Source organism: Leucopleurus acutus (genome assembly GCF_964270905.1).
Source record: "Leucopleurus acutus genome assembly, chromosome: 1".
In the NCBI taxonomy this organism is placed as follows: Eukaryota; Metazoa; Chordata; class Mammalia; order Artiodactyla; family Delphinidae; genus Leucopleurus; species Leucopleurus acutus.
Window position 1 is genome coordinate 143,512,219 of NC_139142.1, and position 121,896 is coordinate 143,634,114.

Here is a 121,896-nt window from a genome sequence, read left to right on the forward strand (position 1 = left end):
TCTCCTCTGTGCCTGCACACTGACAGCCCCTCTGCTTAGAGTTTGTCCCCACCCTTAGGAGCTAGCCCACAGTAACTGCCCTTAGCTGCCCTCCCCAGCCCGCCATCCCTTGGGTGGCTGAGTGGGCTCTAGCCCCATTCAGTTGACTGAGAGCAAGCTCCAGACGCTTGTCCCAGACGTGGGATTCGGTCGCAGGGATGCTACTAAGGGTAGGCTGGGAAGGGCAGCTTCAAATCCACAAGGCTGACCACAGACCTGAAGGGATGGCATCTGGCACACCTGGAACTGGCATCCGATGCATGTTTGATTATTTATGACTGTGGGATGGCCCGAGAAATCTTTGGAATAGAAGAGACCTGTGCTGGATCAGAGCGTGCGTGTGTGTGTGTGTGTGTGTGTGTGTGTGTGTGTGTGTGTGTGTGTGGTGCATGGGGAGCCTGGCGGGGAGGCATTACGCAAGTCTGGGAGCCACAGTTACAACAGCATCTGTCCAGGGGCAGAAGGAGGAGCCGCAGCTCTGCAGGTCACACCAGGGCACGGGCTCCATCTGCAGTCCAGGCTGGGCGTGGGTGGTGGCCAGCCTTGGCCAATGTTCTGCCCCACGTGAAGCTCCACGTGGGCACCAAAGGGTGTCCACTCATCTGAGGGGACCAGAAGTGTGAGGGCCACTCCGGAAGAGGCCTGGGCCACCCCCCCCAGAAGAGCACAGGAGGCCTGGGGAAAGGGTCTTGGCTGGATTGGTGGGCTTGCCAGGCACCCACCCCGATTCTATCATCGCTGCCAGAGTTCACTGGCCTTTTTCATGTGGGTCTGAGATGCAGACCCAAGCTGTGACTGCCCTCATTTCTAAAACAGGGGAATGATGGGGCTGGGTGTCAGGCCTATGCCCTAATTGACATCCTATTCTTGGGGATGTAATTTTCAGCTTTAAGAAGTCAGTGTCTCTGCTTCAAATACTGCTCTGTTTCCTTGGTTTTCACCTCAGTCAGCTCAACACAGCACAGAAGGGAGACCCCATGGCCTTCTCCCTTCTCCCTACCAGATCTCCGGTCATGGGCATTTCTGTGGTGCTGGGGGATGGACTTAGCAGAAAAGTATAGAGTTAAGAGCCCAAGTTCTGAGCCAGACCACCTGGGTTCATACTGTTGTCACTGCTTGTGGGCTGTGTGACTTTGAGCAAGTTTCCTAACGTCTCTGTGCTTCAGTCTCCTCACCTGTAAAATGGGCATAACAGTCGCTTCCTCATAGGGATGTTGGGAAGATTGGATAAGAGGATGCATGAGAAGCCTTTAAACATGGCCTGTCACGTGGTGAGGACCCCGTCAGTGGAGCTATTATTATTGCCAGGATTGGTAGCCGGTTGCTCTTATGGGTGGGGCGGGCAGCAGAGCCAGCTCCAGCTGAAGCCAGTGGTATCTCTGTCCTTCCAGCTCCTGTGGCTGTGGTTGGGGTGGCGGCTCTGGCTTCTTTTCTGCTGCCTTCCTCTGGGTATCAATTACTGAAGGCTGCCGGGGGCACTGCTGGGTATGAGGTGGAGGCAGCTTGTCCCCGCTTTGATGATTGGCGCTTTCGGCCACCAGGGTGGAGATGGGCACAGAGGGGTGAAATCCAAGTTGTGAGGAGATGGGGAGGCTGCTTGAATGGGGCGCAGTGGGGGGCAGCAGTGGTAACGACGGGGCTGGCCTGAAAGTCCTGGCAGGTGGAGGTGGGAGACAGGGAGGAGAGAGGGGAAGGAGAAACACCTGGCACATGCCACCTGCCAGGCACCTGGCACAGTTTTCACACACGTAGCATTGTTCATTCCTCATACAGGAGAGGGACGTCACTAGCCCTGTTGCCATACGAAAAACAGAGGCCTGTGTGGGGAAGGTGAGTTGACCCAAGTCACAGAAGAGGCAGGGGTGGGATTGAACCCACCTGTGTCCTCTGCCCTGGGGGGCATGCAGGGCACCAGGAACGGGTGGGGCTCTAGTGCTAGGCTCTGACTGTCCCGGGCAGTGGTCATGCGTGGTCCTGGATGTGCATATGTGACTGCACGTCCTCCTCGCTCCCCGACTTCGGCTGGACACTTCTGGGAAACTGGGGCAGTAGGGCGGTTCCCTGACACCTCCTACGGTATTGGCACCTGGGGGCGGCTTCTACATCGGAGCCTGGTGCCCGGGCCCAGCCTGTTCTCCTGCACAGGCCTCCCATGACTCTGTCCAGCCCCCCACCCAGCCTACCTGCCAGGAGGGGGGTGCCGAAGGTGGGCTGGAAAGTGCCCCAGGATAATAAAAACGATCAGTGGCTAAGACGTTGTATGCCAAGCGTGGGTTAGCGATAATTTTATTATGCCCATTCTGCTGCTGCGGAAATTGAGGCCGGAGGGGGTGTAGTGACTATGCAGTTGTGGGGCAGGGTTCTGACCTGGGTGGTGGGTCGCAGCTCTGGTTTTGCTCAGTGGGCAGTCCCAGGAGAGCCCCGCAAGGTCTAAGGAGTCAGGATCCTGCCCCAGCCCTGCTGCAGGCCAGGCCTCAGGGGAGCACGTGATATAAATCACCTCAACTGAACCTGCTGGCAGCTTCTTACTGTTCTTATGTTATTATGGAAGCTGAGCTGTGCAGAGAAGATGAGGTCTGCAAGGCCACATAGCTGGGAAGGAGTACGCGGGGTGGTGTTCCCATTAGCTCTATCTGATCCCCTAGAGCTGCCCCTGGAGGTCCCTCCCTGGAGGCTGAAAGGAAGGGGCAGGAGTGAGGTGGTGAGGGCTGCAGAAAGCCCTCTTCCCTATGTGGCCATCGCTTGGGCCCCACCCCTCAGCGAGGCTTTGGTCTCTGGCCTGGCTGGGACCTGGGAAGACTCTGTGGGCCAGGACTCAGGCAGGCCCCAGTGCAGCCCATCTGCCCTGCGCTCGTGGGGATGTGGCATGGCCGTGATGAATGGGCTCCTGGCAGGCTAAGCATTGATCATATTGCCGGGCGGCGGGAGAGGCAGCTGCCTGAAATGCCTGCTCTGGGACAGCATCTATCACCACCAGGCCTGGCTGGACTGGGAGGGTGAGGGGGCAGCCAGGGGTGGAGGGGAAGGGGGCCCAGTCCGAGTGAGGAGAAACAGCCTTGATCTGGGGGTCATGTCTGAAGAGGCTCAGTTTGAGGGGCCTCCTCATCCCCCTGCCCCCCATATGTATATCTTCTTTGGAGAAACGTCTTTTCAAGTCCCTTGCCCACTTTTGGGTCGGATTATTTGGTTTTTGGTGTTGAGTCATAGGAATTCTTTATATATTCTGGATATTAAGCCCTTATCAGATATATGATTTGCATATATTTTCTCCCGTTCGCTAGGTTGCCTTTTCACTTTGTTGATTGTTTCCTTTGACACGCAGAAGGTTTTAAGTTTGATGTAGCCCCATTTGTCTATTTTTGCTTTTGTTGCCTGTGCATTTGTTTTTGTTTTTTTTTTTTGCGGTACACGGGCCTCTCACTGTTGTGGCCTCTCCCGTTGCAGAGCACAGGCTCCGGACGCGCAGGCTCAGCGGCCATGGCTCACGGGCCCAGCCGCTCCACGGCATATGGGATCTTCCCGGACCGGGGCACAAACCCGTGTCCCCTGCATCGGCAGGCGGACTCTCAACCACCGCGCCACCAGGGAAGCCCTGCATTTGGTTTTATATCCAAGAAATCATTGCCAGGTCCAATGTCATGAAGCTTTTCCCTTATGTTTTCCTTTAGGAGTTTTATAGTTTCAGGGATTACATTTAGATTTTTAACCCATTTTGAGTTAATTTTTGTATATGGTGTACCATAAGGGTCCAACTTTGTATATGGTGTACCATAAGGGTCCAACTCATTTTTTTTTTTGCATGTGGATGTCCTGAAACTGAACATAGGCTGTAGCAACTGCAAGCTTCTTCTTTCTTGTGCAATATCTATATACCCGGGTCCATCAGGCCCACATCCTTTCCCCCTGGGGAATGACTGTTGCCCTGGTCATGAGTCCTTCCTCCTCCCCTCTTTAGGCACTGCTGTACCCAGGCCTGGTTAGGCAGGACAGGGGCCTACGGCCCCACTAGGGTGGTGTGGACCATTGCAGGGATGCAGGCTTCTTCCATGCCCATCTCCAGGGCCGCTGGGGCCTCTGGGTGGATTCAGAGCCTCTGTGATGGGACAGATACCGGTGCCCAGTGACAGTGCGCTCAGGAGGACTTGGGCAGGGCCAAGGGCCCAAAGAGGCAACACTGGATGTTGGTCTGTGGGAAGAAGGTCCCCAGCGGGGCACCTTAGGGCTCTGGCCTCATTCTGCCCCAATCTTCTGGTGACTTAGACGAAGGCACAGAGTCCCACATTTGCCAGGGAGAGGTGGTTCTCACCTTGGGTCCTCAGCTGATGGAAGCTCTGGGCTAAAACCCACCAAACCAAATGGAATCTTAGGGGTAGAAAAATGAAGTTCTGCACTTGGGTACAATAACTCAATGGCCAGGGGATGGGTGCAGGAAGGGGACAGGGCCACTTTCACACACCCTGCAGCAGTGCTGTGCTGGAGCCAGCTTGCACACCTCCTCCTCGAGGTGTGTCCATTGGCACATGTTCAGGAATCTTGCGAGCCAGTGGTTCAGCACAGGTGTCCCAGGTGTCCTGACTTCCCCAGGCCTGGCAGATGCAGGCTCAACCTCTGACAAGGCTGCCCGTGGAGCCAGGGGGTTAAACAGTCTGCCACTAGCTTTCTGTGTGACCCAGGCAGGCCTTTTCCCCTCCCTGGGCCTCAGTTTCTTCATCTGTAAAATGACCACTGTTTCCTTCCCATAGAGGAATTTTGAGGGTTCAAAATGATGATGGCTGTAAGTCTGTCTGTGGGGAGTCAGCTGTGCTAAGAGTTGACTGTGATCCCGAAGGTCCCCAGGGACCACGAATCCACTCCGTGCACTGTATGGATGGGGGAACTGATACCCTCGAGCTCATATGGCTGATCCAGGACTCAGACTCCAGTCACTGAATCCCCCATCCAGGGCTCTTTGTCCTATTCAGGTCCTGGCACAGGGAATCAGCTAAGCTCAATTAGACCTGCCTCTGGACTGGGTACACCCAAACCAGCTTCCGATACCCAGGTGGGAGCCCCACCACCTGGAGGGGAGTGGTCATGAGGGTAAATCCTTCTACCCTGATCCTCCACCATAGCTTATGTGACCGGTGGGAGGATGGAGAGGAGGCCAGGACTCCAGCTCAGGCTCCCCCAGGGTAGGTAGTAACAGGGTCCGCCTGCCACCTGGGAAGCACCTACTGTGGGCTGGGTGTGAGCTTTGTGGAGACCTGCCAGGGTGGGATGTTGGGTGGAAATGGACCAGCCCCTGGCCATGAGGCTGGAGCCTGGCCCAGTGGGGCCTCTGGCCAAGGGAGGCTGTGGGGTACTTCCGGCCCTTGGGAGCTCGTGGCCCTCCTCCTCATTATGGAATGGTGGCTTCACGTGCCTCACTTCATTTGTTCCTCACAGTAGCCCACAAAGTGGGTGCCAACCTTATCCCCACTCTACTGATGACGGAACTGAGCTCAGAGAGGTGAGCTCGAAGCTAGAAAGCGGCTCTGCCACTGATTGCTTGTGACCTTCAGCTCTCAGTTGCCACATCTGAGCAATGAAGACTCAGACAGATGCCTCTGGGGGAATGTGTTTGACTTCAGATATATATTCTGCTAAGGATGCTGAAGTGTCAGAGTATCCACAGCTTTGAAGATTTGACAAGTCCAAGGAAGGGCCCCGATCGCAGTCTGTAGACCAGCGAACCCGAGGCAGAGAGAATTAGAGTTAGGTCTTTGGAAGTCACCCCCTTTCCCGCCTCACCCCATCCACCCTCCCGGGTAGGGCTTGCTGGCTGCTCCGGGCCCTCTCCAACGCCCCCTGAGGCTCGGGTCCGAGCCGGCAGTCACTGGTGATGCGGGTCTGGCTGTGTGTACGTGTGCACGTGCGTGTGCTGGGGTGAGGGATGTGCCTGGAGGGAGCCAGGGAAGCCGAGCAGACTCTGTGGCTACTGGGCAAGAGGAGGGCCCCCACCCCTCCCCGCTCCTTCTCTAGGGGGCAGCGAGTGGGAGACGCCCTGGGTGAGGGTTTGTGCCCACTATATATAGCTGCTCAGACACACACGCCCAGCTATTTCTGTGTTCTTCCTCCTACTGAGGCAGGGGGGAGGGGAGAGAAAGTAGTCCATCTAAAAATATAACCCGGGGAAAATATCACAGCGCCAGAGCCGGAGCCTGAGAGATCTGTCTCATTCTCTCGCCTCCCACCCCCGCGCCCCGACTTACCTCACAGCCGCCTCGGCTCCCTTTGGAACCTTCGAGATGTGGCCTCCTCCCCAACCTGTGCTGCTTTCCCCTCTTGCCCGCTAGGTGGGGCTGGGGTCTCCCTGCCCCCATTTCACAGATGAAGAAACTGAGGCCTGGAGAGGGCTGGCTTCGCTGGGGCCGCAGGCTCCCAGACACAGCACTTTCTGCTGATGGCCCCTTGGGATGCCCAGGTGTCCCCAGCATCTCCCCACCCTGTTGGGCCTTGGACTTGGGTGGCAGGGTTCAGGCGTGGCTCTGCACTCTCTTGCTGCAACATCTCCCCCGGAGCCTCGGTTTCCTCAGCTACAGGGGGGATAATGGTACCGTGTACCTGGTAGGTGGTGGTGAGGATAGAACAAGAGGTGCAGGTGAAGGCTGTGACCCGGTGCCAGTAAGTCAGGCCCCATCATCGTTGTTCCTATTACTACTATCATCCTTGCCTTTTTCCTGGCCCGGAGTCCCTCTTTTCCTGAGGCCTGGAGTCCTCTCAGCCCCATTTCCTGAGGCTTTGCTGGGTACAGAGTGGTTTAAAAAAATTACTTTATCCCTGGGAGCTTCCTGAGGGCAGGATGGCTCTTATCAGGTCTGCATTCCTGTGCCCAGTGGGAAGCAGGTCTGCCCACCCCAGCCTTCAGTAGCGGAAGATGGTTGTATTTAAATTTGCTGAGGAAGGTGGGGCCAGTAGAAGGGTGATTAAGCACCTGCCTCAGGCTAGGCTCCTGCTGCCCGGGCAGGTCAGATGTGTCAAGTGGGGTGAGGTGTTGCCGCCCCTATTATAATGATAGGAAACTGGAGCTCAGAGAGGGAAAGCCATAGTCCCTGGGTCACACAGCTGGGACAGCGGACCTGAAACAGAGGCTGCCTGACTCCCCTGGGATCCCAAGTTTCCAGGTTATAGGTGCCCCTCACTTGCCTGTCTCTCCTTCTGTGGACTGCAGGAGCCTCTGGGGGTACCTCTATGAAGGTTTAGCCCCCCACCCCATGCGCCTTCCTGGTGCTTTTTGTTGTCTTACTGCCACCTGTCTCTGAATCGTGCTGTACAAGGGGTCCAAGGTTTCTGCGGCTGGGAGAGTGCACTTCTGGATTTAATGAACACCTAGTGGATGCCTGTGTGATGGTTCAGTGTGAAAATGTCAACCTGTCCGAAAGCAGAGAGACTAGTCTACGGAGCTCCACATTCTCATCATCAAGCATCAACTCATGACCAGACTGGTTTCCTCTATACCCACCTACTACCCACCACTACTGGGTTATTTTGACATCGTATAATTTTATCCATAAATGTTTCAGTGTATATCTTTAAAAGGTAAGGACCCTTTAAGAAACATAACCATAATGCCATTACCACACCTTAAAAATTGAATGTTACCTCGCACTTGGTATGTATTACCTGATTCACTCTGCAAAAAAGCCCTGAGGTAGGCGTTAGCATTGCCATTTTATAGATGAGGAAACCTGGGGCTCAGAGAGGTTTGAAAACTGGATTTAGGTCACACAGCTGGTACGTGGCCAAGCAGGGATTTGAACCTGGGCCACCTGACTATAAAGCCAGTGCTCATTCCTCTTTCCTCCGCCAGGCAGGGTCCAACTCTGCTCCTAGCCATTTCCAAAGAGTTGCCAAATCTTGTGACCCCAGCAGGGATCTGGGCGTATTTTTGTTGGGGAGTGTCTAGTTCCTGGGCTTCCTGGCCGTGCCAGAGTCCGGTGCAAGACTCAGCACAGGTGTGTGCTCAGAGCGCAGGCTGCAAGGGAGTCCAGGCCACACCAGGACCAGGAGTGAGCTGTCTCCTCCGGCCAGTGCTGAGCCTTACAGGCGCATTAACAAGCCATTTAAAAAGAGCTGACGATACACTTTGCGGCTCCTATTTAAGATGTACTGAAAAATAAGCACCTTTTCAGGGAGGAAACTGAAGCATGTTGGGGTAAAATACACCTGTGGTGTCACCTATGCGCGTGTCACACTGTAGGTGCTGTTTCGGGAGCAGCAAGCTCCCAGTTTCACCCTCCCTGTATGGCCACAGAGGGTGGCATGTACTCGGTGAGCAGGTGCATTTGTCAGCATCGCCAGCTCTGTGGGGGAGGAGGAGGGAGGTCTGAAGCTTTGGGGGTGTTAGATGTCAGGGTGGGGTGGAGTGGGAGTCATGGGTGGAGGGCGGAGGATGTTCCCTGCTCCAGACCACCCGTTTCACAGATGGAGAAGCTAAGTCTCAGATGGGCTGAAAAGTCCCAGGTCACACATCCTAAGAGGTGCTCCCAGCAGTTCTCAGCACCCCCAAGCCCAAGGGGGACACTGTATCCACAGTGGGTGGTCCTGTCTCTCTCTCCTCCCTCCTCATCCCCCCTCAAAGCAGACATTCTCAGATCAGACAGGCCCAGACTCTTGTACTGGTTCACTGTAACCTTGGGCATATCCTGCTTCTCTACACCTTAGTGTCCATATCTGTAAAATGGGGAGAGTAATGACGCCCAGATGGGATGAGGGGAGTGGAGAGTTTCACAGTTTGTTGGGGTGACCCCTTACCTCCTCGAAATGCCCTCAGCTGACACGGGGGCTGTGACAGTCTCCTAGAGAGTGCCATGGGCTGGGGCTCCCTCCCCTTCCCTCCTCCCTCTCTTCCTTCTTTGCTTCCACGAATATTTCTTAAGTACCTACCACAAGCCGAGCACTGTGATGGACACTGGGGACACAACAGTGAACAAACAAAAACACAATCAAAGCAAAATAATAAAGGGTCTGGCTGCTTCATGAAGTTTATAGTTGAACAGAGGAGACTAAGGCTAGATAAAGAATCACAGCACTGTTGTAAAGCCACCGTGTGCACACGAGCAAGGGGCGGATGTACGGTGCTGTGAGAGGGTTTAAGAGGGGATGGACCAGGTCCAGGAGGTCAAGGAGGGCTTCCCTGAGGAGGTGACACATGAGCTGAGCACTGCAGATGAACATGTGAGCTGAGAGGGTGGTAGGTGGTGGCTGGAGGGATGAGGGCAGGAGGTAGAGGGAATAGCACGTGAGCTGAGAAGGATGAGGAAAGGCCAGTGTGGCTGGAGTGGAGAAAGCCAGGGGAGGAGTAGTGGGAAATGTGGCCGAAGGGGGCTGGGCCAGGCCTCCATGAGGGCCGAGGAGGGTTATACACTTACATCTGTGGTATGAACAGATTTCTGGCTGTTTTGTGGGGGAAATGGCCTGAATTGGAGTCAAGAGTGGATTGGAGATGTAGTTAGGGGGTGAAGGTGAACATCCAGGTGAGAGGGGGCTGGTAGCTTGGACCGGGGTGATGGTCTGGGGTGCCCACTGGCTGTCCTCCCCAATTATTCCTTCTGGGCCTGCTGACCCAGGAACGTCCCTGCAGGTGTCCGGGAGGGACAGTGCTCTAGGACTTGTCAGCCAGCAGGGGGTGAGGTGGGTGCCTTTGGAGATGGGTCTCCTTTCTTCCCTAGGAGGTGGGGAGGCCCTTCTGAGGTCAGGCATGAGAGGAGGTCATGGTGCAGGGCCCACTGGCCTGGGGGGCACACCCTCTCTGAAATGCAGCTCAAGAGGCAGCCGGGGTGTGAGAGCATGAGTGCGTTGAAGGTGTGACATCTGCCTTGTCTCCACTTTGAGATCTAACCTAGGGAGGAGCGGGTGCCCGAGAGGGGAAGGGAGCGCGAGAAGAAGAAAGTGGCTTTGCTTTTACTTAATTATGACTGATTGTGACAGCTTGCATCTTTAGTCTGAAAAGTATCTATGGGGTAAGGACTGCTTTTCTCAATTGGGATAATTATGTTAATTAAAATGCTTTCTTTATAGCAGTTCTGATTAATAAAAACAGTTTCACTGTTCTCTTTAACACTCTAACCTTCTGTTGCGCGGGGAAGGAGGCCCTTTCTCAGCAATTTATGGTTCTTCACGCAGATTCCAAGAGGCGACCTGCTGCTGGGTGGCCTGGTGGCAGGCACTTTGCTCACATACACGTGGGGATGGATGTAGGGAGAGAGGGCAAGAGAGCAGACCTGGCAGGCGGCTGGACTGGCCATCGGGACGGGGATGGGATGGGGCACCGTGCTGCTGAGTCTGCTGGAGAATAAAAATACCACTTATTGGGCTTCCCTGGTGGCGCAGTGGTTGAGAGTCCGCCTGCCAATGCAGGGGACACGGGTTCGTGCCCCGGTCTGGGAAGATCCCACATGCCGCGGAGAGGCTAGGCCCGTGAGCCATGGCCGCTGAGCCTGCGCGTCCGGAGCCCGTGCTCCACAGCGGCAGAGGCCGCGACGGTGAGAGGCCCGCATACCGAAAAAAAAAAAAAAAAAAGGAACCACTTATTTCTCTAATTGCTCTTTATTTCCTCTGGAAAACATAGGGATAATTAACGAGCTCCCATTTAAGAAAAATTACATATGGGAGAAAGAGGTGCCCGGGCCAGGAGTGGTTCTAGAATTGAAGGGTGAGCCTGGGGGATGACCCCATCCTGGCCTTGGTGAGTGGGAGTGGGGAGAGTGGGGGGAGGAGGGTTAGCTGGGGGGTAAGGAGCAGGGGGCATTCCCTAATAAAGTGGGATAGTTGTTGCTGTGCAGGGATGAGAGATGGAGTGAGGGAGGGACGGAGGGAGGGCAGGAAGAGGGGGAGGTGGGGATGACACCTGTTTCCCACTCCCAGTGAAGCTGAGCTGGAAGGGGATGAGAGCGGGGACTTGATGGCAGAAATCTGAGTTCTGGGCCTGGGTCTCCAGCGACGTGCTGTGTGACTCCGAGCCTGGCCTCACTGTCTCTCAGCCTCGATTCTTCACCTCTGCCTAGGCCAGGATCACAGATGCTGCTCAGGCAGGATCTGCCCCGTAGGCGTGTGCACGTGTGCGCGTGTGCTTGTGTGTATGTGTGGACTGTGCTGGGAGCCGGCCCCCTCAGGATGCTAGTGAGTATCCTCTTGGGTGCCGGTTTCTAGGTGGGCCCTGCACCCCACTGGCAGCTGTCCGGCCCGCTAGCCCTTGTGTGGAGAGACCATGGGCTGTATAACCTGCCCCGTGACTCCACTGCCCAGATGTACTGAGGGCAGAGCAGGGACCCTCCTCGTCCACTCCCCCTGAGGCCCAGCTGTGGCTGGGGGTGGGCCAGTCCCCACATGGCCCAACCAAAGCCCGGCTGTGCAGTGGGGTCTGAGCACCACTGAGGAGGGCCTGGGACTAGGTGCCTGTCTGCCGGGGCTCCCTTCGCACAGAGCAGCCTGGGCCCTGGCACAGAAGAAGCTGCGCTTGCCCTAGACTCCCAGGGCTGCCTCTTCCTCTTCCCACCAGCACTCTGGCTAAGGTGGGGTCAACTCAGCCCTTGCAGTCTGTCTGCCTCCCCTCCCTTCTCTCTCCTCCCATTATCTGACAGGCCCCGGGGCTGTCCCTCTACCAAGAGGGAATGTGTTTTCAAAGATGGGACAATTCCGACCCCTAAGACACGGTGTGCTGATGGAGGGGTTTCAGGCACTGTGAGCAATGCCCGTGCTCCCCTTTTGGGCAGGACCGCCCCCTCGCCTCAGCAGACACAGTTGGCTCCTGCATGCGTGTGGCGGCCCCTGCATGTGTGTGGCGGCCCCTGCATGCATGTGGCGGCCCCTGCATGCGTGTGGCGGCTCCTGCATGCGTGTGGCGGCCCCTGCATGCGTGTGGCGGCTCCTGCATGCGTGTGGCGGCCCCTGCATGCGTGTGGCGGCTCCTGCATGCGTGTGGCGGCTCCTGAATGCGTGTGGCGGCCCCACAGGCCTGCTGGGACCTGGACCTGCCACCCCTACCTCAGCCTGCCTAGAAGGCTGCCCCCCTCTCACCTCCACTGTATTTACGTGTCTATTTTATGATTTCAATTTTTAATGCCTCTGCTCTTTGAAGACGCTTAATGCTTTTGAGTGGAACATTTCCTTCCAGGACCTGAGCGCAGAGTGAGGACAGAGCAATAAATCAACTAATAACTGGAACCTCATTTTCTGCTCCACAGCAGAGAGTTAACCCCCGCCTCGCTGTATTCCTCTCGGAGGCGGGCAGCTTCGGGCGGGCGAGGGGGGCTGGTGAGCTGAGCCGGGCTCCCTGCAGCTCACTGCTCAGTGTTTCCCGCTGCTCCCCTCCTCTCCTCTCTTCTCCCAAGTCTCTCTCCTTCTTGCCTCTGTTTCCCCTCTTTCTCTTCTTGTCTTCTCTTCATCTCTGTCCTTTATTTCTGTCCTGCTCAAAGCAAGCAGGAATAGAGGAGATGTCTGGAATTGGAGATTGTTGAGGGGACCCTGGGATGGTGTGAGAAAGCGTTTGTTGAGAGCTTCCTAGGTCTGGGCATTGGCCCAGTTTTGTCCTGACTTGCCGTGTGACCTAACAGGAGCCTCTCTGAGCTTCCAGGTCACCACCTATATAATAAATGGATCTCACCACATGGGCAGATGAGGATTTGATTTTTTTTTTTTTTTAACATCTTTATTGGAGTATAATTGCTTTACAATGGTATGTTAGTTTCAGCTTCACAACAAAATGAATCAGTTATATATATACATATATTCCCATATCTCTTCCCGCTTGCGTCTCCCTCCCTCCCACCCTCCCTATCCCACCCCTCCAGGAGGATTTGATTTTTAACACCTAGGATAGACTTGACAGCAGAGGTGGGCAGTGCCTGAGATTCCCCCTGTTACTCCCCTGCCCATGGTGGCTTGGGGAGGGGAGAGGTGAGAGCCTCTCGGGCAGAGGGACTGGTAGTGATGGCTCTTCATTCCTTTTCTGTGCCTGAGTCTGCATGTTCACTAATGCCTGCATCTGTATATACATTTGTGTGTGAGTGTTTATGCAAGTGTCTTGGCCTCCAGGGTCATGAAGCACCATCACTGTTCACTTAAGATGACGTCTGACCCTCTGCAGGACTTGTGAAAGAGCTCACACGGGGAACCACGTCTGCATTGAGAGGCTGAATGGTGCAGGTCGAGGTTAGGAGCACAGACTCTGGGGGTCACACTGCCTGGGTGCAATTCTGGCTTTGCCATTTACTGCTGTGTGACCTTGGATAAGTCACTTAACCTCTCTGAGCCTCAGTTACCCCATCTGTAAAATAGAGATAAAATAGTGTTTCCCTCATAATTTTGTTGTACACATTAATGAGTTAGTTGCCTGTAAAGTGCCTGGTACATAGTAAGTGCAATGTAAATGTTTACTGTCGTCATTGTTTAAGACACACGCACACAGAGCAAGCTCCCCTCCCCAAACGATGAGACACCAGAGATGCAGTAGGCACATGTGCCCAGACCCACCAGCCTCCAACACCTGGTGTGCAACACAGCTTGCAAGTGAGGAGGAGCTCAGCGTCTATCAGAGCAGCCTGGGGAGGCTTCTTGGAGGAGGTGGTGCCAATACTAGGGTTCAGGTAGATAGGAGAGTGGACCTGCAAGGGCAGGAAGAATATTTGGAGAATCCCAAGGCCCAGATGGTTGTGCTTACATTGATTCAGAGGGAAGCAGGGAGGGGAAGGACAAACATTTAGTAGGCACCTACTACATGCAGACATCTTGTATATGTTATCTCTCTGTGGAGATGAGGAAACTGCATCTGAGCACTGAGTTGTGACTTGCCCAGGGTCACCCAAGCTGTCTGTAGCAAAGGTGGGATTTGAATGCGTGTCTGTTTGACCCTGAAGCTCTCCTCCACTCGTGGCTCAAGTCCCAGTGCTGCAAGGCTGGAGAAGGGCAGCCAGTCCAAACCCTTCCCCTGCAGTGTCCTGCTCTGCTGGACACCTCTACTGACAGGAGTTCACTACCTGTCAGGAGAGTTCATGTCATTTTCACATGGTTGCACTCTAACCGTGATATTCAGGCTCAGCTAAAATCCAGTTGCTATAACTCATCCCTTATACACCGTACACCCCCTCGGCCATGCCCTGCCCAACGGGCCCATGCTGAGTGGGCCCGACTGACGTGTGAAAGGAATGGAAATTGCGCTATATTGAGTGCCTGCAGTGTGCCGGACGTGATGCACGGCACCGCCGCGTTCCACCTGTGACCACGGTCACCCTATAGAATAGGCTGGTGCCCAGTCCCGGGCATTCAGTGTTCCACACAACCAGGTCCACCATTGGCATCCAGGACAATCCAGAATAGTGCTCAGCCCCGAGTATTTGGTTTCCAGAGTATTTAAACAGATGATTCTACGAGGTTATAATTTTAGCACATTACAGCTGATGTCTTCTTGGGGCCATAAAACAGCAAACTTTTACTGCTGGAAGCAGCTCCCAGCAGGACGTGGGGAAATTATCATGTCATCGAGTCATCTGGGTAACAGTTACTGTTTTGGGGAGAGTGGAGTATGTGGATATTTATAGACACGTGCACCCTCCCCCATGTGCAGACGAGCCTGCCTCCTCAGGGGAGAGAGGATGCTGCTGGGGGAGACCAGGGCACTCTTGTCCGTTCACTCAACAAGCATTACGGAGCACCTACTATGCACCAGGCACTGACGTGCAAACTCCCTCTGGCTGGTGGGTGAGGAAGACAAACAAAATAAAGGCAAACAGGAGATTCGAAATTGCTAATGGTGCAGTGATGGGATGAATGGGGTCACCTGTGAGATGAGGCCCAGCTCCCTCTCAGGTGAGGGAGCACCTGTGAGAGGGCCCTGAGCTGGGAAGAGGAGACTGTGTGGTGGGAGGGAGATGGCCTCACACGAGGGCATTTGCATGGCACTCTGGGGCTGTGGGGAGGAGCTGAGATGTTTTCCAAGGGGCAACGTCCAGCTAGCTCTTGATGGGTTAAGCCGGGGAGTGACTGATGTGATTTAGGATTTAAAAAGAGTTCTCTGGCTGCTGTAGGAGGGACCAAGAGGGGAAACAGGGTAAGGCAGAAGTGATGGAAGCTTGGGCCAAAATGGTAGCCACGGGGATGGGGAGAGGTAGATGATTCCAGACCCATTGTGGAGGCAGAACTGGGAGTTGGGGGAAAGACATGAAGGAAGCAAGGAGGACGCCTCGATTTCTGACTTCAGCCGCTGTGGCTATTTTCTGAGTTGCAGAGGACCAGATGAGGTTTGAGATTGGGATTCAGATAGGAGTTTGGTTCTGACCGCCTCCTGGAGCAGAAATGTCCACTGATGGTTGGGTTCATAAGGCTGGAGCTCAGGGAGAAAGTTGAGCAGGGGATGGAGATGCAGGAACCAGAAGCTGTAGGTGGTGTTTATAGACATAAGTGCTGATCGCCCAGCGAGAGATGTGGATGGTGGAGAGAGAGGACCCAGGCTTGGGCCCTGGGCTCACCAACGTGGAGAGTTGATGGAGGTGAAAGAGCCAGCACAGGAGGCTGACGGGGCATATCCAGGGAGAGCAAGGAAAGCTCCACACCAGGATGGTGTGGCAACTCAGAAGCCAAGAGAGGCTTCCAGACAGAAGGGCAAAGTCGGCCATGGTCGAGGATGCTGCGAGGGTGGGGAAGATGGAGACATAGACACCGCCATTTCCTTTGACAACAAGGAGGCCATGGCAGGCCTGGATGAGAGAAGTGTTGTGAAGGGATGAACGAATCCAGCTTTAAGTGGGCTGAGGATAATGGGTGGAGAGAGAGGGAGAAAGGGTGTAGTTGACTCTTCCTAGAAATTTTGTGAAGAGAGGAAGAGAAGTGGATGGAGTGGGGGCTGGAAGGGGGAGAGTCACAGGAAAATCTAAAGAATGTGTAAGTCCCGGACACCCTCTACCTAGCTGCCCTCAGCGGTGATGTTCTGTATAACTGTAATACACATCAAATATCAAACCAGGTCACTGACATTGGTACAAGCCACAGACCTTATTCAGATTTCCCAGTTGTGTGTGTGTGTGTGTGTGTGTGCGCGCGTTTGCGTGTGTGTGCGTGTGCATCAGTACTGTGTAATTGTATTGCATGCGTAGCTTTGTAACCACCACCACCACAGTTAAGACAGACTGTTCCATAACCACGAGGTTCCCTGTGCTACCACATACCCCTCCCCTCCCCCACCGTCCCTCCCCCGCAGCTACCACTACTTTATCCGCCATCTCTGTGGTTTTGTGATTTTGTGAGTGTTATATAAATGGAATCATATAGTATAGAACCTTCTGAGATTGAGTTTTTTTAAACTCAGCATAATTAAGGAAGGAGTTTTAAAAGGACGAGAGATACCAGAACATGATTGCTGCTGGGGGTGGGGATGATGGATCCAGTAGAGGGCAAGATGGGTGATGTCAAGAGACAGCACAGTGTTGGGAACCAAATTCTTGGGACCAGAGGTGATCGGTTCAGGGTCCAAGTGGAGCAACTAACCTTCGACAGGCAGCGTGACCCCTCCTCAGGCAGGAAGAGGGGACACAGGCAGAAGCAGGTGGGCTTCTGGAATCTGCCATAGACAGTTGAGGGAGTTCACAACTGCCGGCTTCTGCTTCCTCAGGGAGACTGAAGGGAGGGCTCAGTTGAGAGTGACGGGTCAGACAGAGATGGGAGGTATGAGGTAAGTGCGGTAGGGGAGACATTGCCATCTTGGAGAGCAGGAAAGCGAGCCAGCCCGTGACACAAGCTGGGACTGCTGGGCAGTCCTGGGACCACTCAAATTCTGAGATTTTGAGCTCACGGAGGGCACAGCCTGCATGGTGGGCTCATTTTTTCCAATCACATTTGACTTTCCAGCTATACGTGTCAAGAGGGTGCTAACTGGGTTCCTCCAGACATGGGTTTCATGAAAGTGTGGCCAAGGGAGAGAGGGGGGCAATGTGCTTGAAGGATTTATTATACTGATGGACCGTGGAACCCAAGCTAGGCAAAGGGTGTGAAGATGGAAGAGCAGTGAGGGAGAGAGGGAGGTGTGAAGGTCTCAGTGGTGGCAGAGAGCCAAGCAGAGGCACAGGTGGGCTGGGCTGGGAGGCTTGGTCAGAAGCTGTGGTGGAGACAAGGGCCAGGCTACAGCCTGGGATGGAAGCTGGAGGGCATGGAAGCCAAAAGTCACTGGAGGCAGGAGGTGAGGGAACGGAGCGCCCCAGAGTTGGTCTTCCCTAGCGTGGTGAAGTCCCCAAGAGGATGACAAGCGCTGAGACTCGGAGGGAGATGGGAGCCTTCGGTGGGTGAGGAGGGGTGGCCAGGAAGTTGGAAGGAAGAGATGGGCGAGGCACAGCCCGATGGGGTAGGCATCCAAAGGGCAGGAAAATTCTAGGTGGGAGAGGTTTGGAGCTGAGGTCTGGAAGGGACTCAGAGGAGCAGGGAGCACGCCAGCCTTGCCTGGCCTAGCAGAAACCATCTACAGAGTGTCACTGTGCACCCACCCCTCAGATGGGAAAATAGAGGCCCAGAGAGGTTAAACAAGCTTCATAAATGATAGGCTCTGTGGAAGCTTAGCCAGGGCCCCCTTGAAAGTCAGTGGAGTGGTGAAGAAGGTAGATTCAGGAGCGAGCACATTGCTGGGTTTGAGTCCTGCTTCCAGCCACCTATAAGCTGTTTTCTAAACCTTTCTGGGCCTTTCTTCATTTGTGAAATGGAGCTAGTAACAGTGTCTACTCCAGAGGTGGGCACGAGGATTGAGTGAGTTAATGCACATGTTCTGTGAGTCCTGGAGCCAACCCTATTTCCATATAGGGAAACTGAGGCTCAGAGAGAGGCATTGACTTGTCCAAGCCCCAGTGGTTCCCAGCTTCCCTGCCAGAGCCCACCGCCCTGCTCCAGGGGTACCCCACCCACTGCACTGCCCCACTTCCCCCAAACACATGCTTCTGTCAGGGTCATCCCGGATGCTCCAGCAGCCCCAGGAAGCAAGCAGGATGAGGGTCTCGTTCCCATTTGGCAGATGGGGAAGCTGAGGGCAGGATGGTGTCTTTCCTCTCTATGTATCCCAGAGTGCCAAGGGAGGGTAGAATCTTTACTATCAGCCAGTCTTTACTGTGGGGGACGCAGAGTTGACACAGACGCTGTTCCTGTCCCTGTGCCACAGTCTCACAGGGGAGACAGGACAAAATAATGAGACAAGGTAGTAGCATTAAACAATGGAATACAAGGCAAGGAACAGTTGCTCAAGGTGACAGGGATATGGGGCTGGGAGATCTCGGGGGGCGAAAGAAGTCTGGTGACTGTGGTGGCGAAGGAGGAGCAAGGGTGTAGCTGGGTTTTGAAGGGTCATGTGAGTTTAGAGAAGGAGGCATTTGGGGGTGGGGGGCGAGGAGAGGGGCGCTGTACTAGCAAAGGCCCAGAGCGGGGGAGGGGAGGAGGCTGCCGCTAGAGCAGAAGAGGGGGGAGGGCGAGGCCTTGCAGGCTGGCTCCTGCGATGTCTCAATCTTCTCCAAGACTGGTGAACCAGTTGTCCCTAAGGCTTGTGAACAGATGCCAACAGTGGGAGATCGGCCAGTGGATTCTCTATAGCCCAGCACGCCTGAAGCCGCCAAGAGCTGAAGCGGAGGGGCCTGCAGGCTGGAGGGGGGCTATTGGCCCCGGGGTGCACTGGGCCAGCAAGCTCTGCAAAATGGGGCTACCCCAGCTGCCCCTTGCCTCTCCCAGGCGGGCTGTGTGAGGTGTCACAGCCCTGTGAAGTCTTCTTCAGCGAAACAAATGCTGGCACTGGGAGTGATGGGATGGAGGTGAAGGCTTTTAGACACCCAGCAGAAACCCAAGGCATGTCAGAAAGCAGAGTTTCGGGAGAAACTTTGATTTAGAGAACAAGGTTTTGGCATCAAACTGCGATCAGAGAACAGAGGCAGCCGGCCACGCCATGAAACTGAGCTCTGTAAACCTCATTAATCTGATGCCTCCGTGTTCAAAGAGGCACCTAATTAGAAATAGCGGAGACTCTCCACCGGCTGGGTGGCCCATTGTTCCCGCAGGACGATTCACACCAGGTGACTTCAAAGCGCACTCCTCCCGGCCCTCGGCTCCGCTCTCCGGCGCCAACTAACCAGCATTAAGAGCTGGCTGCCCTGGCTGGTGAGCTTGGCTGCGCTCATGCTCCATTTGGTGCCAGAGCTGGGGGCCTCCACGTTCTTCCTCCTGGGGTAGACGGAGCCACGTGCCAGCTGCAGGTTGGGGTGCGGTGCAGTCCACCGGGGCTCAGGGCCCGGAAGGAGCTGGAGAAGGCCATACTGTCGCCTCCCATCCTTCAACTTCCAGGTCCAGCTCCTCCTCCGGAGGCCCCAGAAGAGGACCTAGGACGTCCAGCCAGAGGTCACACTTGGCCTGGGGACACCCTATGGGGTCTTGCTGGGTGGTCTCATCTGCATGGACTCTGGGTCCCCAAGGAGATTCAGTAACCTGCCTTCCCTGGTTTTCAGCCCCACCCCACCCTGTGCCAAGGGCTTTGCACTGACAGAGTAGGTGCTCAGTGAGGGTCTCGGCACCTCCCTCTCTTAGCTGAATGCTGTGTGAGAGACTGGTGATGGCACCAGGATGCAATGGCCAACAGTGCTGCTGAGAAGTTTCCGTTTAGAGCTGGGCAAGCCTTTCAGCAGTGACGTCACTTTCAGTCTGGAACATCTGGGTTCAGGGAGACTGTGGATCTTTCTCTGCCTTTCAGGGTGTTGAACTACAGTTGAGTCTAGAGACAGGGGAGGCACAGAAGGAAGACTCGGGGTCATGAACCTGAAAAAGGCCAGGACTGGCATTCAGGATTCCAGGATTTCAGGCCTGTGGTCGGCACTGACTGGCTACCTTGTGCTCTTGAACAGGTTATTTGCCTTCTCTGGGCCTCAGTTTCCAAATCTGTGGGATGGGAATGATAACTCTTTCCTATCCAGTTCTCTGGACTGCATACAGTAAGGTCAGATGGGGGACTAAGTGTGAACCTGCCCTGGCATCTGTTCAGAGTACGGGGTCGGGAGGAATGCGGACACTCCCAGATTTGCTTGCACACCTCCAGAGGTGAGGTGCTTACCACTTTTCAGGCTGCCTTTTTTTTTTTTTTTTTTTTTGCGGTTCGTGGGCCTCTCACTGCTGTGGCCTCTCCCGCCACGGAGCACAGGCTCCGGACGCGCAGGCTCAGCGGCCATGGCTCACGGGCCCAGCCGCTCCATGGCACGCGGGATCCTCCCGGACCGGGGCACGAACCCGCGCCCCCCGCATCGGCAGGCGGACCCCCAACCACTGCGCCACCAGGCAAGCCCGAGGCTGCCTTTTTAATTGCTGGATAGGTGCAGTTGTTAGAATGGTCATTGTATTAATTGCCTAGGGCTGCCGTAACAAATTACCACACACCTAGTAGATTAAAACGACAGAAACTTATCTTCTCAGTTCTAGAGGCTAGAAGTCTGAAATCAAGGTGTTGGCAGGGCTATGCCCTCTCTGAAGGTTCTAGGGATGCACATTTCTTGCCTCTCCCAGCTTTTGGTGGTAGTTTGGCATTGCTTGGCTTGTAGATTCATCATTCCAATCTCTACCTCCCTCCTCACGGGGCATTCTTTCATGTTTGTGTGTCTATGTCCAAATTTCCCTCTTCTTATAAAGATACCAGTCACTGGATCAGAACTCACCCTAATCCAGTATGACCTCATCTTAACTAATTATGTCTGCAATTGCTAATTACCCTGTTTCCAAATAAAGTCACATTCTGAGGTTCCAGGTGGACATGAATTTTGGGGACACAATTCAACCAGTACATTTATTTTCCTTCTCCTGACGCCACCCCTGTGACCCCACCCCCAGAAATTATCCCCTGCCCAGCCCCAGCTCTGTCAGCCTCCCATGCCCTTGTCTGCTCTTCCGGGACACCTTTTGCTGTTGCAGGAACATTTCTGGCAGAGTGTCCGTCTTACCTCCCAGGTTCTGGCATCCCTCCTCCTGCTCTTCTCGCCTTCATTTATTTAATTTTTTAACATCTTTATTGCAGTATAATTGCTTTACAACTGTGGGTTAGTTTCTGCTTTATAACAAAGTGCATCAGCTATACGTATACATATATCCCCATATCCCCTCCCTCTTGCGTCTCCCTCCCACCCTCCCTATCCCACCCCTCTAGGTGGTCACAAAGCAGCGAGCTGATCTCCCTGTGCTATGCGGCTGCTTCCCACTAGCTATCTATTTTACGTTTGGTAGTGCATATATGTCCATGCCAGTCTCTCGCTTTGTCACAGCTTACCCTTCCCCCTCCCCGTGTCCTCAAGACCATTCTCTATGACTGCATCTTTATTCCTGTCCTGCCCCTAGGTTCTTCACCTCCTTGCCTTTAGACATGGAACTCCCATCACTCCACTCCAGGACTCAGCCCAGGTCCCACCAATTACCAGCTGCCTTGATGTATAATACTTTAAACCCCTTCACCTCATTATAGGAAATTTCTTTTGAATGGCCTTTAAAAACCATCTCATTACACAGGAAGAACTGTAATTATCTTGCACAAGAAGGAGGTTCTGGATGAGCTGGTGCCCAGCGCTGTCCAAACCTCCAGAGGGTTTACCACTTGCTGGTTTGGCCACTAGGGTTGAGCTCCTCCTCTCCCCCATTTAATCCTCTCCAGTCCCTTTTCTTCTGGGATCTGGGCACCCTTGTCACTGTTGGTGGCCTCAGGAGGTCAGAGCCTCCCATAGAGAGAGCAGAGCTGCAGAGTGGCCAGGGCTGGGGGTGGCGGCCTTGGATGGGGGCCTATGCTCCGATGGTCAGAGCCTCCCCCAGCCATTTTCAGGGGCTGCCTAGCTCTTCCCGAGCCCACCCTCCAGGAGGTATGTGCGGCTTGCCCAGTTGTCAAAGAAAATCACGGTGGGGCGGGACCCTGGGGGTCAATAGGTCCAGTCCCTGCCCTCAGCCTCTTACCCAGTCTTCCCCAGCAGCCTTCTGAGAAGGGACTCCAGCCTTCCTGGAATCATCAAGTTTTTTCCAACCTTTCGGAGGATTTCTTTCGTGTCTGGCTAAAACCCCTTGCTGCCCCGGTGCTGACCTGATTTTAAGCCCCTCTCTTGCTGGCTGTGTGACCGTGGGCAAGTCATGTGATATTTCTGAGGTGAACTTCCTCACCTGCAGAATGGTCAGGATCGTTTCTGCTTCAAGGGTGTAGTGAGATGGGCTATGGCTGCCCACGTGGAACACCTGGTGTTGCGCGTAGTGGGAAGTGAATCCACACTGCTTCCTTTCCCAGAAGAGACTGGCCGTGGGGGCTTCTTTCCCTCTCCTCTCTGCTTAATGCTGGACCGAGTGGCCCCTCTGGTGACTTGAGGAATGGCTCCCCAGCATCCCTCAGTGGCCCTGGGTGGGTGTGGCTCTCCTCCCTCATACACTGTCCGCCCTCCCCAGCCCAGGGGTGTGTGTGTGTGTGTTTGGGGCTGGTTGCAGGGATGATTACTTCCCTTTTCTTGGTTCCCCTCCTAGTCGTGCCCAGGCCAGAGCTGTGGGCACAGCCTGGGCCACTCCTTAAGTCTCACCCTCCCCTGACGTCACCAGCATATTGGGGGAGTTGCAGTGGGAGGGAAGAGAGGGCATCAGGGTGCCCATCACTGGAGATACCCACCCCCCCGCCCCCCCATGGAGCCTTTTGGCCATCCTGAACTTTTCAATTCTCGGCTTTGTGATAGGCTCCAGGGACTGCCTTAGCCCCCACTGACTAGTTAGATGGGCCACAGCCAGGAGATGGCGGCATGTGGAAATGTCAGTGACGTCCGTGGAGCCTGGCAAAGTGGCTCTCTTGGGAGGGGGGCTGCTGTATCAGTGTTAGGACAGCTATGAGGAGACACCAAGCTCCCTCCCCCCACAGGCCAGGTGGTCAGCAGCTGGGGGTGGAGTCTGGGTGAGGAGGCCCCTGAGTGGGAGGACAGGGCTCCTGGGGTTTAGTGCCAGGTGCCCGAGACCCTCCCTGCCACCACACCTCTCCCGTAGCCTCTGTCCCACTCTGCATCTCAGCACAGACATGCTTCCTCCAGGACATCTGTCTCCAGGATCCCTGAGCCCTCCCAATCTGGTCTAGGTGGCCCTACTGTGAGCCGTCTCAGCACCCTGGACTGCCACCACAAAGCTTTCCCTCCCCTCACCTGTGCACCGCCCAGACCTGGGGGACCCTGAGCAGGCAAGCTTGAAGGAATGTTATCTGTGCGGTCCTCTCTCCCAGTAGTCAAGCAGGGAACCGTGCCGGGCTTATTCACTCTGGTACCCCCAGTGCCCAAGCAGCGCCAGGTGCCTGGTGCAGATTTGCTCAATGATTGGATAATAGGAGGGTTGGCCCTCGTGGCTAGATCTCGTTCATCAGGCCAGCGAATCTTAGGGGCAGGGACCCCGCCTGGCTCTAAGACTGAGGCTCATCTGAGGGTGGAGGGTGTCTCCCCCCAACCTCCACCCTCTTTCAGAAGAGCACGACTAGCAAAGGAGCAGGAGGTGCTGGACGCTCACCACATACATGGCCTTGGTTTGCTGCCAGCACTCCAACTATACTCACCAGGTCTCCATCCCGTCTCCCAGGTGTGCTGACCTCCACCTGCAGAAACAATGATGGGAACAGAGGACTGCTCCCTGGGAGCTCCCTGGGGCTGGGGAGTCCAAGAATGCTTCCTGCAAGAAGTGGGACTTGATCAGATCGAAATCTGGATAGAGAGATGAGGAAGGGCTTTCCAGGCAGAGGAAGATGCAAAGGTGTGACTGGACATCCATGGTCTGCTGGCAGGAAGACGGGAATCTGAATTTTGGGGAAGATCAGTGTGGGAGGATGTTGAAGGGGTCAGCTTGGGAGATGCCTGGACCCCAGATGCCAGGGGACAGATGCTGTTTGGTTCCCTGCCCTGCCAGCACCTCTAGCAGTTCAATTCCATGATTTGAGTTCCAGGAACCCCGTGTGTGAGACCCAGTCATAGCCGGCCACTCCCCTCCCCGCCCCCGCCTCCACAGCCCAGGTCAAGTTGTCCTGAGCCTGGGTGCAGCAGGGGTCAGCCACAAAGGGCTGACGGGCCGAGGCTGCTGTGGGTAGGGCCAGGCTCAGGGGCTTACCAGAGCCCAGCACTGAGAAGCAACAATCAGAGGGGCGAGCTTGGATTTTTTTTTTTGTCTTTCTCTCTCTGTCTCGCTCTCCTTTCTGGAGCATAAGGACGTGTGGGCACATCTTATTCCTCCCCGCATGCGTGCCCACTGCCTGCCTCCCGCTGAGATGGTTTGCTGTGAGCCAGCCCCTGGCACGGTCTCAGCAGCTGCTGAGGTCCTGCCCTGCTCCGTCCCTCGCTGCACTGTCCCCTACAGGGGATCTGCATGGTACCTTGGCACAGCTGAGGCTGTGGGCACCAGCCAGGGAGGCAGCATCGTACCTTTCTGGGTGTCTGTGCTTGCCAAGGCCTCCTCTGAGACTCCAGATATGGCTTTTGGAACTGGCTGTGTGGAAGCCAGTGGACTCTCTGACCGGCTCCTGGGTGATGAACCTCAGGGGGCATTCCTGTTTACTGAGCCTCTACAATGTCGAGGCACTGGGGATCCAGGGCTGAACAAGGCAGCTCTGGCCCCTTCCCTTGTGAAGCTCACAGCTTTTGTTAGGGTGGGGACGGGGACAGACAATAAACAAGTAAACAAACAAATAGATGTATAATTGCAAACTGTGACAAGTGGTACAAGGGAATAATAGAGAATGCAGAGGTGGGGAAGGCTCCAGGCCCGCTGAGACAGGGCAGTCTGGGAGGGCTTCCTTAGGAGGTGTCTCATCCCATAATCAGATGGATGAGGGGGCGGGAGCTGTGTGCAAGGAGTGGGGAAGAGCATTCCATGCCTGGGGGAACCTTGGTGTTTTGAGGAGCTGGAAGGAAGCTTGTGGGGTGAGGGGAACAAAGCCGGTGGGGGTGGGTCAGGCAGAGTCTGTGGACCATGGTGAGGAGGGTGGGTGGGTTTTGCTCTAAGAGAAGGAGGAAGTTGCCGGAGGGTTTTAAGGAGGGAAGGGAACCTAATCTAATTTAGGGTTCACTAATACTGCCCTGGCGGCCACGTGAGAAACAGAGTGGAGAGGCATAAGGACAAAGGGTGGCGTTCCAGCAGGCAGTGGTAGGCTTGGCCTGGACGGAGGTGCAGAGACGAGTTTGGACTGGAGACACTTTTAGGACTGTGCTGGGTGGGATGGGGGAGGGAGTGCGGGAGGAGTCACGAGGCGTTACAAGGGCTCCCACGTTTCTGGCCTGCACTGCTGGGTTGACGGTGGAGACATTCACAGAGGCAGGAGCATAGGAGGAGGAGCAGGCTTGGAAGAAGATGGGGGGTGAGGGGCTTGTGGGACATCCTGGGGGACATGGCAAGGATGTCAGGATATTAGTGGTAACAGTCAGGTGACTGACATATTATCGTTCCCATAATCCCGCAGCTTATGTGGGAATCTGAAGCTCACAGCTGGTAGTACTGAGAGCCAGGGTATGAACCCAGAGCCATCACCTCTAGGGGTGACTCCCCACCCTTGCCTAGTCTTGTGTTTGAGGAGGGCAGTGCTTTACCCAAAAGGATGAGTCACCAGTGGTGGGATTTCAGGCCTGGGTGGGCAGGTCATCTCCCCGTGCCGCCACCTGCGTCCTCACCCAGGGCCCTGTCTGATTCAGAGGCACACTCTCCCCCTAGTATCACACTGTAGTGCTGTTGGCCGGGAGGCCTCAGCTGCCCTGGGAAGGGAGGGGGCAGCTCATCCCCGTGGCCCCATAACGCCAGGGAGGATCTGGAAAATCTCTTCAGTTGTTCAGCCTGAGATGTCCAAAATTAGCCAGGAGTTGGGGCTTTCCGAGGACAGAGGAGCCCAGCACAGGGTGGTTCCCTGAGGCTCTGCCACTTCCTGCTACCTTCCTGGATATGAGAGGGGGCTTGGGGTTTGCCTGACTCCCATCTGCAGGGGCCCCTCCTCTGTTGGCTGGGTGGGGCACTGAGAGAAGGGAAGCCATTTGGCAGCCGGAGGGCGGGGAAAAATAAAAGTGCTGAACCAGGATGGGAGTCCTGAGGCTGCCGTTTACCCCCAGTGACCTCAGTGTCCCCACCTGGATAGTGAGCCCAGTGAGTGCGTGAGGCCGGGGGCCCTTTCCCTCAAGCATCCCAGGATCTCCACCTTCTGAGGTCAGAGTGGCAAAACATACCAAGAGCTTGGGTCGTGGGGTTGTGATCAGGGGACAAAACTCGTCAGGGGTCCTGGAAAACATGGCCAGGGTGATGGAAGCAGGGCTGGGGTGTGTGTGGGGGGCATCTTCAGACAAAAGCCAGTGGCATAGGGGAAAGGTGTGGGGAGGGTGTGAACAGAGGGGCAAAAGGCCGGGAGCACACACTGAGCCCGCAGGCTCCCGCCTCCTCCCCACCAGGGATGAGCCAGTTCATTTGATGCAAGATTACTCAGCAGTTTTTCTACAAGAAGATGGGAGCCCGACAGCCCTCCTTAGGGCTGACTATGACATTGGTCTCTGGTGGGGACTGGCTGCAGTGGCTGGTGACTGGTTCAAGGCTCAGTGTGACCAGGGTTGGGACCCGGTGTGTGTCCAGGGTCAGGGCTCAGACTGGTTCTCTATGTAGAACCCTGCTGGAGCAGGTTTGGTACCCACCTCATCCACACTTCCTCTGAGCTCTCAGCACTCATCTCCCCCACGGGCCCTGTTATTTACGTGCCCAAGGCTGACGTCACCCACTCTGGGGCTTGATATGAAAGAACCAAAGCCCTGGCCAGGAATCTGGTCATAATGTCTACAGTTCCTCCAGAACTTGCCACTACTGGACACTGTATAGTGTGATTATTTCCCCCATTTTATAGATTAGGAAACTAGAACTCAAAGAAGAAAAGCAACTTTCTGAGGTCAGCCAGCTAGTTGAGTGATGGAGCCAGGATAAAACTCTCTGTCCCTTTTCCCCTTTCCCTCAGCATCCCTCCCTGGGGCAGAGAGGGGCCTTCAGCAGAGCTCTTCCTGCCCAGGTCCCCCCATGGAATCTTATTCCCTTTTCCGTCTAGATTGGGGGTGTAAGTTCAGTCTTCCTCAGGCTGAAGTTCCCTGGGTAAGTCAGCTGGGCCTGAGGATGGACTAGGAGATGCAGTAAGTCCGTCTGCTGGGTCCCATGAGGACCAGGGGTTTGGCTTTGCCCTATTAGAGGACAAAGGAGCATGGCAATCCCAGTGGAGGCCTTTGGGCATCATGGTTCTGGATTTGAGAGCTTTAGAGGGTCCTTCCCAGCACCTCTGACATCACCCCTACAGGCATTTTCCTCCTCTGCTTCTAGGAAGTGGTGCAAAGAGGGCCACTCCACCTTCTGTAGGCTGGACAGCTCATGTTGCAGGCCAGAGAAGAGAAGACACTTGTACTAAGAAACAGTATGTTAGTAGAGAAGAGGGACCAGAACCCCAGCACCCTACCTCCACCGTCAGTATTCCTAGGTGTTCCCTCCTTCAAGCTCAAGACGATTGTGGAAACTGAACACTCATGAGCCCACAAAGGAATCAGTTGTAATAGTGGGACTCCGAGCACTGTACCAGCTATTCTCTTGGGCTTTCCTGACTCCTCTACTAGCCTCAGACATTTCTCAGCAATAAGAATCTGCCCATTTGTGAGTCATTTAGAAGCGGTCCAGAATTTGAACGAGGTCCCGGGAGGGTACTGAAGTGGGGTCAGCAGGCAGCCACACTGACATGGGAGGCAGCAGCCCCTGGCATGGCTTATCTGCACTCTGTTGTGTAAACCCCAGCAGGCTTGTGAGGTGGACAGGATCAGCTCATTTCCCAGCTGGGGAATCTGAAACTCAGTGAATGAAGTGAAGTGATGGGCCTAGAGCTTTCCAGCCAATTCTCACCCACATCTGATCTAACGCCAGTGGCGTCCCCTCTGTGTGCCCAGACTGTGGCATAGAGAGGAAGATGGTTCCCTGCCCTCAAGGAGCTGCTGAGAGAAAGAGATGTAAGTCAGAGACGTAAAAGGGAGCAAGAGCTACTGAGCTAGGTCTCAGTGCTGTGAGCGCAGATGCTAGCCATGCCGGGAGCCCGGGAGAGATCAGTGCAGCTAGAGCAGTTAGGGGAAGGTGGGTGAAGTTTGTATAGGAAGAGGGAATTGGGAAAAGCAGGCATAGCTAAGGGTGTGTGTGTGGTGGAGGTGACCAGGTGGTGGTCAGGAAGGCAGCTGTCCGGGGTGCTGAACAAAACAGCACTCACAGGACCTTTCCTCAGCTCTCCCTGTCTTCCTGGAGCCTTGGAGTGTCCTTTCTCATGTCTGAGCCTCAGTTTGCTCACCTAGACAACTGGAGTACCGGAACCTACATCACAGCCTTGTTGAGAGGCTAAAGGAAGGTCACAGAGGATCGTGCTGAGCACGCAGCCTGCATACAGTTGATACAGGCATTGAGAGGGGTGGCCTGTCTGGGGCGTCTCCACTCCCCTTCCGTGTCCCCCAGCCTTTAGGCCTGGACACCTCATGTTGCAGATGGGGCAACTGGGGACCAGAGTGGGGAAGATACTTGTGCCAAGAAACACAGTGTGTAAGTAGAGGAGGACCAGAACCTCAGGGCCCTACCTCCCACTGCCAGTATTCTTAGATGGTGCCTCTCCCTGGCTCAAAGCTTATGGAAACTAGATACCTCTGGGGACTCAAATAGTGGGAGCCCAGGCAATGGACACCTGTTCTCTTGGGCCTTCCTGACCGCCTCCCCACCGCCCACCTAGCCTCAGCCCCCTTATCCTAGCTCTGGGTTGAATTTCATCTCTCTTTAACCACACCCTTACCCGCCCTGACCTCATACGAAGGTGCTTCTCAAGCCCTGTTGGCAACATCAGGCCTCCAGGGTGCCCCATCTCACCAGGGAGACGAATGCTTTGAGCAGGGGTGGAATGAGGCAGAGGGCTGCTGGAAGCCGCAGGAGAGATATCCCTCGCCCTCCCCTGCCTCTTACCTCCTCATCTTCTCAAACTGCCTGACCTCCTGAGTCCTGGGCGTGGGACAACTTGAAGCCACTGGGAGGGGAGCCAGGAAGACTTCACCCCCAAAGACCTCTCTCAGGCCTACTGATTATGCTTGAGATACCCTCCAACTTCAGCCCCATGAGCCTGTTCAGCCGTTGGCATCTCCTTGTTCATTAGAAACAGTCCTAGGTGTGAGTACCAGCCTGGCCATTCCCATCTGTGACCTTGGGCAAGTATAATATAATCCCCCAGAACCTGTTTCCACATCGAGTGGGAATAATAGCATCTACTGCCTGACATTGTTGTGCAGTTTCACCACCTGCCTCTTTAAAGCCCGAGATCTTCTGGAACCTGGCATGTGGGTGAGGTGGGTCCTGTGGGAGATGGGCAGGGGGAGCTGCAGGTATAGGCCATACTCAGCACCAGTGTTTTAAACACTGGGATGGCCAGACTGAGCTGTCACCATAGCCACTGTGTAACCTCTGACCTTGCTACCTCTGACCTGACTCTGGAAGTTTCCCTCCCCCAACCCCTACCCCCACCCCACTCACCCAGGCTCAGGAGTGGTCACTTGGAGTTATGCTGAAAACATGGGGCAACTCGCAGACCTTGGCCACTGGTGACACCCACCTCACCTACCACCGTGCCTGCAGCTGGCCCAAGGCTCAGACCTCAGTCAACCCTCCACCAGCTGGTCCAGCCAAAGAGAGTCTAGGAGAGGGGCGGGAACTTCAGCTCCACCTCAGTCTCTCTGGGCACAAAGTGCTCACACAAAGCCTAGCACAGGGTAGGCGCTCCAAATTCTTAAGCTATCATTATTATTATTGTTATTATTATTATTAGTAGTAGTACTTAGTAGTATAGCAGTCCCATTTCACAGAAAAGCAAGGTGAGGCCCAGAGTAGTTGAAAAGCCACCACCTCTGTGAAGCCTTCCAGGTTCTGCCCCTTCTCCCAGAAGTGGCTCTTCCTTCCTCCTGACTTGTTTGCTTCTCTCCAATGTTCTCGGTTGGCTAGGGCCTGACACACGGTGGGGTAGGTTCTGAGGTGCATGGGGTGAGTTGGAGGAGCAGCTCACAAGGCTATGGGTGCTATGAGGAGGCCTGGGCCCAGGAGGCCCATCTGCCCAGGGACCCTCCACTCGGGTGAACCCCATTCCCCAGCCCTCACTCCCCTCCTCGGGCTCCCCTGCCGGCCTGCTAAATGATTAAGGAGTGCTAATATGTGTGCTGAGAGCAGGGCCTCTGCTGCCCCAGCAACCTGGGCCTCTGCTTCATCCTCATGTCTGCTCCCTGGGGGCATCTGCCGTGTCCCTCTGTGATGTCCTCCTTCCTCTCAGCCCCTTCCCCACTGGGTCCAGTGGGCAGAATTCTCACCTCCCTACATTTCTACTAGCCGGTTGGCAGTTGTACTCAGTCCAGTAAGAGTGAATTGAGCAAAAGTGTGTGTGAGACACTGGGGATGCTGTGAGGACTAGAGGAGACTCCACCACAAGGGACGGGAAGGGGGCAGTCATCCACGGGCACCTACCGTGTGTGCTTTCCTGACCTGGCCACTGAGAGGTGGGGTCTGCCTCAGTTTACTGATGCGGAGAGTAGGGCCCAGGGGAGTGAGGAGCCTGCTGGCGAATGCTCAGTGTGACGGGATGGCCTTGAGGAACCAAAAGGGAAGAGCTGCCCCTGAGCTGACCCAGGTGGCTCCCATCAGCGGCAGGGAGAGTCTGGAGGCACTTGGGCTGCTCTGGGCTGTGGCTGGGCCCTCGGGAGCCCACACTCTGAGGAGGTTCTTAGTGCCCCAGGAGCACAGGGCAGCCTGAGGTTACTGTATGGGGCACCTGCTAGGGCAGTCATGGGGCCTGCTTCTCCCTGCTGGGGTTCCCTGCCCTCTGCCCTTCCCCTAGCTCAGACATCTTAGGGGGCTCAGCCCAGCTCTGGGTCCTCCTGATGTGCCCACTCTGACCCCTCTCACCCTCTGGCCCTGCCTGTGTGCCCCTTCGTCTCCTTAGGTGGGGCTGTTGACCTTGTCATTCCTCACCTGTGCCTCTTGCGCCCTTTCCAGCCTCTTGCCCACGGAGGAGAACTCCATCGTGAACTTGCCTCCGTCCCCTCACACTTTCTCTCTGGCTTCCCACCCCTGCCTTAGAGGAAGAGGAGTTTTCACTGCAGGCTGAGGCTCCTCCCTGCCCCCACCGTGGTCCCCCCCTCACCCCCATCAGGCTTCCCCTTTCCGCAGCTCCCGTCTGGCTCCCGCCTCTGCTCGTTCCCCAGCTCTGGAGGGTTACCTGGATCCCCCAGCCCGTGGTCATTCCCGATCACTCCTGCAGACTCTTGGGCTGTAGCAGAAGCCCTATAGCACCTGTCACTAATGGAGACAGACAGCAGCCCTGGACTTCTGCCCACCCCATGTGGCCATGGAACTTCCTGGGCAGCACTTGTGGGACTCAGTTTCCCCTCTGTTGAGTGAGCCAGAACAATGCCTGGAACAGAGTAGGCACTCAAGAAGTTCTTGTTGAATTAATGAACTGAGTAACTAATCCCTGAGGGCTGGGCAGATCAAAGTAACTGATGGATTTAAAAGGGCTTTGCAGAGTCGGACAGTGTTGTTTGGACACGAGCATCTGTGATACTCAGCGGGCGTTCCTGCTCCCCACCCAGCTAGAGCCATTTGACCTTTGCCTCTCCCTCCACTGGTCAGCCCTGCTCCTCTTGACCCCTGAGACCCTTACTGGCCTGAGCACCTCCAGCGCCTCAGTACTGTGCCAGGAACCCAGCACTGAGTCCCAGCTCTACGCTCCTCTAACCTGGCCCCAGCCCTGCCTTGTGCCCTGGCCAGCCTGCAGGTGGTCTGCCTGCCACCCTGCTCTTGCAGACTCATGGCCTGGAATTTCTGGCTTCCGGGCCCGGCTTCCCTGGTGCTGAATGTGTTACCGTGAGTGATGCCCTTCAGTGGACCCAGTCCATGCCTGATCCTGGTTTCTTCCAGCCCTCGCCTACTAGCCTGCAAATCTGGGCAGAGTCCTGAGTGCCAGTCCTGCGTGTGAGAGGGCTTGGGGAGGATGGGAAGGAGGAAATGCTTCACCCCTAAGGCTGAAGGGCCCACATGTAAACCACCACCGGAGAATGGCAGAGCCCAGAAGCTGGGGTTCTGGCTGTAGGAGATACCCGGGGCGGGGGGGCGGTCAGGGAGGGTTTCCTGGCAGAGGTGGTGGTGCCTATGGGGGCCAGTGAGGACGAGGAGGAGGGGATGAAGAGGAGGGTTTCACCCGTGGGCAGAACAGCGTGAGCAAAATTGTCCTGGGTGCCCACTTGTGCTGGCTCTGTGCCAGCTTCCCACCCCCACCGCACAGCCTTTGGGTGCGTATCATCAGCTCCATCTAACAGGCAGGGACACAGAGGTTCAAAGGGGGCAGGAACTCACCCAGGGTCACCCGCTATCACTGAGGCATTGTCAGGCCTCGACTCCACGTCTAGCATCTTTTCAGACTCCTTAGTGGAGGGTGAGTCTGGGGAGGAGGGGGCGGGATGCTGGCACCCGCCGCAAGCATCACACAGCTGGTGACTGTGACTTTCCGGGGAGGGGGTGTGGGATGGGGGGGTGGCTTTCCTAGTTGGTCCTGTTCTTCCCTCCCCCCACCCCCGTGGAAGAGCCCTCACGATGAGAGGTTCCCACCGTGCCCCCTTTCTGGAGAGGCCGGCAGTTTGCCTTTTCAGAGGATAATTCCCCATGATACAGAGATATTTAGCCTAATAGAAGCCGACAGATCATTCAGGGCAGTAATGCACTCCGGCTTCAAGCATTTAGTTTCCTCAGCCTGAACTCCCAGATTAAAGGCTCCTTGCCTGCGCCTGCCCCACAAGGATGCCTGTGACCTTGACTGCGGTGATGGGGTAGGTTTCTCCCACCCTCCTTCCCTCCCCCTCCTTTGCTGGCTTCCTCCTCTCTCCCTTTCTCTCTTTCTTAAAAAAACAAAGGTATTTTTCTTCTTAAATATTCAGTTGAGAGGCTGTTGCTTAAACCCTGCACGCTCTGGGGACAGGCCAATTGCGCTTAGCTGCCAGTGGGGCACGGGAACCCCTGGCGAGCCCGGAACACTCCCACAGCCACGTGGGGCCAGCGGGTATGCTGTACCTGGTGGGCGGTCTGGGCAGCTGGACCCTCCAGCCTGGCCTGGGCAGACAGAGGCCCGGCAGATGGCCTTGCCCAGGGATAAAACTGGCCCCCTACTTTCTCTGCCCGCCTCCCTGGCCCAGGGATCTGACCTGACACCCTCGCTGACTGGGGGCTGCTAGGGCAGGTTTCTTCTGCTCCTTAGACCTGGGCATCCCGGGAAGGACCTAGGGAAGACTAGTAGCTAAACTGGAGGAGCAGATGGCTGCAGAGGTGGCACTGGAGGGCCTTTCATTGATCAAGACGGTGGTTTCTGCAATTGCCTCCTGGCCCCTGCAGGGTCCACTTGTCAATTCGTCTGTCCCTGCTGCTCTCTGTCTTGTCTTTGTCTTGCCTTCTGTCTTCCTCTCTCTGCCGCCCCTGCCCCTCTTTCATCTGCTCACCAGGCTGCCTATTTGAGCTTCCTTGCACTTCTGTGGAGGCGGCAGGGAGCATGGAAAGCGCAGAGTATTTCGAATCAGCCAGCCCTGGGTTCAAATCCTGGCTCTAGAACTTACAGGCTGTTTCTGTTCGGTTTAATATTTTGAGTTTGGGCAAGTTCTTAATCTCTCTGAGCCTTCATTCCATCATCTGTAAAGTGAGATGCTGATACTTGGCTCACAAGAATATCCTGGGGTTCAGTGTGTGATGTGACATGGAGTGGTGCTAAGGGGTGGCAGCTTTCCTGCCTCGGTGGTCCCAGTCTCCCTACCTCCTGACGCTCCCACCTCTCCTGCCCAGATGCCCTCCTTCTGACCCTCTGGCTAGGAAAAGGGAAGGTGTTCAGGAGGGATACCTGGCAGGTGGGCTCTGGTTCCCCCTGGATACAAGCTGCCTGTATAGGGGTGAGGCAAAGAATAAGGCTGAGTGGGAGGGACCCTTCTCCTCGAGTTCATTTCCTGGGCAAAGCCTAGTGTCTGGTCCTGGGTCTGGTTTGAAGGATCCAACCTAAGGGACTGTGGCAGTACTACCAGGGGAATGAGACGAAAGGGTGGGAGAGCAGGGCCTCTGTAACCTGGGAGGAGAAGGCTTCTGGGCTGGGGCTCCCCTCCCAGGTTTCAGTGGGGCGGTGTGCAAAGAGAGCCTCTAACCTTCAGGGATGGGGAGTTGTGGCAGCTGGACAGGAGCCCAGGGTGGAGGGGAGATTCCTGTTCCCTCCTTCTGAGGCAGGGGTGGCAGGATGACCATTGGAGTGCAGGAGGGGAAGGCCCCTAGGTCTGGGGCTGACGTGCTGGTCAGACCTCGAGCTGGTCCCATTCCCTCTCTGGGCCTCAATTTCCACACTTGCTAAATGGGGTTAATCATCCTGCCCTATGTTCCTCATGGGGTGGGCAGAAGATCCAGTTAGAGAATAGATGGGAATGTGTGGTGATCTATAATGTAGTAATAATAATAACAACTATTATTCTGGCCATTATCTTGCCTTCGTTTCACTCTCTGTAAAACCCTCTTTGATCCACACAATCTAGCCCTGATTCATATGTGAATAGAATTAAAGAACCTCATGGCTGAAGGCAACCTCCCATTTAGTGCAAATCCCTACCCAAAATATATGTTCTCTAGAACTCTGCTTGCATGCCCCCAGGGACAGGGAGCTCACTACTCCTCATGCTGAAGAGAGATCTCTCTTCCTGGAATCTTCTCTCACTGGGCCTAGCTCTATGCCAAGTGTCTTTATCAGGAACCTGAAGTCCTGACCAGGCCCCCCGAGGCTTTCCCAGGGAACACGGGTTCCAGGCCCACCTCCTCCTGTCAAGCCCCTGTGAACAGACCCCACTGTATCAAAAATCTTCTAGACAGTTACCTTGACGACTGGCATGGCTATCTGGAGGTGGCTGCACCGTCTCCAGAGCTGGAGTGACTGGCTCACCCAGCCCCCATGTCTCCTGGCCACCAGGCTCCACAGAGGCCACGACTCCCTGGCCACTCACGGAGCTACTCACAGAACTCAGCCAGAGCCTAGTAACTCTCTCTTGTCCACTTTGGCCCTTTCCTAGGGCAAGTGGAGGGCTTCGAACAGGGGATCCTGCCTCCCTAATTGACCCCTCCAAGGTTGGACCTACTTTCGAAGCTCCATCCTAGTCTCTGCCAAAAGAGGTCATTCCAGGCAGGGCCAAGGACCAGCTCTGCTGATGCCAGTGAGATTCCACCCCAGGGACCAGTCTGACCCGCTCTCCCGCATTCTTGGACATGGTTATGTAGCTGACCACTGAGGAGCCCAGCCCATATTTTTCTGTCTCATCCATCAGGGATGTCACGGGGGCCTCGCTCGTGGTTGGTTGGAGAGCGTGTCATCATTTTGAGCAGCCAAGAGAGGACATGCAGTTGTCCCGCAGGACGCTTTGGTAGTGAACTTCTCAAACTTACTATTGTCTTTCCTGGCGTCTGGGCAGCACTTCTAGACTCTCTATTGGAATAGATGTAAGCTTCGCAGTGTAAGCTTAGATTGGCTTTTTAAGCCCCCTTTTTATTAAAAAGGGGAGAGATGCTAATATTTATAAATGCCAGTTCTTGACGTGTATCATTTCAGCGAGTCTTCATCACAGCTCTCTGTGGGAGGATTGCGGTTACCACTTGGAAGATGAGGGATCTGAGCCTTGGGAAGTGAAGTAGCTTTTACCCAGGGTCCCACGGAGAGCAAGGGGTGGAGCTAGGACTCAGACCCAGGATTGTCTTAGCTTCAAACTCCTGCTGTTCCCAGATTCTGGGCCCTACCTCCCCAGTCCCCACACCCCTTGGTATAACTTTTCAGGTTCAACCAGCATGTTCTTTACAAGCATGTGCTGGGGGCCTGCTCTGGGCCAGCCCCTCTGCACCCTCCCTCGTCCCGCCCTGTCCTGTCTTTTTGGACAATCTTGTCTCCTGTCAGCCTGAGGGTGGGCCCCAATCTCTGCCCCTCCCTGTGTGCCACGCATAGGACCAGAGAACAGAGCAGGGGCTTGGGAAGAAAGATGCTCCCCGGGGTGTGTGTGAGACTCAGCGTGTGTGTGGGGTGGCAGTATTCCTGGTGGCTCATCTGCTGTTATTTTTTAATAGTTATTTAAATTTTTTTGTGGGGGGGTCTGGTAGTAAAAATAGTACGTGTCTGTGGTAGAAGATCTAGCAGTCATACTTGATTCCTTTTTCTTACCCTCACCTCCTCACATCCAACTCATCCACTAACTGCCGATGAGTTGTTTTTTGCTATAACATATATCCTGCATCTGTCTGGTCCCTCCCTCACCCTAGCCCGAGCCTCATCCTCCTGTCTTGGGTGACTGCGACAGTCAGCCCACTGGTCCCCTGCTCCTGTGCCTGTTCCCCTTCAATCCAGGCTCCACTCAGCAGCCCAAAGGAACTTTTCACAATGAATAAAACATCCCAGCACTTCCCAGGTGACTCTTCCTTGCACTAGGGATGAAGTCCGAAACTTTACCTTGGCCTTCAGGGTCCACCCTCCCTCTGTGGCCTCCTTTCCTGCTGTCGCCCCTACCTCTGCCCATCTCATTCCGCGTGCTGTTGCTCCTCAAAAACACCAGGCTCCTTCCCAGCTCTGCTCTTTTTTTTTTTTTTTTTAAATATTTTATTTATATGCAGCGTTGGGTCTTTGTTGCTGCGCACGGGCTTTGCTCTAGTTGCGGCGAGTGGGGGCTACTCTTCGTTGCGGTGTGTGGGCTTCTCATTGTGGCGGCTTCTCTTGTTGCGGAGCACGGGCTCTAGGCGCGCGCGCTTCAGCAGTTGTGGTGCACGGGCTTAGTTGCTCCATGGCACGTGGGATCTTCCCGGACCAGGGCTCGAACCCGTGTCCCCTGCATTGGCAGGTGGATTCTTAACCACTGCGCCACCAGGGAAGCCCCCCACACTGCTCTTTGCCTTGCTCCTGCTGCTCTAGGAGTGACTGAGTTCCTATTGTCCACGTATAAATTCCGATGTGACCTCTGCAGAAAGGCCTCCTCTGATTCTCCAGCTAGAGTGACCCCTTAGCCTCATCCCAGGTACTCTCTCTCACATTACCAGGCTCGATTTTCTTAATTGCACTTGTCACTCTTTGGAATTATCTTGTTTCTTTATTTGCTTATTTATTTGCTTATCGTCTGTGCCCCCCATCCCCATGAGGGGTACTCCACTGAATCTCCAGCACCTCTAATATACTTACTCTATAGTAAGTGCCCAATAAGTATTTGGTGACAGAATGAAAATAACAGAGAAAAATGTAAAGGAGAAATAGAAATACAATTGTGGATATGGTAGCAGTTAATAATGTAATAATTGGGGGGTGTGTGTGTGTGTATACGCTGGGGATCACCTGCCCTTTTAATTATAGGCTTGAGGGTGCCTGGGCCTGAAGCACTGCACATATGGGAGACACACATGTGCACATGTGGGCTGTATGCATGCACGTGCATGTGCACACACTCGTTTCCCTGTTCAGTAGCAGTGTGACCTCTGACGAGGTCTTTTACCTTTGGGACCTCAGTTGCTTCACTTGTAGAATGGGGCTGCCTGGGGCTGGAGGCAGAGGACTGGATATCTTGGCCTCTTGAGGTCAGCCCCGGCCAGCGACAGCAGCACTGCAGGCAGCTGGCGCTCTGAGGCCTGTCTGCTGGCCTGCTGTGCTGTGCCAAGGGGTGCCAGGAGGTGTTTATTGAAGTCCACCTCCATACAGAGCTGCTCCCCGCTGCCCTCTGAGGTGAGGATCTCACCTAGGCAGGAGGGAGTAGTCCGAGGTCAGGAAATCGGCAGGAGAGCCTGGAGACGTGAGCTTTGCTGCCAGGAGGTGGATTACGTTCACAGTCGAGGTCTCTTGGATGCATCAGTAGCTGCAGTTTGAATGTTTTCGTTTCTGTGTATGTATTTTTCTAAAAAAATTTTTTGATACCATGTTTTACTTCTGGAATTTTTTTTCTTTCAATTGCTACAGAAAGAATTTCCATGCAATTAAAAAGGGAAAACACACACACATCTGTATTTCTACTGCTCCAAGTCAACAGCTGTTCCCTCCCTGCCCCCTTACCCTTTTCCTGTGAAGACAATCCTGGAACCTTGCAGAACATGTGGGAAGTAGAAGTGGCCCTTGACCTCTGTGCCTCAGTTTCCTGATCCCAAAAATAAGAGTATAAATTGCTCCTGGTACAGTTGTTGTACAGACCACATGGGCCAACATTTGTAAAGCACTTAGAATGTGTTTTTGTTAAACAGGATGAGTTAATTAATAGAAAAGAAAGGGCACTATTAATGCCACCATCATGGCACAAAGAGGCAGCAGTGGAAGTCTGTCCTTAGAGTCAGAAATCAAGAGTTTGAGCCCCGACTCTGCCCTCACTCCCCATGTAACCTGGCATATGTGTGTGGCTTCTCGAAGCCTCAGCTCCTGCATCTGTAGAATGGTTATGAAATCTGGAGGTCGTGATGCTGCGGTGCGGGCTGGGGGTAATAGATATGAGTGGGCTCTGTGAGCCCAGAGACCTGCACACCGCTGCAACCCAGCCCCACCCTCATCCATTTTCTGTTTTCTTGCTCAATATTGTTAGGTAAACATTGCTCTGTGCTGCTACCAGTCTCTGTGTTTATCATTTTTTCTTTTTGCGGTACACGGGCCTCTCACTGTTGCAGCCTCTTCCGTTGCGGAGCACAGGCTCCGGACGCGCAGGCTCAGCGGCCGTGGCTCACGGGCCCAGCCGCTCCGCGGCACGTGGGATCTTCCCGGACCGGGGCATGAACCCGTGTCCCCTGCATCGGCGGGCGGACTCTCAACCACTGCGCCACCAGGGAAGCCCTGTGTTTATCATTTTTAATGGCTGTGTAATATTCCATCCAACAGAGATGTCATGATGCACTCTGTCATCTCCAGTGTGGGATGTTTAGGCAGCTTCCAGCATTTTGGTGTTATTAGTAACCCTGCAGTGAACAGCTCTGTGCCCAGAGCACTTCTTCTCTGATAGATGATTTCCCCAGCCAACCTCAGGGATGGTCACTGAGGCTGCTTTGCTGGGGTGCTGGGGGCTGGGACAGCAGCAGTGTCTGGGAGAGTTAGGTCCCTTCAAAAGCGGCCTGATACCCTGCCCCAGGAGCAGCAGCTTGGGTAGTGGGGCAGCGAGATACTCCGTGACAGTGCTGAGCAAGATGGGAGAACATAAGGCCACCGTGGGCAGGGCAGTGGGTGCCGTGGAGAGCGGCGGCTAGGAGTCTGCGGACCTAAGTTCTGGGTTTTGCCTTTGTCGCTCTCCATGTGACCCTGAGCAAATCCCTTCTCCTCTCTGGACCTCAGTTTTCTCTGGGTGCCGTGGCCAGGGACTGCCAGGAGGTGGATTACGTTCACAGGCGAGGTCTCTTGGATACATCAATAGCTTCAGTTTGAATGTTTTCGTTTTTGTGTATGTGTTTTTCTAAAAAAATTTAGAAATTGTTTTAGGGCAAGTGTTGGTCCTGGGCTGTATTATTCAATGTGGTAGCCACTAGCCACATGTGGCTATTTTGATTTAAATACAAACGAATAAAAGAAAAGAAAAATATCAGATTCTTAGTGTCACTATCCACATTCCAGTATCCGCGTGTGGCTAGTGGCTACCGTATCGGGCAGCACACGTATTGAACACATTCATCATTGCAGAAAGCGCGATTCGACTGTGCTGGTCTAGAGACATTTCTAGAGATCCAATCAGCCCAATGTTCTGTGATTCAAGATCTCTGTCATCATGCCTTTTTCTGGAGCCGGGAAGAAAGCCAGCATCCTTTAGATCAGAGGATTCATTAAGGGCCTAAAGAGGCTTAGTGACTTTCCAAAGCCCAGGACCTCTGGCAGTGTCCTGAGTCTGAAATATCCTCACCCTCTTTGTCTCCCCAAAGGTCCCAGCTTGGTCTCAGAGAGAAGCTGCAGAAGAGTGTGGGCCCCTCGAGGGGTGGCCCCCCAGCCAGGGACAGTGCCCAAGGGAGGCTGGTGTGAAGCCAGAGTAGTTGGTTTCCTGGTTCCTCAAACAGGAAGGCACTGGGAGGGCCTGCACTGCTCTCTGCCTATGCCTGGAACGCCACCGTTCATGCCCTTGGGTTAAGCATTGTCCTCTCTAGGACTCTTTTAGAAGTCCAGACCAGATATCAAAGGAGGCGGCTGCCTCACTCAGTTTTGTCCTATTCTGGCTGCCCTAGGCCTAGTTCTGGGCACGCACTGGGAGAGGAACTGTGAGAAATGAGTCCACAGTACTGAGGGTGAAGCTCCCCCGCCCTCTCCCCTCACCAGGCACATACACTCTGGCACATGGATTCCAGCCATGCCTGCCCCAGAGCCCTCCCTTCTCTTCCTTCTACAGATGCTCTCCTACAGCCTCAAGGTACTCCAGGGGAAGGGGGCAGTAAATAGGGGAAATGAGATACAAGATGTGAGGAGGTGAAGGTAAACTTGGCTGACTTTGGCCTCACCTTTGTCAAGGTGTGGCCACCATCTGCCTTACGCCCTGTGCCCCTCTGTCCCCCATGTGAACTGTACTGCTCACTCTTGCTTCTCCTTTTTCTAGGGACCCCACAGCCATGTCCTGGCTGCCTTGAGTCTGCCTCCTGCCGGCGTTCCAGGGCTCTGGCCCTGTCCAGCCCCTGCACCCGCCCCCACGCCTGTTCCTCACCTCAGCCTGCGCCGCAGGGACTCCTCAAGCTTCAGGACTCAGCAGGCGCAACAGCGGTCACGGTAGGTGGCACACCCACCCTGCCTACTCCCTAGCTCCTGGGGATGTCTGAGCCTTCTTGCTCTCTGGAACAGGAAGGATACATTTCGGAACACTGTCTCTGTCAGGATCCCTTTGGTTGCAAGTAGCAAAAATCTTATTTCAATAAAATGAAATGATCAGCTCATGTGACTGAAGTGTCCAGCGGTAGGTTGGGCTTCAGGCAGGGCTTGATCCAGTGGTTTCAACAATGTGAACAGGATCTGTTTTCTGTCTGTATTTCTCTGCTTCTCTTTTTTGGTGATGGCTCCACTCCTAGTGGCTTTTCACATGCCAGCAGTTTCTGGGGCAACATGCTACCAGGTTGAAATCTGGGGTCTGGGCTAGAGACAAAATCTGCTTTCCTGATAGGACAAATAAAAGTCCTGGAGTTGATCTCTTGGGCCCTATTGGCAGGATTAAGATCGTCCTGCTCCTTTAATTGGGTCCGCAGGGCTTGGAAACATGGATGGGCTGGGGATAAGGGTCTGTCCTTCCCAACCATGTGACCAGGAATGAGGGGGAGAGTGTTTCCCAAAGGAAGCTCAGGGTCCTGCTGGCAGGAAGAGATGCCTCCAACTGGGGGAGGCAAATAACAAATGATTATTATAGATGAGTCTGCCCTATCCTTTTTTTTTTTTTTTTTTGCAGTATGCGGGCCTCTCACTGTTGTGGCCTCTCCCGTTGCGGGGCACAGGCTCCGGACGTGCAGGCCCAGCGGACATGGCCCATGGGCCCAGCCGCTCTGTGGCATGTGGGATCCTCCTGGACCGGGGCATGAACCCGTGTCCCCTGAATCAGCAGGCGGACTCTCAACCACTGTGCCACCAGGGAAGCCCCTGCCCTATCCTTTTTTTTAAGGCCCAGTTTAGGTCTCTCCTTCTCTAGGAAACCTTTGCTGACTGCTCCAGCCAATGGTTATTTCCTTTAGTTCATCCGCCAGCTCCACCCTTTTTACAGATGGAAAGCCTGAGGCTCAGTGTGCATTTCCTTATGAATACTCTATTGGTTACTGCATTAGTGCCAAGATGTGTTGCTCTCTTTGCCTTGGCTGCTAGGAAGCTCATAGCTGGTTCGTGGCCCATTTCCGATAAGTGCTCAGGATGCTGTGGCATGCAGTTGCTCAGTAGTCTTGCCATTGGCTTCATCTTCTTCTCTCTCATATTTTTCCCTTGTTCTGATCTCTTCTCTTATGTTTCAGTTTGTGCTGTTCTTAGCAGCCTCAAACTCTTTTAGAAGGAGGTGGGGTATAAATAACCAAGAGTGGCCATAAATGAAGCATTCAGTGCTGACTGCAGCCAAATGCTAGGGCTTTTCCTTTCTAGAAGCAGCTGGGGTGGGGGTCTCCCCAGGCCCAAGGCCAAGCCTGTCCTCAGGGCGGCACCAAAGCCTGACCGTGGTAGCCCCAGTACAACGCCCACCTTGCCCTCCTTGGGTTAAAAATGGCATTGTTCTGTTTCCCACCCTCTTCCCTTCCCATTCCTCATCTTATCAGAAGCTAATGAAAGAGGCTAGGAAACCCAACCCTCTGGTAATTAAATTTACTTAAAGGGTATTCAAGTGGAGTAATGAGAAGTTTAATGCAGTGATTAGATTTTTTCTTTAATTAATTAAAATTAGAACCATGTGTCTTTCCAGCAAACCAGCTTGACCCTCTGCTTGAGAGTAGCAGGCAGAGTAGTCGTAGAGGGTTTGGCTGGGTGAGTGGGGCTGCTGAGGGGCGGGCGCAGCCTTCTGCCCAGCTCCGATGCCCACTCAGGCCAGTCTCTGATTCAGCTCCCATTTCTGAGCCCTGTGAGTGCCAGACCTGGGCTAGACCTGAGTCGCCCAGGGCTGAGGGATCCAGCAGTCCCCGCACCCAGCTGAAAACTGATTCAGGATGGAGGTTTCAGAGGAGGGTCAGCAAGAGTTACTTAAAGCAAGGAGCACAAAGGAGGGATTTCAGGCACTGTGACAGGAGGAGGTATTTGGGTGGCATATCTCACGGCCATGTACCAGCTGACACCTTCGCCTTCATGTTCAGCCAGACCTGGGTTTACCTCTGTTGGCACTGGATCCTCTGGGCTAATGGAGTGGGGACAGCGGGGTGGATAATAGAAAAATCTGTGCTAACTCACAAACCACTTCTCTTAGGCTTAGGAATGCATTCATGCCAGAAGGCTGACTGTCCTGCTGTGTCTCTGAAGGCCAGTTAAAGATGCAAGGAAGCACTTCCTGCCTTGAGCCCCTTCTGTGGGAGTCAGGTGGCGGCTGGGGCATAGTGAGTATGGCAATCCCGGCATAGCTGCCTGGAGTGGAGCAGAGGACAGGCCTTGCCTGAGTAGAGGGTGGGCACAGTGGAGACTCAGAAGACAGGCCCCAGCACCCCAGGGATAGGATATGTTGTTTTCAAAGCAGTGGGTAAGGCTGGGAGAAGTCCTGAGCCCTTCACGGTAGGGGGCAGAAAACCTCCTTCATTGAACCCTGACCCCAGTCCCACACTGAGCCTGGGTCCTGGACAGACTGAACTTTGATCCCAACCCCACACTGAGCCCCATCTTGTGCAGACTGAATCTCGATCCTGCTCCCACGCTAAGCTCTGACCCCAGCCCCACACTGAGCCTTGATCCTGGACAGACTGAACTCTGACCCCAGCCCCACACTGAGCCCGATCTTGTGCAGACTGAATCTCGATCCTGGTCCCACGCTAAGCTCTGACCCCAGCCCCACACTGAGCCCAGCATTGTCACGGATACTCAGCAGAGCAACAGGTGCCGGGTGGGAGGGGTGGATGGTCGTGTTTGTTCGTTCCCACTGCTCTGCTGCCTGTGGGCAGGACTCCTGTGCCAGACCCCACACTCTGCAATGGATGAGATGAATCAGATGTGGCTCCTGCCCACAGGGCTGGTGGGGGAGGTGGCAAGCAAGCATTCAACGACGGCCGAGTGATCAGAGTCGAAGTGGGCCTCACTTGGAGCCTTCCTCTGGCAGCAAGTGGGAGGGGGAGGTGCTGGAGATGGGCCAGCGGGGAAGCAGCTAAGATAGGGTCCCCGTGAGCGATGAGGAGGACGGCACCCGTGGGGGTCTTGGGGGTGCCTAGGGTGAGTGATTCTCCCCGCCTCCAAGAGCTGGCTGTGACTCCCCCAGGGCGTGCTCAGCTCCTGGTGAGCCAAAGGCCTCACCTCTGGGGCAGGTTGGTGGTGTGCTGGGCACTGGGCTGGCAATAGTACTTACAAGGAAAGCATTTTTATCCATTTCACAGAAGAGGAAATGGAGACGTGCGGGGACTTGTCTAATGACCCTCCGCCTGAAGTAGCCCAGTGGGGCATGGTCGCAGGTCTTACTTGTCTCCGGGACTGCACACCACTGTTCCCGCGAGTAACTTGCCCTGGGAGGCAGGGGCTCCTCTTCTTCCAACTTCTCCACCCTGAACTGAGTGAATACGACCCGGGCACGGGCTGGGGCTGGTGGGCCTCGGAGTAGGGGGTGTGAGGAGGGCCTTGGCTGGGTAGGGGACTAGCCCCAGGAAGGAGGGTCTTCTCCTTCCTCCATCCCCACTCCTCCCCTCTCTGAATCCCACCCCTCTGGATTTCTGCACCTCCCCCTGCCCCCCCAGTTCCCTCCTTCCATGGCTCAACCCCTTCTGAATAACCAGCCCTGGAGAAGCCACCCGACCAGTCACCTACCACTCGCATGGGGAAACTGAGGCCCTGGGAGGGGCAGGGACCTGCTCAAGATCGTGGGGCTCTGCCTCTCATGTCTCTTTAAGGTGCAGAGTGTGAAATGACATTACCTGGAGTTTATACTTTAAACACAAGGATAGTATGTGAATACTTTTGCTGGGCTGGGAGGCCCTGTGGCTCATCTGCCCCCACAAGTTCACATCACACGGGCAGATGCCCCGCGAGCCACCTTGGCCTCCTTGGGCACGGCGCCCCCGCCAGACGCGCCCATCCCCCCTCCCTGGGTCCCAGGTGCTTCAAATCACTGTCTCATTGAATTCTCTCAGCAGTCTAGGAAGGTGCATGACTTTCTAGATGAGGGCACTGAGGTGGAGAGCTAAGCCACTGTCCTGCAGCTAACTGCAAAGGTGGATTTGCCTGCCAGGTTCCGATCGTAGGCAATCCACCCGCTGCAGAGTGCCCCCTCCTCACCTGCAGGCAGCTGCCCCCTCCAAGGGCCCCCAGCACCCCTACCCCTGCGTCCACTGCTGCTTCCCTACTTGTCCTGTGCTCCAGCCAAGACCAGTGACTCTTCCCCTACGCTCCGCACACCTGCCTACCCCCAGGCCCCTGTTCCAGCCGTTCCAGCCCCCCGGAGTTCCCTTCCCAACTCCATCTGCCCAGATCCCCTTCATCTTTTTAGGCTGGGCCCAGGTGCCACTTCCTTCATGGAGACCCCCTGTCTGCTTCATCCCAATCAGAAGCCAGGCCCCCGCTCCTGCGAGCACATTCTGACGGCTCTTGGCCTGTCCCTCTCTTAGGCTCCTGGCCTCCATGTGTCTGGCTTTACAGCACGTGGAGGGCAGAGTAGTCTCCTGGCCCCCGGCTTCCCTGGCCCGTTACCCCCAGGGCCTGACACACAGTAGGTGTGCGGGGAGTAGCTTGGGTCCCCGCCTCGGGTGGGGCTGCAGCTCCACAAACCATCCCTTTCCTCAGCAGTCCTGGGTCAGCTGGCCCCCAGCTGCGCTGGTCCCAGCCCCCTTCCTCACCGCCGCCCGAGCTCCCTGAGGAGACCAGCTGCTTCCTTTAGCCCTGGCTGGGTGGCGTTGGGGGCTGGCTTCCGGGCCCAGCAGACCTCCCTGTGCACGCCTGACCTGCCCAGGTTCTGGGGGCAAGAACAAGACAAACCCCAACTTTGAGACTCCCAGGCAAGTCTTGAAGCCTGGCAGGTATAGCTACTTTGTGCTGAGCGCTGTTGGGGGGCTGCACGGGTGCCCTGCCCGGCACCACTCACTGGCTCTGCTGATTGTTGGCTGTGTGACTTTGAGCAAGTTGGGTAACCCCTCTCTGCCTCAGTTTCCTCATCTGTTAAATGAGGTGATGACAGACCTTCCTAGGGTTGCTATGAGGATTGAAGAAATCAGTACAATGCAAAGCATACAGCACAGCCCCGACACAGACACACGTGTGCTCCCTGGTTGTTGGCTGTCACCGTTGCTGGGAGGGAGAGAGAAGGCGGAGTGTGGGGGAATGTTCAGGGAGAGTTTCCAGAAGGTGGCGACACACGAGAAACGACTCGAAAGATAAGGCACAGGAGGCAGGAAAGGACACTGTGGGAAAATAGAACCACAGGGACAGAGGCCCAGAGGCAGTCTGGGGGACTAAAAGGGAGCTGAGCTTGTCTATCTAGACTTAGGCAAAGAATGGGACAAGGGGAGACCTAGGCTGGTGGCAGACACGGGCTGTGTCCTGAGGGACCTTAGGGGCCACCCCGAGGAGCTCGGACTTTCTCTTACAGCCAGTGAGGGGCCATAGATGGAGTATTTTTCTTCTTTTTTCCTTTCCTTTTTTTTTTTTTTTTTTTTACCACAAAAGCAATGTTTGCTCATGCAAAAATTGAAACAATATAGAAGTGTGTCCTATTAAGTAGGGAAGTTCCCTCTTTGCCCTTAGATCTCATTTTGCCGAGGTCCCACTATTGTTGGTCTGGTATGCCTCCTTCCAGAAGTTTTTCTGTGCTTTTGTAAACATACTTATTGTATATTATCTAAAAAAAGAAATGGAATTGTATTATGCACATTACTCTACAACTTCCATTTACCAGTGTGTTGTGGGCATCTGTCAGTGTCACCGCATACAGATCTCCCATGTTCTTTTTAATTGTTGCCTAATACTCCATTGTTTGGACATAACGTAATTTATGTAACTAGTCCTGGGTTGATGGATATCTAGGTTGTCTTCAATTTTTCACTCTTGCAAATAATGCTTCAGTGAACATCCTTGTATATATACCTTGGCTGACACGTGTAAGCCTTTCTGTAGGATAGACTCCTAGATGTGGAATCGCCAGGGCAAAGGGTATGCTTATTAAATTTTGATAGCTACTGTCACATTGCTCTTCCAAAAGGTTGGGCCACCCTTGGTATCTGCAGGTAGCCATTTCCCCAGCCATCCTCGCACTGAACATTATCAAGCTTTTTAATTTTTGCCGATCCAGGAGAACATCTCACTGTGGTTTCAACACTCACTTCCCTTCTCCCCAGTGAGGCTGAGCATCTTTTCATGTGGTTATTGGCCATTTGTATTTTCTTCTCGGTGAATTGACTAGTCACATCCTTTGCTTATTTTTCTTTTCTTTTTGCCTTTTTCTTATCGGTAAAAAGGAGCTTTTAGTATATTAGGAATTTTAAAATGTTCGTCTATTATGTGTGTTGGAAATATTTCCCTTAGTCCGCTGTTTGTCTTTTTAACTTTGTTTATGGTACCTTTGGCCATACAGAAGCTTGATATCTTTATTCTGTCAAATCTGTCAGACTTCTCCTTAGGGCTTCTGAGTTTCACGTCTTGCTTGGCCAGGCTTCCTGGAATGCTTTTAAGCGGAGCGGGGGTGAGGTCAAATTTGTGACTGGGAAAGGTCATTCTGGTTGCCACTGTGTGGAGGGTGGGTGGAGGGAGGACTGCAAGCCAGCTGGGGTGGGGGTGAGGGAGAACCGGGAGAAGATGAGTTTGAGAAATATTCAGGAATTGGCTGACTATGGGGAGAGGATGTGAGGGTGAGAGAGGGAAAGAAAGGACTCGAGAGTGATGTCTGGGTGTTTGCCTGTGGACTGCATGGCTGATAGCACCAGGAGCCTGAGTTAGGGACAGGACCAGGGAGGGAAGTGCATGCCTGCGACGTGACTGCTCACCCAGGCAGGAACATGTGGATATATGAGTACATACATGAATATACAGGTCCATGCCCATGTCCATGCTTGGAAGTTCTGGAGACTAGCACATCTGTGCTGTGGCTCCATGGCAGGGAGGAGGGGTGTCTACTCTTTGTGGAATTCCTGTTCTCTACCAAGTACTGTACAAGGCAACACACACACACACACACACACACACACACACACACATGCACACACTCACACATGCTCTGTAATCTTTACTGCCATATAAAGTATGTTCTACAGATAAGGAAGCAGACTCAGTGTAAGTAACTCGCTCAAGGTCACAGAGCTAGTGACTGTCAGAAAGGGGATATTTTGGACAACTTAGATCTAACCCCCCACAGACAGCATTCCTGCCAGTGGCATTGAGGAGCCTTTCATCCATTTCTAGCCTGACCAACCCAGTTTCATCAGGGACTCTTAGGATGAGTGCTGGAACCTGACTGCCTGGGTTTGAAACTCAGCCCCATTCCTTATAAGGCAAGTTACTCCCCCTCTCTGTACCTCGGTATCCCCATCCTGAAAATGCACACAGTGACAGTACCGCCTCCTAGGGTGCTGGTGGGCATTGAACGTGTTCTTGCATGGGAAGTGCTTAGCTCAGTGAGGGCGGAGCTCTCAGGATGCTGTCTATGGTGACTGCGATGAGATGGTGATGTCTGTGCCCCTTTACCCTCTCCCATCCCTCTCCATCCTCCCTCCACCTGCCACCTCTCTCCTGTGCCAGCTCTTCCTCAATTCCCCACAGGAACTTCTTTCAATATTTGCCTTTGGGCTTCCCTGGTGGCGCAGTGGTTGAGAGTCCGCCTGCCGATGCAGGGGACACGGGTTCGTGCCCCGGTCTGGGAAGATCCCACATGCCGCGGAGTGGCTGGGCCCGTGAGCCTGCACGTCCGGAGCCTGTGCTCCGCAACGGGAGAGGCCACAGCAGTGAGAGGCCCGCGTACCACAAAAAAAAAAAAAAAAAAAAAAATTTGCCTTTGAAATTTCTTCCTCTGTTTTCATCCCCCAAACCCTTAGCAGACAGTGAATTAAAGCCCAGTCAGTCAGCAAAAACCATTCAGGGGAAAACGATTCATGTCGCGCTCACGGAATCCTCCCCCAAGCAATTCTAGTCAGGCATTCTCCACGAGCCAATGCGTTCATCCCAACATTGCCCAGGCCTCTGGATACCAGACCATAAGGTCCAAATCTAAAACCCCTTCCTCCCTGAGTGGGGATCCTCAAGTTTACTTTCGAGCCAGGGGTCTGAGCTGACGCCAGCCCAGCCAAATCTCCACTCTAGCCACAAGCCATCGCTGGATCCTTGACCCCAGGATGAGTAATTCTCAGGAAACTTGCCTGTAGGAAACAAAAGCAGAAAGCACAGCAAATTCTGGGCACAGTTCCTTACCGCTAGCATATCTAAGCAAATCCTGTGGTCATGAAGGTAGGTGCAAGGTGTCCAAGCTGGGTTAAAATCTCAGGTCTGTACCCAATTTAGATTTTCTCCTATGCCAAAAAACTCACTGAAATCACCAAACTTAGCATTATGGATTTCTCATCATCAAAATAAACCCCCAAGTAAATAAATCCCCAAATAGGGACTTCCCTGGTAGCGCAGTGGTTAAGAATCCGCCTGCCAATGCAGGGGGCGTGGGTTCAATCCCTGGTCCGGGAAGATTCCCACATGCCGCGGAGCAACTAAGCCTGGGCGCCGCAACTACTGAGCCTGTGCCCTAGAGGCCGTGTGCCAGCCTGCGTGCCACAACTACTGAAGCCCGCGCACCTAGAGCCTGTGCTCCATAACAAGAGAAGCCACTGAAATGAGAAGCCTGCACACCGCAACAAAGAGTAGCTCCCGCTCTCCACAACTAGAGCGAAAAGCCCACGTGCAGAAATGAAGACCCAACGCAGCCAAAAAAATAAATAAAATTAAAAAAAATAAATAACCCCTCAAGTAAATAAACCCTCGTGGTAAAGAATGGAGCAGTTATTGCCTGTTTCTTTGGGGGATTTTGTTTTCAGTTGAACTGTATCAGTCACACCCTTTTTTTTTTCTTTTTTGTGGTACGCGGGCCTCTCACTGTTGTGGCCCCTCCCGTTGTGGAGCACAGGCTCCGGACGCGCAGGCTCAGCGGCCATGGCTCACGGGCCCAGCTGCTCCGCGGCACGTGGGATCTTCCCGGACCGGGGCACGAACCTGTGTCCCCTGCATCGGCAGGCGGACGCTCAACCACTGAACCACCAGGGAAGCCCAGTCACACCCTTTTATTCTTAGCCAAAATGATGGCAAAACTCGCTTCAGTCCTTCCCAGGGAACAGCCACACCCAACTGCAGGCCCCCCACCCCCAAAGCCTCTGAGAGAGGATTTCTTACGACTGCTCTTTTAGAAGCCCCTGTCCCCAGGTCCCTGGGTTCCACCAAGTCCACCTTTGCCCAAGGGGCTTCTACACTTTAAACAACCCCACCCCTGCCTCTGATCCAAGTCCCCACCCCAGTACCCCTGCAGGGCGCCATGCAAGGCCACAGTTTCCAGCTACCCTGGCCCCATTTCAAAACCACAGGTCTTTGGATGCACGTAGACAAGTATTGACACCGGCATCCAGCGCTCATTCTCAAGAAGTCTTTTTAATGGCCTCGAAGAAGCCGTATTGTACCAGTTTGGAGGGGGTGTGTGGCAGGAGACAGTGTATTTTACTGTAGCCAAATCTTACTTCTTGGAAAAGGCAAGAAGTCACAGGGGCTTTATATGAACTAAGGGCTTTCCCCTCAGATTGTCTACCAGCGCCCCACTCTTATCTTGAGGGGAGGCCTCTTCTCCCTATTCCCTGTGTTGTCCCACAGGAGCATACAACATTCAAGGTGATCATTGCTAAAGTGTAAGTTCAAAATATAAACCTACAATTAAGCTTGCAGTGCATTGTCATTTGCGGCTCCAAGGCCCTGTTGGAGTTTCCTTCCCCCTCCCCGACCCCAAACTGTCCATCCAGGACAGACCAGTTTGGGGTCCAAGCGCCTTTCTGAGAGCTGGTCCCAAACCTGAGTCAGGGATAAAGCTCTGAAGACACTCCAGCCTTTGTTCTAAAGTCAAGTTCAAGCCCTTGAATGTAGGCCAAGGCCCCAGCTCTCATGGAGATGCTCCCAGCTGCCTCGGCTCACACCTCCCTTCCCCAGATGGGGATGGTCCTGCTAGTGGATCCTGCCAAAGGGCCTGGAACTGCCCCCTTTCCCTTGTGAATGGGGAACCTTTCAACTTGGTGATTGAGATATTCCATCCCCCACTGAAATCCTAGTCATTTAGGGGCTCCCAAATGGAGTTTAATTCTGTCACCCAGAAAGTCATCCAAACGTGTTCTCAAACCATACGCCCCCATGTGGCCAGTGGGGGTGTAGGTAGCATAGCGATGTGCTGCACGAACAAGCTCTCTCTGAACTCTCAGTGATTTAATGCGACAAGGCTCCTTTCTTCTTTCTTCCTTTACCATACGAATTCACATTACATGTTTGATGTGGGAAGTGGGGAGGGTGGCAGCCTCTGGTCCATGTAGTCACGCAGGGACCCAGGCTGACAGAAGCTCCACCATGTGGTAGCTGCCCCATCTGGAACCTGTGGCCTCCTTCAGCCACTGTGGCCAAGAAGAGAAAATGATAGAGGCACACACTGGCTCCTAAATGCATTGACCCAGCAGTGACACACATCACTTTTGTTCACAGGCCACTGGCCAGAACTTCTCATATGGCCTCAACTACCTGTGAAGGATCTGAGGAAGTGTGGGGACATTCTGTGTGGGGGAGGGCATGGAGGAAATGTGCCCAGACATTCAGTGAGCAGTAAAGTTATCTGTAGCAGGGGTTTTATGGGGTGCTCTCAGAGCAAGGGTTTCAGAATTGCCAAGGCCATGACTTCCTGTTCATTCTCTCCTCCTGGGGAGGCCCAGGGTTTGTGGGAGGGACTGATGGGAAAAGCTTTGAGGAAGAGTCCCCGCGAATGAATAAGCCCCATGGCCGGCCCAGGCCCTCTACCATCAGGCTCCAGGTTTGACTCAGCCTCACCCCTCTTATCCCCATTGGACACCTGCCATACCAACATAAAATGAATTTTTTAGGAGGAGAAGCAGGACTGAGAGTGAGAATGAGTTCAGCTTTGGAGGGAGAAAATCCAAGAGGCGGCGTCTAGAAGCCACTCTGTCTTAGTCTGTTCAGGCTACTATAACAAAACACCAGAGTCTGAGTGGCTTATAAACAACAGTAGTTTAATTCTTACAGTCTGGAGACTGGAAATCCAAGATCAAGGTGCTGGAAGATTCAGCATCTGGTGAGGGCCTGCTTCCTGGTTCATAGATCCCATCTTCTCGCTGTGAGCTCACATGGCACAAGGGGTGACAGGGTTCTCCAGTGTCTCTTTTATAAGGGCACGAATCCCGTTCATGAGGGCTGCACTCTCATGACCTAATCACCTCCCCAAAGCTGCACCTCCAAATACCATCACATTGGAGATCAGGTTTCAACATATGAATTTTGGGGGGACACAAACATTCAGTCCATGGCATGCTGGATTGAAGTTGTTGCCTTTCTTCCACATTTTCATTCCTTTAGCAAATGTGGCTGCTATGGGCCAGGTAATGTATTGATTATGACTGTAGACTCTGACTCCAGAAGACCTGGGATTGAAGCTGGGCTCAGTCCCTTACTAGCTACCGGTTAATTACTTCTCTCTGCCTTTGTTTTCTCCTCTTTAAAAAGGGGATAGCATCTGTCTCTCTTAGGGTGGTTATGAGGATTAAATGAGTTAATATTTGTAAAGCACCCAAAACAGCACTGGGCACAAGATAAGGACTCTATAAATGCTCGATATCATCATCATCATCATCATCATCATTATCCAGTACCAGATAATCTTCTAGATACTGGGGGAGTAGATGCCAAGGTCCCTGCTCTCACATATGATGGGAGAAATGGAAAATAAACATAAATAATTAAATCAAGATGGTACTTTCAAATAGTGATGGTACTAAAATAATAAACCAGGCACATAAAAAAATCACTCATCATCATTAGTCATTAGGGAAGTGCAAATTAAAACCCCAGTGAGATACCACTGCGTATCTCTTACAATGACTCTTGCAAAATTGACAACAGTAAGTGCTGGTGAGGATACAGAGCAACTGAAACTCTTATATGTTGCTGGTGGGAATGCAAAATGGTACAGCCACTTTGGAAAACTGTCTGGCAGTTCCTTATAAAGTTAAAAATGTGCTTACCATATAACCCAGCAATCCTACTGCTAGGTATTTACCCAAGAGAAATATAAACTTATGTTCATGCAAAAACCTGTATGCGAATATTTATAGTGGCTTTATTCATAATCACCAAAAACTGGAAAAAAAATCCCAATGTCCTTCAGCTGGTGAATGGATAAACAATCAAATACTACTCAGCAATTAAAAAAAAAAAAGAATGAAATTCTGGTACAAGAAACAGCACAGGTAAATCTCAAATGCATTATTTGATAAATGAACAAAGCTAGACTCAAAAGGCTACATATAGATGATTCCATTTGTGTGACATTCTGGAAAAGACAAAACTATAGAGGCAGAAAACAGTTCAGTGGTCGTGAGAGGTAGGGAGCGGGGGAAGTTGACTACAAAGGGACAGCTCATGGAGATTTTTGGATCTGGGGGTTAATAGAATTGTTCTGTATCTTAATTGCAATAGTGGTTACACGCAGTATGCAGCTATCAAAGCTTAGACCTGTGCACTAAAAAGGGTAAAGTTTGATCCAGTTTTATTGAGAAATAATTGACATACATCACTGTATATATTTAAGGCGTACAGCATGATGGCTTGCTTTACATATATCGTGAAATGATTACCACCTAATATCCATCATCTCATATAGGTACAATAGGAAGAAAAGGAGGAAGAAAAGAGATAAAGTGTTTTCTCCTTGTAATAAGAACTCTTAGGATCTACTCTCTTAATAACTTTCCTATATAACAGACAGTGGTGTTAACTATAGTCATCATGTTGTACTCTGTGTCCCTAGAACTTATTTATCTTGTAACTGGAAGTTTTGATCACCTTCCTCCAATTCCTCCTCCCCCAACCCTCTGCCTCTGGTAACCATAAGTCTGATCTCCTTTCCTATGAGTTTGTTTTTATTTTTTTAGATTCCACATACAGTATTTGTCTGACTTATTTCACTTAGCATAATGCCTTCAAGGTCCATCCATGTTGTCAGAAATGGTAGGATTTCCTTATTTTTTATGGCTGAATAATATTTTGTTACATAGATATATATCTCACATCTTCTTTATCCGTTCTTCCATTGATGGACACTTTGATTGTTTCCGTATCTTGGCTATTGTAAATAATGCTTCAGTGAACACAGGAGTGCATATATCTTTTTGAGTTAGTGTTTTCATTTCCTCTGGATATATACCCAGAAGTGGAATTGCTGAATCATATGGTAGTTCTATTTTTAATTTTTTGAAGACCCTCCATACTGTTCTCCATAGTGGCTGCACCAATTTACATTCCCACCAACAGTGCACAAGACTTCTCTTTTCTTCACATCCTCACTAGTATTTGTTATCTGAAAAGGGTAAATTTTGCTGCAAGTAAATTATACCTCAATTAACCTGACTGGCAATAAAGCTCACTGTGGGATTGTTGAGACAGGGAAAACCAAATGAGAAATCAGTCAATCAGGGTAGTGTGACACGGGTAAGGAGGGGCTCCTGCACATGGTGGTCAGGGAAGGCTTTCTGAGGAGGTGTCCTGAGCTGAACCCGGACGAAGAGGGGCCAGGCCTGTGTGGATCTGGAGGGAAGCAGAGAGAACTGCGGGGCGGCCCTTGTGGCTGGAGCTGAGGGAGGAGAGGGGACGGGGGGAGACAGGTCAGGGTCCTCCACTCTCCTCTGGGCATGATGGGAGCTACTGGGGGGCATAGATAGAGGGTGATTGAAACACTGGTGTGAGTGAGATGGCCCAGGGAGGAGAAGGGAGGGGAGGATGGAAACAGCAGCTTGTGACCATGTGTAAGGAGGAGTGATGAAGGGGTGCGATGAAAATGAGGAGAGTGTGTGTCAGGAGCCTCCTACGGGAGGGAGTGGCCAGCCAGCCAGAGACCCAGCAGGCTGGGGCAGGAGGACTGGCACGGGCAGGTGGAGGTCCTTGCTGAGGGTATTGTGGGCAGTGGTGGGACAGAAGCCAGACATCCTGGGTTGAGGGTGCTGGGGGTGAGGACATGTGAGTGAAGCTTCCAGGAGGCAGGGGACAGACTTCGTGGGTAGCAAAGGGAACCTCAGAGAGAACGAGGTAGAGCTGCCTCTGGTGTGTATGTGGTGTGTGTGTGTGTGTGTGTGTGTGTGTGTGTGCGTGTGTGTGTGTTTTGAACAAGACTCGCTGAGATGGGCCTGACCTATTGAAGACAGTGTGAGATGGTGAGAAGGGAGGGGTTCAAACAGGCCCTTGGACACCAGGCCTGGGAGGGCAGTCCAGGGGGCTGGGAGACGGTAGGGAGGCCGCTGCCACAAGGCCCATCGCTGAGGTGGGAGGCAGCGCTGAGCCCGCTGGGCTAGAGGGTCAGGATCTGCCTTGGGTGACCCATGCCGAGGTGGGCCCAGCCCGGGTAGCAGAGGCCCCATCTTTGTCCGCACTAACCTTCCTGCTCTTCTCACAGTGCATGCTGGGACCGAGACGGACAGGCTGCTTCTCCTCCTGCCACTCCTCGGGCCCCCAGAGGACCATCTGTTTGCCTCCTGGTGCCGTCTAACCCAGGTAGGGGGAGATCAAGGGGGCCTCTCCCTGCCTTATGTTCCTGCACTGGGTGGGAGGGCTCTAAGTGTAAGGACCTCCGCCCCGGCTGAATGAGCCAGTGTCAGGGCAATGGGGAGGGGCACAGCGTGGGGTTTGAAGTCCCCAGTCACTGCAGGGCCTCCTGGGGAGGAGTTCCCAGACCTCCAAGAAGTGGGCCACTCCAGCAGCAAGCCATCCTCACCAGGCCGCCTCCCTGGGACACTGAGAGGCCCCCCGTTTGGCTCTCACATGTTCGCTGTCTGCAGTTTGTTAAGGATCCTTCGCGGTACACACCCGCCAATTTCTTTGGCAGTGGGAGGTTTTGCATCTGAGGTTTCTCACCCGTTGCTGTCACTGGCTTTTCCCTGCCAGAGTCGCTGTACTCACAACCCTGATGTTTGTGATTCTGTGAGTGGTGGCTCTTACTCCAAAAGGTCCCTGCTCTCTACGGGACACCCTCAGAGCAGAGGTGCTCTTTCCGGCACCAAGAACAGCCCTGCTCACTTTTAATCCCCTCGGTCGTTGGGTCTGAGAGAGGACATTTCTCTGCTGCTCCTGGGAGCCCCAGGTGGAGGAAGGCTTTCTGCTTGGGGCCAAGTTCCCCAAGGGCTGGGATGTGGTGGGAGCTAGGCTTGCCAGGAAAAATATAAGGTGTCCAGTTAAATCTGAACTTCAGAAAGACAACAAATCATTTTTTTAGCATAAGTATGTCCCCAATATTGCATGGGACATACAATTCTATTTATTAAATCTGGCAACCCTAGTGGGAGCTGAAACCCCAGGCTCCCTCTTCCTCCGTTCAGTCCTCTGTGCTGGGCTCACCTTGGTCCCCTCGGCTCAGCTGCATCCAGCGCCTGTGGAGGGTGCCCTGGAGCCAAGGGCGGCCGAGTCTACTCAGGCCACAGTCAATGGTATTTCCTAATCTCCCAGGTCCTGCAGGCTGTCCCTGGGGCAGAGACCAGGGGTTCCTGCTGGACGCTGGGGCAGCAGTCCTGGCTGTTAAGAGTGCTCTTTGGGTCCTTGTCTTCCCCTCTGGCTCTCTGACAGCAGAATTCAGGCTGAGGCGGTCACTGCGCGGGGTTAGTCAGGTCTTTGGGCCCGTGATCAGAGCTGTGAGAGGATCTAGGAATAGAAAACGGTCTCGTGAGCTTGGAACCCAGCGTGCTGAGGGTGTTGGGGTGGAGGTGGTGGGGTGTCAGGGATGAGGCAGGGCCAGATCATGAGGGCTTAGAATGTCCTATTTCTGCATCCTTCAACATTTGGGGAGACAAAGGAAGTGTCTTCTCCGTAGGCGGAGTCATTTTTCCAACTGTTCAGGTAACATGTTCTCTATGTGTTTATCTATCTATCTATCTATCTATCTATCTATCTATCAACAGTGTAGAAGTATTTAAAGCATGCAGTTCAACCCCTTCCCATAATCTCTTCCTCGCCAGGGCTAACCACTGCTAACTAGTTCCATATATCATATCCTTTCAGTCTTTTTTCTGTGTCCTTATAAGCATATTTTAAAAGGAAAAACATGAGATCGCACTAGATATACTGCCCCGTCACTTGATTTTTCACTTAATATATGGTGTAAATCATTCTAACCTTCTTCTCCATCCTTTTACGCCCCTTGTATGGATGGTCTTTAAATTATTTTATCAATTATTAATCCTGTTGGTGGCCATTTAGATTGTTTCCAGTGTTTGGCTCTTTATAAACCTCACTCAGAGAACCTCCCAGTTCGTACCTCTGTGTGCACTTGTGTTATGGGTCCTTTGGGAATGTTTCTGGAAGTAGACTGTCTGGGTCAGAGGTTACGCACATTTCAAGGTTTGATCCGTAGGCCAGATCAACCTGCAGAAACTTGTGCCCACTTATCGTGTACACGAGGCCTCCTCCCTTCACCCTTGCCAACCATGACATTATCAGTCACTTAAATCCCCACCAATCTGATAGTTAAAACTGATTTCTTTTCCATTTCTTTGATCACTAATGAAGTTGAGCATATCTGTGTACATTTTTTGGCCATTTCAACTTATCTGTGAATTGCCTATGTATGTCACGCCCTCAGCTCAGTTTTCTATTCATCTGTCCCTTTATTCAGTAAGCATTGATTGAGCACCTACTACGTGTTAGGTACTGTTTTGGTTAGGGACCTAACAGTGAACAAAATTGATCAAAAAAATCCCCTGCTGCTCCATGGAACGAGCTCTAGTGAAGGAGAGACAGCCCAGGGAAAATAAACAAGTGAAATACAGGGTGTGTAGTATAAGTATTAGGTGCTAAGGAGAAAAAAATAAAGCAGGTGAGGGGATGGGAGGTGTTGGGTGACTTGAATATGGTAGTCAGGAAGGCCTTACTGGGAGGTGGCAGTAAAGAAAAGACCTGTAGGAAGCGAGAGAATGAGTCACACAAATGTCTGGGACCCCGAGTCAGGAGCAGGCCTGGCCTGTTCAGGGCTCAGTGAGAAGGCCAGTGTGGCTGGAACAGGGTGAGGGAGGGAGAGAGTGAGATGTGCGACCAGAGAGGGATCAAGAGCCAGATCACGCAAGGCCTTGTGGGCCACCCTAAAGCCTTGGCTTTTACTCAGAATGAAGCAGGGAAAGCAGGGAGACATGGAAGTTTCTGAATAGTGATATGACACGATCTGAATTTCATTTTAACTAGATCATTCCAGCTACTGTGAAGGGGGCCAGAATGGAAGCAGGGAGATCCGTCAGTAGACTGTTGCAATGATCCAGGGAAGAGATGGTGGGGGCTTGGACCAGGGGGTCTTGATGGAGGTGGGGAGAAGTGGGCAGATTCTGGGTGCTTGTTAATGGTGGAGCCAATAGGATTTCCTGGCAGATTGGATGAGGTGGTGTGTGTGTGTCAGAGAGAGAGGGAGCCAAAGATTACTGTCTTAGTCATTTTAAGCTTCCATAACCAAATACCATAGGCTGGGTGGCTTAAACAACACACATATATTTCTCATACTTCTTTAGACTGGGAAGTCCAAGATCAAGGTGCTGGCAGACTTAGTTCTTGATGAGGACCCTCTGCTTGGCTAGCAGATGACTACCATCTCGCTATGTGCTTACGCGACTTCTTTCTGTGCACACGGAGAGACCAAGCTCTGGTGTCCCTTCCTCTTCTTACAAGGTCACTAATACCATCATGAGGGCCCCACCTTCATGACCTCATGTAGCCCAAATTACCTCCCAAAAGTCCCACCTCCAGATACCATCACATTGGGAGTTGGGCTTCAACATATGAATTTTGGGAGACACAAACATTCAGTCCATAACAATGACTCCAAAGGTTTTGGCCCAAGTAGGGAAAAGGATAGAGCTGCCATCAACAGAGACGGGGCAGAGAAGTGGGTTTGGTGTAAGGGAGGAGAAGAGCTCAGCTGTGGATAGGACTGGCTACATAATGTTTTGGGGCCAGAGCTAAATGAAAGTGGGTAGCCCTTTGTTTAAAAAATAATATTAATAATTTCAAAGTGGTGACAGTAGAGCATTAAATTAAGCCTGGGACCTTTCTGAGTGTAGGGCCCAGTATGACTGCCCAGGTGGCATACCTGTGAGCAGGCCTTGGCTGTGGACATGTAAAGTGTGAGATGCTAGTAGACATCTGAGTAGAGATGGATACGTGAGGATGGAGTTCAGGGGCTAGGTCTGAGCTGCAGATACAAATATGGGGTCATCAGCATAAAGATAGCATTTAAAGCTATGGGATTGGATAAGAGCATCAAGGGAGTTGAGTATAGGTAGAAAAGAGAAGAACTAGTCCTGGAGCCTCCTTTGGTCCGAAGTTAGGGAGCTGAGGAGGCACGGAAAAGGTGACTGAGAAGGTGCAATGAATGAGGTGGAAGAGAGCCAGGTATGCTATCCTGGAAGCCAAGGGCAAGACATGTTTCAAGCATAAGGTGGAGTAAGATGCAGACTGAGCATTGATCATGCATTAGCAGTGGGGAGGTCACAGGGGACCTTGGTTCAGTGATGGTGGGAGGGTGTGTGCAATGCATCTTATTGACTTGCAAGAGCAAACTGATTTGTAAGAGGGTAAGAGATTTAACCCTTTTGCCTGTCATATGTTGCAAATTTTGTTTTCACAGTCTTGTGGGGGGTTTTTTGTCATTTAAATTTATGGAGTTTTTTTTTTTTAACTCCTTAAAAGTTTTAAATTGTCCCGTGGTCAAGTCTGTCACTATTTTCCTTTAGAGTTTCTGGCTTTACCCACTGAAGAGTTTTGAAAAGTTGTCTTATGTTGTTTTCTAGTTTTTATGATATTTAAAAATATTTAAATACCTAGTTCATTCGGAATGTTTGAGGATAGGGATCTACATGGTTTTTCCCCAAATGACTAGCCAGTTGTTTGGACACTGTTTATTGAGTGAGCTGTCCTTTCTCCCTGCTCTGAAGCTACACTTCTATCTTGTGCCAAATGTCCTCGTGCTCTCATGTCTGTCCAGGCCTTGCTGTTTGATTCCATTGATCTTTGCCTGGGGAAAGATTTAGGAAGTCCAGAGAATAGGTAGACTTGGAGATTGATTCGGGCTAGAGCGTGAGGAGGTGGGAGGAGTGGAAGGAAGAAACAAAGGGAAGTTAGGGATGATGGGAGCTCTACAGTGTCGAGGGCCTCCTATGTGCTGTCACAATTCCGCAAGGTTGGTATTCTATATACGCGTCTACAGATGAGGAAACTGAGGTTCAGCGAGGTTTCATCACGTGTCCCGCGGCGTCAACTCTTTAGCAGGTGGAGTCAGCCTGGGAGGCTGCTCTCTCGGCTCCCATGCCTGTGTTCTATCCATCCCAGTGACAGGGGAGGTGAGAGGGGTTGGGTTTCAGGAAGGCTGGAAGGGCTCCAGACACAAAATACCACCCCACCCCCCCGCTCAGCATTCCCGCCTGCCATTTGGCTGGAACTTGAAGGTTTTCCCATTTCAAAGAGCAACCTGTTAAAACCAAAATACTCCTGGCAGGGAATCACATGTTAAGTTTACAGCTAACATCTTAATTATCAGTTAACACCTCTGCAGGGATTAACTGACAGCCAGTTGAGGACACTGAAGGGGGGCCTGTTCCATGTGTATCTGGGCTGGGGAAGGCCAGGAGAGGGGAGGGGTGAAAGCGGAGGGGACAGGTACCTGGCAATTCACAACTTTTTCCTGGAAAAGGGGGAGGTGGAGCTGGATCCTTGTGGGAGGGGAAGGGGGAGAGGAGCAAGGGAGCCAGCTCTGCAGAGCTGTGGGGAGGGGAAGGGAGGGGGCATGGCAGCTTCTCCACGGAAGCCTGGGGCTGGGGCTCCTAGAGGACCTGGTGTCTACTAGACACGTGCTGTGTCCTGGACACAGAGGAGATTGTCATCTGCTCAGTCTTGGTCTCGAGGAAGTCAGGAAATCAGCCACCACGATCCACCTTGGGCACCAGCGGCCAACAGTCGCTCAGAGCTGGGCTCTGTCTCAGGCACCCAAACGCTGGATCTGTCACCCAGGCCTGCGGAATTGGGGGAGGCGAGAGGCTGATGCCTCTGGAACCTCCTCTCTCTCTGTGAGAGCCAGTCTGCTCTGCGGGTCAGGGCTCGTGCGTGACCTCGGTCGCAGCTCTGTGTGTGAGGAGGGTCCAAGCTCACCGTGTGACTAAGGACGAAGCTCTGTGTTTGACTAGCATCGAGGCTCCTTGTGCAATGGGGGTTGGAGCTCCACGTGTCAGGAAGGTCTGGGCTCCCTGTGTCACCACAGTGGGGCTTGGTGTGTGACCAGAGTCTTGGCTCCCTGTGTGATCAGGGTCGGGGGTCCCGTGTGACTAGGGTCAGGGCTCAGCGTGTGACCTGTGCTGCAGCTCCTTGTGTGAGGGGGGGTCGGGACTCGGTGTGAGCGGGCTTTGGGCTCAGTGTGTGAGGACCGGGGTCTGGGCGTGTGGGAAGAAGGTCAGGGCTCCTTGTGTGAACAGGATTGGCACTCAGTGTCTGACCAGGCTCAAGGGTCAATGCATGAACAGGCTTAGGAGGGGCTTCCTCCCCCCTTTACTTCACTCTGAACAGCGGGGGAATGATCTGTGTCTTTGGGGGATATTTGTGTCCCCAACGTAACTGGCTGCCCAGCTGCTTCATCACTGTGTTGGACTCTGACTTAGCCTTCCTGGGACTCCGGGGCTAGGAGCAGCTCCCTCATCTTCCCTATTCCTCCCTATCTTGTCCCTCCTCTCCGCTTTTCTCCCTTCCTCTCCCCTCCTCTCCTCTGCCAGCCAATGCTGGCCTTGTACCCAGTTGCTGGCAGACAGACCCGGAGACACCCAGATACGCTTCCAGCTCGAGGCTGGCCCGAGTCCTGCGTAACCTGCAGTCAGGCATACCTCCAGCTCTTCCCTCCTTCTCACCTGCACACCCTCCCTAAGGTGCTCAAGGGCTCAAGTGGGGAGGGAGCCTCATGGGAGGGGGGAGGGAGCCTCATGGGAGGGGCAGGTAGTGATGAAGTCGGACTTCCAGGAGGGGAGGAACTGAGCTTGATCCCTAGGAACAGGCTGAGAGAGGCTCCAGAAAGGGGACCTATGGGAGAAAAGGCTGGGGGTCTCTGGAGGTGCTGGAGGTGGGGCCTGCCAGTGAGTTGGGGGGCGGCTGGGAGGTGTGAGGGGTCAGATGGAGGAGGCCTCCGTGGCCACCTGAAGACCTCTTTAGCAGTTCAAACCTGCAGTAGGGATGCCTAGAGTGGAAAATAGACCCAATCTTTCATTCAGCAAATGGGCACCTAGTTGTCTAGACAACTAAGATGTTACAGCTAACATCTTAATTATCAGTTAACACCTCTGCAGGGATTAACTGACAGCCAGTTGAGGACACTGAAGGGGGGCCTGTTCCATGTGTATCTGGGCTGGGGAAGGCCAGGAGAGGGGAGGGGTGACTAGTTCTAGACATCTGTGAACCAAACAAAAAGTAGTTTCCTGCCCTGCAGGACCTGCCAGTCTACAGGGAGGCCATGGCTGAAGGAGAATTAAAGGGCCTCACCCTGCCCGCCTCCTCCCGTCCACCCAGAGGCCTTCAGGGCATCTCCACAAACACAGGGGCTCACGGGGCTAGTGCTAGAAACCTGCTGTCCTTGAGGGACCTGAAGGGGAAGCTGAAAGAGAGGATTCCCTTCTGCTGAGGGATGGTTCTGGAAGGGAGGATGGCCGAGACAAGAAGGTGAGAACGAGAGGAAGGGGAGAAAGGCCTCTGAGGAAAGGAGCCCCCTCCCTCTGCGGCTCCTACCAGAGCAGAGAAGGGGGATGGGCCCTCTCAGGCATCGTGGCCAACTGTCCCATTTGGCCCAGGACTGTCCCAGTTTTAACACTTCTCAGTCCTGGGATGGTTGGTCACCCTACCAGAAAGCCATTCTGCACCGGAGGCTCAGCCTCTGCCCCTGGCAACCCACAGCGTCCAGGCAAGCCGTGCTGGGCCTCTTCGGACCTGGATGTCTAGGTCATGGTGCCGGCTGTGCCTAGGAATTGTGGGAAGCAACTCTGGGCTCCCTGGGGGGCAGGGGTGCTGAGGAAGGAGCGAGGGGCAGGTGCCTCACCGCAGTGGCTGAGATGCCTTTAGGGCCCCAGGGGATTGAGGCCAGATCCAGTAGGTGCACTTGATTCTGAGGCCTGGGGAATCTGGGGGGCCTTGAGGCAGGAAGCAGCGGCAGAGCTGTCCATGCTTTTGTGTCCACCTTCCTCTGCCCACCAGCTGCCCTGGTCATCCTGTACCGGGTTGGGAGGCCTGGCTTCTCTGTTCTGCCCCCAACCTGCCATGTGACCTTAGTTCAGTCAATCCTGAACCTGGGCCTCTGTGGCCTTACCTGAGACACGTCTGTAACTCTGGACCAGAGCTGTCTGAGGGAGGGACTCTGGACCAAAGCACAAAATGTGGCCTGGGTTAACATGCTGCTGTGGTCACTGTTGTGGCTCAAGTGCCTGCCCTTGGGGCACCAGCTCTGGGGACCACCGAGGAGCCTCAGGTAGGGCCGAATCCCCATTCTTATGGGGGAGACAGATGTATGAACTAGAGGTTGAAAATTGGAGGCCCCAGCCAGGGATGTGGCTTATGGATAGGTTTTGTTCCATTTTAAACAATTTGTTTTTTCTCACTGAGATATAATTCACGTACCATAAAACTTACCATTTTAAAGTGTACAATTCAGTCTTTTTTAGTGTATTCACAAGATTATGCAACCATCATCAGTATCTAATTCCAGAGCATTTTCCTCACCTCAAAAGGAAACCCTGTACTCATTAGCAGTTACTCCCCCTCTTTCCATCCCCCAGGCCCTGGCAACCACTCATCTCCTTTCTGTCTCTATGGATTTGCCGGTTCTGGACATTTCATATAAATAGAATCATACAAGAGGTGGCTTTCTGTGACGAGCTTCTTTCACAGAACCATGTTTCCAAAGTTCATCCATGCTGTAGCATGTGTCGGTATTTCATTCCTTTTTATGGCCTGATAATATTCCACTCTCTGGATATTCCATAGTTTGTGTATCCATTCGTTCACGGACATCTAGATACTTCCACTTTTTGGCAATTAGGAATACTGCCACTATGAACATTTGTGTAACGGTCTTTGTGGGAACCTGTTTTCCATTCTCTTGGGTTTATCCCAGGAGTGGAACCAATGGGCCATAAAGTGGCTTGGTGTTGATGCCTCAGGCAGGGTGTGTGCGCTCTACTTCTCAAGTCCTGCCCATCTCCCGATTGCATTACCTGCACTTCTTCACTCACTGTCACTTCCTCTCTGGTCCCTGTAGGCATCTAGGTTTTCAGCCGTTGATTACAGAACAGTGATGGAGAGAAACACAGTGGGCTGTAGGAGCCAGAGAAGGCTCCTGACCTGGGGAGGGGTCCGGGAGGGCTTTCTGGAGGAGTTATCACCCGAGCTTAATTTAGGCTGAGTGGACATTTTTTTTGTTGTTAAACTTTTAGCTGCACCACGCGGCATGTGGGATCTTAGTTCCCTGACAAGGATCGAACCCGAGCCCCCTGCAGTGGAAGCACAGAGTCTTAACCACTGGACTGCCAGGGAAGTCCTGAGTGGACTTTTTTTAAAAATAAATTTATTTACTTATTTTTGGCCGCGTTGGGTCTTTGTTGCTGTGTGGGGGCTTTCTCTAGTTGCAGCAAGCAGGGGCTACTATTAGTTGTGGTACGAGGGCTTCTCATTGTGGTGGCTTCTCTTGCCGTGGAGCTTGGGCTCTAGGCGCGTGGGCTCAGCAGTTGTGGCTCTCAGGCTCTAGAGCGCAGGTTCAGTAGTCGTGGCGCACGGGCTTAGTTACTCTTTGGCCACGTGGGATCTTCCCGGACCAGAGATTGAACCCGTGTCCCCTGCATTGGCAGGCGGATTCTTAACCACTGCGCCACCAGGGAAGTCCCCTGAGTGGACATTTTTAAGGGCAAAAGGAGTGAGGGAGAGTGCTCCAGTGGGAAGCAGAAGCAAAGAGGTGTGAAACCTTTTCCTCTTTCTCTTCCCTGAGGGGTGAGCCCTGGGGGGGGTGGGGGGGCGGTGCTCCAGCGGCCAGCTGAGCTACCCTCTCTCCCTTCCTCTAGCGCTTACTTCCTGTCTGTCTTCTCTCTCTCTTAGTCTTCTCTGTTTCTCTGTTTTCTTTTTTCTTCTGTTCTTTCTGTCGTTTGTTTGGGGAACTGCAAACAGTTCAACCAGCTGGAGAGGAGAAGAGGGAAGATGAGGGAGTGAGATAAGCCAGTGGTCTTAAGCCCCTGCAGAGAGAGCAGGGTGGGGTGAGGGGCAAAAGGATGGGGGACTGCAGCCCTTCCTTAGCTAGGGGCCGAGTCCGAGAACCTAGCACAGAGGTGACCCTGAGCCAGAACACTCCATGTCCCAAATGGCATCCAATTTTCCCTCCCTCGGGGGCAGGTGAGAGGTGGAATGGGCCCCGCTAGGCTGGACCAGGCCTGCAGGCAGGGGCACAGCGAGGGGCCCAGACTCGGAGCTGCGCACACATCTTCCCAGGTTTCTGCTCCACTACCTAATGGGAAATTATACCCTGACATGCACGGAGGCAAAGAAGGGATTTTCTGTGAAGCAAAATCGCCCGTGAAATATTCAGGCCATGCTGGGCTTCGCTTAGCAGGCACCTAACCACTGCTGCTTGGCTTGGCCACAGTTTGAGAGGCCACACATGCCTAGAAGGCCACATGGGGCTTTTTATTTCCTTCTCGACAGGGAGAGTTTTTCATGGACTAGGAAGAACCTTGGCTTTGGGCCTAAGACGCTGCGTACATACGTGTGTGTGGTGTGTGTTTGCCTGTGTCGCCTCTGCACGTTCATTTATGAACTTGGCCGCGCGTGTGTGTTCTGAGGGTGCGTGCTTACACATGCCTGTGATGCACCCTGGCACGGACAGTGCATTTCACACGGCTCTCTGGGCTGTCTCTGAAGGTGCTTCTCCACTGTGCCCTGTTCTCTGATTCTGGGGAGGCTGCCTATGAGACTGTCTTGGTGGGTGAAAGTCCACCCTGTGTGTGAGTTCTGCCTGTGACCGGCATGGCACTCAGGGTTGTGGGTTTGCACTGAAAGCCTTGAAGTCCTCACAGGTTCGGGAGCTCAGAGGTGTCAGCTGGTTTGCTGTGCATTTGAGTCAAGCTTTGCCTCTCTTCTCTCTGGCTTATCGTTTGTTTTGTTTCCACCAAGTGTTGAGAGCTTGATGGGGGCTTGGGGGAGCATGTTTGCTTCTGAGAGTTCATTGAACTGGGACATGTCTGTCTCTGTGTCAGTGCCCCCGAGCCCCTAACCCTAACCCCACTTGTCTCCTCCGGCCCTTAAAGCCCCTGTATTTGCACTGAAGGTCACCCTTCTCAACCTTTGCTTTTGCACTTAATTTACTCCTCCACATTGCACAAGATAGGCAGGACTAGAATTATTGTACCCATTCGGCAGTTGTGGAAACTGAGATCCAGAGAGGCAAAAGACATGCCTGAAGTCACGTGGTGAACCAGGGCTTCAAGCAAGATCACTAGCTTCTCCTCCCTGTGTATGAACCCTTTGCCTGCAGCCGCAGCCCTGGCCCTTGGTAGAGGGGACCCTGCCCAGAGGAAACAGTCCCCAGTTTCATGAATGAATCGAGCTGGAGGGTGCTCCTTCTCCACATGGAGCTCTCCTCTCCTCTGTCATCATTCAACATTGTCCTGGGGAGACAGCCACAGGGCTCTTTTCATCTCCAAATCAACAGGCAGGGACGCAGAGGCAATAATATTGACGTCCATCATTGATATTTCCTTATTGTGGCTGTAATTAGCAATTCTTCCATGGCTGAGGCTCCATCTGGCAGACAAGTGGAGGAAGTCCAGCTCGTTAATGTCACACTGACATGGCTGATGGCGGGGGGGTGGCCTTAGGTAGGGAGAAAGAGAAGTGAGAGGCTGAGCAGGAGGTCTACAGCTCTTCCCTCCTCCCAGGCACTTGTTCTCCTTGAGCACAGCCCACTAGAGCGCCCTTCGTCCCGTGTACCCCAAGAGAGTTCACTTCCCAGGTTGCCTCCTTTACCCCATGCCCCCTCGCCCCTCCCTGTCCTGCCAGGACAGCTTGGATTAAACAGAGGCATCCGCACCCCTGGGAAAGTCCACAGGCATCAGCCTGAGGTCCCCCACATCTCAGGAAGCCTCCCCAGAGGTGGGGAAGCAGCTCCTCAGCCCTCTTTCTCCTCCAGCTGGGAGAATGCCCCCCAACCCCACCCCCAGTCCTGCCACATCAGATCTGCATCCCCCTGCTGGCGCTGGCCTCCACGGCAAGGCAAACACAGCCCCTTCCAGCAGGTCCTAGCACACCTTCTCTCATCCGTGTACATTCTGAGCAAAAGGGCTAAAATTAGCACTCCCAGACCCTTGGGAAACTACTTGTCCATTCAGTGAAGCCTTCCCCTCTTTCCTCCTCTCAGGGTCCCTCCACCCAGATCTCTTTAGATCCGTTGGTTCCTTGAGCAGAGAAAGCCAAACCAGACATCCTCTGCTGAGGTTGATTTCCTCAGCCCTAGACATCTCCCCACCTCCTTTGCTGCCAGCCTGCCTGTTCTCTGCACGCCTGGTCTAGGGCTGCTTCTAACTAATGATAAAACAAATAATAGTGGCCGTTCTTGTTCCCTGGGTGCTTATTCTGCGCCAGGCACTGTTAAAAGCATCTTATAAGCCTTTGATCCTCAAAACAGCCCGATGGGATAAATACACGTATCATCCCCATTTTACAGATGAAGAAAACTGAGATGCAAGGAAATTAAGCTTGCTGCCCAAGATCACAGGGCCGCTAAGAGGTGGGCAGCGTGAACCAGGATGTGTGGTTCTCAAGCCACCCTCCTCTGCCTCTAGCTTTAGCCCATCAAGTCGTTTCTTCCACCTGCACCTCTACTTCATGAGCTCCCAGGGCAGGCAGGGACCACATCGTCCTTGGTCCCACAGCAGGTGCTCATAGTCGGCAAATGAGGTAGTGGTGGCAACAACACATTCTTCGGAGCTCTGTGTCATGTAGATGGTTCCCCTCCCAGGGCTCTTTGCTGCTCTCAGGAGCACTGTGCACTCGCCGAGGACGGAGGCTTCATACACCGTATGCCTCGCTGGTGGTGTCTGCTGAATGAGGGAGATGTGAGACTCCCTAAAGCACATCTACCCCCTTGAAAGAGACCTTCAAAGCTGTGTCTCAGCTTATGCTGGGACTTGGCAAGGATGTCCACATGTTCATTCATTCATTCAATAAATATTTGCTGGATGCTGTGTACTCAGTGCCAGGCCCTAAGGAGAGCCTTAAGCATGCTGAGATCAAGGTTCTGGCCATACCCTGGGGGAGCCCACATCCAGTCAGGACAAGAGCATAGCCAGACCTGACCAGTGCCAGGTTAAGACTTGCCCCGTGGAGACAGTACCAGAGCATCATGTGGGTATGAGCACAATGCGGGAGGAAGGCTGCACAGAGGAGGAAACATTTGAATAGATTCATTAAGGAGAGGGAAGCGTTTTCAGACTGATGGAGAGGGAAGGTCATCACAGCAAAGGAACAGCCTGTGCAAAGGCTCTGAGTCTGAGAGGGCCAGGCAGACTCAGGAAAAGGCAAGAAGTTCAATTACAGAATACCCAAGGGGGCCTGGCTGTGGAGACAGGGTAGGGGTGGCTGAGGGAGCTGTCGGGAGGACGGGTGCACCTCCTCTCTCCTGCAGATGCTGGAGAGATGCACTGCAGGGCGTGTGAGGACAGAGGCCAGAGCTTCTGCAGATTGTCACAGGGCCAGCCCACGTGTCGGGGAAGCTCAGCGTTGCTCCTTTCCTGCCTGGTGTCGGGTGAGGCGTGGACAGGTCAGCATCCATGGGTGGTGACTGAGCCCGCTGTGGAGGGGGTGTGTGAGGACAAAGGGTATCCTGACCATGCTGGGAGGCTGCCTCGGGCTCAGGAACTAGGTGCTCTGGGCTCCAGCTGGCCTGGAGGGCACCCATGGCTGTGGCTGCATCATCTGTGCCACACCACCAGTCCTCACAGTGACCCCTCCGGTGGGGTCAGCCTTATCGGGCAGAAGGGAGACTGAGGCCCCACAGGGGCAGGGCCATGCCCAGGGTCTCACACGAGCGGTGGGTGAGCATAGGGTTCCTCCTGCCCTTCAGAGGGATGTTGGGGTTCTCAGCAAGGACAAACCCCCCAGCTCTCAGGGTTCAGGATGGAGCCAGGGTGGCCGCCGTGCAGGGCTCAGAGAAGGCCTGCCTGGAGAGGAGTTGGTGCCGGGCCTGCCGAGGGCAGAGGTCTGGCAAGGAGCCTGGAATGTGGCAGAGGAGGACACCTCCCTCTGGAGTCTTATCACAGGAAGGTTTTCAAGGATTTACCTTGAGCCCCTAGTAGTCTCTGGGGAAAGTTTCTCTCCCATGGCTCTTGGGGCCCAGAAGAGCCCACGAGGGAACCGACCATTGCCCACTGTGTGCCTGTGAGTGTACCAGCTCATACTTGAGTGTACAGCCCTGCTCCTGTTTGCACACGCAGGTCTCTGTGTATGTCATGTGTGTGTGTCTGATGGAGCGCGACCCTGTGAGTACAATTCTGCATCTGTATGTGTACACCACAGCCCCCGGCCACAACCAGCAGCCCTACCGGACAAACCCTTTTCCTTCCACCGGAGCCAGAAAGCTACCGAACCTCCCACTGCCAGGCCTGGGCCCAGCTCTGCCCTCCCCTCACAAAGCCCTACCCTGAGCGCTAAGGTCTAATCCCTTGGGGACAGGCATTGTGGGTAGGCCTGGCATCAAGGGGACAGCTCACGCTGGGAGGGGCCATCCAGCTCCTTTTCGTGCTCGCCCCCTCCCTACCCATCCCTAAGTGCCTGCCATGGGATCCTGAGAGGTAGGTACCCTCCCCCTGCCACTTGTACAGCCCCCATGATGGGGAGCTCATTGCCTCCCAGGGCAGCATCAGTGTGACCTGTGGGACACTGCCCAGGAAGGAGAGGTCAGGGAGGCCAAAGGGTGGGGTTAAGGCTCAGCCCTGACCACACAGGGCCAGGGCTCTCCCCCAACAGCCAGGCCTGGGGCTCCAGCTCCTGGTGGCAAGGTCAGGCCCGAGTATTCTGAGCCTTTCACCTTGTTGTCAAGAGCATATTTTAGCTATTAGCGATAGAGCAAGGGATTTGGGGAGGATTTCTCTCTCATTTCCCAGAGCTTTCAGCAAGCTTCCTCCCTTCCCACCACCCCTCTGCCTGCCAGGACTGCGAATAACACACGCACGCACACACGCACGCACACACACTCATACCCGGTGTTCCTATGTGGCTGAGAGAGAGGGAGAGAAATCTGGGTCAGTCTCCCAGGGAAAGCTCCGTGACATCTCCCCACCTTCCCCGGCAGATGCTCAGTGTTGCAAACTCAGACTGTGGTCTGAAGACCAAGGCCTGTCTCAGTCCTGCCTCAGATGCCCTGTGGTGGGACCCCAGACTCACCCCTCTTGGCCCCTCCCTGGGCCTCTCTGTTCAGGTGACCTCATGTTCTGGCCTCAGTGTTTCCCCAGCCCGGCCCCGGGACTCACAGTTCATTTTTGCCACTCTCTGCTGATTGCATGGAGGGTGGCGGAAGCTCTCCCTTCCCCCATTGGACCCTCCAGCTTCAGCCCCTGGGTTCTGGGGATGAGGGGCGGAGTGGCTGGGGAGGCCTGGCTGGAGCTGGGGCCTGTGTAATAGCACTCTCATGGAGAGAATGTCTGACACAGAGGAGGGACCCCTAGTGGTGGAGTTTCAGGCAATAGGCAGGGTCTGAGGTCTGGTAGGATGCCTCAGGGGTGGGAAGGGGTTTCCAAGAGAAGGTGGACAGATAAACGGCTAAAGACATTACTGCCATTTCAGGATGGACTCAGCTAAGTTAAATCAACGTCTGAGACAGGACCTAAGTCCAGGGTGGGAGCCTTGCCACTCCCAGCGAGCTCAGGGAGACATTCACTGGACTGGGGGCAGAGCCGGGAGGGGTGTTTCCTCTTCAGCTGGGAAAACTGGATCACGGGGAATTGCTGTGGTTTAAGTCACCCAGGGACACTGGACGCCTTCCCCTACCTCCACCCCTGGGAGACACCAAAGCCACTTCCTTCTTACTGCCCCTGGCACACAGTTCTCAGGTGACCCAGCAAATCTCTCCTTCCTTCTACCAGGGCATGACCATGGGGTACTCAGTGCCTGCCCAAGAATGTCTGTTTAGTGAAAGGATAGAGAATTGATTTGATTTAAGCTAGACACAGGAAAGACTTCCTAATGCCACTGGGGTAGCCTTCGCCTCAGGGTGTGATGCAGATGGAGGTGAGACAGATCCTCGAAAGGGCTGTCATGTGGAAGGGGGGACCCCAGCCACCCGCAGCTTCCGTAGAGGCTAGTTCCCGCCTGCCAGGTGTGGGGAGCGGTGGCTGCCTGCCTGCGGGGGCTTCAGCTTGTCCCAGAACCTCCAGGCCCAGAGCCCGCCGGGATGCTCGTCTCTTTTCAGAGTGCGTGTGTCCCATGTGAGGGTTGGCTGTTGAAATGCTGGTGTCACTTGTGTGGATGTGTCAGAACACATCTGCGCTGTGTGTGTGCGCAGGATGGCTCAGGAGTCGCTTCGTGGACTTAAAAACTCTTTTGAAATATGGCAGCAGAGACCATCTATCTTTAGAAGGGGCTAAAGGGATTGTTGTTGAGGCCATGGAGAGGGTGGCTGGCCTCCCTTGACTCACCAGCCACTTATGGAGTGAAGACTTCCGGGCTGGAGCATTCAGGGAAACACTGGTCTGGCTGTGAGAGGAGTTAACTAGGGTCGGGGAAGAGGGGGTGGTGCGGGTGGAGGTTTGAGAGGTGACGGCAGGGTCATGCATCGCCTCTTGAGATGGGGCCCCAGGGCAGGACTCGGGTTTTTTTTCTCACACTGGGGTGTCTGTGGCATTATTTAGGCTCCTGGACAGCCTGGCCCCTCCTTGAGAACCTGTGGAAAAGAGTTTCCTGCCCCCTCATTCCCAAGGGCCCCAGCCAGGCCCATCCCTCTTCCCTTCTCACTACGCCTGGGCCCTTCCCTCGCTCCCGCTCTCTACGGCCCTGGCCAGGCTGAGCTGCCAGCACAGGCTCAGGGCCCCTCGGGCAGGAGCCAGACAGCTGGGGCGGCCGGGGCAAGCTCAGTTCCCACCGGGAGGGCCCGAGCTGCCAGCACGTCATCCCCTGATAAGCTGACTGGCTCAGCGCATGCACTGGATCCCCCAGAACCCCCCGGGCTAGGGGCGCACACATGCTCACACGTGTGAGTCCTCCCGGATCAATAGGGTAAGGAAGTGCAAAAGGTATAATTCAATCTGTCGGCCCCGTTAGTAGTTACTGTGCTGGCGGTGGCTCCTGCCCCTGCTCTGCTTCTCCTCTCGCCTCCATTCAGAGGGCCAAGCAGGATCCTGGCTGGAAGGAGAGCTGGGCCGCATGCAGCGTGGGCAGCGTCCCGGGTAGGAATGACCCGTGAAGACTGAGGCAGAATCTGGGACAGCCTCTCCCTGCCCAGAGCCATTGGCCCTTGGAGGGTCTGCAAGAACATGAGTCAGCATAGCCATCGTGCAGACAGGGAAATCGAGGCCCAGCGAAGGTAGAGGGCCGCCCTGTCCCAGCTTGCTCAGCCTGCTCTGAGAAGGATAGGGGGCGAAAAGGAGCAGAGGGTGGGGAGGTCAGGGAGGAAAGGGGTGTAGGATCTAGAGTGGTGTGAGGATGTGACCGACTGTTCACCCGGCAAATGACATCTACTCCCCTGGGCCAGAGAAGGGCTTGTCTCCGCCCTGCCCTCAAGGATGGTGGCCCAGCTGGGGAATGGAGTGACCTGCACTGTGTCTCACTTGGAGCCTCATGTGGCCTGGCAGGGTAGGCACTGTTATCCCCATTTCATATGCACAAACTGAGGCCCAAAGGGAGGCCTTTCCAAGGCCTATGTATATATAGGGAGGGGCAGTGCCTGCGCATAGGAGACAGACCTGCTCCTGGTGAGGGGTCTCCCACAACAGAACACTCTTGGCAAAGGGAACTTCTCTTGCTCCCTTGAGGCAGAGCTGGGACCAGCTCCTCTGAGAGGCCGACGCTTGCCTTTAGGACACCAGACTCCTCAGTTTGTTCCTTGTGCTGGCCGAGAATTTCTTCTGCAAGTCTGACCACAGTCCCTCATGCTTTAACTTCACCCTGCCACTCCTGTGGGATCTTGTTAATCCAAAGGCCCTACTGCCTCTCCTCGGTTCCTCTACCTTCTTCATTCCAGGTGGGTATGGGGGCATGCACACTGGCCCCCGCAGCCTGGCTAGCCCGTGAGGGCAAGGGGCGAAGCTGACCTACCCCAGCCTTCCCAGCCAGGCCTGTTTGAGAATCAGCTCACCTTTGCCCAGCATTGCCATTCTCATCACAGTTTCTGCCCATCTCATTTCTGTTAAGCTCATTTGCCATCTGAAGGGCTTCATTTTCTACTCTGTTTGCCCATAATCACCCTCCAACCCATCCCCATCTCCCCAGCCTCCCCCTGCAGTGTCCAGAGCAGTGGCGGGCAGGCAGCCAGGCTTGGGCACAGCTCAGTGCCTCCCCTCTACTGCCAGCCTTCCCTCCTGCCTGTCTTGGGAAGAGGTCTGTGTTCCAGGCAGGCATCTCACCCCTACCTCTGTGGATTTCCCTGCTCCCAGACCAGACTCCTGGTTTGGTCGAGAACTAGGGGCAGACTCTTAAGCCCTTGAAGGCTTTTCACCCTTCACTCTTTACGTTCTCCACCCACGCAGGCTAGGAAGACCTGGGCGACATCACCCTGAAGTACAATGCTCAGAGGCCCAGGTCTTTCTTATTATGTGCCCCCCACAGGACCAGCTCCAGATTTACCCTCATCCCAAGAGAAGCTGACCTTAGATGGTTGAGCAGGAAAGCAAGATGGTTTTTTAAACTAATTCATACTAAGGTGTGAGTGATTGGTAGCAACTCATCCTGCCTATGGTATTTGGATTTGAACAGAAGAGCATTAGAGTAATAGTGTTAATAATAATAGCAATAATAATCACTAACAGTTTTTACTGTGGGTCAGGCACTGTTGTTAACACTGTACAAGTCTTAAAAAGCTGTATTAAGCCATTTAATTAATCTAATAACCCAAATTAATTGGGAAGAGTGTTGAGGGGAAGAGTGTTGAGGGGCAGGAGGAGAATGGGGGAGCAGACGGCAAACCCCTGCCTCCTCCAAACCTCCACCCCAGGTGTACAGAGAAGTACCAGTACATCCCCATTGTACAGGGATTACCTCCCACTTGGCACAGAGAAGAGAGTCCAGTTGTTTGCACTGCAAACCATGTCAGACATTCACTTGAGGTCGCCTTGCAAGGGCAAGAGCGAGTCTCTGCTCCTCCCTGGGGGCTCACGGTTCTCCCAGGAGACGCCTGGGAGGTTGGCGCTCCAGGGTTGGCAGCCTTCCTGCAGGAACCTCAGAGCATCCTTAGAAAGTCCCTTGGTGCTGAGGGTCATCTCACAGGCCCCCTGAGAAGTCAAAGGCAACGTCCTCCGTGGTCTCTGAACCCCTCCGAGTCTCCTGTGGCCGAGCAGCTGCCCGGCCCTCTGGCCACACACTTGACCCTACAGTAGGCTGGACATGACCCAGAGCCCGTCTATAAGCTTGACTTAACGTGAGCTTCAAACAAACCCTATAGGGTGAGTGGAGCTGGGATGAGGATCCCCGTTCTGCAGATGGGGAGACGGAGACTCAGAGCAGAGAAATAACTGTGCTGAATCCTCCTATCCAGAAGGATGCCCTGATGAACTCTGTAGTGCGAGGCGAGGAGGGCTTATTGCATTCTGACCTCACCGCTTTAAACAGACAAGTGTGAGTTAATGGTGGCATTTCAGTCCCCACCCCTTTCCCTCTCCACCGGGCGGTCTCCTGTTTCCCCTGGGGACCCCCCGTTGGAGGAGGCTGAACACTTGCTCCTAGGCTACCCCCTCACCTCACCCCCGCCTCTCCTGCCTGCCAGCTTGCAAGGTCAGGTGGCCTGATAATTCAGTAATTGTTCTGGGAGACTTCCATTATAAATCTCCCAGCCGTGGCCAGCTTTTCCCATACAGCCAGCTGCCCTATCCCGCAACCCATTCCGTCCAGCTTTCCCTGGTAATGACCGCTCATCTATTCCTTGTTTTCCCCATCCCCACAGCCCTGTGGGCGGGGCCCCAGGGACTCCGAATTCAGAAAGAAGTGACATGGCTCTGAACTGACCTCAACCACCAAATGCTGTATGGTCTCAAGCAAGCCACTTCCCCTCTCTGAGCCTCCGTGTCCACATCTGGGACGTGGATCTGGTCAGATGGCTTTGGGGGGGCTAGTGTGACAACGTGTGGGAGCTGTCAGGGTGGCCACTGTGATGAGGGTTCCCTTGGGAACCATGCTTGAGGGGCCTCAGGGTGGAGGACCCCAGAGTAGGGCATGATTGCACCTGCTTCTCTCAGCAAGTCAGGAAGACTTCTCAGAGGAGGTGGCATTTGGGCTGGGCCCTGAAGGGTGACCAGACTCTCCTACATTTGGGGGTGGGGACAGTGGTGTATGGTATTCTAGGGCCCTATATGGAGGCATGACCAGCCTGGGGCCTTAGGATTTCTTACTTGCAAATCTGACCACATCAAGCCCCTACTTTTATACCCTTCAGAGGCTCCCTGACACCCTCGGGCTAAAGTCCCCGTTCCCTTGGGAAGCTTCGGAGGCGTGGCAAGATCTGGTCTCTGCCAGCTTCACATACTCGAGCCACTGTCTCCAGCCTTGATGAATTTAAAAAAAATTCTCTACAGGCGATAACCTTTGCACTAGCTGCTCCCTAATTTGACTCTATGACCAAATAAAACCCCTACTCCCTTCCAGGGCCCACAAGGCCCTAGTATCTGCCTACTCCCTCCCCCTAGAGCCCACCCGCTCTCTCTCCGCGTCCCAGACCCTCACACTGAATCCCCGTGTTTGCGACTCAGCTTATGCATGCCCAGCTTAAAGTAGCCACCAGGTGGTCCGTACCATCCTGGTCCACCTGGGACCGAGGTATTTCCAGGGTGCAGAAGTTCTAAAGCTAAAACCAGGACAGTCCCAGAGACATCAGGATGACTGGTCACCTTAATTCCCCTCCAGCCCTGCTACCAGGCCCACCTGTTTTCTTGTCTTCACCACCCTTCTGCTGGAAGACATTCATTCACTGAGTGAATGAATGAGGGGCATGGACTTGGACCTGGGCAAGCCCCTCCTCCTCTCTGGCCTCGGTTTCCCATCGATACCATGAGGGTGGGCTCCCAGCCCCAGTGCATCCAAATGCAGCAGACTGGAGAGGAAGGGCCGTGCCCAGCTCAGTGAGGGGCTGCGCGTGAGCTGGACTGCAGGGTGGGCAGAGCTGGCGGTGGCCTGGCAGCAGGGTGGGGCAGCACGGCGGGGGGAGAGCAAGGATCTAAGCGCTCACCTTCTTAGACATCCCGCCGTTACCTGAGGGCCATTTCTGGGCCAGGACATTGGTCCAGACCTAGGACTGGGGGTGTCCAGAGTGATGACACCAACCGCCGAGCCCCACTCCCCTCCCACCCCCGGGGAACAGATGGCCCAGGCCTGGGCGGGCGGCGGAGATGGAGACTGGCATTTGTGTGTGTGTGCGGTTTTTTAAAAATCGGACACATTTTTGTCACATCTTGCTGCATCAGAACAGTAAAGGAGGCGGGAGTGTGAAGAATGTTTTAACTCGCAACTTTGTAACAGTTCCAGTTTCTCCAGGCCTCCTCCCCCTCCCCCAAGCCCCTGCGGAGGAGCCTCAAAGCCCATCTGTTCCTGAATCCCTGCTCCCGGCTCCCCCCGCCCCCATCCATCCACCCATCCACCCATCCATCCCTCCATCCTTCCTTCCTTTTCTCCCATCAGCTGAGAGGGAGGGAGAATCAGAGGAAGCAGGTTGGTCCTCCAAGAGGACACTGGGCAGGGAGGCAGGGGCCCTATTTCTGGGGCTACTTGACACCAGACTTGCTGTGTGACCTTGTGCTGTTTCTGACCTTCTCTGGGCCCCAACTATGTGCTCCTAAGGGCGCAGGCCCATCCCCTTTGGGGTTCCCTGACTCTGACACTCATAGAAATGTCTGGGGAGAGGGGATTAGAAATGGGAGAATACAGGAGGGATCAAGACAGGGAAGTTTTGGGTTTAGAGCATCCAGGGAGAATGGCCCCAAGGTGGTGAAGGGAGCCACATTCATGAAGCCAGACTAAGTGGGTCCCAACCTTCACTCCCCTCAGGTTTGGGGCTTGGTCCCCCCATTAACTCCCACTACACCTAACCCACCCAGGGTGGTTCTTTGCAGGTGATCTGAGTTCTGGGCAGCTGCTCCAGGGTCAGGTGGAGGGATCCAGGCAGGACTAGGGACCTAGACGTCCCTCCACTGCACCGCTGTGCTTGTCTGTCCTGCAGGGCCCTGGGAAAGGAAGCAGAGTGGGTGCCAGGCCCTGGAAGATTTGTTTCTCAGCCGCCTGCCCTGCTGTCTCCAAGCCTGCCTGGCACTAGCTTCCATTTCGTTAGTCATGAAAATGCTAACTGGCCTGGAAAACCATGAGTCCACATAGTAGGCTGGTAGGCGCTGCCCTGGGCATGGAGAGCAGCTAGAGGCATGAATGGGCAGTGCCCTGGGGCAGCTCAGCCATGGCAAGGGCCCAAGCCGTGCTTCCTCATTCCACAGCTCAGAGACCAGAGCTGCTGGGTACCCGTGCTGTGTCTTGGGATGGGGGCGAGTAAGCTGGTGCACGATTGCCAGGAGCCAAGAAACAAGCCCCAGTTCCATACTGTCTCCTGTATCCATCCACACCTAACATGGAAATCCTAAAGTCCAGGAAACATACCGGGGAGCAAAGGCAGAGGGAAGGGGGAGGCAAGGGAGCTCCCTCCTACCCTGTTAGGCCAGCCCACTCTGCTCTGCCTTTAAGGGTGAGAAACAAAGTCTGCATCAGATCTGAAAAGCCCCCTCCCCAGGGCTGAGGCAGCTTCTGAATATTGCCCCCCGCTCCCTGCACCCTGGGTAGGACTTAGCACCCCCAAAGAGTCCCTGCAGGAGGTGGTCTTGTTTGCTCAGGAGGGTAGGTTCTGCCCAAGGCAGCCGAATAAACCAACATAGTCTCCGTTGAGGCCTAGGCCTGGGACCCCAGGGCCCAGCTGAGTCAATGCCATGTGAATCTCACCATATGGGCGCAGGGCGGCTGCGGCAGGGAGGAGCTGGGGTTGCCATGAGAACCCGCATGCTGGCATTTCCTCTTTGGGGGAGGCTGAACCATACTTCGCAGGCGGTGTAGGCTTCTGAATCCCATTTCTCTGTGTTTTTTAGGAAGGGAAAAAGGGCAGGGGAGGGGGGTGGGAAAGGCAAGGAGGGAGAGACGGAGTAAGACTGAGGGAGCAGTAGGAGGGCGGGAGCTCTGTGGGGCTGTTGAGGGTTGATTGGGGTCCTGTGTTCCCCAGAACTCAGCCCAGGGCCAAAACAGGCCTGGTGTCCCCTGTGACCCCCTGTCCAGGCCTTGGGTAAAACTTTCCCTTAGAACATGTAGCCCTGGGCACTGCCTGAGGGTTCACATCAACTCCGCGGCCCTTTCTGGGTTCCTCATCCTATCCCTGTCTCCTGAGTGTTCACCCTGTGGACAGTGACACTGGGGCAGAGACAGCAGAAGACTCGGGCCCTTCTCCTGGTCAGGGGCAGGCATCAAAATCTAACCGGAGTACATCCTAGACTCATTGGGTGGTCGTGGAACTCCACATGGCCAGGGCAGATGCGGAAGGCTGCCTGGAGAACAGGGAACCGTGCAGAGGTGGGAGGTGGGAGGTGAGGCTCGGAAGGATTGGGGGAGCTGAAAGGAGAGGACTGTTTCCACCCATCAATCTGGTCAGGGATTGAGGGGGTAGGTGTGCTAAGAGTACGGGCTTTGGGGACATGGCTGTGAGTCCAGCTCCCTCTTTTCATACCTGTGGTACCTCCGGTAAATGAGCCTCCCTGAGCCTCAGTTTCCTCATTCTGTAAAATGGGGCTGATAGCCCCTACCTTGAAGGGTTCCTGTGGTGTGCACACAGCACCGGGGCTAGAGTAGGTCTCATGAAGTGGTAGCTGCCACTGGTGTGGTCATTCAGGACATGATCTCTGGCATTTGCTGGGGACATAGGGATGTTTTATGTGGTCCTGAGCCTGGAGGGGGACATGCCCTGAGCAGAGGCGTGGTGGTGGGACCTAGTGTGGCCATGTTCCAGGTAGGCAGCAGTGTAGAGAGGGGCTATCCGGATCAAGAAGAGTGAGCTGGCAGGAAAGAGGCTGGGATGGCAACTAGGGATCTTGGCTCTGGGGGCAGAACCGGGCCATGTGGGCAGCTCTAAGGCAGGACCGTCACCTCCATTGAATCTCCAGCTCTCCCCTAGCTCCTCTTCCTGGAAGCCCTGCCTGGCGTGTCTGGGGCGGCCAGCCTTCCTTCTCGGGAAGTCCCCTCCAGACCCTTGGAAAATGGGGCTACTGAGCAACACTGTGACACCAGCTCCACCAGAACTTCCTGACGTGTGATGCTGGAAAAGCCTCTCCTCTCTGACTCTAAATGGGTTTACAGAGCGCTATCCTTCCCTCCTCCAGGGGCTGGTAGGGCCCTGTGAGAGGACGGGGCAAGCTTCCTTTAGGATGTGTCTAGAGAAAACAGGGCAGGGAAGTCTGGCTTTATTCCGGTTGAGGAGGTGGGGAGGGCAGAGGTGGAGAGTTGGGGTGGCCTCAGCTCTGGGTGTTGCCTCCAGTGATAACAGAGCCCAAGTATCAGGTCCTACTATGTGCCAAGATCTTTGCATCTCATTTCATTCTTGCAATAACTAGGGAAGTAGCATTATTCCCATTTGACACCTGAGAAGACTGAGGCTCAGAGAAGGACAGTAACTTGCCCAAGGTCACCCAGCTAGGGTAGCAGAGCTAGGACTAGAACCCAGGTCTGCGTAACTCGTAACCCTATCCATGACCTCTCCAAGCCTCTCTCCTCTGACCTCCACCGGCCCTCACAGACTGAAAGGCCCCAGTCCGGCCTCTCCAATGGGCCACTGGGAGGGGTTACAGGGACACTCTGCTCAGCAGAGTGGAAAATGAGGAGAAATGGATACTGAGCAGCAGGCCCCGATCCCCAGTGGCTGGAGTCTGACCACACCCAGCCAGCCTGGGGCAGACGCAGGACCCCAGCTTAGGAAGAGCATGGTCTTGGCATCAGGTACATTGAGACTGACCGAAATTTGCTACTTACTCACTCTGGTTCCCCAACAAGGTACTGAACCTCTCTATGCCTCGGTTTTCTCATCTAGAAAACAGAGCGGCACTGTAACAGTCAGACTAGACAGGTTTTGCTGCGATAACAAACAACCTTCAGAATCTCAGAGACTGGGCTTCCCTGGTGGCGCAGTGGTTGAGAGTCCGCCTGCCGATGCAGGGGACACGGGTTCGTGCCCCGGTCTGGGAAGATCCCACGTGCCGCGGAGCGGCTGGGCCCGTGAGCCATGGCCGCTGAGCCTGCGCGTCCGGAGCCTGTGCTCTGCAATGGGAGAGGCCACAACAGTGAGAGGCCCGCGTACCGCAAAAACAAAAAATCAAAAAAAAAAAAAAAAAAATCTCAGAGACTTAAAACAGCTTAGGTGCATTTCTTGCATGACTGTGACAGGGGCAGGGAGGGTCTGTTCTTAATGGTCACTCAGGACCTTAGGCTGAAGGAGCTGCCCCCATTTCAACATGTGCACCCATGATACCATAGCAACAGGAAGAGGCATGGCCAAGCTGGCAGTGGCTCTAAAGCGCCCTCTTGTAAGCGACACAGGTAATTGCCACTAACAGTTTATTGGCCAAAGCAAGTCACATGGCCATGCCCAGCTTCAAAGGCAATAGGGAAGTACATTTCCTTACCACATGCCTGAAAGAAGAAAACTGAGATCTTAGCAAACATTGCTTACTGATGACCACCGGCACTGCCCCACAGGGATGCCATGAGCATACAATGTGCTAATACAATGGAGACCCTGGCACACAGAATGTGCCTAATAACTGTTAGCTCTCTTCCCCTGCACTTCCAACTCGTAGGGAATCCAATCCCCTTTCCTTTTCTGGCTGTCTCCCCTGATGTCATCAGGGCTGACCGACAGTCCCCACCTTGAGGATGAAGACTTTTTTTTTTTTCTGGTACGCGGGCCTCTCACTGTTGTGGCCTCTGCCGTTGCGGGGCACAGGCTCTGGACGCGCAGGCTCAGTGGCCATGGCTCATGGGCCCAGCCGCTCCGCGGCATGTGGGATCTTCCCGGACCGGGGCACGAACCCGTGTCCCCTGCATCGGCAGGCGGACTCTCAACCACTGCGCCACCAGGGAAGCCCGAGGATGAAGACTTTTGCTTCTGGGACAGAGCAGAGCGGTGTCTTCCTCTGGGGCACATGGCATGGTGGCAGCAGAGCCAGGACAAGCAGAAAGCAGACAGATGTCCTCACTCCCAGCTGAGCACCCCCACCCCCGCCCCGACCCCGGCCAGTGCCTCTTTTAACAAATGAAAAAAAGCAGGAGATACCAGTAATACCTTGACTTTATTAAGGGCTTTATAAGACCCAGATCAAATTACACCTCCTGCAATTGAACAGTAAATTCAATTCTGTTCAACAAATGTTGCATTTGACATGGAGAAGGCCTGGGGTGGTCTGCGTGACCCACCAGGCTGAGGACCCCTCCTCTCACTCAGCACCTTCCCTCATCACTCAGGAAGGTGCCACCCCCCCTGGCTGGAAGCCACACATCTAACTTAGAGTCCAAGATGAGTAACCAAGAGCTGGGGCAGGGAGGGGACAGGGGGCAGGGACAGTGACTTAGGACTTGGGCTTGAGTCCATGGCCACATAAGGCTGTGTGACCTTGGTCATGTCCCTTTCTCATTTTGGCCCTCAGTCTCCTCCAATGAAGGGATTGACCTAGGTCCCCACCCCCACCTCTGACATCAGGGTTCTGAGAACTTCTTTACCAACCAGCATTTCCCCCTCCCCAAAGTGAGGTGGCTTTCCCTTACCCTACCGCTCACCCTATATTCACTGGGCCAGTAAGACCCTGCCCTCCCCTGCAGTAGCTGACAGCCAGAGGAAGAGATAGGCAGGTAACCAGGCAAAGACCAGGTAGTGAGACAGAGACACGCTCCCTCCAGGGAGGCTCACTCCTTACCAGCCATGGCACAAACCAGACAGGCTATAGGTTGAGCCCAATTTCCTGCCTTCTCTTCCCTGGTCCTGCCATTGACCACTACTGGGCTGGAGAAATCCAGGAGGACTCCCTGGTGAAGGAGGAATTGGATCTGGACCCTGAACCACTTAGCTGGACAAGGAGCGGGAGCGGGTTCTAGGTGGAGAACAGCAGGAGCAATAGCTTGGAGGTGGGGTGCATCTGGACTCGGTGTGAGTGACAGATGTCACCTGGAGGATATATTTACATGGAGAAAGGTGATTTCCATGTTCTAGCAACACACACACACACACACACACACACACACACACACACACACACACACACACATACACACATACACACACACACACTTTCCCCAGCTGCAGCCACAGGCAAGGGATGTTGGGATTGTCCAGGAAGACAGAAGAGCTGTCAGCCAAGATTTCATAGTGCAGAGCAGAGGTGCTGCTGGAAGGCCCAGACAGGCTTCTGAATCCCCGGGGACTGTAGGAAGGGACCCCCCCCCCTCTTCTACTCAGTGAATCAATAACAGCAACAAGAATAGTAGTAATTCTTTTTGGCACTTTACTGTTAATGAAGTACTCGAGTATTCACTGTCTTATTCAAACCTCACAGTGGCTCTTGGAGGGGTGCTCTGTCCCATTGATTCCCTGATTCACAGAGAAGGCAAACGTTTTGCCCAAAGCCGGTGGGTCCAGGAGGTGTGCTCACGCCCTTTGGCTCCATGGTGTATTCTGCCTGCTTTTCAGAAGCCACGTGGGCCCTCATGAGGGGGAAGCTCCTCAACTCCTTGGTGAGGAAAGGGAGCAGGGTTCTCGCATGAGTGGGGAATGGATTCTAGAGTCACTGCTCTGTGGCTGTCCTTGACTTCTCGAGTTTGAGAGGTCTCCCAAGGCTACCTTGCCCAGCCTTCAGCTGAGAGTCCCCGAGGGCTTGACCAAACCCAGAGATCCAAAGACCCCAGGCCCCAAATTACTTCAAAGCCTCTTTCCCTTGAAGCAAGACTGTGGCAAAAGTAGCCAGTTCATTGGGTGAAGGGGTCAGCCACGACCCTGCCCCAGAATCTATATTTCCACTAGCCGGAGTTACTTACCCATCAAGAAGTTTTGAGTTTGTATGTGTTTGTTCTTCATTTGAAGCTGTTTGGAAAGCGTGACTTCCAGGACTTCAAGCTGTGAGGTTAGCACGAGATTCAGAATCATGGCTTATTAAGTTAGAGCACGACCTAAAGAAATCTAAACACGTGGGTACAATGTGGTACTTTCTTGGTAGAAATGGACTGTTATCAGTCACTACTTGATACAAATTTGGGCTTTTATCATTTGACCTTAAGAAGGAACTGTGACCACTTTTTCCAAATTTGTGTTGCCAGACACTCTGGGTGTGCCCTGGGCCACGTGATGTTCAGAGTCCTTTGATCTTCTGGGCCAGCAACCTCCTCATTTGTATTTTTAGGTTGGCTTGGCTTCTTTTGCTGCTTAGCTTTCAATACCAGCCTGCAAATGATCAGAGACAAGGTGTCAGCTGCCTCCTTAGAGCTTCCATGTAGCTTTCTGAACACCATACATTCAGTCCTTTGTCATTCATTCATTTGTTCAAAAAAGTATTTCTCGAAGTCAGGCACTAAGGATACACAATAAAAGAGGTAGTGAACTCCCAGCTACTTCCCACAAATGTAGGACTCTCTCTTCCCCCCAGTTCAGTTTTCCATTAAAAGTGGCCTCTGTGCGTACCCAGATGCATGAATCTGCCATAGCTACTTTTTTCCAGTCAGGATTTTTCTTATCCACATTTCCCTCCTGCCTGACCCCTGCCTTTGAAGCCCAACCCTGAGGCCAAATTCCCTCTAGACCCAGCCTCTAAAATGACTACTTGCCCTCCATTAACATAGGCTCAGGGGTGGCTTGGGAGAGCCACTAGCTTCCACACCATGCCCCGTCCACTCCAGCACCTGGACCCTCCAACACTTACTCCATCTCCCAATCCTTATTCCATCCTCTGTATTAGCCATGCATGGCCTCTCCCCTCTGTGACCACCATGTGGGACTCCCTTGCTGCCTCTGGCAATCCTTCAGCGTCCCCATCTCATCCCCTCCCCATCCTGAGACTTCTCTACCTTCAGACTCAGCTCCCAGTCTCAACCTGGCCTGGCCCCACCACTAGGCAACTCCTGTTTGTCCATCGTGGTGGCCTCCAGAAGAGAAGGAACTGGTGACCTCCAGGACAAGGGTGCAGTACTGGACCCAGCCCCACCTTCTAGCATCTGCTGGGCTGACTCACTCTGTTCAGCCCAGAGAAACCTGCAGAGTCCAGGCTGCCCCCTGCCGGATGCCCGGAGTTGCTATGGCGACCCTCTGCCTGTCTTCCCTGCGCGGAGACAATCGAAAAATAACAGCAAAGACTGTTTTATTCTGTGTCCCACCTGGGAGCCATTTAAGCCTCCCCACTCCTTTTGACACGTAAAATTTTTTTTTTTTTTTTTTTTTTTTGCTTTTAAGATTATCCTGAAATCTCACTTCCTTCTCTTCCCCCTCACTTCAAACCTCTGTGGCAGAGTCTCCAAAAAGGTCATGAAGAACCTAGGGGTAAGATGGGAATAAAGACACAGACCTACCTACTAGAGCATGGACTTGAGGATATGGGGAGGGGGAAGGGTAAGCTGTGACAAAGTGAGAGAGTGGCATGGACATATATACACTACCAAGCGTAAAGTGGATAGGTAGTTGGGAAGCAGCCGCGTAGCACAGGGAGATCAGCTCGGTGGTTTGTGACCGCCTAGAGGGGTGGGATAGGGAGGGTGGGAGGGAGACGCAAGAGGGAAGAGATATGGGAACATATGCATATGTATAACTGATTCACTTTGTTATAAAGCAGAAACTAACACACCATTGTAAAGCAATTATACTCCAATAAAGACGTTAAAAAAAACCATACACACATGTGTGTACAGGCTGTGCACATGCTTACACACCACGTAGACATGAAATTGGCCTCCCTGGTGCTTAGCAATCAACAGCAAAGCCCCAGGGACCAGGACTCCTCCACCTCACATTGCACATCACTTTACAGTTTTCAAAGCCCTTTCACATCCTATCTCGTGTGGGAACCGCACAGGAGGCATTAACACAGCCTCCATTTTCCATGGGAGAAGATTGAGGCTTGGGGTCTTAGGTGCATTGACCAGTATTATTTGCTGGCTGACTAGGGCTGGAACTAAGGCTTCTTAACACTCTTGTTTTATTTTTCTGTCATTGACCCCCTGGGATGATAGAGTTGGGGGTGGTGGTGGAAGGATCCCCACCCTTTCATCCTCCCCACTCTCCCCTTGGTAGGGCCTCACTTGCCCAGTCATGAGCAGTGGAGCCCAGCCTGGGTCCAGCTGGGCACACAGGATTCCAAGGTCCCCTAATTGCACTTCGTGTTCCCTTGGCTTCTGTTTTCCAGCTAGAGGCCTTTCCCAGCCATGTCTGGACGCCAGCTGAGCAGGTTCTCCACCTTGACCCAGGAGCCAGAATCCACTACCCCCAGCTTCTTTCTGCACCCTCTTCCCCACTCAGAATCCTCCTCTCCTTTCCACATCGTGCCCCTGGGTCTTTGCTCTCCCTGTGCCACCCTTTCTCACCGTGATTTCCATCTCTGATAGTCACCCCCATATTGCAGATTCACATGGGTATTTGCCTCAAGCTTGCATCTGTAGCGAACACGTGCGTTACCACTGACCCCACGTGTGCATTTCCATTGACCAAATGTATTTTTCATCAAGTCCTCTGTCTTACCAAAGACTGGACATTTACACTGAACACAGCATCACCACCTATCATGTTCACTTTGAATTCATGAACATTTACACCAGCCACAATTAGCCTAGTACATTCCCATTGACATGAACATGTGTGTTGCTATTTAAACACATTTACGTTGGACAGCCAAGCAGGGCTCTGGGTTTGCAGATAACAGACTGCTATCCTATATTACTCCCAGGTCTGATCCAAACAACCTTTCTTAGCTTGCAGGATTGATCGTCATTCCTTGGATGTGTCTTAAAAGCACTTTCCCTAAGTTTGGACTTGAGGGTACACAGATCTAGACCCACAATAACACATGCATAGCTGAGGGCCACCTGGCCTTACAGGGGTGCTCCAGGGTGTGTGTGCAAGATTCTTGGGAGCCACTGGGCTGTGTAACAGCAGGTTTGAGGCCCAGGCCAGGGTTCCTGTTGTCCTCTCCTTGTGTCTTCTGGCCACAGGGAGCAGACTGGGATCCCAGAGGAGCAGGGCCCTGCCTGTGGTCTCCAGCCCTGCAGAACAGAGTGAGCAAAAGGTAACCCTTGGGAAGGAGGCATGGGTTGCTCAGCATGGTCCTGGGGGGCCTTGGCCCTAGTTCATGTGTTGCTATCCAGGGCCCAGGCTGTCCAATCTCCCCCTTTCTTAGCAGGGTCTCTGAGGCCCAGACAGGGCAGGTCATGAGGATGAGCCAGGCTTAGCTGGGAGCTCTGAGGAATCAGGTGTGGGTCAGGATCAGGCCAGGTCATCCTGTGATTAGAACTGCTGTTTAATGTTCTCTTGGCAACAGCAATCAACACAGAGTAGAGCCCAGCTTTGGAATGAGAATGTAGACAAGTGTGGGTTCAAATCTTGATTCTCCCATTAGCAGCCAGCTGGAGGGCAGGGGAAGGTTGCAGCTCGCAGAGTGAAAATGGGCATGGTTGTATGGGGGGACATTCCAGCTCTACGGGCCCAGCTGTGTGGTCTTGGGCTAGTGACTTCCCTTCTTTGAGCCTCAGTTTCCCCCTCTGTAAAACAGGGTCAGTAATGTATCTGCCTCATAGGTTCATTGCATGTGAAATGTCTAGCACAGTGCCTGGCATGCAGCAAGGGCTCCTTAAGTGCTGACTCTATGGTTAGTGTTAGTATTGTAATTATTGTTGTATCTGGGTGATCTTGGGCCTCAGTCTCCTCATCTGTAAAATGGGCTTAATGATGCTACTGAGGGCCCCGGCTGCCCACCTGATGCCAAAGTCATCCCCATTTACTACCCTTCTCCCCCAGCTGCTGTATGACTGCCCGGTCTTTCCTAGATTCCCATAGAACAGAGCCCAGAGAGGGGGAGGAAAGAAGGAGACAAGGAAATAGATATCTTACCGTCCATCCATCAGTTAGCAATGGTGGCATCAGTTTTCATGAGAAGGGGAATCTGCAAAGTAGTCAAAAAAAATATTTTCTCTTTGACTCCAGCAGCCCAGCTGTTCTCTTTCAGGAAAAGTGCTGAGGGCTGAAAATAAAATAAGGAACAATGATAGAAAGACACAAGGAAAGAAGGGAGGGAGGGGAGGGAGGGAGGGAAGGGAGGGGTGGGCAAAGCAGACAGGGAAGAGAGGGCATGGGGCACAGCAGCAGAGAGGGGAGCAAGGTTTTGCCAGGGCCTTTCTCAGGCTGCCTGAGCAAGGCTGCCATTGACCCAGCATGTGCTCTAGTGAAAGAAACCATCTGCGATCTTTAACACTGGGATTGTTTTTGTGAGTCTTCCTAGTCAATTTCAGGGAGGGGCTCGGATCCCTTGGCTTTTTAGAAAAGGTTGCATCTCAGCAATGAGTTAAAACCCTGCCCTCAGTGCTGGGGAGGGAGACCTTGGAGAGGAATTCCCAGGCTTCCACTCAGCCTCTGACTGTATTCTGACTCTGACCCCATGCTGGGCAGTTGTGGCCACTCCATGGGCCTTGTACAGACCCCACTCTGTCCAGCCTTCATACCTTTATACCTACTGTTCCTTCCTCCTAGAATGTCTGTGCCCCTCTCTGAAGGTCAGGATCCTACCAATCCTGAAAGACTGCCTCCTCCAGGGAAGCCACTGGGATTTCCCCCCTTCCCTGGGGTTCATCTTTCCTCCTTTCCTGCTCTGATCACTACTCATCTTGTGTCAGACCCTCCTGTGAGCTGGGCCTACCTATCCCCTGGCTTGTGCTCTGGCAAACGGACTGGGACCCTTTCATCTCTGGCTTCCTAGTGCCTTCTGTCAGGGGCAGGACAGCATGGGGGCCATAGCAGGGCCTGGTCTGGGAGCCTCCAGGGGCCTTGATCTCAGCAGGGCACTGGCCCATCCCTAGACTCCCACCAGGAAAGCTACAAGAAAAACTGTCCTCCCAGCTTCAGCATTAGCACGTATAAAATAGGCAATTAGACAAATGAATTCTAGGTCCCCTACCACACACTCAACCAGCTTAGCGCCTTCCCCGACCTCCACACTCTACAGCTGGAATGTACCCAGGGGGCCACTTACTTCTCTCTGACCTTGTGTAAGTTACTGTGCTTTTCTGTGCCTGTGTTTCCTCACCTGTAAAATGGGGACGCTCATAGCACCTTACTCATAGAGTTGTTGAGAGTATGAAATAAGTTAATGCCTAGATTTACAGGAGGGCCCTGGTACCTGGCACAGAGTAAACACTCCGGAAGCGTCAGGCATTTCTATTTTTTCCTACCATCTGTGGTGGGGCCTGCCTCTCTTCTGGGCCTAGTTTAGAGGAGCACACCCTACCTGACTGTCAGCTAATCCCAGCCCAGTCATTTGTGACTGTCAAAGTCTCCGCCCTTCCTGGGGTACTCCTGAGGACAGAGACACCTACCTCAGAGGCTCCAAGGAGGACATGGCTTATGCTGGAACCTCAGGCAGTGGGGATGCAGATGGGAGCAGAATCACAGCAGACTCAGCAGGGGGAGCTGTCTGGGCCAGGGGGTGGCCCTCAAACCTTGCCCTGAATGTGGGTTTTTACTCTCCGCATCTGTTCCCAGGAGAGAGGGCCGGCGGCCTCTGCTCTGGTCTCCTTGGGGGTGGGGGAAGCTCCAGGTTCCTGCCTGGGCTCTACCTGCTCAGAGATTTGTGACCTATATGGGGGGCACAAAGAAAGAGGAGGGAGGGGGCACTTGGCCCTCTCAAGGGGGCTGTGAGCTACAGCCCAGTTCCCTCAGCCCACTCCCCTTTCCCCATCCCTGCCCTGACTCAGCTCTCTTGGTTGCCATGACAACAGGGCTCTGGGAAGCGGGACTCCGTATGGGGACAGAACCAGAGTTTGCCAGCCTGTGTGCCCGGAGCGGGGAGCTTCGTGTACATGCCCGGGTCCTCCCGCACACTGGGGTGTGGTGGGGTAGCGGTGGGGGCCATGTGTTTGGGTGGGGTCCCTGCAGGGCTGCAGGCCTGATTCACACACATGCTTCCCTGACATGTAGCTAAAGCACAGGCAGGAACAGTCCAGGCCTTGACTGACTATGGGGGCCATAGATGTGTCCTTCCCCTCAGTGGCTGGGTGTCTGCCCCCATCACACCCCCACCAGGCTCGTGCAGAGGGCCCTTCTCATGTCTCTGACCCCTTCAGGAGGCAGGCAGGATAGACAGTGCAGTCCCAATTTGTAGATGGGGAAACTGAGGTCTCGTCATGCACTCGCTCATTCCCTGGACTCACCCTGGACTACCAGCCGAGCTGAGGCTCTTCTGGGGCATCCTATGCCCTGGGCTGTCTCCTTGTCCACTGGGAAGGCAGACTAATGTCCACCCCAAGGGGAGAATTATCAGCAAGATGTTTAACTTTGCTTCTCTTTATTCTTCAGTTCCCAGAGCTAACTAATGGCTTAAGGAAAGCCTGCTAGCCTTTCTAATGGGGGTCTGGAGCCCGCTCTCTAGGGGGACCAGTAAGCTGTGCAGTGAGTGAAGGTGTGTCACAAAGTGAGCGAGGGTCTGAGTAAGCCGCCCTGCCTGCATTAGGGGACAACCTGCCTGGGGATGGGAGGGCACACACTGTGGGCCTGAATTTGTTCACAATGCTTCCTACACTTCAGACATTAGCTGGAATTTATCTTTAGCCATGGGATGTGCAGGTACCCCCTCCACCCCAACACACACCTCCTGCGTGTTGACTAAATGTGAAGCTGTCCCTGCCAAGTTCAAGAGTGGAGAGAGAGCTGGGCACTGGTGGAATGAGTGGTGATGAGTTCCACCTCTCCACTTCTGCTTGGGCTGCCTCTGGGGAGAGAGACAGTGAGAAGGAGTGGGCCTCGGGCTCAGCCCTCCGCTCCACCCCATTCTCCCAACCCCATTGTGTGCCCTGGGACCCTCCCTGGCCCCTGCTTCCTGGGCTGGGATGTATGGAGTCTTTGCAAGCTGGCTGGCCAGGGCTCCCCCCTCCCAGACCCCTCAGCCCTCTGAGTCGGGGAGTGGTTGGGTGGTCTTCTCTACCCCGCTCTCTTTGGGGGAGGAAGGAGGCTCCCAGACAAGCCAGTTTCGGGGGTGTGCATATGGGAGGAGCGTCTGGGTGTGCAGAGGCGGGGGTCCACAAGTCTGTGAGTCACTGAAATTTCCTGAGGGCACACCAGACCTCTCTTCCCACTTGCCTGATGAGCCACCACGACAATACAGGTATTTATGGCTGGTTTTCGCACCCCAGCAGGTGGTGTGAGCACACTGCATCTGAGTGTATGAGTCCATGTTTTGGTTCAGGGTGGGGGGCCCCCATTATTTGGGGCCTTCCAGATCTTTGCACCTCAGGCTGCCAGCCTGAGCCACATCATTTGCCCCACGGAGAAGTTTCCATTTGGGGTTCCTCCTTCCACCCCCAAACCTCTGTGACTATCACCAGGGCCAGACCTGGCTGTTAGTCCTGGCTCCACTGACTAGGACAAGTCACCTCACTTTTCTGAGCCTCAGTTTTCTCGTCTGTGAAATGGGCACAGTAACGCCCTCTGCACGTGTTGCTTGAAGGGAGTGAGGGAACCAGCCCAATGCTGTGTCCATCAGCTTCAGGGGTGACCAGTGAGAAGTCAGCCAGGGCTCAGCCTGCCCCTGGCTCAACCCTGCTTTGGGACCCATTTCCTGTCATCTCAGGGGCACATGTGCTAGGTTCTTTCTTGCCCTCCTGGTATCACTCATACTTCTATCAGTGCCAACCTCATTTCCCAGGTTATAGAAATGCCACAAGTAGGTGGTAGGCCCAGAAGGAGCAGGTAGATACTCAGGTCTGCCCTTGGGACTCCTGGAACCAGGGTACCTCCCTCACCCACCTGCCCTCCAGGCTCTGGTCAGCCAGTTGTGGGAGGTGGGCTTCTAGGACAACATGGGCAGAGAAGGGATAGAGAGGGAAGGCCTCCAGGTATAGACCACAATTGCTGCTCCTCTCCACACAGCTGGAAGCCCTGAATGAGGGCTTGGGTGTTCTGTCTGTGGACTGATGGAGCTAAGAGAATGGGGGAGATGCAGAAAAGTCCTGCTCAGGACACCTAACCCTGACACACACAACAGCGATGACACATCACGTTTAACAGTGATACACACAGAGTAGATCTGCAATACAACACCATTATCATAAAAAACCATAACACAAAAACCAGGATACACACACAAAGCAGACATCCCTGCACCAGCTAGACTCATGATCACCACAGTGCACCCTCTTGAGGGCTGACCATGTTCTGTTCCCGGGGACCTGAATAGATTATGTCATTTAATCCTCACGACACTTTGGAGCAGGTTAAGGGACTTGCCTAAGTGCTCTGCCCAGAGGGTTCCATTTTCCAGAACGTTCTCCCACTCATTACACCCACCCATTTCCCTGTTTGCAGATATATCATCCCCCTGCCCAGTCCCACACTAGAGGGAGAAAGGATAGGAGGGCAAAAATCCCAGGCGTCCTGCCTGGGGGTGGCACCAGACTCTCAGGAGGGATGCCCTGGTTTCCCACATCCCTACCTGAGATTTTCCTCTGACTTGCTGCCTCTGGGCCAGAGCTGTGGCTCCTCCCAAGGTAGAAACCCTAAACCATTGAGCTTGGGGTGGGCCCTCCTGGGATGGGCCCTCCCTGACACCGGGGCTATGCCTGGCGGGACGGCACACTCAAGAATGGCAGGAAAGGAGGTGCAGGCCCACGTAGCCAGAAGAGGCCCTGAGAGAGTGCCGCAGACCTGAGGCTACTGGGCCTTCCTCCCTGTGTGCCCACCCTCCACATTCCCCCATGAGCCTCTCCTTCCCTCTGTGTAGGCTGACTATTGCTGACGGTCTGCAGTCCTTATCAAGGGCTGACCTAGCTAAGGGAGGAGAGAAGGTCCTTCTCGCCTTTGAGGGTTGCCTCAGCCCCCAGTCCTACCAGGGCCCTGTGTTTCCCCTGACCCCCTGGACAGCCCTGCTTTCCCACCTGGTCCAGCCCAGGCAGTCTTCCTGCTCTCCACTCCTCAGCTCCCAGCACCATCCAGGAGGCCTGGTCAGATCCACTTGTCACTGGCCCAGGGTTCTGGCTTGCCTTTCTTTCCCCTGACCCTTTGAGAGAAGGAGGGTAAGCCAGAGAGATGTAGGGAGAGACAGACCTTCAAGGGGTCAAGGAGGGGCCATGAGGGTCTGTGGGCTGACCTGAGCGGCCCACAGTACACACCAGCCAGTGACCACACCGCTGCACCATCTACATGCTCCCCCCGTTTAGTTTGGTGCAGACTTTGCAACCAGACAGATATGTTCCAGCTCCCCCCACATCTGACTTATGATCTTGGGCAAAAGATGTCCCCTCTCAGGTTGGAGGTGGGGGGAGATGTCCTTAGGTCCCAGGTGAGCACCCAGCCCCAAGAGCCGTCCCTCCAAAATGCCTCCAACCCTCTCTGACCGGGCCACCTGGCTGTCACTGCAGGCAGCTACCCCAGCTGCCCCCACCCCGCTGGGCATGATAGATAGGCAGGTGCTGAGGGCTGGGAGTCCTTAGGCAGGAAGGGCGCTCCTGGGAATGCCACGCCACAGTGGCTGTCAGAGTGCGCTCATCCCAACAGTCACGGCACAATGCCCAGCGCCCAGTGTGACAGTGTGAGTCTCCCACTTCCTCCCAGGGCTGAGTCCAACAGGTGTGGGGAGAGGCAGGAGGCCCCAGCTTCAGGCGTCAGCACTGACTTGCTGTGTGACCTGGGGTGGCGATGATGCCTCTCTGTGCATCTGCAAAACAGGCTGCAGTGGGCCAGACCAAGCCTGTACAAGATAAGATAAGGGGTACAGAGAGGACCCCTGGAGGAGAAGCCCAGCCCGAAGCATAGCTGATATAAACTCTCAGGATTCCCTTCTTTCTTCTGGAAGAAGGAAACCACTGACAGAACGAACGCTCTCGTGGGGGTATTTCAGGACTGGGGAGCGGAACCCATCTGTTGCCTGAAGCCAAGCCCAGATGTCACCCCCTTCTGCTCCCTATGTGGCCTCAGGCCGGTTATGGAGGGCGATCTGGCTGCCTCTCCAGGGCACCTTCCCTAGTCCCCTCCTCTTGTCTTGCGTGGCCCTCGGCCGCTGAGCACACCATGGGCACCCAAGTGCCCCAATCCGGCTGCCAGGCTGCACCTCCTGGAAGAAAGCACCTTAGAGACTACAGACCCCCAGCCTGCCCTTGGGACTCTTCATCATCAAGGAGGCAAAATGCTAGCGTTCCCAACCATCACTCCTACACCTCCCCACTCCCCCTGAGGCCTCTCTCTGTTGGCAGCTCTAGCTCTAGAGCACCCCCTCCATCTTCTTCCTCTCTTCCCCTGGGGTGAGGGTGCCCTGTGTGAGGTGGAGCCTGGGGTGGGCCAAGACCTGGCAGCTGGACACCTTCCCCCTCCTCGGCTGCCTCCCCCTTCCTCCGAATGTCCCAGACTCAGGCTTAAATGAAGCGTAAACAGAGCCTGGCAGAGGGAAGCCTCATTAGGCCTGATCTAATTAGAAGCCCCCTGTGAGATTGGGGGTGGATGTGGGAGGTAGAGGAGTGTCCTATGCACAAGGGCTTATGTGCACCCAGAGTATCACATACATATGCTCCTAGGACCCCCTCCACAATCCTCCATGATAGGCATGGCTATACCCAGGTAGCATGGATGGAAAGTGGCTCAGAGGGTGGGTGACTTACCCAAGGTCACACAGCTGGCAGGTGGCTTTCCTGTGATGTGCACCCTGTGTGTCTAGCCTCAGCATCCGGTTTTTCCCAGCACCCAGTTGGCCTAAGCACATCAGACTGGGCAGGCCTCAGAGTTTTTCTGGCTCCTTGTCCTCTGTGACAGGTTTGTCCAGCCTCTGCTTGCACGCCGCAGTGATGGGGAGCTCATGGCCCGTTTTGGGCTCTTTATGTCTGTGGACCTCCTCTCTCTCCCAGCACCACCGGACTCCACAGTGGGTCAGGATGTTGGAGGGGGGCAGGGAGGGGGGCAGCCAGTCTCTCTGCCTCTCTCCACACCCACCCTCATGCATCTCCCTCTGCAATCAGGGAGGGTGTGGGGGGACCCCACGCAACGCCAAGCAGCGGGCTGCCCCTTCGTTAGTCTTAGCGAACAAGCTGTTTATGGGTGTCACACGATACCTGCTTTCTTCTTTATAACTTCAATAATTGATGGGTATATTAGTGGCCAGGCGGCTGCCCTGGGTCCCAGCCAGACTGGACGGGGAGATGCAGCCGGGTGCCTCCGCCGATGTTTACTCTCTCCCACTGTCAGGTAGTACGGAGCGCTCCTTCAGTTTTGCACATAATTACATACGCCGTTAGGGTTCGAACTCCCCTGCTCCTAAGCCTTCTGGAGAGGGGCCCTGCCTGCCCAACAGGGCTGAGCTGGCGTGGGAACCCAGCTGGTTAGAGAACCCAGCAGGCAGACACTCTCCCTACTTGGGAGAGAGATGGTGGCAGCCTCAGCCCCACACCCGCTTCTCAGCTGAGTTGGAACCATCTTGGTCATTGCTGGCCTTCCTTGGGGTCTGCTGTCTCTCCCCACCGTCCCAGGGCCTTTGCACCTGCTGTTTTCCTTGCTTGGAGTACCATCCCCCACCTTCCGTCTTCTGGTTGACTCCTACTCACCCTTTGGATTTCAGCTCAGCCATCACCAGCTCCTGGTTGTCTATCCTGCCTGCCCAGTGCCTGCTGTGTGTGTGCACGAGCCCCCATGCTTCCCTTGCCTCAGCCTAGATCACGCTGCGCTGAGTCCTGTGCATGAGACCATGGGCTCTTTGGGGCACAGAGAAAGCTGTAGTGAATGTTTGTTGAGGGTATGAATGGGAGAAGGGATGGATGAATGCGTCCACCTGCTTCACCATTAATGAGCTCACTGAAGCACCTCCCCCTCCCCCTCACCAGGAAACCTGACCTGATTGCTCCAGCCACTCACATCTTTCTCTCCTCCCAACTCCTCCAGACCTTCCTGGTCTGAGCTGCGATCCCCAGAGGGCAACAAGGCCTGGGCCCTCCATCTCTGCCCCTAGCACCAAACAGAGGGCAGGTCAGGGTGGAGGGAGGACAAATCCTGACAATCTCAGCTCTGCTGTGCCACCTGGGGAAGTTGCTCACCCTCCCTGATTTTGTTTCCTCATTGGTTATGTGGGGATAATAACAGTTCCTACTTACTGGGTTGTGGTTGAGGCTTACATGAGATAATTTAGAAAAAGCACCTAATACAGGGCCCAGCATGTTGTAGGTGCTCAAGCAATAGTCCTTCACCTTAACTATTGTTTGTGAACTGAGTCAATGCAAAACTGAACTGAGGGCTTCCCTGGTGGCGCAGTGGTTGAGAGTCCGCCTGCCGATGCAGGGGACGCGGGTTCGTGCCCCGGTCTGGGAAGATCCCACATGCCGCGGAGCGGCTAAGCCCGTGAGCCATGGCCGCTGAGCCTGCGCATCCGGAGCCTGTGCTCCGCAACGGGAGAGGCCACAACAGTGAGAGGCCCGCGTACCGCAAAAAAAAAAAAAAAAAAAAAAAATTGAACTGAACTGCATTGTGTTGAATTTAGCCATCTTATTCACACCTTCTCTTGTCCACACCTCCTTGATTTTAGTCTCCCCTACTATGTAGCTGGCCCCAGGCTTGGCTTATGGGGGGGGGGGGCCTCTGCAAATATTCCAGATTGATTAATCAAGACTTTCCCAGCATCTCAATCCACACCTAGGAAGGGGGAAGGGGAAAGGGAGAAAGGGGGCAAGTCTCTCCCATGCTACAGAAGAATAGACCGAGACCAGGGTGGCAATGTGGCCTCCCCCAAGTTAGCAATAAAGTGAGGAACCAGGCCGTGGCCTCCCACTGCACTCCAGGAAAATATCCCTGGAGATCCTGTGCCTCAGTTTACCCCTCTGTAAGAAGAGAGAATAATAGAATGGACCCCATGGGGTTGTTGAAAGTATTAAATGAGTGACTTAAAACCACTGTGCATGCTCATGGTAAACACTCTGGAGTATGGGGTTCAGGATAAGCCCAACTCTACCACCCTCCCTTCCTCTGTCCCCAGAGGTAACACTCCCCTGGAATCGGAGTTGATCATTCTCAGGCATGTTTGTGTGCTTTTCTTATATATGCAGATGTCCATACGTAATTTACAGGGTTTGGGGCTTATTTTAAAACCTTATATAAATGGTACCATCTTTGTTTTTTTCCTCAACTTTGTGTTTGTGAGAGAACCCACACTGACATGTGTAGCTTCAGCCTGTCCATTTTCATTGCTGAGTATTCCACTGCATGGTTATACCACATTCTGTTTATGCCTTCTCCCCGTGATGGGCACTTCGGGCATTTCCAATTTTTCACTAGTATAAACACTACCCCTGGGAACATTCCTGTGCTTGTCTTCTGTGGACGTGCTTCTCCAGGGTGTATACCCAGGAGGGTATTGTTGGGTCATAGAGTGTGCATCTCCTCAGCTTTACCAGATAACCACCTAGTTGCTGTGTCATTCCTCACCCTGACAGGCAGCAGGCACTTTTCCTGCATTCTCTCAATGCCCCCAGCCATACTGGGAGGAAGGAATTTTTATGCCCATTTTACAGATGAAGCATGTATTAGTTATCTATTGCTGCATAACAAATCATCCCAAAACATAGTGGCTTAAAACAACAAATATTTATTATCTCACAGTTTCTGTAGGTCAGGAATCTGGGTGAGCCTTAGTTGGGTGCCTCTGGCTCAAGGTGTCTCACGAGGATACAATCAAGCTGTCCACCAGAGCATCAGTCATCTCACAGCTGGACTTGGGGAGGGTCTACTTTCATGCTTGCTTGTGTGGCTATTGGCAGGTCTCAGGCCCTTGTGGAGTGTTGGTTAGAGACATCAGTTCCTTTCCATTCAGGCTTCTCAACAGGACAGCTAATAACATGGCAGCTGGCCTCTGTCATAGTGAATAAGCAAGTGATGGAGAGAGGGTGCCCAAGATGGAAGCCACAGTCTTTTTGTAACCTAATCTCAGAAGTGATATCCCATCACTTCTGCCATATTCTGTTCACTAGAATTGGGTCAATTAGTCCAGACCACAATCAAGGGGAGGAGATTACACAAGGAGGGTAAATACCAGAAGGCAGGGACCATTTGTGGCCATCTTAGGGGCTGCCTATCACAGGGCAGCTGAGGCTCAGAGAGGTGAAGTGGCTTGCCCAGTGTCATGCAGTGGTTAGAGACAAAGCCAGGACTGGAACCCAAGACTGCTTGGCTCTAGGGCTGGACGTCTTCCAAGCTGCCTTGCTGCCTTTGGCTCAAGTTAATAACAGGTTCCAAGTTAATAAACAAGTCTCCTGCACAACAGAACTCAAGACAAGTGCTTAATAAATGGATCTGTTAATAGTGCTGTCTGTTTACACACATTAGCTCAAGTTCCCCCTGACGTGATCTGTGGGGACAGCCGAGCCCAAACTCTTGGGAGAAGTCGCTCTGCCAAGCCTGGAGTCCAGATTCCCAAGGAGCCAGGGAGTGTCCCTTTATACAAACTACTTTTTACATTTGCTGTTTTGTTTTTGCTCTCAGTTTAATCATTTGGATACTGTGTGTGTGTGTGTGTGTGTGTGTGTGTGTGTGCACGTGTGTGCGTGTTTAATGGCGTGCACGCTTCCCTGTGTTCTTAAGGAGAGCTAACTTCAAGGTCAGGAACATCAGTTATTCCCCTGGAGGGACTTCAGGGTGGGCAGGGCAGATGAGCCCCTTCACTGACTGGCCCCAGGCAAATTTCCTGCTTCTCAGCCATTGTGGATGCAGCAACCAGGCACCAAGCTCGGCACACGGAGTAGGGGCCACCCCCGGGACCTCATCTCTCTGCGGGCTTCTGCCTTGGGTCCTCCAGGAGCCTTTTGGCCTCCCCCAGTTCTCAGTACAATTCCAAGTAGTGGAGGCTGCTACCTACATTGTTTCTAGATAAGTGAACATCACGGATGCTGGAACATTTCCAGTGGAGGCGTGGGTGATCGAGGCCCCCAAGATGAGGGGAGGTGAGAGCTGGGGATTCAAGAGTATCCCTGCCCACCCCACCCCACCCTGCCATGCCCTGGTTCCCTTCTCCGGAGGAGCCCATTGGTCCTTCCTGATGAATGGATTTCAGTTGAGTTTAATTTGCACACAGCAGACTCTGGAATCTGGGCTTCGGGCTCTCTGAGGAAACTGGAGGGGACACAAGAACAGTCCCTGCCTTCAGGGTGTTCCTGGTTCTTAGAGAATGAAGAACTTGGTCCAGGCTTCTCCTGATGGGAATGCTGAAAGGCAGCTTAGGGTAGACCCCTGTCTTTACGGAGGAGGGGCTGCAGGGTCAGAGGGCAGAGAGCAACCATAACAGTAAGTATAATAACCATAAAAATACCTACATTTATCAAGCACCTACTGTGTGCCAGGCCCAGCATCAAGTACTAGATATACATTTTGGTCCTTCGTATCCACAGTTTCCACATCCACAGATTCAGAGGGCCGACTTTAAGGGACTTGAGCATCTGTGGATTTTGGTATCTGTGGGGGGTTCTGGAGGGATGACTGTACATTGTCATGAGATCCTCACACCAGCCCCATGAAATGCGTTCTACTGATATTCCCATCTTACAGAGGAGGAAACTGAGGCTTAGAGAGGTGCCCAAGGATACAAAGGCCAGCTCAAGAGCAGGAGACTGAGGTGCTTCGAGCAGGCTTCTGGAGGGAGGGGGCCACATAGCGCCCTGCGTTGGAAGGGGAGTGGGTGAAAGGATTCAAGGAAGTGGGTCTAGGGTCTTAAAGCTGTTAATGATAAATAAGACATGGCTGAAGTGGGGGCTGCCAGGGAAGAGGATGCCCAAGGAAGTGAGGGTGGGCTCTTCACACCCCTGCCCTTAGAGTCTTGGCCTCAGCCTGTACCCACAGTGGGTGTCCCTCCATGTCAACCAGCACATCTCCACATCCAGCTGGGCCAGCCACTGTGCAGATAGGTCTCCTTCAGCTGACCCCCGGTGCCCCTCCCTGTGCCAGCTGCCCCATGAAGGATGTGGCAGACCAAGAGCTAGGGTGCACCTGGACAAATGACCTTGAGTAAGTCCTTTCCCTTTTAGGTACCTCAGGCAGACCCTCTGTAACATGCCTAGGTGGGACCCTGGAGTCCCTGAGTCCCTTCTGGCTCTTAGGGAAGGACTTCAGAGGGAGCAGGAAGGCCTTAAGCCTGGCCACAGCTCCAGGCCTACCTCCTAGAGGGGACTTTCCTGCCGGCCCCCTCAGGTGTCCCCCATCCCTTGCCCCCTCCACAGCTGCACCAGCACGGGGCTCTGACCTATGGATTTTCTGCCACTTCCTGATCCACTCCACTCCAGCCTGAGTCTTTAGGACTTTATTATACTGGCAGCCTCAGCATCCCCAACATGGAGGGCTGTGGGAGCTATGCAGGGCTTCTCCAGCGGCTCCCGGAGGCTATAGGACCTCCAGCTTCTGGGCTTCAGCCTTCTAGGGACTCAGGGTCTTTCAAAGAGCCCCCTCTTGCGGCTTCATCCGATTCTCCCCATAGAACCCTGAACTTAGAGACCCCCCAGGCCAACTCCTCTTTGTGTAACTGGGGAAACTTTCACCCGGGGGGAGCAGTGACTCCCCCCAAGATGACACAGCAAATGAATGAGTGCTTAGAATCAAATGTGTGGCATAAAGTGGGACATGGGTTCCACCTGCCCCACAGAGACCTCCAGCTGGATGTCAGCTCCAACCCGCTTCCCCAGCCCTGCTCCATGCCCAGGGCCACCTGCCCAGCCCCCACCTGCCTCCCTGGCTCCAGGTCTCCGTTTTTCTTGCTAATTAGAGGTCTCAGTAATGACTCCACTGTCCCAGCCATTTTAGAGCTGTCATTAATTTCAAGTGCCTTCAGAAATAATCATCACTGTAAAACCCTGAGAACTGCTGGGATGCAAGCGGGCAGGACCAGCACAAAGCAGGCATGCATGCAGGCCTGTGTGTGCCACCCATTCCTTCCTGTGCCACAGGGGACTAGGCCCTGCCCCCTCAGTCTCCCACAGTGGGGGAGAGCAGGGCTTGTGCTCTGATACCAGACACACACAGAGCTTCTAAGCCCAGCTCTACCTCTTTCACAGAGTAAACTTGAGCAAGTCACCAGCCCTCCCAGAGCCTCAGTTTTTTCATCTGTACAATGGGGATAGCAATCTCAATCTTGAATTGGGATGAAGTATGTAAAGTATAGCTTAGACCCTGGCTTACAGTAGGAGCCAAATAAATGTTGGAGGGTCCTGCCCCTCCTCCACAGTCCCCTGACAAACCCATTCCCAGCTTCTCTGCTTTGTTGTGAGCACTCAGGCTGTAGCAGACTGACTCCTTGCAGCCACTAATTCCCGCTTCACTGGGACTTGCTGAGTTTTCACCCTGAAGCCAGGAACATGCTGTCTCAGGCCTGCTCTTGGGAGCTCCTAGTCTGAGGACAGAGAGGGAGGAGACTGGGCCCTTGCCTCTAAGGGCATTTCAGCCTGAGGAGGAGAGACAGGAATAGATGCAAATGGTCTTAGTTTGGTCTTGAAGCACAGGTGGGAACCAGGGAGAGGACAGGCCGAGCAGGTGGACCAGTAAGGATAAAGGCCTGGAGGTGTGGGTGAACATTCTTCAGCTGAAGCTCCAGGGTTATGATCTCCAGGTTGTGCCAGTGAAATCTCGGACTGGGCCATTCTGATGTTCCATACTCTTCATGGCCCTGGGATCCCTGAGAGGGCTGTGTTGGGGACCGCCCCGCCAGACAGGAGTGGAAAGATACCTGTCCCAAGTGACACCCTCCCCCTTCCATGGGGTCTCTGGTGACAAGGCCAGGGACCTGCACTCTCACCAGGCCCAGGCTGGACCCTCAAAAAGACCTTTTCTCCAAATTCTTCCCTCCCCGAAGCCTTCCCTTCCCCATTGTTCCCATTGGTGAAATAAGACAGGGAATGCTGGGAGGGGTCATTTCTTTTAGAGAAACGGAAGGGGAAATGGCTTGGATACTGTTCACATGGAGAACTAAGACTCTGGGGCAATTCCTCCCAGACACACAGCTCTTTGGTCATCCCTGCTGCCTCCAAGGTGCAGAGGGACAATTGTGGGTCCCAGAAGACCTCACCTCAGGACGCCAACTTCCTCAGCCAGCATCTGGGGGTTGGGGGTGGGAGCAGTGGGCTCTCCCCCATTTCTCCGTCGAGATCACTGAGGCAGGGAGCAGGTGAGTCGGGGGCGGAGATACGCCGTGGCCGTGCAGTGTCTGCGTCAGCCGCCGCACCAGGAATAGCCCCCGCCCCCGCCGCCGCCCCGCAGCGGGTCTGCTCGCCCGCCGGGTGCCTGGCGGAGCCTTTACGCAGGAGCGAGAGAGCGTCTATTCCTGTCTGGCTGGTGGGAGGAGGCGGCGCGGGAGGGAGGGAGCTCACGGGTAACTCACAAACAGCCGGGGTGGGGGAGCTGGGCAGCCTGGGATGGGGGTCCAGGCGGCACAGGGTTGAGGGGCCGGGGAACCGCCTGCGCTGGGCTATTGAAGCGAAGGGGACTCCTGTGTCGCCTTCTCTCTTCCCCTCCCAGCTTTTATAAGTCCCTCTGCCAAGCCTGCCCCCTGCTGGAATTGGCCCTGGAAGGCGATTCAAATTCCCTTTCCCGGCTTTACTAGCTGTTTAACCACAGGGAAATCACAGAACCTCTCTGAGCCTGGCGTTCCTTCTCTCTGTCACAGGAGGAGCAACAGTGCCTTCCCCCAGGGTCGCTGGAGGATGAATGTAGAGTGCACAGCACAGCATCCTCACTTACTAGGAGGGGGCTCCAGCTAGGCCTAGGATGAGGATGGACATAGGAGACAGGAGATGGTTCTCCAGGCATGACTGTTCAGAGCTGTGGTGTGGCTGTGAGACTGAGAAGTACGCAAACTCTGTCGAGCTAGAACAGAAGGTCTGTGCAACTCTTTGGGCTGTGTGTGAGGCTGAACAGTGGAGAAGTAAGATGGTGCTGGGGCGGGGGTGAGGGGGGAACTGGCGGCCCCACCATGCTAGCCAGGTAACTGCAGTGAATGTCAGACAGGCTCCATGGGGGTCAGGGCACTGGGAGCAGGATTCCCCATTTCTTCCCCAGAGACTGAAGGGCTTTGGGCCAGTCTCCTCCCCCACGTCTGTGCCCCCCCGCCTCAGTTTCCTTTTCTGCCTGCCGGGACCCCTACCCCTAATGTGCTTATGTGATGCACTCCCAACAGTGGAGAAGGGGCGGGCATGCTGGGTGGTGTCAGCATTGATGGTTATTCTAATCAAACTAGCTTAGTGTTAAAGGGCATCTGGCTTCAAGGAGATGGAAGGGGGTGTACAGTGGAAGGAGGTGAGGTCGCAAGGGTCGTAGCCCACTCTGCAGGCTTTGCCAAGAGACCTCCACCAGCCGAATCTCTGTATCTGCAGGTCAAGGAGGATGTGGATCTGAGGAGAGGTCCCATTCCTTGGGCCTATCTGAGTATGTGCCTCAACTCAGGATCCCCTGGACCCTTGGGGAGCCGAGTCCGGAGGCTCTGCGTTGCCCTCTGCTGGTCTCTGGGTGCAGTGCCCGCGGCCAGAGCTGGCCAGAGCGGCCTGCTGCCCTCTGCTGGACAGGAAGCCAGGCTGGGCGGGGACCCAGGCTGCAAAAGAGGGCGCAAGACCACGCTTGGGGTAGAGCCGCGGGGCTGGCGCGCCTTCTTCGGCGTGCCCCGGAGCTTCCCTCTCTACCTGCCAAGCTCCAAGGCCGCCAGGATGTGGGCCCTCCAGGGATTCGCAGACAATTCCGAGAAGAGGGGACAAGGCGCTTGACCGCGGCTCCAGGCCTCACCCTTCCCACGCCGTCCTCCAAACAACCCTGGTCGGTGGGGAGCCTTGCCGGTTCACGTGCGTGTGTCGGTCCACATGGCAGTGTGCAATGACCCCAGTTAACACGTGTGAACACACGCGCTCACATGTGCACGCAAGTGGCCACACGCGAGGGTGGGCACACAGCCCCAGGGAGGACCGCAGACCGGACTCCCCGCGGCCGCGCTGGCCTGGGACTCGGAGGAGCGCGGTCGTGTGCGGGGCTGGAGCTCAGAGGCTCCGGCCCCCGCGCAAGGCTGGCACGCCCCTAGCCCGCTCCCCTTTGTCAGTTTCGCTGCCCCATCAGTGCAGGGCGGTGGTTGGGACGCTCCTCCCTCTCCGCCCCCTTCGCTGAAAGGAGCCGAGTCCTCCACCTTACTTCCCCCCCCCACCCTCGGTTTTGCGGCCGCGCCTTCTCCTCCCCCGCCCGGCTCCCGCCGCTAGCTCGCTCGCTCTCTCGCTCCCTCCCTCCTCCCTCCCTGGCTCGCTCCTCGCGCTCCCTCCCCGCGCCGCGGCAGAGCGCGGAGCCCGGGCGGGAGTCGGCGCGGGAGCCGGAGCGGGCGGCCGGCCGGCGACAGCACAGGCGGCGGCGGCGGGTCCCGGTCCCGGCCCCGGAGCGCGCGGAGTCCCCATCCGCGCCGCTCCGGCTCCTCTCCCGACGCGGGGCTCCGAGCAGCATGCGCGGCCGCTGCCCGCCGGCCTCAGCCCTGGCCCCGGCCCCGCTGCGGAGCGCGCCCGGCCTCGACCCCGGCCCCAGTGGCAGAGGCGGCGGCGGCGGCGGCTCCAGCCTGGCCCGGGGCACAGAACGAGGCTCGTAGAGCCCGCGTCGCCAGTCCTGAGCGCACCCGCCCCTCCGCCCGCCGGGGCCCCGGCCTCCCGCCTCCCCACTCCCCGGCCCTTGCCCCGGCCCCGGCTCCGGCTTGGCTCCTGCCCGCGTGGGGCAGACAGACGGACGGCTAGCCCCGCGAGGGCGAGCGGACTGCCGGGCGGAGGTGTCGGACAAGGAGGAGGAGACGAAGGAGGGGGCTGGGCAGGGGCTGGGCAGGGGCTGGGGCCCTGGCGGGGGAGACATGCGATTGGTGACCGAGCGGAGCGGACGGACAGCGCGCCCGAAATGCAGGTGAGCCCGGCGGCCGCGGCCCAGCCCCGAGTGGGCAGCCCCACGGCGAGCGCCCCTGGGGGCCGCCGTCGGCCCGGGCTGTGCCCATCTTGGGGCTGTGGGGCACCCCAGCGTCACCCAAACCCGCTTTGGGGGTCACAGATCTGATCGCCCCCCCACCCCAGCGAAGCCTCAGAAATGAAGATTTCTTCTTTCCCGCCCCTCCCACCCAACAAATTCCAGATTGTCTAGCTGGGACCCCCTGAGCTGGGGAGGGGTCACAGTCCTGCTCGTCCTCTGTCCCACCTCCCATTCTGAGCACTGGTCACCCTGAAGGGTAAGCCCCCTGCTCAGCACTGGGTGGTTGCCTCTCTCCATAGACCCCAGACACCCCCAGGCAGCCCTAGCCTGCACCAGGCACCCCCAAGCCGGTGGATGCAGGCACGGGGCTGGGCGCCTCCTGACTCGCCTAACAAGGGGCAGCCTCTTTCCAGCTGCTGCCCAGTGAGGGGGAGGAAAGGGGAAATAGGGGCTAGGAGAGTGGAGGAGAGGGAGTTAGGGTGGAGGAGGACCCAGGAACCATTGGGGGCCCTCCCCTTCGTCTTCAGCCCAGGCTTCTCACTTCCCCCTGCCCCACTTTTCATTCCGAAGCAGAGCTGGTGGGAGGTAGGAACCGGCTGAGAAGAAGAGGTCTCCTTCTCGGCCCCCCACCTCTGCAAGGTGGGCTGTGGGCTTCCTGCTCCCCCAGGCACCTCCAGGTGGATCCCACTTTGAGGAGGGGTGGGGCCAGGCCCAGTGGGCAGTCCCCTCCTGTCTCTTGCCCTGGGTCCCAGCCCAGCTCCATCCAGCCCTGGTTGTGCCGGCATCGGCATCTCCTCTTTGTTCTCAGAGGTCCTGGGGTCGGGCTGGGGAGTTGGGGCATCTGGGAGGATGGCAACAGCTCTGCCCTGGTGGGGTGGGAGTGCAGGAAGCCCTGAGGTGGGGGCAGCACCATCTGGGCAAGCCTCTTTCCTGCCAGCCCAGCCCTCCCCCCGTCCTCCTCTGCTCGGCTTGGGCAGCTGGAGGGTGCGCAGTCCAACCTGGCCCGTGGCTCCGGCTCTGGCTCAGCCCTGCTGGTCGTTATGCCAATGGCTCCAGCACCAGTGCCTCCCATGCCCAGGGAGCAATGAGCCGGGGCATTGAGGCGGCAGAGAGCCTGGGGCTTCCGCACATCCAGCAAGGAGTGCTGTGGGGGAAGGGAGGGTCAGCTGCTCCCAGACCCTTTGTCCTTGTGTGGGCCAGGAGGGGCTCAGAGTCCTCACACCTCTGGGAAGATGCCGGCGCCTGGTCTGCTGGGACAGCTTGCCTGCCCTTCCTGCTTTCTCCCCATGGCCTGAGGCAGGAGACAGGGGATTAGGTGACAGAAGGGAGAGGCCAAGAACTCCTCGGAACCCAGATAGGGGCTCCCGGCAGCACCCAGCTGCCCCTCCTGGAGGGAGGCTTAGCAAAGGCGAGGGCGGACCCCCTGTGGTATTCTTGTCTCTGCCCCTTTTCCCACTCCCTGCCAGTTTATGTGTGAGATGGGCCTTCGGTAGGGCTTGGTCAAGGCTGCAGTGCTCCCCAGTGCCTGGAGTTAGAGTGGGTACCGAATCCAAGGGGCCAGGTTTGGGGGGATGGGTGGGTGCTCAAGGCTAAGGTATCATGGCTTGTGGGCTGAGGGCATTGTAGAGACCACTCTACCCCTTGCAGTAGTCTTCTTCCTAGGGATCAGTTCCCCTATCCCCTGCCCTGGAGCACCCATTTTTCCTATACTAGATATTATTTTCTAAAACCCAGAATTCCAGGGGGATATCAAAAAGAAAAGAAAAAAAAGTCTTGTGAGGGTTGGTCAGCATAAAGCCAGACAGGATCCCTGGTACCAGCGATGGCTCATCTGGTACTGCTCTCCATGTGCCACCAAAGCAAATGGTGAGAGGATCATGATTGGGTCTGGAGGGTGGGAGAAATGCATTCCTGCTGAGAGATGAAGCAGTGCAGTGGTTTGCACAGGGTCCCATGGAGGCACGAGGCAGTGTGTCAGGTGGGGGGATGAGGAAGTGGGTCCTGTGGGACTAGGGAAGGGCCAGGGAGGGGAGGCTGTAGGTGGTGGTGGTTTCAGAGTGAGAGCCTTGGTTTTGCTGGCTGGGGGTCTCTTGGTCTAGCTGTGAGAAGACCTACCCAGAAGGTCTTCTCTTCTCCTGACCCCTCCTCTAGGAAGCCTCCCTGACTGCTCCACGTCACTCACCCTCCTCCTCCACGCAGCTACGGTGCCTGGTTTGCACCTAATATTGTACCAGCCAATTCATTCATGCATTTATTCTACACATGCTGGCTGAGCTGCCTGCTCTGCTCTGGGCTAGGCCCTCCCATGGCCCCCATGGATTGCCTTGAACACCCGGGGCAATCCTGGACCCATCCCCTGGGCTCCCTTGCCTGGCCTTGGGGATAGGAAAGATGCTGGGAGGCACCAGGGAGCATCTGATTCTGGTAGCAAAAACTACCTGGAAGGAACACAGTGTCTTCAGCCCGCAATGGATGGACAGAGGTAGGTGGTGTCAAGGATGCCCCAGGCAGGGGTTGGGGAGAGCAAAGGCAGGGTATTCAGTAGCACACACTGGTACTCAGAGAAGGATGGGATTTGCTCCTGGGGGCTGCGGCAGTCAGGGGTCCTCCAGGAAGAGAGAGAGACTGGGTATCTCTTGAGGCAGTAAAAGATTTGGCAGAGACACAGAAAGCAGGATTCCAGAATCAGGGACGGTTATTTTGTAGAAAGACAGTGGGAAGGCAAGTTCATTTCCAAATGCATTTGAGGGATGCTGACCTTCATTTATGTGTTGAATGAATGAATGAATGAATATCCTTGGGCTCTGTGGACCCAGTAGAGCTGTTCTGACAACAGTTCCCTCCTCCTGTGTTCAGTTCCTTTAGTGTCATTTTATAGTGAGGTTGTTGAGTGTGGTACCTGGAGCCAGATGCCTGGGTTCAAATCTCAGCTCCACACTGCCTAGCTCTGTGACTGTGGGCAAGTAACTTAATCTTTCGGACCTCAGTCTCCTTATCCGTAAAGTGAGGATAACAGAGGGCCATTATGAAGACTAAGTGTGTTCATGTATGCAAGGCAGTTAGAACAGTGCCTGGTACACAGTAAACTCTCCAGAACTGCTAGCTACTCATAGTTTGTATCAGTGATGTGCTCTCAATCTTAGCCTTGTAGGTGGTACAGAGATTTGATTTTATAGCTGAGAAAACTGAGAGCCAGAGAGGTAGAACATCTTGCCCAAAGACCCCAGCTTACAAGCATGGGGCTCAGTCTAGAATGCCTTCTTCCTGAGCTCTGGTCTGCGACTCTTGCTCACCAGTCCAGGCATGGTCTGTTAATTAATTAATGTAGTTAGTATTGCTACTACTACGACTACTAATATAATGAACACCATGACCCTACTCCCTAAGCTGAACACTAGCACTTTAATAACGTTATGCATCTTCCCATGTGTTTCTTCTCACCCCATCCTTTGGCAGCCACTACCCTAAATTATCTATTTAGTATTCCCTTGCCTTTTAAAAATCACATTTTAATATAGAGAAATTGTTCAGTTTTAGTTAGTTTTGAACTTTGTAAAAGGAACATGAAACCGTGCAGTCCTCTGGAATTTGCCTTTTTTCTTCAACACCGTATGCCTAAGTTTCATCTATATTGTTACAAATAATGATAAAGGTAGTTCATTCATTTTCACTGATGCATAATGTTCTGTTGTTTGAACATAAACAGTGTATTTATTCTTCTATTAATGGGCATGTGAGTTGTTTCCCTTTTTACTCTTACAAACAGTGCTGCGGTGAACTTTCTTGTCCCTTCCCCTAAGACAACAGGCAGAGCGTCTCTGGGGCACACAGCTAGGAGCGGAATTGCCGTAGGTCATATTCATATTCAGCTTTACTAGGAAATGTGCCACAGTGTTTTCCAAATTGGTCGGACCGTTTATGCTTCCCCCAGCAGGAGATGAGCATCCCCATTATTCCCCACCCGCACCTACACTCGGTATGCTCAGACATCTTGACTTTTAATGATTGAATGAGTGTAAAATGATCTTATATTACGGCCTTGATCTGCATATCTGAAATTCACAGTTTCTGGTGTATGGAAAGGGGGTTGAGACAGGCAGCAGCAGCCAGTGTGTAATGGGTGCTCACTAAGCAATCATTCCCTTTGCACCTCAGTTTCCCCAGGTGTTGAGGTGCTGTCTGTATAAACCCTGGGCAGGCGGGTCAGGGATAGGCAAGGGCAGTCAGGGAGTTCTCCCCAATGAAGTGGGAATGAAGGAGGAGCAAGGAGAGCTTAAGTCCCTGCACACTTAGAGCCAAAGGAATCCTAGTGGCTCTGTGTTCACCCACAGGATGGGCAGGGGTGGTCCTAGCTTGGGAGGTAGAAGGAGACTTTGCTTCATTATTTTAATAATGCACAGCCCCCGATAAACCCCTGGCACCTGGTGTGGGGCTTGGCCTTAGTGAGTGCTAAGAGTGTGGTGACCTGAGGAATGAACAATGATGAACATACGTATGTTCGCTCCTCCTTCTTTCCCACCTCCTTGGGGAGTCCTCCCCGATTTCCCTTGCCCACTGAGCAAGTGAGGGATGGCTGAGCAAGGCGGCTCCTGGGCATTTGCAAGGCCCTCAAGCCCCTGCCTACCCTCAGGGGCTGAGAAACCTGGTGCTGGCAAGCTAATCTGGAGCGGCTCCCTCTGCCAGCCTGGAGCACCAGCAATTGATTCTACAGCGCTTTCCCCGCCCGGGCCTGGGCCCCTGGAGCTGGTTAGAGATGAGCGACGGGGCTGGCGGAATAATTATGCCTATTTCATGTGACACCCAAATTGATTGCCGCCAGGGTGACATTACCAGGGCATTGTTCCTTGTATCCAACCTCTTATTACGTGTTATTAGGGTGTGTGGTGTGTGTGTGTTTTTCTGTTTTTTCCCATTTCAGGGAATTAATCTCTCTCTGCCACCTCCTCTGCTTCCCTCTGCAGAGAACCGGCTCGTGGCTCCAGGAGCGGGTGGGGGCCCGGCCAGCATGCTTCCTCTGTCTGGCCCAGCACAGGGTTGCAGATGCAGTTGGGGGGCTGGCCATGTCAACTCCCTTTACTGGGGTGCCAGATGGGAGTATCTCAGTGCTAAGAGGGGCCGCTGAGGTGTGGACCCAGCAGAGGAGTCTTCTGCAGTGTCCTTGATCCACGGTCTCTGCTTGCATACCTCTCATGACAGCCTGCTCACTCATTATCTACCAAGGTACATCTTCTATCCTCAGCCATCTGATCTTCTATTTGATTCCTCATACTGAACTGAATAGGCCTCCTCTATGACTCCGCACATGGCTCTTTGGTGCTACCCTGTGGGCGTGCACTTGGACCCTTTATACCCTCTGCCTTGGGACACACCTTAGAGATTTGCAGAGATGCCAGGACCGTCCCAAGTTTGGGCTTCTCGTGAATGCACAGTCAGGTGATGGCATCAGTTGTGCCTGAGCAGAACACACCACCTGTATGTGTCTGACCAGAGGGGTTCATCACCTCTTGATACTGAGCGTAGTATACATAGCAGGTTGGAAAAAATGGGCTTTGGCAAGAGATTGGCCAAGATTCAGCTGAGCAGAGAGGGCTTTGAACAGTCAGTGCCAAGAGAAGGGCAAGTGTTTTTATTTATAGTTTGCCTGTCCATGGTATAAATAACTCACTGGATCTTGGTTTGTGGTGTACGGGGGGGTTGTTTTTAAGTCTTCTCCCTTTTCTGAGGCAGAAATCATGCAAACCTTCACCTGTCCCTGACGTGGCTGCAGCATGAATGGAGAGGCTATGGTATCCTTGCATGATGTTGGGGAGAGAAGGTGGCTGCCATCAGGAGGCCGGGCTTCTTCCTAGGCCCTAACCCTGAGGTGCTGTGGGGCCTTGGACAAGTTGCTGATGCTCTTGGGCCTCTGTTTCCTCATCTGAGTGATGGTCTCTAGGGTTATCATGCCTCTGGAGTTAGACAGGCTCAGTGGCCTTTGGCAGGTGAATTAATGGCTTGGAGCCTCAGTTTCCTCATCAGTAAAATGGGGCTAATGGTACTTCCCTCCCAGGGTATGTGGTGAGGGTTGGTGGGGTCATTCTGCAAAGCATTTAGTTGATGTGCTCCATATAAATGTCTCTTCCCTTCCTTCTCCTTGAATTCTCTGCCCCCAGCCCTATGAGAGCAGTCTAAAAGCTGCCATTCCCTTTTCTAAATGAGGAGTTTAGGGCCCCGAGGCATAAAGCCACTTGCCCACGATCATGCAGCTCAGCAGCCCTTGAACTTGAATCAGAGAGGCAGTATATAAGGGTGGTCAGGACAACCTGTGGTCTAACTGCCTCAGGACTAATTCCGGCTCTGCTACTTACGGCTGTGTGATTTGGGCCAAGTTGCATCACCTCTCTTTGCCCCAGTTATCTAATCTTTAAAATGAGGATAATAGTACCAACCTAATAGGATTGTTGTGAAGATTAAACAAGTTCATGTTTGCGTTCATATCATGCTAGCTTTGTGACCTTGAGCAAGTTTCAGAACCTCTTTGTGACCTTGAGCAAATTACAGAACCTCCTTGTGCTTCTGTCTTTTCCATCTGCACAACGGGAACAATAACAGGACCTACCTCAACAGATTGTGGTGAGGTTAAATTAATTTTTATACGTAAAGTACTTAGAATAATGCCGACACACCAAAAAAGTCCTCTGTTAGGGTTTTTCCAATCATCATCATCATCATCATCATCACAGGTCTCTGGCCTTCAAATCCCACGTTAGATCCACCACTCCCCTCAGCTCCCCCGTCTCCACCCTGGATTTCTGAGGCTGTGACCTCCCCCCTCTCCCAAGCCCAAGGCTTGTGACCCTCCCAGGTGGGGACTGGCTGGTTTTCAGGCCTCCAAAGTCTGAAATGGGCCAACCTAAGCTGTTCCCAAGGTAGAGGAGCCTGAGGGCTGGAGCAACTGGGAGAGGGCCCTGGGCGCCCCAGAAAGAGGGGGGCTGAGGGGAGATGAAGCAGGCATTCTGCTAGGCACCTCCCAAGGGGCCCCTGGCCTGGGCGGTGGATGGGGCCAGAGTCCTTCGGGGGCATCTTCCTGTCCCCAAGGGCCTGGGTTGGCAGCTCAGACCTGGAGAGAGATGGGAAGGGAGGTATGGGGTGCAGGACCATCACTTTCCTTGAGACCTGTCAGGTCACCACATGGGTGCTTGTGTACCCCTCCTCAATTCTGGGACCGCACCAGTCCAACTAGGAGTGCTGTCCGCTCAGGCAGGCCCGCAGCAGACAACAAGGAAGCTTCCCAGAACCAGTGGCTCTCTCCTGCCTCCCCCAGGCCGGCTCCTAGCTTCCCCACTGGCCTCTCACCTCAGAACAACCGTGTGGAAGGGCAGGCATGGTCCAGAGTGGTCCAGGACTCACCCAAGTTCACACAGCAGGGCAGGGTGCCCTGGCCAGAGCCCAGTGCCCTTTGCCCGCTCAGAAGTAGCCTTCTCTAGGCCTTGCCCCACCCTTGCTCCTCCGCAACGAGCCAGCAGCCACTAGAGAACAAAGCCTATACAGAGAAGCCTTTAAGCACTAAGATGCTTTGCCAATTAAATTTCATAATTTATCCCACAAGTGGCCTGGGGCTGTGAATTGGGTGGAAGGCTGTCAGCTCCCGAGATCAGCTGCGCTCAGTGGGGTAGGCAGTGGGGTGGGCAGGGGCGACCCTCCCTTAGGTGCAGGGGGCACGGGTGCTTGCCCAGGGCCGCACAGGGGCAGCTGCCCTAGCAAACAGGCAGGCAGCCACACTGCGCCCAGTCAGCACCCTCCAGCCTGGCCATGGCTGAGAGGCCAGGTGAGCACCTTTGGGAGACGACTGACTTTCCAAGTGCACCTAAGAGATGGGGCTGATGGCAGTGGCCGTGGGTGAGGGTGGGTGCAGGGAGCGGCAGTGGCAGGAGGAGGGACAGCAGGCACACACATCCACATAGGCCACACATGGCTGCCTGCTCACAAACGTCGCACACAGACACCCCGGGGGCCCAGCAACTCTTTGCTAGAACCAAGAGCAAGAGGAAAATAAAGAATGATACACGACAAAGGACATGCCCTCAATTTTCTTTCAGGTTGATTTTTCTCTCCCCGTTGGGGGCGGATGAAGGAGGAGGAGAAGGGAGAGGGAGAGGGCAGGCAAAGACAGGCAGACCAGCCCAGGAGGAGACAGACAGACGGAAGCGGCCCAGCTGCCTGCCTGCGGGCCACAGTCGGTCTGGATTTCTCCTGCCAGAGCTCAACCTGGTGCTAACCCCTCCTCCCAGGGTTTCCTTTGCCCCCATACCCCCTCCCCGTGTGCCAGGGGGCAGCCCCTGCCCTTCCCCAGGCTCTCAGCATAGCCCTGCTGGATTAGACTGGCCAGGGAAGACCAAGTTGCCCCCATTAGCAGCTCACACCTTAAGCCATTATCAGCCATTCACACCTCAGCAGGGATTAGCCCGGGAAAGCCAGAATGGAGGATCTTTAAAAGGAGTCCAGGGACCCGGGTCAGGATTTGGGGTAGGAGAGAAGCAATTAGGAGCCCCTGGATGCTCTCAAACGTTCCCGGACACGAGTCACCTCCACCCTGCACACCTTTGCCGGCACCGTTCTCTTGGCTGGAATGCCGCCTCTCCCGCCCCTGACTTTGGCTGGTGGAAATGTATCTGTAGTTCAGCCTGAGCCCACATGACACCTCCTCCTCCTCCTTGAAGCCTCTGTTAAGAGCTTAGACTAGAGTCAAGAGCTGTGCTGGGGAGCTGTCCCAGCAGCTGTGTGTCGGGGGCCCTTGAAGCTGGGCCTGGCGGTGCTGAGCTATAGCAGCCCCAGCCCTGTACTGGGGGCTCTCAATCTGGGGGCCCCAGAAGGGGAGGCAGCAGAGGCTGTAACAGAGGGAGGAAGGGAGAGAGGTAAACACACCAGCAGTGCTTGGCAGAGGGCCACCCAAGATCCAGAGGGACCCCCAGGAGGTGATCCCTTCTTCCTGGGGACTTGCAAAGGGCGGCTTGGGGTAGAAGACCCTTGAGCTGGATTCTGAAGGCTGAGCGGGAGATCTCCAGGCATGGGGCAGATGGTCGACCATTGCTGTGGGAGAAAGGCCCCGGGATGGAGCGACCATCGGGGCTTCCTAGACAGGCCTCACTCCACCCCCCCATTACCCTACCTTCAGCCACGTGGCCACAGCTGCCTCTGAACAGGTACTCGTATCACGAACGTGCTTTGTCATTTCATGGAGTGGATCCAGCTGCTCTGTGCCCTGGAGCTGAAGGCAGAGAAGGGACTTCAGACAGGCAGGAGCTTGGGGACAGGGCAAGTCCTGAAGAATCTAGACCTTACCTTGCCTCCAGTCTTTGGTGACACAGCGTAAGTCCCTTCACCTTTCCGAGTAATCGACCCACCTCAAGGGGTGGCGGTGGGATTGAGGTGGGAACAGGATGTGCTAACAGGCCCAGGGCTTTTGACAATCAGTAGGAAAGGGTAGTAGAGTTGGGCAGGGCCCAAGGCAGACTCTCTGAAGCCCTCAGTCCCCCATCCCAAGTCTGCCCTCCCTCCTCCCTCCTTCCTGCTGCAGGCCCAGTCTTAGGAATGTAGAGTGTCAGAACAAGATGAGATCGTGCATAACAGCCTCATTTCCCAGTGAAGAAGCAGCCTGTCGCAGTAGCCCCAGGTCACACAGCCAGGCTGAGAACCCAGGGGACCCCGGGCCCCGAGGATGGCAGTGGGCACCTCCATGCCAGGGATCTCATGCCTGTGTGTGACTGGGGATGCCTGCGGTCCCTGAGGAGCACTGAGTGGGAACACCATGAAATATTGATACTGTAAACCCAAAATAACAACCTTCCATCCTGTGCTGCAGCCGACCCCAAATTAGGTGAGATTCTAGCATTGACAGTGGCAGCAGGCAAAGGAGAATGGTATGGTGGGAAAACACTGAAAAAATTCAGTGTGTTCAACATACCATTTTCTGACAGTTGGGGAAAAGCTTTTGTCATTTAGGGGGCAAGTTACCTACATGCAGCTACCTAAGGACTAGTGCCTTCCCTTAGCCCTGGGGGCCTTACCCTAGCGCTGCCATGACATGCCTGCCCCTCCTTTGGCTCTGAACTGGCCTGTGTGTCTGAAAGAAGTCCTGCTCCCCTTGTGGTAGCTCTTGGGGCAGGCAGCCTGACCAGGAGGAACGGAGCTCTGCTATTTCCTAGCTTTGTAGCCTAGGCCTAAAGGCAAAGGAATTTCCTTTTGGAAGCCTCAGCTTTTCTCATCTGTAAAATGGGTAGGAAGTATCTCTGAATGCTGGGTGAGGGTTTCTAAGACAGTGCGTATAAAGCCTAAAACCTGGTCTGTAGCAGGTGGTCTGAAGATGCTAGTCCCAGCCCTTCCCTAAGTGTAGGCGTCTGACCAGCTCGTATGGGCCAGGCTGGCTGCGTGGTAGAGGCACGCCCCTGCCCCCAGGGGCCTCCAGATGCTGCCTTAGGAGATAGAATGACCCCTGACCTCCCTTAGGGTTCTCCAAGTCCACCCATGGATGATCCCATGCCCCTTCTGTCTCCACCAGCTATGCTCTTCAACCCTGAGCCCTGAGGGACAGCCCCAGTGTGAGGCCCCAACTGGGGATGCCGACCTCAGATCCTTCCAGTCCCAGTAAAGCTGCAGTTTGGGGCCTGAGCCCTTACTCGTCTTCATTCCTCAAGCAGGTTTGAGGATGTTGACTTTCCAGCTGGGGAAGATCCAGTTTCGGTGTGTGTTCCCTCAGGGACCCTGGAATCAGCCCCTCCCTGCACAGCGGGGGGGAAAGGGCAGAGAGGGCAGGCGTCCCCGAGGGGCACACAGTGGAGTGGCTGGTGTGGGGAGCAAGTGAGCCAGGCTGTGTCTGCCCCACCACGTGAGTGAGGGTGTGATGGTGGCAGGTGGCCCTCTGCAGTGCAGGTCTGATGGCTCGGTTGCTCCCACTGCTCTGGGGTCGGGAGGACGCAGGCTGCTGTCGGCTCTGTATGCTGTGGCCTGGGCATGGCTCTCCTCTGCCTGCCCGCCAGCCAGCCTTCGACGTTCATTTCCTCTGTATTTATTGGTCCGATTTTTAAAGTCTTGCCCTTGTGGGAAGCCCTTCAGGGGGCAAGGATCCAAAATAAAGCACTGATTAAAATGCATAAAACACTTCTCCTTGGCCACTGCAGGAATAACCAGCAGGATTAATGGTGCCAGGAGGGCGGGAGCAGCACGTTGCTCACTCAGCAGTTTTGGTGACCCCGTCAGACACGACCCTACCAGTATCCCTAGATGACAGGGACCCCGTGGGGGTGTTCGGCCTGGAGACCAGGCCCAGTGTGCTGAACCAGCTTGGGAAGCCATGTTAGCCCCTCTAGGCCTCAGTTTCCCCATCTTTCAGGACAGTCACATGTAAAAGGCAATTCGGAGGATGTGCCCTTCTGGAGCTATCCTGGTCCCGTGGAGTATGGCCCATTGCTCTGGGGGTGTAACTGCCGGGCCTGCCACACAGGGCAATGCCGACTAGCTTTTCTATCAACATGTTTGAATCCACCAGGTCTCTCTTTGCTCAGTGGGCCTGCTCCAGGGTCAGCTTCATCAGAGTGACTTCAGCCCCTGCAACAACTCTCACGCACACACACTTCCTGTCAAAGAACATTCAGTTGAGTCTTTTCCGTGCCACACCTTGGTCTGAGGCTGCAGACACATCATCTGCCCTCAGGCACCTCACTCTCTAGCAGGTGAGAGAAATGTACCCGTGGGAGTTAGACCCAGGATTAAACATACGACACAGGAGAGGCGCCAAATGCTGAGGCTTTGGAGCACATTTCCCTCTTTGCTCAGGTCACTAGGAAGCTCTCATCTTTAATCATTATATAGGATTTTGTGACCTCCTTTCTTGACTGGCTTGCCTTCTTTAGCTTTATCTTATCATCTTGTAACATAATTTTTCTGGTCATTGGCTCAAATCATTTTTAGAATGAGATGTGCTATACATCAGTTACATAATGTCATTACTAATAAATCTAAGGTACTTCAGAGTTGTGGGCAAGAGATAATTTCTGACTGAGGAGATCAGGGGTGGCCTCATGGAGGAGATGGCTTTTGGGATGGATGGTCACAAAGGCCGCTGGGGCAGTGAGTCTGGGAGAGATCTCCAAAAGGAGATGGTTTAGAGCCAGGAATGTGCTGGACAAGGCTGCGATACCTGGGTGTTTTCCCTGGGGGGAATGGTGGGAGAGGAGGTAGATGGGTAGGTTGAGACAAGGGGGTGGAATCTTCGTATGCCAGATTCTTGTCTGTATGAGGGTCTTACCGACATCTCAAGGTAGCCTGTGCACTCGCTATCCCCTCTCTCATTCCTTAGCACCCTCTCCATCAGCCTACCCCACACCCCAGCGCAGTGGTGAGCTGGGTGCTAAAAGTCCTATTTACCTCTCCCGGTCCCCAAGCTCACACCCGCGCCAGCCCCAGCTGCCGTCCCAATTGCTTATTGATTGCCTGTCAGGATGTTTGCTTTTCTGGTGGGTCACTGGAGCATGTGTGACTTGTGGAAAATGGCCTGATGAGGGTGGGGTGGGGGAGACCGAACCACAGAAAACTGTGGAGAGAGGATGAGAGGGGCTGAGGGGAAGGGGGGGTGGTGGTGGACAGAGCCCTTGGGAATAACAAAACCTTGCAGATTCTATAACATGTCAGTGACACCAGGAGCCCTCTCTAGTTAATCAGTCACTTAGTCGATCAACAACCAGGGAGTGCCTGTCAGTCCTGGGAGACCACTGGAGCATTGTCATTGAAGTCCGACAGACCAGAGCCTTGGACCCAAATCCACCTCCTCAACTGGCTGGGTGTCCTTGGGCAGCCACAAGCTCTCCGAGCCCCAGTTGCCATAAGGGTTGAAGTGCAGATGATAAGAACTATAGCTTTGGAAGTGGAGGCTGTGTGCAGGTGTGGGGGGGAGCTTGAAGGGGTGGAAGAAGGGCCTGAGCTGGGGCAGAGAGATGGGACCTTCCCAGCTTGGGCATCCCCTTCCTACAGTGAGGTCCCCTCAGGGCCATGAGTGTGGGCTATGTGGATGGCAGCAGAGCCCCAAGGGTGCCAGGCTGGGTGGGATGGGTCTTCACCCCCACTAGCAGTAGAAGGGCTTCAGCTCGGCCCCCAGAGACCGTCTGGTCCAGCCTCTGGAGTTTGAAGGAGTCCAGACTAGTCCTCCCAGCCCCCTAAGGACCCTGCTGGGCCAGTTTCCCGTAGGGTGGAACAGAGATAGAGGAGGGAAGAGCAGTCTAGCAGAAGTGGGAGCAAGTGGCTTCTGAATGCGGGCTAGGAGAGAGTAATCAGGGGCCGAGCTCCCGCACACCCCTCGCTCACACCACCTGCAGCCTGTACTCAGGCTGGACCCCTATCCTGGCACCGTCTCCCTTGTCATCACCACCCAAATCCTGCACGTTCCTCAGGACCCAGCTGTAACAAGCCTCACGTCCCCATTGCCCCAGTGTGGACCGGCACCTCCAGGGCTGCCTGCGCCGTCCTGGGCTGTGGGGGTCTGACTGCTCCCCCATCGGACCAGCAGCTGCACAGAACCCTGGTACTAGGAGGAGGGTGATTGGAAGCCGGAGAGACAGACGGATGAAGCCTGGGGGGAGTCTTTGAAGGGGAGTACACTTCCAACTGGGGATCAGAAAAAGCTTCTCAGAGCAATGGCCTCGAAGATGGGGTTTCAACACACCAGGGGAAGGGACATTCCAGGAGGAAAGAATAGCAGGGGCCTGGGCTCAGGCGCCTGGGTGGGTCACCATGGGGACCCAGACGAAGGGTAGAGTTGGAAAGATTCCCCAGGGAGGCACTATGGCTGGGTCCTGGCTTTCTGGAAGGGGGTACCCTCCACTGATCCAGAAACCCCACTGGGGAGCAGTGACACAAACACTGGCGGGAACCACTGGGTATGCTGGTTGCCCAAGATTCCTGGGCTTCGAGCTCAGCACAGTGTGGATGGGGAGGGAGCCGTGGTGTCTGTGTCTGGGGATGCTCAGGCTGAAGTTCTGAGAGGGTGGCCCCAGCAGCCTCAGAAGCCCTTGCCTGGCATGCTGGGGCCCAGATGTGCTCCTCTGCTGGCTATTCCTAGAGGCCTTAGCCTTTGAGCCCCTTTGATTCCCTCTGTGAGCCCTGAAGGCAACTCAACAGGTCTCGCTTTATCCCTGATGAACACCAGGGGAAGCTGAGGCTCAGGGTGCCAGGTGGGGTGTGAGGTGCATGCCTGGAGTTGCATTGTCTGTAAAATGTAAAATGGAAAGGAGGTGGATGCAGCCTAGGGTGCCAACACCAGGCTCATCTGAAGTGACCCTGCCCCTTCCATGATCCCCCTGGATCCCGGGATGCCGGAGGGTCCTTCAGGAGGGCTCTGGGTGGGGTAAGGGGCAAGGAGGAAGCAGCATGGGGTGGCAGGAGGCCCTCTGGCCTGGGCATCTGGACCTCACTGTGGGGTCCCAGGCAGGTGTCATATGCCACTCTGGACCCCTGCCTCTCTCTGTGTGTCAGGGACATCCTGACAGGGCAGGAGGGCAGAGGGCACAGCGGGCTCTGGGCGGGGGTCCAGCAGACACTGCCCTCTAACCGCGCCCTCTGTCCTGTGCTTGCTTCTGGCCACAGGTGAGCGAGAGGATGCTGGCGGGGGGCGTGAGGAGCATGCCCAGCCCCCTCCTGGCCTGCTGGCAGCCCATCCTCCTGCTGGTGCTGGGCTCGGTGCTGTCAGGCTCAGCCACAGGCTGCCCGCCCCGCTGCGAGTGCTCCGCCCAGGACCGCGCAGTGCTCTGCCACCGCAAGCGCTTTGTGGCGGTGCCTGAGGGCATCCCCACTGAGACCCGCCTGCTGGACCTGGGCAAGAACCGCATCAAAACGCTCAACCAGGACGAGTTTGCCAGCTTCCCGCACCTGGAGGAGCTGGAGCTCAATGAGAACATCGTGAGCGCCGTGGAGCCTGGTGCCTTCAACAACCTCTTCAACCTCCGGACGCTGGGGCTCCGCAGCAACCGCCTGAAGCTCATCCCCCTGGGCGTCTTCACCGGCCTCAGTAACCTGACCAAGCTGGACATCAGCGAGAACAAGATCGTCATCCTGCTGGACTACATGTTCCAGGACCTGTACAACCTCAAGTCACTGGAAGTCGGCGACAACGACCTCGTCTACATCTCCCACCGAGCCTTCAGCGGCCTCAACAGCCTGGAGCAGCTGACGCTGGAGAAATGCAACCTGACCTCCATCCCCACCGAGGCGCTGTCCCACCTGCACGGCCTCATCGTCCTGCGGCTCCGGCACCTCAACATCAATGCCATCCGGGACTATTCCTTCAAGAGGTTGTACCGGCTCAAGGTCTTGGAGATCTCTCACTGGCCCTACTTGGACACCATGACTCCCAACTGTCTCTACGGCCTCAACCTGACGTCCCTGTCTATCACGCACTGCAACCTGACTGCTGTGCCCTACCTGGCGGTGCGCCACCTGGTCTATCTCCGCTTCCTCAACCTCTCCTACAACCCCATCAACACCATTGAGGGCTCCATGTTGCATGAGCTGCTAAGGCTGCAGGAGATCCAGCTGGTGGGTGGGCAGCTGGCCGTGGTGGAGCCCTACGCCTTCCGCGGCCTCAACTACCTGCGCGTGCTCAATGTCTCCGGCAACCAGCTGACCACACTGGAGGAGTCGGCCTTCCACTCGGTGGGCAACCTGGAGACGCTCATCCTGGACTCCAACCCACTGGCCTGCGACTGCCGGCTCCTGTGGGTGTTCCGGCGCCGCTGGCGGCTCAACTTCAACCGGCAGCAGCCCACGTGTGCCACGCCCGAGTTCGTCCAGGGCAAGGAGTTCAAGGACTTCCCTGATGTGCTCCTGCCCAACTACTTCACCTGCCGCCGTGCCCGCATCCGGGACCGCAAGGCCCAGCAGGTGTTTGTGGATGAGGGCCACACCGTGCAGTTCGTGTGCCGGGCAGATGGCGACCCGCCGCCCGCCATCCTCTGGCTCTCGCCCCGCAAGCACCTGGTCTCGGCCAAGAGCAACGGGCGGCTCACGGTCTTCCCCGATGGCACGCTGGAGGTGCGCTACGCCCAGGTACAGGACAACGGCACTTACCTGTGCATCGCGGCCAACGCGGGCGGCAACGATTCCATGCCTGCCCACCTGCACGTGCGCAGCTACTCGCCCGACTGGCCCCATCAGCCCAACAAGACCTTCGCCTTCATCTCCAACCAGCCGGGCGAGGGAGAGGCCAACAGCACCCGCGCCACCGTGCCTTTCCCCTTCGACATCAAGACCCTCATCATCGCCACCACCATGGGCTTTATCTCTTTCTTGGGCGTCGTCCTCTTCTGTCTGGTGCTGCTGTTTCTCTGGAGCCGGGGCAAGGGCAACACCAAGCACAACATCGAGATTGAGTATGTGCCCCGCAAGTCGGACGCAGGCATCAGCTCCGCCGACGCACCTCGCAAGTTCAATATGAAGATGATATGAGGCCTGGGCGGGGGGCGGGGACCCTGGGGCGTGCCGGGCAGGGGAAGGGACCTGGCCGCCATCCGCTCGCTCTCCAGTCCTTCCCACTTCCTCCCAGCCCCTCCACACGCACTCTTTTTCTCCCTCCCACGCCGTCCCCTGCTGCCCCCGCTGGCCCTCACCGCCTGCCCTCTTTCTACCAGGACCTCAGAAGTCCAGGTCTGGGGACCCCACCTGCACAGGGGCACACGTTGACAGACTGGAGTCGGAAGCTGACACGGCACAGTCAATAATTCAATAAAAAGGTTACGAACTTCCTCTGTAACTTGGGTTTCAGTAATTATGGATTTTTATGAAAACTTGAAATAATAAAAAGAGAAAAAAAAAAAACTATTTCCTATAGCTAGTCGGAATGCAAACTTTTGATGTCCTGATTGCTCCAGGGCCCTCTTCCAACTCAGTTTCTTGTTTTTCTCTTCCTCCTCTTCCTCCTTTCTCTTCTCTTCCCCTGTGGGGAGGGATCACTCAGGAAAACAGGGAAGGAGGTTCCAGCCCCACTTGCCTGCCCACCCGGCCAGGGCAGTCGCCAGGAGCAGGTTTGGTGGTGGGTCTGGGCCCAGCTCTGGGCTGGCTGTTTGCAGAGAGCGGGTGGAGGGGACAGGGCTGCCCAGTGGGGATGAGGGCCTGTCTGCTGAGCTGCCAGGGGGCGGGGCCTGGCTCGGGTGTGGCTGAGACTCTGGACAGGGGCTGGGGTCCTCCTGGAGGACAGCACAGTCAGTGGAGAGAGCCAGGGGCCGAGGCCTAACTCTGGTCCCAGCTTTGCTGCTGACTTGCTGTGTGGCCTCGAACAGGTCATCGAGCCTCTCTGGGCCTCAGTCTCCACATCTGTATAAACGGAAACGCTACTCCCCGCCCTGCCTACCTCACAGGGCTGTTGTGAGGAATTGATGAGATGATGTATGTGAAACACTTTGTAACCTGTAAAGTGCTGTGCACATGTGTGGGTGACTGTTCTCATTATGGTCATTATTATCTCACTGTGGGTGGTGGGGCTCCTAAGGGATCTCCATGGTGTCAGGGTTGGGGGCATGCCAGGGGAAGGCCG

General features: G+C 54.6%; 1 protein-coding gene across 1 annotated transcript; it reads left to right on the forward strand.

Moving 5' to 3' along the window:
* Positions 1–55,363: 55,363 nt before the first annotated feature.
* Positions 55,364–120,812, forward strand: LINGO1 (leucine rich repeat and Ig domain containing 1; the record flags this gene model as incomplete). The annotated part of the gene is made up of 2 exons (XM_082839319.1): positions 55,364–55,456; positions 118,956–120,812. The coding sequence occupies exon 2, from the start codon at positions 118,968–118,970 to the stop codon at positions 120,810–120,812; it is 1,845 nt and encodes a 614-aa protein (XP_082695445.1). The 5' UTR covers positions 55,364–55,456; positions 118,956–118,967.
* Positions 120,813–121,896: the final 1,084 nt, after the last annotated feature.